This window comes from Lytechinus pictus, chromosome 2, assembly GCF_037042905.1.
Source record: "Lytechinus pictus isolate F3 Inbred chromosome 2, Lp3.0, whole genome shotgun sequence".
NCBI classification, from domain to species: domain Eukaryota; kingdom Metazoa; phylum Echinodermata; class Echinoidea; order Temnopleuroida; family Toxopneustidae; genus Lytechinus; species Lytechinus pictus.
Genome location: NC_087246.1, coordinates 55067801 through 55211979, shown reverse-complemented (window position 1 = coordinate 55211979; position 144179 = coordinate 55067801). Strand labels below are relative to the sequence as shown.

At 36.5% G+C, this 144179-nt stretch overlaps 5 protein-coding genes across 13 annotated transcripts; 3 read left to right on the top strand and 2 right to left on the bottom strand.

Annotated features, from left to right (window-relative positions):
- The first annotated feature begins 8072 nt into the window (after nucleotides 1–8072).
- LOC129270491 (programmed cell death protein 5-like) lies at nucleotides 8073–19506 on the top strand. Its single transcript, XM_054907870.2, has 6 exons — nucleotides 8073–8269; nucleotides 11873–11919; nucleotides 13216–13277; nucleotides 14165–14256; nucleotides 15788–15859; nucleotides 16205–19506. The coding sequence occupies exons 1-6, from the start codon at nucleotides 8204–8206 to the stop codon at nucleotides 16244–16246; spliced, it is 381 nt and encodes a 126-aa protein (XP_054763845.1). The 5' UTR covers nucleotides 8073–8203; the 3' UTR covers nucleotides 16247–19506.
- A 1389-nt stretch (nucleotides 19507–20895) lies between these two features.
- Nucleotides 20896–39115, bottom strand: LOC129253945 (lipid scramblase CLPTM1L-like). 4 transcript variants are annotated; one of them, XM_064095200.1, is made up of 16 exons: nucleotides 38815–38863; nucleotides 32766–32970; nucleotides 32122–32225; nucleotides 31179–31365; nucleotides 30334–30461; nucleotides 29945–30017; nucleotides 29207–29324; nucleotides 28696–28790; nucleotides 28305–28389; nucleotides 27756–27859; nucleotides 26300–26499; nucleotides 25927–26017; nucleotides 25542–25586; nucleotides 24998–25113; nucleotides 24165–24398; nucleotides 20896–23962 (listed from the first exon to the last, which is right to left on the bottom strand). In XM_064095200.1, the coding sequence occupies exons 2-15, from the start codon at nucleotides 32940–32942 to the stop codon at nucleotides 24314–24316; spliced, it is 1608 nt and encodes a 535-aa protein (XP_063951270.1). In that variant the 5' UTR covers nucleotides 32943–32970; nucleotides 38815–38863; the 3' UTR covers nucleotides 20896–23962; nucleotides 24165–24313. The 4 variants fall into 4 exon arrangements, with proteins under 4 accessions (XP_063951270.1, XP_063951269.1, XP_063951267.1 ...); XM_064095199.1 differs by having other exon boundaries at nucleotides 38804–38857; XM_064095197.1 differs by having other exon boundaries at nucleotides 20896–24398; nucleotides 38815–39115.
- Nucleotides 39116–48890: 9775 nt separating this feature from the next.
- On the top strand, nucleotides 48891–70756 carry LOC129253947 (purine nucleoside phosphorylase-like). Of its 3 annotated transcripts, none has more exons than XM_064095196.1 (7): nucleotides 48891–49050; nucleotides 53605–53755; nucleotides 60637–60806; nucleotides 62020–62123; nucleotides 62546–62721; nucleotides 63838–64028; nucleotides 65222–70756. In XM_064095196.1, the coding sequence occupies exons 2-7, from the start codon at nucleotides 53703–53705 to the stop codon at nucleotides 65428–65430; spliced, it is 903 nt and encodes a 300-aa protein (XP_063951266.1). In that variant the 5' UTR covers nucleotides 48891–49050; nucleotides 53605–53702; the 3' UTR covers nucleotides 65431–70756. The 3 variants fall into 3 exon arrangements, with proteins under 3 accessions (XP_063951266.1, XP_054748361.2, XP_054748362.2); XM_054892386.2 differs by having other exon boundaries at nucleotides 48921–49050; nucleotides 53594–53755; XM_054892387.2 differs by lacking the exons at nucleotides 48891–49050; nucleotides 53605–53755 and adding an exon at nucleotides 57284–57719.
- Nucleotides 70757–85704: 14948 nt separating this feature from the next.
- Nucleotides 85705–108292, top strand: LOC129277478 (uncharacterized). Of its 4 annotated transcripts, XR_010292662.1 has the most exons (7): nucleotides 85705–87200; nucleotides 87727–88289; nucleotides 94515–94740; nucleotides 95332–95475; nucleotides 96663–96802; nucleotides 101983–103297; nucleotides 103364–104426. XR_010292662.1 is itself a non-coding variant. In XM_054913651.2 (6 exons), the coding sequence occupies exons 1-6, from the start codon at nucleotides 87083–87085 to the stop codon at nucleotides 101998–102000; spliced, it is 1209 nt and encodes a 402-aa protein (XP_054769626.2). In that variant the 5' UTR covers nucleotides 85705–87082; the 3' UTR covers nucleotides 102001–108292. The 4 variants fall into 4 exon arrangements, 2 of the variants coding, with proteins under 2 accessions (XP_054769626.2, XP_063951265.1); XR_010292661.1 differs by lacking the exon at nucleotides 96663–96802 and having other exon boundaries at nucleotides 103364–104587; XM_054913651.2 differs by having other exon boundaries at nucleotides 101983–108292.
- A 4560-nt stretch (nucleotides 108293–112852) lies between these two features.
- On the bottom strand, nucleotides 112853–143895 carry LOC129253938 (integrator complex subunit 8-like). The gene is made up of 21 exons (XM_064095194.1): nucleotides 143527–143895; nucleotides 140129–140291; nucleotides 139372–139512; nucleotides 138257–138328; nucleotides 137266–137308; nucleotides 136429–136743; nucleotides 135899–136057; nucleotides 125762–125992; nucleotides 125130–125194; nucleotides 124432–124589; nucleotides 123388–123521; nucleotides 123013–123123; nucleotides 122311–122506; nucleotides 120790–120902; nucleotides 120111–120298; nucleotides 118501–118656; nucleotides 117886–118004; nucleotides 116769–116997; nucleotides 115516–115580; nucleotides 114037–114080; nucleotides 112853–112994 (listed from the first exon to the last, which is right to left on the bottom strand). The coding sequence occupies exons 1-21, from the start codon at nucleotides 143669–143671 to the stop codon at nucleotides 112878–112880; spliced, it is 2964 nt and encodes a 987-aa protein (XP_063951264.1). The 5' UTR covers nucleotides 143672–143895; the 3' UTR covers nucleotides 112853–112877.
- Between the last annotated feature and the right edge of the window lie 284 nt (nucleotides 143896–144179).

The window sequence follows — 144179 nt, the reverse complement described above, 5'->3', positions numbered from 1 at the left end:
AGACCTGTATTTACTACAGTTAGGGCACTTCATGTATAGTTATAATAATAATGCACTTCCCCATATGTTTGATGCCATGTTCCCTTAATATCAATTTTATCATAACTACCCCACGAGACACTCTGACGAACTTCACATTCCACTTTACATAACTTTACTGGCCAAAAATACATTCCTATTCAACTGTCCTAAATTCTGGAACTCACTCGCTAATAATGTGAAAGACAGTGTCTCCTTAAATTCATTCAAACGCAAACTCAAACTTATTCTGCTTAATTCCCTATAATTCTTCGCAACGGAACTAACACTTCATTATCTTGATTATAATCCTTACATTTTTCACTTTTATTGTTTTATCTTTTTTCATCTGATATTGTCCAGTTATATCATCTTTTGTTATTTCACCAGATCAAGCTGGTTCATGGTCAGCCCTTTCCCATTCTTAGTTTTACTACTTTTTAAAAAATAGTTGTTTTGTACTGTCCTGTCTCTTGCTTTGTCTTGTCATCCCCTCTCTCTGTTTTTTTTTCTTCTGTCTTGCGCAACATATCCTTTACAACGAAGACCTCTTTGTGTGAAAAGCTTTGCATTTGTTCAGTAATTATGTTTCCATCAATATGATTTCTTTTTTCTCTTGAAAATCCACCAAATTGATCTTTATAAATTACTTCATCGATCTAGGGGTGAACATTGGTGCTCAGAAAAGGGGGACGGGGTCTACGATGGCCCAAAACGTAGGGGGTGCATCGACGAAAATATAGCTATTATGTTACGTGAATTCCAACTATTTTACTTCGGTGGCGGCTTGTAATAAATTCGCTGCTAATCGAAATCAGCATTTTATGTCTTGAAAATCAACCAAATTGATCTTTATTAATCACTCCATCGATCTAGGGGTGAACATTGGTGCACAGAAAAGGGGGACGGGGCCTCCGATGCCCCGAGAGGTGGATGGGGGGGGGGGGTGCGTCGACCAAACACCTAGCGCGTGCTATGTGTATTCCAACAATTCCACTTTGGTTTGGAAATAAATTCGCCGCTAATCGAAATCAGCATTTTATGTCTTGAAAATCAACCAAATTGATCTTTATTAATCACTCCATCGATCTAGGGGTGAACATTGGTGCACAGAAAAGGGGGACGGGGCCTCCGATGCCCCGAGAGGTGGATGGGGGGGGGGGGGTGCGTCGACCAAACACCTAGCGCGTGCTATGTGTATTCCAACAATTCCACTTTGGTTTGGAAATAAATTCGCCGCTAATCGAAATCACCATTTTATGTCTTGAAAATCAACCAAATTGATATTTATTAATCACTTCATCGATCTAGGGGTGAACATTGGTGCACAGAAAAGGGGGATGGGGTCTCCGATGCCCCGAGAGGTGGGGGGTGCGTCGACCAAAAACCTAGCGCGTGCTATGTGTATTCCAACGATTCCACTTTGGTTTGGTAATAAATTCGCCGCTAATCGAAATCACCTTTTTATGTCTTGAAAATCAGCGAAATTGATCTTTATTAGTCATTCCATCGATTTAGGGGTGAACATTGGTGCAGAAAAAAGGGGGACGGGGTCTACGATGCCCCGAAAGGTAGGGGGTGCATGGACGAAAATGATATGTATTATATACGTGTATTCCAACAATTCCACTTTGGTTTGGTGATAAATTCGCCGCTAATCGAAATAACCTTTTTATGTCTTGAAAATGAAGCAAATTGATCTTCATTAATCATTCCATCGATCTAGGGGTGAACATTGGTGCACAGAAAAGGGGGACGGGGTCTACGATGCCCCGAAAGGTGGGGGTGCATTGACGAAAATACGGCACTTGCTATTATGGCGTGCTATATTATGTACGTGTATTCCAACAATTCCGCTTTGGTCTGGTAATAAATTCGCCGCTAATCGAAATCAGGACTTTATTTCTTGAAAATCAACCAAATTGATCTTTATTAATCACTTCATCGATCTAGGGGTGAACATTGGTGCACAGAAAAGGGGGACGGGGTCTACGATGCCCCGAAAGGTGGGGGTGCATTGACGAAAATACGGCACTTGCTATTATGGCGTGCTATATTATGTACGTGTATTCCAACAATTCCGCTTTGGTCTGGTAATAAATTCGCCGCTAATCGAAATCAGGATTTTATTTCTTGAAAATCAACCAAATTGATCTTTATTAATCACTTCATCGATCTAGGGGTGAACATTGGTGCACAGAAAAGGGGGACGGGGTCTACGATGCCCCGAAAGGTGGGGGTGCATTGACGAAAATACGGCACTTGCTATTATGGCGTGCTATATTATGTACGTGTATTCCAACAATTCCGCTTTGGTCTGGTAATAAATTCGCCGCTAATCGAAATCAGGATTTTATTTCTTGAAAATCAACCAAATTGATCTTTATTAATCACTTCATCGATCTAGGGGTGAACATTGGTGCACAGAAAAGGGGGACGGGGTCTACGATGCCCCGAAAGGTGGGGGTGCATTGACGAAAATACGGCACTTGCTATTATGGCGTGCTATATTATGTACGTGTATTCCAACAATTCCGCTTTGGTCTGGTAATAAATTCGCCGCTAATCGAAATCAGGATTTTATTTCTTGAAAATCAACCAAATTGATCTTTATTAATCACTTCATCGATCTAGGGGTGAACATTGGTGCACAGAAAAGGGGGACGGGGTCTACGATGCCCCGAAAGGTGGGGGTGCATTGACGAAAATACGGCACTTGCTATTATGGCGTGCTATATTATGTACGTGTATTCCAACAATTCCGCTTTGGTCTGGTAATAAATTCGCCGCTAATCGAAATCAGCATTTTATGTCTTGAAAATCAACCAAATTGATCTTTATTAATCACTCCATCGATCTAGGGGTGAACATTGGTGCACAGAAAAGGGGGACGGGGCCTCCGATGCCCCGAGAGGTGGATGGGGGGGGGGGTGCGTCGACCAAACACCTAGCGCGTGCTATGTGTATTCCAACAATTCCACTTTGGTTTGGAAATAAATTCGCCGCTAATCGAAATCACCATTTTATGTCTTGAAAATCAACCAAATTGATATTTATTAATCACTTCATCGATCTAGGGGTGAACATTGGTGCACAGAAAAGGGGGATGGGGTCTCCGATGCCCCGAGAGGTGGGGGGTGCGTCGACCAAAAACCTAGCGCGTGCTATGTGTATTCCAACGATTCCACTTTGGTTTGGTAATAAATTCGCCGCTAATCGAAATCACCTTTTTATGTCTTGAAAATCAGCGAAATTGATCTTTATTAGTCATTCCATCGATTTAGGGGTGAACATTGGTGCAGAAAAAAGGGGGACGGGGTCTACGATGCCCCGAAAGGTAGGGGGTGCATGGACGAAAATGATATGTATTATATACGTGTATTCCAACAATTCCACTTTGGTTTGGTGATAAATTCGCCACTAATCGAAATAACCTTTTTATGTCTTGAAAATGAAGCAAATTGATCTTCATTAATCATTCCATCGATCTAGGGGTGAACATTGGTGCACAGAAAAGGGGGACGGGGTCTACGATGCCCCGAAAGGTGGGGGTGCATTGACGAAAATACGGCACTTGCTATTATGGCGTGCTATATTATGTACGTGTATTCCAACAATTCCGCTTTGGTCTGGTAATAAATTCGCCGCTAATCGAAATCAGGACTTTATTTCTTGAAAATCAACCAAATTGATCTTTATTAATCACTTCATCGATCTAGGGGTGAACATTGGTGCACAGAAAAGGGGGACGGGGTCTACGATGCCCCGAAAGGTGGGGGTGCATTGACGAAAATACGGCACTTGCTATTATGGCGTGCTATATTATGTACGTGTATTCCAACAATTCCGCTTTGGTCTGGTAATAAATTCGCCGCTAATCGAAATCAGGATTTTATTTCTTGAAAATCAACCAAATTGATCTTTATTAATCACTTCATCGATCTAGGGGTGAACATTGGTGCACAGAAAAGGGGGACGGGGTCTACGATGCCCCGAAAGGTGGGGGTGCATTGACGAAAATACGGCACTTGCTATTATGGCGTGCTATATTATGTACGTGTATTCCAACAATTCCGCTTTGGTCTGGTAATAAATTCGCCGCTAATCGAAATCAGGATTTTATTTCTTGAAAATCAACCAAATTGATCTTTATTAATCACTTCATCGATCTAGGGGTGAACATTGGTGCACAGAAAAGGGGGACGGGGTCTACGATGCCCCGAAAGGTGGGGGTGCATTGACGAAAATACGGCACTTGCTATTATGGCGTGCTATATTATGTACGTGTATTCCAACAATTCCGCTTTGGTCTGGTAATAAATTCGCCGCTAATCGAAATCAGGATTTTATTTCTTGAAAATCAACCAAATTGATCTTTATTAATCACTTCATCGATCTAGGGGTGAACATTGGTGCACAGAAAAGGGGGACGGGGTCTACGATGCCCCGAAATGTGGGGGTGCATTGACGAAAATACGGCACTTGCTATTATGGCGTGCTATATTATGTACGTGTATTCGAACAATTCCGCTTTGGTCTGGTAATAAATTCGCCGCTAATCGAAATCAGGATTTTATTTCTTGAAAATCAACCAAATTGATCTTTATTAATCACTTCATCGATCTAGGGGTGAACATCGGTGCACAGAAAAGGGGGACGGGGTCTACGATGCCCCGAAAGGTGGGGGTGCATTGACGAAAATACGGCACTTGCTATTATGGCGTGCTATATTATGTACGTGTATTCCAACAATTCCGCTTTGGTCTGGTAATAAATTCGCCGCTAATCGAAATCAGGATTTTATTTCTTGAAAATCAACCAAATTGATCTTTATGAATCACTTCATCGATCTAGGGGTGAACATTGGTGCACAGAAAAGGGGGACGGGGTCTACGATGCCCCGAAAGGTGGGGGTGCATTGACGAAAATACGGCACTTGCTATTATGGCGTGCTATATTATGTACGTGTATTCCAACAATTCCGCTTTGGTCTGGTAATAAATTCGCCGCTAATCGAAATCAGGATTTTATTTCTTGAAAATCAACCAAATTGATCTTTATTAATCACTTCATCGATCTAGGGGTGAACATTGGTGCACAGAAAAGGGGGACGGGGTCTACGATGCCCCGAAAGGTGGGGGTGCATTGACGAAAATACGGCACTTGCTATTATGGCGTGCTATATTATGTACGTGTATTCCAACAATTCCGCTTTGGTCTGGTAATAAATTCGCCGCTAATCGAAATCAGGATTTTATTTCTTGAAAATCAACCAAATTGATCTTTATTAATCACTTCATCGATCTAGGGGTGAACATTGGTGCACAGAAAAGGGGGACGGGGTCTACGATGCCCCGAAAGGTGGGGGTGCATTGACGAAAATACGGCACTTGCTATTATGGCGTGCTATATTGGGCGCTATATTATGTACGTGTATTCCAACAATTCCGCTTTGGTCTGGTAATAAATTCGCCGCTAATCGAAATCACGATTTTATTTCTTGAAAATCAACCAAATTGATCTTTATTAATCACTTCATCGATCTAGGGTTGAACATTGGTGCACAGAAAAGGGAGACGGGGTCTACGATGCCCCGAAAGGTGGGGGTGCATTGACGAAAATACGGCACTTGCTATTATGGCGTGCTATATTAAGTACGTGTATATTCCAACAATTCCGCTTGGGTCTGGTAATAAATTCGCCGCTAATCGAAATCACGATTTTTTTTCTTGAAAATCAACCAAATTGATCTTTATTAATCACTTCATCGATCTAGGGGTGAACATTGGTACACAGAAAAGGGAGACGGGGTCTACGATGCCCCGAAAGGTGGGGTTGCATTGACGAAAATACGGCACTTGCTATTATGGCGTGCTATATTATGTACGTGTATTCCAACAATTCCGCTTTGGTCTGGTAGTAAATTCGCCGCTAATCGAAATCAGGATTTTATTTCTTGAAAATCAACCAAATTGATCTTTATTAATCACTTCATCGATCTAGGGGTGAACATTGGTGCACAGAAAAGGGGGACGGGATCTACAATGCCCCGAAAGGTGGGGGTGCATTGACGAAAATACGGCATTTTCTATTTTGGCGTGCTATATTATGTACGTGTATTCCAACAATTCCGCTTTGGTCTGGTAATAAATTCGCCGCTAATCGAAATCAGGATTTTATTTCTTGAAAATCAACCAAATTGATCTTTATTAATCACTTCATCGATCTAGGGGTGAACATTGGTGCACAGAAAAGGAGGACGGGGTCTACGATGCCCCGAAAGGTGGGGGTGCATTGACGAAAATACGGCACTTGCTATTATGGCGTGCTATATTATGTACGTGTATTCCAACAATTCCGCTTTGGTCTGGTAATAAATTCGCCGCTAATCGAAATCAGGATTTTATTTCTTGAAAATCAACCAAATTGATCTTTATTAATCACTTCATCGGTCTAGGGGTGAACATTGGTGCACAGCAAAAGGGGACGGGGTCTACGGTGCCCCGAAATGTCGGGGTGCGTTGACGAAAATATCGCGCGCGCTATGTGTGTACGTGTATTCCAACATTTTCGCTTTGGTGGCCGGGGGCTGGTAATAAATTAGCCGCTAATCGAAAATAACATTTTATGTCATGAAAATTAATCAGAGTTATCTTCATTAATCACTTCATCGATTTAGGGGTGAACTTTAAATGGCGCACAAAAAAGGGGACGGCGTCTAAGATGCCCCGAAACGCAGGTAGTGCTTCAAAGTTGTTATGTAATTTTTTTCTGAGAATTTAATGTGGTCTACCCCCCCCCCTGTTCCAAGGCCCATGCGAGAGGGACTGATCTTTCATATGAAATTTATTAACTGATGCATTTTATTTAGGGAATAAGCAAAAACTATATTGATACACATAGGAAACTCAGAACACATAAAATGGTTGTATACTCCGCGCTGGAAATAAGATAGGATGGGAGGTCGGGTGTCTGGACACTTTATATTTTTGAAGCCTTCTTTTTTGTCTTTGGATTACACTAAAAATATGAATTCAATAGCTGTAATCATCTTCTGTTGTGTTCTTTATATTGTTTCCTAACATTTTGTACTAAAAATTGATGAAACTTCGATCGCTTGTAAATTTTTCAAAATGACTTTCTAAAATTGATCGTCCGGACACACAACCTGTCCGGACACACAACAACTGGGTATAGTTATTAATAAGAGTTGAATTTACAAAAGAGAATCCGGAAGCAATCATCAAACTCTGATACTGAATTTTGAAGTAAGCAGTATTTTGTGAAAATAAAATGCACGCAGTCATAACTATCTATTTGAAGTGATCATGATGACGTGTTCCAACTTCGTTTTGCTTATAAAATGCTCTTGCATGAAATCATCTTTTAATCATGTGATGTCTCTTATTAAAATAATGTCCATAAATTAATGAGAAAATGCATTAAATAGTTTTAATACAATATTTGTAATTCTATAGGAGGAGGAAATTTGAATAATCATGAATTCATGTGATTAAAAAAGTGGGAATATACAGGAGAGATTACTTTTCTCCATTGAATGTTAAAGAAGAAATGCATATAGAACTGGCCGAAATGCGGATCTTTAAAATATCATAACTCTATTAACCTTGTCCGATATTGTTTACATTTTACCAACTTTGTTTGATTCTTCTTTATCTGTATTATTTTCAGCTGCACTCATGCCATATAGAAACATACTCCATTCAATTCTTAATGATTATATTCAAATGTTATACAAATCAGTCATATACTAATATTTGAAGCAATCATAATGTGGAATAGTGCATTATGGAAGTTCCATATTTTCAATCATCTGTAAGTTCCGGTAACTATGCCTTTTTACTATACCATTTCCGTGCGCATTATGACAATATTCGAGACGTTTGAGAATTTAAGCTGTATTTAGGGTCTGCGACTAATAGACTACGCACACGGTGTAGGGCGGTTTGTATCGCGATAGCTCTGTGCGCTGGATTTGTGCGCTGGCTTGCTTCAATATATTCTGTGCGCTGGGTTTGTGCGCTGGCTTCAGCCTGGTTTCAGTGCATGCAATAACTTAAGTTGTCAGTTTAATTCTAAACCTCACGCTATTTCTATTTGCCTTCAAGTTCAACAAAATCGTCGATAGTTTTGTTAAATTTGACCGTCAAAAATAGGATCAAAGATGGGTGATAGTGAGCTTGAGGCAATAAGAGCACGTAGAATGGCTGAATTACAACAACAAATGGGTGTAAGTAGTAATATTATTTCTTTTCGTGTCGCTAGGCCTAGCCCTAGGTGTGGTGTGATTATTTGGCTTTGGTCCCGAATGCGTAAAACTGTGTGTGTTGTAATACTGTAAAATTAACGGTTAGAAAATAATGAGCAAGGACCAAGGTTATTTTGGGGCCGATTGCACGAAAGGGTCTTTCCAAGGACCGTCTTTCGTGTCACCCATCTTTTTAGACAGCTGGCAGCCGTCTGTTTCGAGGAGTTTTTTAACTTTTTTTTATTTTTTTTAATTTCTCCTCGTACACAGACGGCTCGCTAGCGTGCAGCCACCATTAGGGGACTTGCAATGCAAAATCCCCCCATCGGGGCTCTTCAATTTTTGTCTTTAATGAATAAAAATTTTGAAAATTAACCCGACCAAAATGCAAATTAATATTCCCTCTTGGCATTAATTGCCAAAAAACGGAGAAAAATCAAGTTAAAAAGAACAAAAACAGTGACTTACCTCGGCTGTTGCGCAAATTCACTTCCCCGTCTTTTCCGATCTAGTTAAGTACATAAACATATGGCCATTGAGTCCCCTGTACAGATCGCGCTAGAACTTCGGTCTCTGTATTTGGTGAGTGAAGCCAACGGAGTTCAGCTGAACAACCAACATAACAGAGACCGAAGCTTTTGGTCTACCATCTTTTATGATGCACTGTATGCGGGATATTTCTGAAATGTATGATAAACAAATAAAATTCGTTATCTAGCATTTAATTTTAAATCAATTTGTATATTATTATCAGTTTTATCACATGTTATAAACGAAGATTTGTTTACTGTAAATGTAATGGATGAATAAATATGTTTGCAGGTAATTTTCATAAAATGCGTTTCACATGGCGCATCATAATAAATGGGCAACACGAAAGATGGTTCTTGCAACTTTAGACCCTTTCGTCAGTAGAGGCGCACGGCCAATATCAATATGGGAGACTGTTTATTCCCGTGAGAGAGATTATCTCCAATATCAGAGACTTTTGTAAAGAATTTTGGTATCCGATTTCAGAGACAGTCTCCAGTTTGGGAGACCAATATCCTTTGTTTACATTTGCTTCGAAAGCAAAGGATTACCTTGGCTAGAAATAAAAATGTGATAAGCAGATTCCTCATGAAAACTTACCCCTTTTCACCATCTACTTTAAAAATTCACTGTCTACTTTTGTTTTGATAAGGATTTTTGTTGTCATCCACAAACAAAACAAATGGGCTTCTGACCTCAGTGAGACAAATTTTTTTGTGGAAAAAAAATATACTTTTGTTGGTGTTGTTTCTTTTGTTCTTTTGCCATAGACTGAAGGTTCAATGTAATATATCTAGCCCTAAAATAACACATATATATATGATGGGAGAGTGGAAATACATACCAAAATATGACTTTATTCCGTCAAATTTTCAATGCGTGTAATTGTCCATAGACATAGCAGTGGAGATGATGGGAGATTGTCAAGATCTTTCCCGAAGATGGGGATGATTTAGATGATATTGCCTATATGATATCCTGTAGAACTCTTGACTATAATGGCTGAGAGGTCTGGTAAATTTTATTTAGAGAGAAGGTCTGAGGTTCCAGGACGTCACAAGAGGTACATGTAGGATGGAAGCATATGATAAGTGTCCTCTTCATGAAATGGACTTTAGATAAGCTGACCTATGATGAGGAGGCTATCCAGTTCTACTTGCTGCATTGAGGGAATGATGCATTAAGGGAATGATGCCTGTGAAGAGGAACATTACCTCATTAGCTGCACTTTGAGGGATTCCTAAAATCTTTGTGAAGAGATGGTTTTGAGTGGGGTTGCTGTGAGCTGTCTGTTTGGATATTAAGTAGAGTATAAGGTGATATATACAGTATATACATATACCCTGAAGATACAGAACACAGACCACAGCTTTGCACAGAGGTGAGGAGACAGGTTGGATGTATATGTCCCAACACAATGGCAATGCAGAAGTAAAGAGACTTGAGTCCTCTTGCGATGATGTTCATGATAGGGTCAGACTGCGCTGATGATTTGGTGATTGCAAGCTGGGGATTTTGTGTCACTCTATTGATGGGTTTACCCTCACCCAGCATCCATGGTGATTATTGATTTTGTCAGGAGGGCTATACTTCTCATTGAAGGCAATAGCTGCACTTTGGAGTATTGTCACCTCTTGGTGTACTCATTGGTGACCGAAAGCATATATTGTAGCTCATAAGCAGAGGAAGCTAGTAGGGCTATATCATCCACAAGAACGATTAGTATACCTCCCTTGAAAATTGCATCCTAGTTCTATCTGTTTGAGAGTCTTCATCAGGTTGTTGATGGTGAGAGTATGGCACCCTGCCTCACGCATCTGTAAATGCAAATCATCAGTAGAAGAGGCTAGGTGGGCTTTATCATCTGCAGGCCAGAACAATTTTAACTGTATACCTTTTCTGAAAGTTGCCTCCTAGATTTTTCAGTTTGAGAGTCTTTATCAAGTTTTTGATGAAGAGTATCTAAAGAGATGATGAAAGCATGGTACACCTTTCTTCAAGGTAATTGGATTTGCAGCTCTTCATACTCAAAGAACCTTGCTGTTATCATCTTCATGGGCCTGTTTCATGAAGGACTTACAACTGTTGTAACTTTGCCATTATGGCAACTACCATGGAATCCTTGATCTTGATTGGCTGCTGAGCCATGTTACCATGGTAATTGCCATAATGGCAAAGTTACAACAGTTGTCCTTTATGAAACGGGCCGAATCCCGGCTGATATGATTCAATAAGGAAAACCACAATTGAGGGATAAACCGTGGTGTCATGTATCTTCTTGAAGAGACCACCATGCCACTTGAAAAAGATACACCATAATCAAACAACAACAACAAATATTAAAAAAAAAAATTCTTTAATATCACTTTAGACAGCTGATTTGTACATTTTTTATTCTATTTTTTCCCCCTCATACACAAATGGCTAGCCATCTTGCACATAGAGTGAGCGACCTGTATCCCATAGGCTCAGTGTATTATTCCCTTATATTCCAGGGGTCTGATTTTACCAGATTGCACAAATGTGCTGTTGATTATTGTAGCTTCTGATTTTTTTTTCTTAAAAACTTCAGTCATTCAACTGACAGAGACTGAAGCTTTCAGTTGATGTCAACTTAAGTTTTTATGCAGCTCTAGAGGAATATGTCAGGGAACAATTGTCTCTTGCATAGTGTTATTCAAGATCTACATTCTTGAAGTGGAGCCTTTCTTATGAGTGCTTCGTGGCTAGAGATGGATAAATCACGCCAAGCCTGTGAACTTGTGAAGAAAAATCTATTCATACTAATCAACTTGAATATGTTAACAGGCTAAGGTTTTATGAATATGAATAACACTGTATACCTACTTAGCTCTCTGTCCATTCTAATATCTGTTGAATAGACATATTTTATGACTAAGACCCTGGGTTTATAAACTGTCTTTAGAGGAAGACCTGCCGAAATTAGGGCAGAAATAACTTAGAAAGATGCATTTCACTGCATGAATGATTGATAGTTTTTTTTTCTTTCTGTTTTAAAATCCATGCTTTGAGTCTACTACTTTTTTTTTTCAGGGGCAAAATCCGGATCAGGAAAAACAAAGAGCAGAAGCCTTGCAGAGGTAAGATTTCACCAATAAATCTATACATTTTTACACTTGTGTACATATATAATCATTCATAATCATCAGGAAGTACTAGTAAGGGTTCAGTGTCTCCGAACTGTTTTTTAACTAAGCCTGAGTGAATAATTAACAAATCTATTCAAAGTTAACAAAGATATCATTGCACTGCCGTTTTTTCCCCTCATTATTCTTGATTGCTCTGGTATTAATTTCTTTATTAATATAATCATACAAATATATTGACAAAATTTGAAGGGGTATATATAGGAATCAGCTTACAGTTGGAATTCTTTGGAGGTCTGTTTGTTTATTGCAAATCTCGTGGATCAAACAACTCCCTCAGTTTCCACCAAATTATCATTAGACGAGTAATAAGGTATTTGAGTTATTTATGGGGCTATGTTGAATAAAGATGAAGTGAATAATAATAAATAATAAAAAAAGACTTGGCACACACAATGGTCTCACCAGGGTACAGGGAGGGGTGACTTGGGGTCATGAGTCTCATGACCCCCCAAAAAGTGTAATGACCATGAAAAAAGAGAGAAAAAGAAACAAATGGAAAGGGAAAGAGTGAAATATTATATAATTTTCTGAATATTATGTCAAATCTATCCAAAAGTTAGATTTTTTTTAAATTAAGAAGGTCCAAAGTTTTTTTATCACTCGCTTCGCTTGCTTGCATCTTTGTAGAGCTTTTGCTCCATCCGCCATATTTGGCCCCCTCAATATTTTTGGCTCATTACACTAATGAGTGGTCTTGAAATGAAGATGTGCAAGACATATTTTTTCAGTGTGTTTGATATTACATTGTCATGGAAATGGCATATTTAGGCAATAAATTCAAAAATCTTGTAGTTTGATCTACTCCCTCAGCTTTTGCTCATACTCATGAGACTTGGCACACACATTGGAGTAAAGATGTGCATAACAGATTTTTTTAATGTATCGGATATTGGGTTGCCAATTTTATGACTTATGGCAAGACCCAACAGGGAAAAGTCTTTTTTTTTTCATTCATCAATGTTCCTCACATAAGGCATTTGTTGGTAGGTCTCAGTTTAATCACCTATTTTGATATTTCTATATTTATTTATTAATGGTCATGGTTTTAAAATATGTATTTGCATCTTGATGAATGATTTGTAGTTTAATTTTAAGACATGAAATATGAAGCAAAACTAATATGCAAACCTAAATAAACAATGATACATGTTGGCCTACCTGCATTTAATATCTTCTTTTGACTTGAGCTGCTTTCTGTTCTATTCATGATCATCTCATTTTATCAAGGGAACAAGAAATGAAGAACACGATGCTAGCTCAACTTCTGGATCAATCCGCAAGGGCAAGATGTAAGACGTAGTTCCAATGCCAGTGGGTGTTTCATAAAGCTGTTCGTAAGTTAAGAGTGACTTTAAGAACAACAGGAGATCCTTTCTCTCACGCAAAATAATCATCAATGAACATTTAATGGCGAATATCATTTACCACAAGAAAGGATCACCAGTCGTTTTAAAGTCGCTCTTAACATACGAACAGCTTTATGAAACGGCTCACAGCAGTGAAACATTTATTCTATTTCAAATAGATCTGTTCCTGGATGCATATGTGTTCTGACCTGTACATGATGTTATTAATTTGGTTGGATTTTCTTAACAACTATTCACTGCATTGATGATATAACCATAAGAACAGTATCCTTGGTTCCTATTTTCTTTCCTATTTCTGAAGCAGCACGGTGTGCCTATCATTCAGTTATAAAGTTTGGAAGGTTTCCAAAGGTCATTGACTTGGGTGCACTACTCTACCAAATGGGTGCACTACTCTACCAAATGGGCTATTCCATTTCATACCATGTTGACTACTGAAGAATCTAATTCCCATAGGCTTTGTACATGAACCACCCGGTCCCAGTTGGCACTGGCTTTACAGACATTGTAGATGGTGTATTTAAAAGAAATTTGCCAAATTGCTTGATTTTGTTTGAATGGTTGCTTAAAGCATCTTCTTATGAAGAAAATGATGCCAAGGTCATTGAATTTGGTTTAGTAAATTTGATTATCTGCTTGTTTCAATCCAGTCGTGTTTATTTTTGCAAACTTGGGTGAGAAACAGGAAAAGAAATTTTATTTACTTCTTATATGTCAAATTTTCTTCACAGTTTTACGAGTAAACGGTCTAAAGAGATCAGTAGAATTACCTTATTTCATTTAACCTGCATCCCTTGTTCTCTTTACAGTGAATAGTATTGCTCTTGTGAAGCCAGAGAAAGCTAAGATGGTAGAGAATATGTTGATTAATATGGCACGTTCTGGACAAGTTGGTGGAAAGGTAAGTAATTTTCAGTCTGATTAATGTATTGTAGTAACAAAGTTTGAATGGACACACTATGGTTTAAGTGGCAAAATCCCTGAAAAAGTTGTGAGTAGGTGGAAATTTTGACCTTGTTAAAAATGAAAATCACAATTTTGAGATAGAATTTGACATAATATTCAGGAAATGATACAACATTTCACCCATTGTTTTTCCTTATCTTCCTCTTTCTCTTGGGTGTGGAACTTTCTGGGGGGTAGTGCCCCCCAAATCAACCATCTTGTTGGCGGTCATCCAAACCATTGTATCACATACGATGGGGCAAACCCATTTCAGAGAAAATTGACTTCAGAGTTTATTATAATTTCCACACTTTGTTCCCCCACCCTTAAAACATTTTCATTGATCGAAAAATACGTGGTTGGAAAGACCAAGACAATTGCTAGATATTGGTATCTTCATTTTAACATAAAACCAAAGATCAGAGAAAATATTGCAAGAGAGCTACATGCTTGTAATTTTGGTCTGAGCTGTTTAGATTTACCCTGTACAAAAATGCCATCGGGAATACAACAACTCTGACTGCGATTTCAATGCGCGCGATCAGTAACACGTTGTTTTGCTGTTTCATGTGTGAAGTCAATGCAGTGCAGATACGATGGTATGGCTGACAGCGCATTTGCATATTAGGTGCGCGCAGCTGTTGTTTGCTTTGCTACAGTACACGTTTTGTATGGGTTTTTGCACATATTATCAACTATTTGTATGGCAATCCCCGTGAAAATCCCCACATATTTCAGAAATTCAAATAAATTGCTGCCTAAAATTTTAATTATGATTAAAATAGTACTTGTACTTTCATTTTCTTCAAAAATCTTAAAATTAATTTTTTTTGACCAAAATTTACTGATACAATGGTTCAGATGAAACGCCAATGATCTGTATGTGACCCAACATCTGCTCTTCGGACACTCTGTCATGGTGTAGGTCTATACAGCTTCTACCACTTGGTCAAATTTTCAGATGGACTAACTTCATGTGGGATAAACCCATTGTCCATGTTTCATTTTGGTCTAATTACCAGAATGGTCTACTGACAACCTCATGAAGTGTGTGTTGTGTTTCAAGTTGTTAAGATACAGAGTCGGAATTAAGATTCATCATTAAGTGACCATAATGAATATTTCATCAGCAAGAAAAGTCATATTTGTTCGCACATTAAAATAAATGATCGAGTTGACAGAAAGAATACAAAAATGTCATTCGCATTAGATCTATGCATTAGACTAACTATCATGAGGTAAAATTTGGTCTAATAAAGTTCTAGTGCTAGTCTGAGCTTAATAATGTGTGTGAACATAGTATCATAATTATTCGTGGGGAAGATATTCTGCCTCATCATAACACTAAAACTTGTGACAATTCGAATACTGGAATATGCAATATTGTCAAGCCCTAGTAATCATTATTTTTTTAATGCAACATTTTAAGATGATCAGCAACATTGGAATGTTTGATCATTGTTATTTTCCTTTCTTTGTGTTTTCAGATTAATGAAGAGCAGCTAAAGGGTCTTCTCGGGCAGGTCAGTGAAAAGACAGGTCGATCAGGAAAAGTCAAGGTTAGTCATATTTTTTCTCTTTCTTCTCTATCTCTTTCTTAAAATCTGTCCCGGAGATCTTTTTGACTTGCTAAAGGACTTTGTTAGGATTGCCATTTATCTCTTCTCGCCGATTAGAAAAGAAAAATCATGGGTGCAAATTTTGGAAAGTTTGTGTTATAACTTGTAAAATTAAGAAAAATATCAGGGAAAGTCAAGGTTAGTCATATTTTTTCTCTTTCTTCTCTATATTCAAGCTGAAGTTCATTCCACTGGGTTAGGGTTAGCACACATTCAATGGTAAATATTTATATAAATATTCTATTTCATGTTAATATATATGTTTTTTTCATTTTCATTGTACAGTTTGACAGGAGACGGCTAGACTCGGATGACGATGACTATTAGCTGCAATCCAGAATATTATTTATAAGAAATCCTGCATTATAACAAGTGTACTTCCTTTTGATGAGGAACAATGTACAGGAAGAGCGAGATGTTAGATGTGACATATTAACCTTGTGAGAACTTTGATAGCTGAATGGATCATGCTGCATTAGCCATGATGGTGCTGGATGGTTGGAAAGCAAATCTGAAGTTCTTTGCTTTGTTTGATTCCAAAATTGCAGTCATTTTATAAAATTGAACATGGAATCTTGTTTTTCCTCCTTATAACCCTTAGACATTTTCTTTCCCAAGACAATAAGCATGAAATAGGAACATTAAAGATACTTGTTCTTGGACCTGGTTTCTAATTAGCTCATTCAGTGAGACATCAGAAATTTATTCTTTGGTATTCCTTCATATAACTGAAGAATGCTTTGAAATTTCTGACACTCTCCAGTGGTGTGTCCAACTGTGCATGCATGGGTGAAAGCAGAGGAATGTTTAATAGGCACATGGTGGAAGTAGGTTGAAAACAGATTGGTGCCATTTCAAGGGGACGTTCAAACTGTAGGCAAATCAGAGGAGTTAAAATCAGTCAAATGTGTCGTTTATATTGTGAAGTCATGCTTACTTCCCTGTTAAGTTAAACATTTTTGAGCTCTATATCAGCTGTTTAATACTAACGCCTATTTTTCTTTTTGTATAAATGTCAAAGTTCCAGTGTAGAATGGAATAATTCTCTCAATCCCCTTCTTGTGCCTTTTCATTTGATGAAAAGTCTTTTTAGCAAATTGAATGATTGGAAATGGTATTGTAGCACCTAAGATCTCGTTCGAATTAAAATTGAAATTATTTCGGCCCTTCCAGCATTATTTCCTTCAAAATCTATATGTGTTGACATGTATGGTACAGGTGTAATATCACTATATATTCAATCATAACAAATTCAAGGGATTTGCAAGAATTTGAATGGATCATAGTAAGATTGATATTATTAATTCTAATACATACCTCATACACTTTTCAACACTAACACACAAAAAACCTTTTACCAAGGTAATAACCATTGATGGCATAGATAATGTAATATAAAAGTTAATACAATGAGGCATAGACTATTTGATTTGTATTGACTATGTCTTTACCATTGCAATCCCCCAGACTTCCTTGGGAGTGGATTTGAGTGATTGAAAGCCAGCATAAGTCATATGGATGATTCTGAGGCTGATATTTGAGCTTGCTAATTATACCACCTATCGTGGCTTATAGCAAATGTGATATTGAGTAGACTGATCAGAACTAGCCAGTATATTGACTTACTTCTGAAGGCACAAGAAACGATAATACGAAGCTCATAGAGTACCGAAGTGATGACATGACAAAAAAAAAGGTTTTTAGCATTTCAGTGTTTTTGGTGCCATATTTTGGTAGAGCATGATGAAATACCCCCACTACCAAAATTTGGTTGGAATCGGTCCATGGGGGGGGGGGGGGGGCTGAGATATGACCTCATGAATACATAATTAGCCTCATTGAAGTCAACGTATTATTGGCCTGGTTCTAAATGTTAGGAACCAGGCCGATAATACGGCCAATTATGTATTCATGAGGTCATATCTTGGGGCCCCATGGACCGATTCCCACCAAATTTTGGTTGTGGGGGTTTTTATCATGCTCTACCAAAATATGGTATAAAAAATGCTGCTATGCAAAAAGTGAAAATTGATGACGTCACACTTCAGTACTCTCTTTCTAAATATTTTATTTATATGCAAATAATTGTATGTTTGTATGGAATGCGATAATAGTGATGGTAAAATGGTATTCTACAGAATATTATTCAACCTGTTTATTTACTCGGTTATGTAATTCCCATGAACTTTGTACTCCTATTTCTGGTAGTGGTGGAAAATTGGGTTAGGATGGTATTATGAAACAAGTAGGTCTTCTTTGGACCATCTTTTGTATAAAGTCAAATGATTGCCAAAGTAGAAGCAGTTTTTCAGATTGGGGGTGTTTTACAATGATTGAATTTTGACTTCAAATCAGAATTCACCTCCCAGTTGCATGCAGTATATAACGCATCACTGATTTGGTCAGATCGTGTTTACTGTGTATTAATCACTGAAATTATGCAGGAAATATGTGCACATTAGCATGACTTTTTAGTCCTTGTTAAACACCCCCTGATAATACAAAACATGTTCTTTGAGACCGATTTCGTGCAGATTCATCAGTTATTGGTGAGTTTGCTTCAATTCTCTGAATCCAGTATGATGGTAGGAATTTATGAACCTGAACACCAAGGGTGTTGGTGAAAATTATCTGCCAAAATGTAACTACTGAACAGTCCTAATACAAGGCAAATCTGAGTTTCATAGTTATAGAGGGAAGATATTTACTATTACCCGACTGAGTAATGTTAATTATTAACTTCATAAACACTTAGACTAACAATAGTGTGAAGCCACCCAAAATATCCATGACAACTTTAACACAAATAATTTCTCAAAGTACAAACACAATCTTTAAATGCATATTACAGCTAAACTTGCATTAGTCAAACTTCCGTAATATTTGAGAAAGTTTTCAGATCAGGGGGCCCCGTAACACAGCAATGATCATAGATCATTTTTATACGATTGATTGCTTGACTACAATGTACAATCAATCGTAAAAATCAAGCGTGCGATTCGTCGCAAACATTTGTGTTACTGGACCCTGATTATGTGAAATGTGTTATATAATTATTTCCTCTTATAAAGTTGAACTGATTTTTGTGGTCCGAAAAGATTTGTCTAGTAAAAAGGCAATGTTACTTGTTTTTTACCCATGAACTCAGCTTTTCATGTTATACATGGATACCTTAAAAACATCATCGATGAAACATGTGTATGTGTGTATATACATATAAAAACTAATTTATTAATGATAAGTGTTTTGCAAATGCAATAATGGCTTTTAAATTCAACATGAATCTTATGTCAATGGATCTTGTTAATTTAGTACAGATGGGAAATACATGTATGCTCTACTTAAAGATCAGAAAAGGCTGTATCAGCACAATGTAATATATATCTTCTTTATCCAAGAAAAAAGATAATAGGAAAATTAGCTTGTATTGAACATCTTCGTTATAATTTCAGAGTTCTTTTCATTGTGAGAAAAGACCGTATTTAAGCACATTTTGTAATGCTGTGTGTCCGTTACATTTATACTTTTGCCATATTTCAATGGCATATTTTGTCGTGTGTAAATTAAATCATTTATAATATCAACAATGCTGTAGTTATTTGCTTGTAAACTATATTATTTTCATAGAGATTGGAAGAGATATTTACAGAGAGAGAGAGAGAGATGAGGGGGAAAAGTTTTTCTTGGAGGTGTAAAATAGAATTAAGAGGTGGTAAAATAATGATATTAGAACTTGTTTTTCATTTACATTGTTAGAGTACTGAAGTGTGACGTCGTAAATTTTCACTTTTTGCACATCAGTGTTTTTGATACTCCATATTGGTAGAGCATGATAAAATAAACCCACAACCCAAATCCGGTGGGAATCGGCCCCAAGATATGACCTCATGGATACATAATTAGCCCCATTGAAGTCAATATATTATTGGCCAGAACCAGGCCAGTAATACACCGACTTCAATGGGGCTACTTGTGTATTCATGAGGTCAGATCTATAAGGCCCCCATGGACCGATTCCCACCAAATTTTGGTAGTGGGGGTTTTTCATCATGCTCAACCAAAATTTGGTATCAAAAACGCTGAAATGCTAATAGTATTTTGTGACATCACTTCTGTACTCTATATTAAATGATTTCATTGTCGTTTCTACACTCCCCTATTCCCTCACCCTCCACCCCCCCCCCTTCTCTGTCTGAATGCTTCCTCTTTCATTCTCTCTCATCTGCATTACATTCTTTCTTGGCATAGTTCTTGGGAATATCCCATTAAGAATAATCAATATTTACAGTCAACCATAACTTCTTATACATGATTTTCCATAAACTACTGGATATATAATGAAATTCACAATTGGCTCCTTTTTTTAAATGATAAACCAAGTCAACGAGTTGCTCAAATAGAGAATAAAAAAATCAAGGAAGCATACTATTGAAGAAAAGTTTAGCAAAATTAGGCATAAAATTAAACAGGGTATTATTAAGTCTTGCTTCATATTTGATGCTTTTGATATAGGCATATACAGGGGCAGATCCAGGATTTTCCAAGGGAGGGGGGTGGCACATTTTCCCATGAAAAATTTGACAAGCAAAAAAAAAACAAAGGGGCCTCACAAAATGTTTGCTGTGACTTGGGGGGGGGGGGCACACTTGTGTATGAACAACATATTTACATTAAAAATATTGACGACTCAAAGGGGGGGCACAGGCCAGACATGCCCCCCCCCCCTGATCAGCCTCTATGTACATAACAGAGCTGATGACATCACCCATTATTTTTTCTATCAAATCTTTAAAATATCAATTATTGCAGTTTGTGCGTATTCAAATCATAAAAAAGCTCTTCTGAATGTTATCTTTGCTTCAATATTTTCGTATTGCCCTGTCGTTGGGAGTTGGCTTTTGATGGCCATGCTGCTGTTCCTAATGCACTTTATACATGTCATTACCGGTAAAAAAAGAAAGTTCGAACTGGTGGCATTTCTGTGAACTGTGTCCGGCACATTTATTCTTACATTTATATATATTCTTGTAGAATATTTCAAACTCATGATTTATATATAAAATTAATAATGAATCCTGAAATAACAAACTACAAAAACTTGATGGAACACCTTTGCAGCTAAGGATAAGCTGGAATAAAAAAAATAGTGAAAATTTTCGGCACTTATCTCCTGTCTTGTCATATCATGCTCACTACATCCTCAATAAAATTACTTTTGATCAAACTACACAAATACAGTAACCATTGTAGCAAAAGACCTTATACATATGACATAACAATCTCACAGCGCCCTCCCTCAGAGGATATAGGAATATGTGTAAATGTAGTTGTCAGAGAGGCACCAGTAGATCACCAACACTTGCAAGGCAATAACTTGAGCCTCGAAAGGCCATCGCACACCTTACTATTGGTCTGCGACCCGATTTTGGAATAAAACATATTAGAATTTGATGCTAATACAGTATTGAGACACGAGATATCTTACTGTGTAATGTTCTAAATCACTGTACGAATACCTGTATTAAAATATGTGACTATATTAAAATCCTTATTAGAATACTGTATAAAGCGAATTCAATATCGAGTCGTAATGACGTCATAGCAATCGTACGATTGGCTACGATTTATTTCTAATTCGGCCTTTAATAGAGGCTTGCAATCCAAAATTGTTATTTTAGTATTCTTTCAGCTTTTGATCCTGTAATAAAAAGATACTTTCATTAACATTTTCAGAAAATGAGCAAAATGCGATTGTTACAAAATCGGATCGTGGACCAGTCGCAAGGTGTGCGGTCGCCGTTAAGATGACCGTATAACGACATCAATGCATAAGGTCTGTTGTTTGCAATAAGTTTTCTTGGACTAAATGGGTAAGGAAGGGGGTGCTTGAGGGTGCTCAAAACCACCCTCCCTCCCTCCATCATGAAATATGATGGGGTTACAATGAGGTGCAACTAGTTAAGTACATATTAAACTTGTTTGGAATAGGCTTGAGTTGATTGACAAGTATCCTAATCTGCTTGTTTACTAAGAGAAATAATTCTATCCTCTCCTTGTCATCTCAAGTTTAATACTTTATTCATAAATAATAAATAATAATAATAGGCATTTATATAGCCCCATCTATCTAGAAATATTCTTTTCAGCGAGTTTTTATTATTATTATTACCCCAGCTTTAGCTCGAGCTGCCTTTCAGCGCTCATGCATTCAAGGAATAAATCCTGCCAGGTACCAATTCACCTCACCTAGGTTGAGTGCAGCACAATGTGGATAAATTTCTTGCTGAAGGAAATTACGCCATGGCTGGGATTCAAACCCACGACCCTCTATTTCAAAGTCAGAAGACTAATCCAATGGGCCACAACGCACCATTCATTAAAATGCAATGTAAAATTTAATAAAACAATTTGATCAAAAGAAAAAAAAGGCAAAAGGTACAATGGAATATCATTGACATAATGGGTAAACATGTATACTCAAGGAATGGTAATGAAAGAGGCAATTGAAATGGGAAAGAAAAATAATGAATAGTAAGATAAGTATCACCCCTAAATGCAATAGCCAAATCAATCTCAGATTCAAACAAATTCAGAGTGCAAATTTTCCATTCAATTAGACTAAATGTTAGGGCAACAAGTAAGATAAATAAATAATTTAAGTCCAATTCAAATTCTAAGTGAACAGTTCCCAGGGGAGCATTTCATCAATATTTTTGTATGATAAGTTGTCAGATCTGACAACTTTCCCTGATTTTGATTGGCTGAGAAGCACAGCTACTATATGGTAGACGTCAGATAAAATGTCCGACAAGTCCTTTCATGAAATGATCCCCTGGTTTACAAAAAGGAAAAAATCAATATACCTATCCTACAGAGAATCAAATTATGATGGTAAATCCACTTATGCCCAATAAAAGAAAATCTCTACAATTTTGCCAATTACTGTATTACTTAGTTATAATTATTCCATGAGGATTTGCCCATAATTTATGCCCTGACAAATAACTGGACGATACAATACCCAATGGTTATAAATTCACAACAAATTTCTATGTCATATTATTTGCATAGGAGTGATTGGAATAACCACTGTCATTAGCATGTGCAGCTAGTTTGTAAGATATTTTGTCCCTCAATGGGGGGGGGGGGGGGGGGAGGGGCACTGAGATGACCCACTCACATTGGCTGCTGTACAAACTTCAAAATTCAAGGGGGTGGGGGTACAAGCTCCCTCCATAGTAAAAGACTATAGCAAGATTTGCAACAGTATCAAGGGCTCAATCAGCCTCCAGTCTTTTTAGGGTAAAAAATTAATAAATAAGGGACACTAAAACTTATCTGTAAAACATTGTATTAAAACCAATAATGTTTTGTTTGTAAGTTTTTCTTCCTTTTGGGGATATCTAATTATTGGTTGCATAAAAACTCAGTGAAAATACACATTCCCATTCAAATACACTGGAAGGCAAAGGCGGTGGGAATTATAAACAAAAAAAGATGACAACTAAGAGAATGACACATAGTGCACCACAATATCAAAGCCAAGGGTATATTACTAATCACATGCACATTCATATTTGCTCTGACAAGACTGAAACTATTAATTAATATCTGAAATATTTGAATTCATTCCAATTAACCGGATTCTAATGATAAATGTTGCATGAAAAATTCCATTCAACAACATTACCATTCACTTTTGAATATTTTGCACTGTGAACAACGAATGTATAGGAAATAAACAAAGCTATCAAAATGGAAATGTGAAGATAGGCACCACTTGTGATAATGCATAAACAAATGAATGAAACCAACATGTAATTTCTTGAATGTGAAGTGCTTGTCTGAAATATTGAAATATTTCGTGCATACACATTTTCCTCATTCTCGGTCTTAAAAAAGAGTTGAGTTTAATTTAATAAAGAGTTGTGATTGAGTCAAATTAATCTACACACTGGCAAGTTAACGATACCATAATTCATCTAGAACTCACTGTCCTTTGTGAACAAAAGGAGCATTCTGATTGAATTTGACTTATGCATTCTAGAAAATGAGTTATGTTATGGCTGGCTTTCCATATTTGAGATCTCTTTTGATCAGGTGGGGCCCAGGTTTCACAATACATAGCAAGAAAATAATCTAATCGGATTGCTGTAAAAAGCATAGTTATCTGAACATGGTAAAACTGACAGAATAGAATTGAGAATACCCAATCACACTAAATTAACCTGACCAGAAAAATGACAAAACTGAAGAAAAACAAGCATCACAAGAGAGTGAGATTTTGAAGAATTATGGACTATAAATCTGAAAAAAATTAAATGTTCCAAATTGCAATCCAATCACAAATTGGCAATAATGTGATGCATACTGAAATATTCTCTGCATATAATCTCAGTCAGTATGTTCTTTCCCCTTCTTCTCATCTTCATATGAAACTCCATACTCATTGGCTCGAGACTTATCAACTGGGTACAACCTGTGTCATGAAATAATGATAATAACAAATATGTTTGGTACGACTGTAATCAATAATCATGTCTACATTCTGTTTGTGATAGAAAGAAAGCACAACAATGATAATGATGATAGCATCATCATCATCACCATAATAAAAAAATAATGATAACATTGCAAATCTGAAAGAAAAAAGCAGTATAACTGTTATTGATATCCATCATGTGTGAATCTCCTCAAACAAAATGGCTTTTATAGAAAAGAGCCTGAGTGAATATACAATTTGTTAAGAATTCATCAACGATATTGATAGATTTATCATTCTTATAGCAAGAAAAATGTCTTGTTTTTCAGCATAAAGGAAAACTGGTGCATTTGCAAAGTACAAATGGAACCTTGGTAATCCATTTTGACTTTGATTATTCCCATCAATGAAAGATAATTTCTTTAACATTTTCTAACAAGGGTAAAGATAAATGTAATAATAGTAATGTTAGTATTATAGTCATCTTTGGTCCACCTCTGTAAAATTACCCCAAAATGCAAACGCAAAACTTCACATTCAGTAACTGTAAGAGATAACAAGAAAGAATGTTGAAATAAATAAAATACCACACTCACCATCTTTGATAGAGGTAAATAACAAATACAAAATCGTCACGGAAACATGCAACACGGTGGGCTGTCGGCATGGTGATAATGAATGCAAATACATCATCTATGAAAGTGTTGAATGCCTGTGAAAAATAGATATTGGAAAAAAATAGGAGAAAGGTATTGATAAGTGTTACAATCATATTCCTTATGAAACTCTTCACTTTTTTAATATTATCAGTGAATTTTTTCCATCTGACTCCATCTGAACTTACGATATAATTGTCACCATCAACTTCATCATTATTATCACTATCTTCATAACCATCATCAACATCATCATCATCATCACCATCATCATCACCAATATCATCATCATCATCTTCATCACCATTATCATCATCATCATCATCACCAATATCATCTTAATCATCATCATCATCACCATGATCATCATCATCATCACCATCACAGTACACATGAACTTTAACTTCACAACCACCACCATCATCGTCATCCTCCTCCCCCTCATCATCACTGATGATGTTTTATAAGTGAGGTGAGGACTTACCTTATACATAAATGCTCTCCAGGGCAGATGTGCAACTGACTTCAACTGTAATAAAACAATCATTTAATTATAAAGTATTTATTTTTAGTACATAATGTGGCAGTATTTTGAATTGCATATTCTCAAAGAGAATGGACATTATCATAACATACGTTTATTTACTGTTGTATGAATGTTTATTTACCGAGGTATGGATGTAAAAGTGATGAAATATAATTCCACATGTGATGAGTAAAAGGGGTTTGCCTATAAACTATCTTTTTTGACCGAATAAAAGCAAATAGTCGAAAGGCATTTTCAATATTCTTATAAACAATGATAATATAAATATATCTTTTTGCAATATTAATCTCACATATGAATCCTATTTTAAACATATAATTACCTTATAATTGACAAAGAGCTGAGGTAACATGAACAAGAATCCAAATGCATAGACTCCATTCACCAGACTGTTAATAAGCCATGAATACCAGCTGAAAAAAAATAATAGGCAACAGATCAAGTATTCTCAATATCATATCATAGTTAAAAAAATCATTGTTAAAAAATGCTCTTTTATCAATGTGACTCTTTGTTTGATCATTTGAAGAAAAAAATGTTAATTTCTTTGATTGTAATCCTTTACATTTGGATATGGGATCAATAAAATAAACCTGAAACTTGGGGGAGGGGGAGCTCTCATTGAGTTTGAGGACAAATGAATATTCCTTTAATATCAAACATTATAACAATTTTTTTTCTATTGATGATCTTACCTTTTATGAGGGACGTATACAAGTGAGTAGATAGCTCCTAACACACATAGAGGATAGAGTAGATATGAGAGGTACTTCATAGCAGTGGTATCAAACTCGGCTGTTGCTTTCTCAGAGTCTGTAGCTGTACCAAACGTGAATCTAGGTCTCCAACCTTCGAAGATTATACTGACTTTAAAGGCTTTCTTCACTTTCCAAACCTAAAAATGGCAATAACAACAAAATGTGCAATGATCATCAAATCACTGAATGCAACATAAATTTGAAATACAATTCTTGCACAATTAATGCTCAATCTTCTTCATCCATTCTTACTTCACTTCACCAAGTGTCAAGCCATGACAATTTAAAGGAAAATGAAACCTTTGGAACAAGAAAGCTTGTGTGGAAACAGAAAAATCAAAGAAACAGATCAACAAAAGTTTGAGAAAAATCGGACAAAATAATGAGAAAGTTATGAGCATTTTAATATTGCGATCACTAATGCTATGAGGATCCTCCCATTGGCTATGCGACAAAATGTGTGATGTCACTTGTGAACAACTCTCCCCATTACTTTAGTATATATTTCACTTAAACTGCCTTTTTTATCACATCTATCAGTAGATCATGTATTCTTTCTATAGGAGGGCATAAAATACAGATTTTTAAAAATTACATTAGGATAAAGCATTTGTATCACCATAAGAAAGCAAAAAGAGACATTTTGGGGGTATTTTATAGTCCATCAAAGGGAAAGATGTTCACATGTGACATCACACATCTTTGTAGCATTGCCAATGGACTCGTACCAAATTGAATATAAACATTAAAAGATATTCCTTGTATCTTACACATAACACAGGATTTGTATATTGCATACTGTGCAAAAATTATAAACAAATTAACCAGCATAAATGTGCGCTCTTGAATTTTGTATCCAGTGAACGTCGTTTTGTTGATAGTCATTGTCATTTTAAACATACAATTGCAAAGAATTTTTTATCTTTATCCAAAAAACAGGATTACATTCTAACATAAGGTGAACAGAAGTTTATTCTGGTTCACAGAACATTCAAGACATGTTATTAGCTTATTTCCAACGACATAAATTAAATTTAAAATGCCATAGTAAATGCATGAGCAAGATATCGGATAGAGCTCAGGTTCAAGCGTTGTCTTTTGCTTCCTTTAAATTTCACTTTTACCAATGGGGCACAATTAGGGTTCATGTGCAAGTCTGCTCAGTATTTTCCTCATGCCAATAAGGTGAGTTATCTGCATAAAATAATTCATGAACATCATTATTTAATTTGAAAAAAAATCCCAACTCTTGGTCCGCTGTGAATGAGGGGTGGATTAGAAAAGTTTTTTTTAAACACAATTAATGCTCATTAATTAAGGCTGCTACCTGCAGTGAAGGGTAGTGTGAACTATAATAATACTACTACCAGAGAGGCAAAGTAGGTCATCTTACCTCAATAATGGCTCCAATACCACAGGGTATCAAGACTAAGAGACTGGTATTCTCATTTTGTAAGTAGAGAAAGACAATGATCTGACTGACACATCGCCATGTAACTGGGGATTACACACAAAAACAAAAAAACAATTATTGGTACAGTATAGTGTGCATAAATCAAATAATTGCCAAAGTCAAAGTATTTTTTCAGACCAGAATTAGGAAAACATGTGTTATTTGCATCTTCAAAGTCAAACTTTGCATAGGTCAAATAGATTTCTGTGGTTTCAAGATATTTGACATATGCAGATTGTATTGTATAGGTAAAATAAAGTTATGGTTTTTATTTTTCATATTCATGGTTGATCAATAAAACAAATTGATTATCATGGTCATACTGAACAAGTATTTTCCTTCTCTTATCAAAAGAAAGGCACATGCTTTAATCGTAAAAAGATGTTAATACAATAAATTTTCAATATTTCTGTACTTTAATAACAATAGTTCAATATGTTCTGTAAATACTGTATAGGAAGTATAAACCAAGCCTTTTGAAATTCTTACCTGTTCTTATAGAAAGGCCAACCATACTATTTCTTGCCCTCCAGTAAGAAATGTCATTCTTAAAGGCTAAGAAATCAAACAGGATCTGAAAAGATAAACAAATGAGTGGGAGAAATTAATAAAGGTAATATCCAATCAATAATTTATCTCGTGAAATACACGATGACAAGGAAAATGAAAATTTGGATTTAAAAAATTATAACTCGGTACTTGCGCTAAATAGTTTTTACACAATTATATGCAATTTATATTGTAAATACATCCAGTAAATCATCATCATCATCATCATATTGGAAACACTGCTAGAAAACTGTGTTATTACACTCATCAGTGTACTGTACTTGGTACAAATTTCTTTGTCGGTAAATAAAGAGATATGTAGGATACTCACATGAAAGAAGGATACAAATATTGTTGCCATTAGAAGTATGAGATTTGTGTCTGTGAATATTGACTTAACCTCCTCTGTATCCTTTTCTGTAAAACCTAAATGATAATTTTCAAAAGAGAGAGGAGTGTATAATAAAGAAACCAGCTGCCATAAAAAAACATGCAGAGACAGAGAAGAAAAGAAGAGGGGAATAACAGAAAGACAAAGAGCAACAGGTATAATTACAGAGCTATATCATGGGACAAAAACAGAGAGAAGACATGGACACATGCAAAGAGAGAGAGAGAGAGAGGGGGGGGGAGAGAGAGTAGAAGTCTAGAAGAAACTATCAAAGAAACAGGAAAAGGATGGAGTACGAAATATCATCAGACATAAAAAAGGATAGCGTTAAAAAATCTGACAGAATTTCAAATACATAAAAAAAGAAACACATGTAGATTGATGAAAACAGATAAACAAACAAGAGGGATAAATGCACAGATAACAACATAAGAAATAAATGATTACTCACCTAACTGATACATGGTACTCATTCCTTCTTCTAGACTGCCAAATAATCTAAGCTGTCCAATAGATATTGGGCTGTATTCTATGGTCAATGACATTTCTTTACAAGTAGAATTGATGGGCTGGGTAAACAAAGTATGTCAAATTTTTCGAGGAATGATTATCTTATCAATTATGAATGTCATTGGCAAGTATAAATGTTAGAAAAGATGTGACATGATTATTAATAATATCTATTTCGATAAACAAGGATGGCTTGCAGTTCTGGCAAAATGAATATATTATATTTACATTTTCTTTTGAAGGATGACAAAGTGGGACATGATTGAAGTTCGATAAGCCCTTGTGGCTTTTGGTGTTTCCACCGTATTCAACTTGTTACACGTAGTTTTTGCATGTACTACAACTTTCTCTCTTTTCCATTTTTAAAAAATATTTTTTTTTATTAATGTGACATATATTCATGTTTGTGATTTGATGTTTGTTTGTTTTTAATTTGAAAATGGAAATAAATGAAATGAAAAAAATGAGGAATCTAAAATGCAAGTTTATTACTAAGTATGCTATTCCATATGGTAAAAGAAATCTTCTATATGACTGAGTGATATTCAATTTAAAAACTTAGAAGTTTTTCAATTGTATTTATAATCTATGACTGAAAAGACATGACAGTCTGTGAGTGGTTATCATATCTTTCAAAATGACTCAAATTATCATAATATCTAACAGTCAATATATTTACCTGCAGATCTTTAATCTTTTCAGCCATCTTATGTAAGTACAAAACAGGAAGATAATCACCTTTAGGTGTCAATCTGAAAATCAAACAAAGAACCAAATGCATATTTTAATAATATGAATATACTGGCTTAATTTCATTGCCTGTAGCACACTGAAAGAGAGAAGGGCAGGAAAATAAAGCAAACATAAACATTAGAACAAGAAAAATAAACATACATAAATATATTTGAAAGGATTTTAAAGGATGGTATAATGCTAATAAAATGTCCCAGGTGTTTATGTCATTTCCTGAATTCAAACAGGAAGCTTGATGATAATATCATTACTGATTTACCTATATTGAGGATTCAATTATCAAATGAAGTAATCCTGCTTAACAAATTGACATACCTGATATATCTGTAGATATCTGCAGGAATCTGCATTCTATGGAAAACAAATGGTTCCTCTAATACCCTGAGCTCCATTCTAGGCTTCCAATGTGCTATAGGTATGACAGATTGTTCCAAAGAATCATTCTGAAATAAAAACATTATTTTGAATACATTATTACACACTGCATGATCTCCATGCCTTCTCTCATCTCCATCTTACTCATCCTTTTCTCATTTTTTCTCCCTCAACCTTAAAAAAAAAGAAACAAAAACAACACTTGTGTCCCAAAAAGTGTTGCACATGAAAAATCCATGATTTTCATATTGTTCATGAAATGTCTTCAAGTTCCTGATAGACTATCAAAATACCGTATCCAGGCATACTGGTCCTAATTCACAAAGGTGGTTTTTAAAACCCAGGGTTTAGCGCGTATCGGGCGCGTGTATAAAAATAGTCCAATGCCGATGCGCGCTTTTGTCACAGTGCGCCAAATTGACGCCTGTTACATGGTTAGATACGCTATTTTATTCAAGAGTCCACTGTTTTGAGTAATGAGTCCACTCTTCAAACAGTGGACTCATAAATAAAATAGCGTACTTAACCATGGCAACAGGCATCAATTTCACACAATGTGACAAAAACGTGCATCAGCATTGGACCTTTTTTATTATATGTGGTCAATAAGCGTAATTTATACAGGAAATCTGCATAAAAACCATGAGATCAACAGATGGTTTTAAAAACGACTTTTGTGTATTCGGGCCCTTGTCCCTCGATCTGCTGTCCCTTATTAATAACAGAAAATAAGTCTCCTTCCCAGTATGCAGCAATTTATCTAAAGAATATAACCCTAGACTGACCTGAGGCTTGCTGTCACCAAGTAGATTAAATGCTTCCATCTTAGGCGGATAATATTTGGTGAGAGATGAGGTTTGATATGAGGCCATGCTTGCATCTAATCTTGCTGTACTTGAAACCTGAAGGTACACATGGATATACAGAGTGCCATTCTTCCGAGTCCTTGCTGGCAGGGAGACATTCACTGTCCTGGTTATATTAAAGGTAAAATAGAAAATCCAAGAAAAAAAGAAATGGAAAATATATGGGGATGGAAAAGAGACACAAGGGCAAAGAAAATATGACCAAAAAAAAACTGAAACTAAAAAGTAGAAAAAGATGAACTTAAAGGGGAATGTAACCTTTGGAACAGGTGGGCTTGTGTGGAAAGAGAAAAATCAAAGGATAAGATCAAAGAAAGTTTGAGAAAAATCAGACAAATAATGACAAAGTTATGAGCATTTGAATATTGCGATCACTAATGCTATAGAGATCCTCCCATTGGCAATAATGATCTCAACTTCAAATGCTCATAACTTTCTTATTATTTATTCAATTTTTCTCAAACTTTTGTTGATCTGTTTCTTTGATTTTTCTGTTTTCACACAAGCTATCTTGTTTCAAAGGTTTCATTTTCCTTTAAGGCAGGAGTACGAGTCACTATATCTACTCTTCAATTCTTTCTCTTTATTATTATTATTCATATTTTTGTTTATTTTGATCTTTTGATAAATCAATAAACACACTTAAAGAGACAATCAGAATGAGAATGATGGGAAGAGAAAAGAGTGGAAAGGCATCGACGACGGGAAGGGGGTCATTAGGAGAGAAAGAGAAATGTATTGACAGCGCATCAAGCACATTTAGGCATTTCAATCTCCCCCCCTTGATTACATAAAAAACAGTTATTAAAAAAGTATAAGACAATTGCATTTTTTTATTCAATAATTTTGAATGGATACCCACCATGTCTGCTCTTCTGATATATTGAATTCTTTAACATGTAAAATTTCTGTGAGCTGACTTTCTTGAGGATGCTTTAACTTGCTCTGTGATGAATATAATCTCAGCTATGAAAGAAAGAAAGAAAGAAATTCAAAAGTAAAAACAGGAGCTGTGGTTTATTCACAAAATAATAAACTTAATATGAAAAACCATGATTTTAATATTCTCATATAAATCATTTTGAGGTATCTGCCTGTAAAATAAAACAAGAAATAATGTTCAACTCCTTGGTATCAATTGATTTCCAGCATAAACTGATTGCATTATGAAATTGCTGCTATTTCAACTTGATCTTTCTTACAAGTTTGAATGTTTGCACCTAAGAGGAAAAAATCCAACCTTCTAATTTATTTTGTCAATCTTTTGAATTGAAAAGTCATAAAGAAATATGTTCAAAATGTATTTATAAATAATCTATTATTAAGTGCTAGTTGTGCAAAACTGCAAACTGTTCATTTTTTTCAAGGTTCAATTTGAGGACTCAACTTCTAGTATAACACAGATTTATAATGTTTAGCAAATTAGTGATCATGGAAGGAGACAGAAGAGGGGGGGAGACATACATTGGGATAATTTTTTATATAATTTGTTTGTAGTCTTCTTACCTGCAAAGGCATATTTCCTTGATTTACTCGGTGTCTTACAAGGCACTTATTGGCATCCTTGATGATATTGCATTGAGGTGGGTTGAAGAGATAATACATGGTGTAAACCATATTGCACAGATATCCCAATACAAGAAGGATGACTACATTGTTGACAAATGAACCGAGGGTTGGCATGGTGATGGAAGGTGACTTGTTGATTTCGCTGTCAGAATTTTTTTTTCATAAGTTGAGAAAAATATGGATTACTAAAAAAAATAGAGTCAAATCAAATTGCAGAAAATTGTTTTCATCTTAAAATTCTCGATCAGAATTGAATGAGAATTTAGTTGTCACTGGAAGATTCACTCCTTGCAGTAATCACATGCAATATAAGCACTTTTTTTTCAAGAGAAGCAGCAAAGAGGGCAACACAGAGTAATCAATAGGTTCAACACATATAATTTTGCTGCCCAGGGCAACATCGTCAATGAAGAAACTCTTCTCAATTGAAATCAGTTTACATGACCATGCTGAGAAAATAGCATTAAATAACAAAGAGTGTCGCTAAGGCGAGCACATAATACGCCCCCCCCCCTGTAACGCGGAAAATGGAGTTATTGGTCAAGCAAGAAAAGTGGAAGGTGGCGACTTCATCTTTGATCTTCTGACCTCAAAATCAATAGGCTTCCTGGGATCCATACTAGTATCATACACACCAAATTATATGAGCCTAGATTAAGTTAAACTGAAGTTATCACATTTACAAGGAATGCAGAAGGGCAAGATGAAAACATGTCACTGTGACGTTGACCTGTGACCTCAACATCAATAGGCTTCCTGGGATTCATGCTAGTATCATACACACCTAATTATATGAGCCTAGGTTAACTTAAACTGAAGTTATCGCGTTTACAAGGAAAAGTTAACGGACGGACACCGAGCGCGATACCATAATACGTCCCGTAGAATGGGCATATAATAAAAATCATTCGTATCAATTTCAGGCTCACTTGGGTCCAACTCCGCCAAGATTAATTTGAAACCTTCTTAAAGGTCAAGTCCACCCCAGGAAAATGCTGACTTGAATAAATAGAGAAAAATCAAACTAGCATAGTGCTGAAAATTTCATCAAAATTGGATGTAAAATAAGAAAGTTATGACATTTTAAAGTTTCGCTTATTTTTCACAAAACAGTGATATGCACAACTAGGTGAGTCAGTCGATGATTTCCATCACTCACTATTTCTTTTGTTTTTTATTGTTTGAATTATACAATATTTCATTTTTTATAGATTTGACAATAAGGACCAATTGACTGAACCATATAGTATTAAACAATGCTAATTCCACATGTTCAGGGAGGAATCAATTGTTGTATCACTCGACAATGAGGAGAAAATTAGAATATTTCATATCTCATATAATAAAATACAAAAGAAATAGTGAGTGGATGACGTCATCAGTCTCCTCATTTGCATACAGACCAGGATGTGCATATAACTGTTTTGTGAAATTAAGCGAAACTTTCAAATGTCATAACTTTCTTATTTTACATCCGATTTTGATGAAATTTTCAGTGTTATGCTTGTTGGATTTTTCTATTTTTATTCAAATCAACTTTCTGTTGGGGTGGACTTGTCCTTAAAGTAACTGAATTCATGAGTGGAAAATGCATCACTAATCACGCACACACATTGTGCTTCTTTTGTTAGAGACAAGAAGGAAATAGAATAAAAATTATGACAGGATTAATACTTTAATATCCACATAACATAAACTTTGCTTACATTAAAGGTCAAGTCCACCTCAGAAAAATGTTGATTTGAATTGATAGAGAAAAATCAGACAAGCATAATGCTGAAAATTTCATCAAAATCGGATGTAAAATAAGAAAGTCATGACATTTTAAAATTTCGCTTATTTTTCACAAAATGGTTACATTGGCAAAAAGAAGCTGCTGAAAACTGCTTATCTAATAAAAGAGAGCCAATGGAGTAAATTAGAAAGTCAAAAAGGGGCCTAAGCTTTCGATCCTAGCAGAATCTTCGTCGGAGGCAAAATCATTTTGCCTCCAACGAAGATTCTGCTAGGATTCTGCTAGGATCGAAAGCTTAGGCCCCTTTTTGACTTTATAAAATGGTTACATGCACAATTTAGTCACATACAATTGAGAGAATCGATGATGTCACTCACTCACTCACTATTTCTTTTGTTTTTTATTGTTTGAATTATACAATATTTCAATTTTTACAGATTTGACAAGAAGGACCAACTTGACTGAACCATAAAATGGTAATTCCACATGTCCAGGGAGAAATAAAAGTTTGTTCCACAGGACAATGCAGAGAAAATTAGAATATTTCATATATTGAAATACAAAAGAAATAGTGAGTGAGTGATGTCATCCATTTCCTCATTTGCATACCAACCGGTATGTGCATATAACTGTTTTGTGAAATTGAGCAAAACTTAAAAATATCATAACTTTCTTATTTTACATCCGATTTTGATGAAATTTTCAGCGTTATGCTAGTTGGATTTTCTCTTTTTATTCAAATCAACTTTTTGTTGGGGTGGACTTGTCCTTTAATGATATTTTTAGTATGACCATAGAACTGGTTGACCAACAAGCATGCTGTTTGTTTCGGGGTGAGGGAGTGTTTGATCTGTGTGTTTGTGAGATGACCCGAGAACCGTTAGATCGACTCTGCAAGATTGGTGTCTTTCATATTATTTTATTTCAAACATATAATATACATTGTCATCTGCAAATAACATTGTTATAGATATTTTGGGAGAAATTCTAAATAAATCTCTTGCCCTATGTCAATTTGTAATCATGTAAAATGCAAATTATCTTTGCTCTGTCAGCTCAGCTTGTGTAATGCTTGCTTGCTCCACGGTGTCTACTGCCATTGGTAGTGCATGACCCCACAGAGCTAAAAAAAAAGCCTTGATTTTCCTGCCTTCAAATTTTCATGCATGGATGTTTCATGTTTGATTGAAGAAAAACTGTCAAACCATTTTCAAAATAATCAATATGACTCTGCTTCTGATAAAGTACAGTCCACCGACTGGTGTATTGTCGTTGACTAAGAATAAAGATAGATCTATAGTATACTTCAATGACTCAAGCTTGAAAACAATGATAGAGCCGTCATTCACAATCAATGTTTAACAATGACAGTTGTTGGTGGTTTCATTACCAACAGCACATTTTGTATGGTAGGGGGGTCCTAAAGCTACGCACCACCAGAAGCGTACCGTGACTCGGAGGAGACAAAGCATTGGGGGGGCAAAGCATTGTTCACATACAATGCACTGCCCCCCCCAATGCTTTGTCTCCTGCGGTTCACGGTACGCTACTGCGCACCACTCATCGGGCTAGACCAAAAGCTTCGGTCTCTGTTATGTTGGTTGTTCAGCTGAACTCCGTTGGCTTCACTCACCAAATACAGAGACCGAAGTTCTAGCGCGATCTGTACAGGGGACTCAATGGCCATATGTTTATGTACTTAAGATCGGATAAAACGGCCCAGGACCAAAATCCAGTTAAAACCAATTAGGGCAAAACCAATTGAAACCAGTTGGCCAACTGGTTTCAATAGGGAAATTGGAACAACTGGTTCCAATTGAAAACCAGTTGCCAATTGGTTCCAGTTAAAAACCAATTGGTTCCAATTGAAAACCAGTTGCCAATTGGTTCCAGTTAAAACCAATTGGGCAACTGGAACCAGTCGGCAATTGGTTCCAGTTGTTCCAATTTCCCTATTAAAACCAATTGAATCCAATTGGAGGCAACTGGTTTCAATTGGTTCCAGTTGAAACCAATTGGAGGCAACTGGTTTCAACTGGAACCAGTTGAAACCAATTGGTTTCCAACTGGATCCAATTGGAACTTCCAGTTGGAACGAACTTAATTAGTTACAAATTAATTAGCATTTGCACTAACTATTTCTCATGCCAACACAGAAGCAATGTTGTATGTCTATTAATACCAATGTAAAGGGCATTGATAAAATACAGACTTTCATATGTATATATTTTAATGGAAGATCTTCAAATAAATGTATTTTTATTTGATGTAATTTGGTAACAGTTAGTGGTGTACTAATTATCCTTTAATCTGTTTTAATTATAATCTATAACATTTATGAACATGGTTTTCACTGCTAAGTATTCTAAATACTTATCTTTAAAAAGTGTGGTACTTGAAATTGAAAAGAATTAAATAGATACATTGTTAATGATGATTAATCTCATAAAACATTAATCTGTGCACACTGGCAGATAATATGCAAATTAACTGGTTTCAATTGGATCCAGTTGGGTAACTGGAAAATTTCCAATTGAAAACCAATTGGAAATAATTTCCAGTTACCCAACTGGTTCCAATTAAAATTCATTTCCAGTTACCCATCTTTCCAGTTAGAAGTCATCTCCAGTTACCAAATTGGTACCAGTTAGGATTTCCAGTTACACAACTGAATGGTTCAAGTTAGGATTTCCAGTTACCCAACTGGTTCCAGTTAGAAATCATTTCCAGTTGGAAGTCATTTCCAGTTACCCAACTGGTTCCAGTTAGGATTTCCAGTTGCCCAACTGGTTCCAGTTGGGATTTCCAGTTACTCAACTGGTTCCAGTTAGAAATCATTTCCAATTGGAAGTCATTTTCAGTTACCCAACTGGTTCCAGTTAGGATTTCCAGTTGCCCAATTGGTTCCAGTTGGGATTTCCAGTTACTCAACTGGTTCCAGTTAGAAATCATTTCCAATTGGAAGTCATTTTCAGTTACCCAACTGGTTCCAGTTAGGATTTCCAGTTGCCCAACTGGTTCCAGTTGGGATTTCCAGTTACTCAACTGGTTCCAGTTAGAAATCATTTCCAATTGGAAGTCATTTCCAGTTACCCAACTGGTTCCAGTTAGGATTTCCAGTTGCCCAACTGGTTCCAGTTGGGATTTCCAGTTACTCAACTGGTTCCAGTTAGAAATCATTTCCAATTGGAAGTCATTTCCAGTTACCCAACTGGTTCCAGTTAGGATTTCCAGTTGCCCAACTGGTTTCAATTGGTTTCAACTGGAAATTGTTAAATTCCAGTTAAAACCAATTGAAACCAGTTAAAACCAATTGAAACCAATTGAAACCAGTTGGAAATCCAACTGGTTTCAATTGGATTTTGGTCCTGGGGGGGAAGTGAATTTGCGCGACAGCCGAGGTAAGTCACTATTTTTGTTCCTTTTAACTTGATTTTTCTCCGTTTTTTGGCAATTGATGCCAAGAGGGAATATTAATTTGCATTTTGGTCGCGTGAATTTTCAAAATTTTTACTCATTAAAGACAAAAATTGAAGAGCCCCGACGGGGGGATTTTGCATTGCAAGTCCCCTAATGGTGGCTGCACGCTAGCGAGCCGTCTGTGTATGAGGAGAAATTAAAAAAAAAAATAAAATGTTAAAAAACTCCTCAAAACAGACGGCTGCCAGCTGTCTATCATCGGGCATGCAGTTTTTAATGGCAAATGCGCACTCCACAGTAGCCTGGAGGCGTCTGGGGAGTGAAAGACTTATACTGTACGTATGGTCACTCCATACGTACAGTATAAGTCTTTCACTCCCCAGACGCCTCCAGGCTACTCCACAGTGCACTCTGTGTGTGGATCTGTGTCTGACTGCAGATAATGTACGAATTGACTCCTGAACTTTGACATGTTGAACACATATATTTTTTTATATTCTTGAAGCTAATGTTCTTATATAAACTTCCATAAACTAATAGTCAAATATGACTGGTCGCCATTAATTTCCAACAAACAACAACAATGAGTGACCTAATGATAATGATATCTGTCATTGTCATGCAACTGCCAGCACGAATACAAGCACGTGGGACACCGGTAGTAAGTACTAATAACTCAAAATTTGACCGAGGAAAAATAAGCAAAGAAAAAATAATTTCGATCAAAGTAAGAAATGTATGCATGCCCTAATGTTAGATCTATAGTACCTCAATGATTTTTTTTTTAATCCTGCCTTAAACATATTCAAATCATATTTACCCGGAACTTACCGCAAAGGAAAGGCAAAGCCAGCGTCAGATTTCGTGGGGACGTCGCGCTCGGGATGATGGGCATGAAGGGCCGGTCCGACGTCCCTGGCCTGGAAGGGCCTATAATTTAGTTTTTTTCTCTCTCTCTCTTTCTCTCATTCATTCACCTGAAATTATTTCAGAGGAAGTGGAAAAATATTAATATCGACATACTTGGTAACTTAATTGGCACATAAAAGTTAAATAGGTCCAGGTCCTATAGTGTCACAGTCAGAGAGAGGGAACTAATTCGTATGTGGGAAAAATCGTCATCTCTTATCTTACTTCATCATTGTAGCATATGGGATAGGCCCTATATTTTAGAAAGCCATCCCAAAATATGATAATATAGGATCCGCCATATAGCCTACACAAGTGTATTAAAAATTTACGTGCGTATCAATAAAAAGTCTACACTTTGAAATTGGGGATCATCCAGGATCATCATGTTATATCACTTGTGTCCTTGTGTTCTGATCTCGTTCAAACAACTGAGTATAATTTTTGACAGAATTACGCTTGAGAGAGAATTTTCCATCTTGTCAAAGCTCGCAATTAATTGGATGGTCCAGGCTGGAGATATCAATAAAGAGAGTAAAATTCACAAAGCAAAATGCTGAAAATTTGATCACAATCGGATAACAAAATAAACGAAGTTATTTCGGTGAAACAGTTCTAGGCATGTCTTTATAGGCTGATGATGTCATATCCCCACTTGTTCTTTATTATATGAAATTAGGTTTATTCAAAAGTTTTCTAGCAATTAAGAACTAAAACAGCTGGATTGGCAACTCAAGTGCATTATAGTTATTTATTGCCTCAACTTATTTCATCATGATGAAGACACACCATTTCCACATGTATGAAAAATAAGACTTTATATTGTATATTTGTACATAATATGACATTCATTTGATTTGCATTCTGTGAATTGGTTGTAAAATATGTTATGAAATTAAAAATGAATTTCAATTATAATCAAATAACATCAATCAATAGAATATCTTTACAAAAACTATTTTTATTGCAATCTCATTTATAGTGTACTTAATACTATACATATAACATTTAATTAATTTGCATTTTGTAATTTGGCTGTATAGGAAAAGTCATGAAATTAGAAATGAATTTCCATTATGACAAAGTAACTTAAATCAATCGAATGCCTTTACAATTAAGATTATATTTATTGCAATCTCATTCATATTGTACTATATCTACTTAATATTAAACAGCTCAATTCACTAACCGATCGATGCATTATTTAGTAGTTAATCGCAGTTATTGACATATTTGCAATAGTTTCTCACAAGTGGCGTAACAGGCGGGGGGCAGGGGGGCAAGCTGCCCCCCCCCCCCCCGTGGCGGATTTCAACGGGAAAATTAAAAAAAACGGGAAAAAGAAAAAAGGAGGGAGTAAGAAAGAGAAAGGGGAAGAAAAGGGGAAAAGGAAAGGAGAAAAAGGAAAGGGAAAAGCGAAAAGAAAACGAAGAAAAACCCCTTTTTTAATGGAAAAGGAAGGAAAGCGGGAAAAATGTACGAAAGAAGAACATTTGAGAAAGAACGAATTCCGAAATAGGCATGTGTAATGCAATGGCACGGTGGGAAATAAATTAAAAGATGACAAATTGGCAAACAATATCGGGAAACGAAGGTAGAATTTCAAAAGCTAAATTGGAAAAGAAAGAAAAGGGACAAGACAAAAAAATTAATAACACAACCGGGCTGCCGATGATTGAAATTAAAGAGCGAGAAGAAAGATGTACTGCATACAATATTGTGATATAAGCTTGCTAAATTTTATGCAAATAAGCTACCTTCGCCCCAGACCCCGGGCAGTAGTAGGGGCTCTTCATTATAACCTTCAAATGGCTCTATAACGCGCCCCCCGTTCAATCACGTTCAATCACTGGCATGCATACAGGCGCGCGGGGGGGGGGGGTCTTGGTTCCACACCCAAGAGGAAATAAAAGAAATAATAGGAGACAACGTATAATGAAATGAATGGAAAAAAATAAATTGTTATTTGTTAAATATAATGGGAAAATCTATCACAAAATTATAATTTAATATCAATAGGCAATTTTTTGTCCAGCTCGCTTTGCACGCTGGCGACTTTTTTACAAATTTTTCCCACATTGCTATGTTTTGCCCCCTCAAAATATTTTGTTCATAACGCAACTGGGTTGAATAAATGTGTTGTGTAAAAGCTATAATGTATATGCCCGCGATTTGATTAAAATAGCGGCAATCTGCGAAGTTTAAATGGCTTTGATATAAAAAAAAGTCGGGCTCCGCCCCGGACCCCAACCGCACAGCACTGCGTATGGAAGGGTTGGGCCATGGCCCCCAAAAGTTTTACAAACAAGAACAAAATAAAAGAGGAAAGAAAAGCAAAGGAAAAGTGTAAGATATGATTTTATTTACTGAATATTATGTCAAAAAATAGCTCAAAGTAAGATTCTCATGAAAATGTGATTTTTTTCTCGCTCGCTTCGCTCGCTCGGGACTTATATAAAGCAGCTGTTTAGCACATGTGCCACTGCGCCCCTCTTTTTTTTTATTCTACCCTTCACGCTATACTGTCGCATAAGAATCCTGTTCACAGTGGCGTACAGACCACAAAAAAAGGAATCTAAAGAGAGAATGAAATATATTATTTTCTGGATATCATGCCAAAATCTATCACAAACTTGGATTTTTGTATTAAAAAGGTCAACATTTTTACTCGCTCGCTTCGCTCACTCGCAACTTTTTTAAAAAGATAAATTCTGCCCAATACGCAATATCTGCATGGCCTTCTCAAAATAGTCGCCTCATTACACCATTACGCCTGTTAATACCATGATATATGACCGGGAATTGGCTCTTGCCCCCCCCCCCCTGGCTACCGACCCCTGTTACGCCGCTGCTCACTCATTAAAATTCATTTCTAGTTAATCTTATTTCATTATTGCCGCTATTCCACACTTTGTTATATACATTTGACTGCTTTTCAAAATCAATGTTTATATTATATATCAATTAACTTTCACTTTGATTCAGTTTCAATTCAATTCAATTCAGTTCAATTCAATTTCTGTTATTTCACAATTATCCAATTGCAATTGTTAATGCATCAATGATTATAGTTACCTTTGCAATTATTAATGAATTTACATTTTAATTATACTATTTTAATCATATTAGATATTTCTATTCAACAAAAACAATATTTGTGCTTAATAACTATTATTATTTTCAATGCTATGTATTCCATTTTTAATGTATTGATTCACTTTAATTTATATGTAAATGCATCACAATTTGGCTTGGCCGCCATGATGTATGATTTTTATCAAATAAATCATTTATTTATCTATCTATCTATTATGATTTCATGTAATAACATAAGAAAAAGGAAAGTGGGGATATGACATCATCAGCCCAACTTTTCATGACGATGTGCACTGTTTTCACAAAATAGTAATAAACTTTAAAATTCAATAACTTCGTTATCTGATTTTGATGAAATTTTCAGAATTTTGCTCTTTGAATTTTATTCTATTTATATAGATATACAGGGGCGGATCCAGCCTTCGCCGATAGGGGGGGGCGGATTTTTTTTTCAGCAATATTTTCCCCGATCGGCCGCTCGAAGATGATTTTTGAAAGGATTTTTGGTTCTTTGAAGGGGTAGTCCTAATAGTCACTTCTTAGCTTTATTCCGATGAATTAACATAAATATATAATACCATAATCCTTATTTATGTAATGCGAGCGCGAAGCGCGAGCTAAATTTTTTGTGGAAATATTATGTGTTTGTTCTAAAATCTTGAACATTCTGGGCAATGTTTGTTATCCTGAAAAAGATGTGAATGCAAATGAAAAATTACTACGAACGTGAAGCGCGAGCAGAAACGAACTGATGGAAAAGGTACTGCTTGCAGTTAGCCATGAAGACGCTACATGTTTTAAAAATCAAATAATGCGAGCGCGAAGCGCGAGCTGAACATTTTTGACAATTTTACCTAAGGAATGGAAATTCTAAGCACTTTTTGTAACTTAAACAGAATAGGTGCATAACCAAACAATAATGATGCAAGCGCGAAGAGCGAGCGGAAAAATTCGAGATTTAAACTTACTGAACGAGACACTGTATTCAGTTTTTGTAAATCATGAAAAGAATGAGTAAGTGGGGATCTTCCTTACATTAATAATGCGAGCGCAGAGCGCGAGCAGAATTTTTTATATACGTTTTGAACTGATCGAAAATGTACCTGTTAAGGAATGCTTGCACTTAGCCATGAAGACGTTACATATTTCAACAATCAAATAATGCGAGCGCGAAGCGCGAGCTGAAAATTTTTGACTTTTCTACATAAAGAATGTAAAATTTTAATCAATTTTTGTAATCGTGAACAGGACAGGTATATAATTAAACAATTGATGCGAGCGGAAAAAATAGAGATTTAGACCTAAAAACGGGACACTCTATTCATGTTTTGTAAAGCATGAAAAGAATGAGTAATAGGTGGTCTATCTACAACATGGGCGGAAATCCCAGGGTGGACTGGGGGACGTGTCACCTCTACTAAAAATAGTAGGGGGGACACAATATCAAATGTCCCCCTACTATTTTTGGTCTTTTATGATGGTAAGAAATACATCATTCTAAATCGAAATAAAACATGCATTTTGGGACGAGATGACCTTACTTTGGCGATGATAACCTTTTCGTTTGCTTGTCAAATTTTCCCGCCCCTTGTCCCCATAGGCAGATCCAGGGGGCCGAGGGGCCCGCCCTCCCCCCCCCCCCCTCCTCTTGGCGGAGCAAAAAAAAAGAAAAAAAAGGGAAAGAAAGAAGGAAAAAGGAGGGAAAAGAGAGGAGAAAAAGAAGAGGACGACGAGTGCATAAAATAAGATGAGGGGAAGACTTGGACAATAAAAAGAATCTTTCGTGCCACTATACAGTGCGTCCCACAAAAAACGAAACCGAGATTTATCATAACTTAATCACAAATACAATAGACAAATTACCTATACCATTGTAAAGCTTAGAATCTCTTCTTTCATCTGAAATTACTTAGATTATTTCACATTCATGCATGACTGAGCAAAAACAATTTGAAGAAGGGATACCAAAAAGTCTTTTGGCGGGCTGTATCTGGGTTTCAAAAAGAAAACCACATTTTTCTAAAGTGCAATATCTGTTCTTTAATTTGATACCTCAACTACAGAAAATGGTCAAGAAATAAAAAGTTCTGGTTATTTGAAATAAGGCTTGAATTTCAATAATTTCATAAAATTAAGAGGTTCTACAGGCTACCGTTCAAACTCACTTGACACCAGTGGCGTACAGTGGCGTACCTAGGATTTTCCACAGGGGGGGGCAAAACCGTCCGCCAAAAAATTTGACAAGCAAAAAAAAAAAAAAAAAAAAAAAAAAAAAGGTCTTCAAGCTCGTCAGGGGGGCATTGAAGGTCTTAAAGCTCGTCAGGGGGGGCAAAAAAGGTTTTTCAAGCCCGTCAGGGGGGGGGCTAAGATACGTTTTTGCCCCCCCTGCCCCCCCCCGTAGGTACGCTAGTGCTTGACACTCCGTTTTGTTGACGATCAGCCATGCATTAAGTCTTTTGTTAACCATGCGATTGCTTCTGTGGGAAACCGGTGAAAACACGTTTATTTAATGAAATTATGGAAATACAAGCATTGTTTCGAGGGAACATAACTTTTTTACTTCTTGACCATTTTTTGTGATCAAGGTATCAAATAAAAGAGCAGATATTGAACTTTCTAGGCATGTAATTTTCTTTTTGAAATTCAGATACCCCCGCCAAATTAGTTTTTGGTATCCTTTCTTCAAATTGTTTTTGCTCACTCATGCGTGAATGGGGAAAAATCTAAGTAATATCAGACGAAAGAGGAGATTCTAAGCTTTACATTGATAGGTCATTTGTCTATTGTATTTGTGATTAAGTTATGATAAATCATCGCTTAATCTCGGTTTCGTTTTTTTCTGGGACGCACTGTATAAAATTTTCGCTCACGCTTCGCGCTCGCATTGCCTGTTAGATGATTTACATATCTTGTTCAATATGGAGTTCGAATATCAAGTTTGGAAGTCAAAATACAAAACATATTTCACCTCGGAAATCGAACTTTCATTATTTTGTGTAATTTACAAATTAGTTTTTTAAAAGTGCTCTGTAAAAATGTCAGTTTTATGGTCTGAATGTTAACATTTGCTGCTTGCGCTGCGCGCTCTCACATTTTGATTTATCAGGTACCTATTATTTTCGTGTATTCCATAAAGTTTTCAAAATATCCCTTTTCAGGTCTGATTGTCAAGACGTATCAGCTAGCGCGCTGCACGTTCGCATTTTGATTGACGATTTATATAAATGTTTCAATATTGATTATACAACAAACTACTTAAAATTCCCTTTTCATGACAGTTTATCAAAAATTTTAGCTCGCGATTTGCGCTCGCATTAATGGTTAAAAATATATTAACTGATGCATCCTATTCATAATCACAAAAGTGAAATGTCCAGTTTTTATGCCATGATATCATCAGATTTCGCGCCCTCATTAGGCATTAATAAATATGATATTAATTTATAATTAAATTGTCCCTTTTGTTTCATCTCGCGCTTAGCAAGAGGAATAGGAAGATAGTCATCATTTTCATATGATGACATGTCGTAAGGATGTCCCGGTCCTATGTCAAAACTCAAAGTAAAAATAATATCAGCTCTTTTAAGTGTGATCCATATCCACCTTACAATTTTTCTACAAAGTGCTTGAAATATAAAGCTGAAATTGACTCTTTTTTCAGATCGGAATATCAAAGTTTCATGATTTTCATGATGAAAGTTGTATTTAGAATGCCTATATTCTAGGTCTAAATATAAAACACGCTCGCGCATGTTTATTCAGATACTCAACTTGTTCTCTAATTTAAATCATTATCCAGTTTCAGATCACAATATCAAAAATTTTCTGCTCACGCTTTGTGCTCGCATTATTAATGTAGGAAGACCCCATATTACTCATCCTTTTGATGATTTACAAAACATGAACAGAATGGCCCATTTTTAGGTCTAAATCTCGAAAAAAAATTCTGCTCGCACTTCGCGCTCGCATCAATCGTTAAATTATATAGCTATCCTGTTCACGATTACAAAAACTGATTAAAATTTTCCATTCTTTCTTTAGAAAGTTCAAAAATTTTCAGCTCGCGCTTCGCGCTCGCACATTTTGATTGTTGAAATATGTAACGCCTTCATGGCTGAGTGCAAGAAGTCCTTAACAGGTAGCTTTTCAACAGGTACCAGTTCAAAACGTATATTAAAAATTTCTGCTCGCGCTTTGCGCTCGCATTATTAATACTCATCCTTTTCAGGATTTACAAAACATGAATAGAGCGTTTCTTTCAGTAAATATTATAGGACTAAATCTCGAAATTTTCGGCTTGCGCTTCGCGCTCGCATTAATTGTTTAATAATTATATACCTATTCTGCTTGAGTTACCAAAAAGGGCTTAGAATTTCCATTCTTTAGGTGAAAGTGTAAAAAAAAAATCAGCTCGCGCTTCGCGCTCGCATTATTTGATTGTTAAATGCTACTTTAACAGGTAGCCTATCTTTTCCATCAGTTCATTTCTGCTCGCGCTTTGCGTTCGTAGTAATTATTAAGTTGCATACACATCTTTTTCAGGATAACAAACATTGCCCAGAATCAGTTCAAATTTTAGGAAAAAATACATAAAATTTCCAAAAAGATTAGCTCGCGCTTCGCGCTCGCATCATATAAATAAGGATTATGATATTATATATCAATTTATAAGAATAAAGCTAATTAAAGTGACTAATTAGGACTACCCCTTCAAAGAAACAATCAAAAATTATCTTCGAGCTGCCGATCGGGGAAAATATGGCTGAAACAAATTTCCGCCCCACCCCCCTATTGGCGAAGGCTGGATCCGCCCCTGTGTCCCCCCTACCTTTTGGGAGAGATTTCCGCCCCTGATCTACATTAATAATGCGAGCACAAAGCGTGAGCGGAATTTTTTTTTATATTATTGTGATCTGAAACTGGATAATGATTTAAACAGAGAACAAGTTGACTATCTGAATAAACATGCGTGCGCGTGTTTCATATTTAGACCTAGAATCTATAGGCATTCTTAATACATCTTTTATCATGAAAATCAAAGCGAGCGCGAAGTGCAAGTTTAAACTATTTGATATTCCGATCTGAAAAAAACCCAGTCAATTTCAGCTTTATATTTCAAGCACTTCGTATAAAATTGTGAGGTGGATATGGATCGCACTTAATAAAGAGCTGATATCTTTTATTATTACTTTGAGTTTTAACATAATTAGGACCGGGACATCCTTAGGACATGCATATGAAAATGATGACTGTCTTCCTATTCCTCTTGCTAAGTCCGAGATGAAACAAAATGGACAATTTAATCATTAAATTAATATCTTATTCATTAATGCCTGAGGGTGCGAAATCTGATGATATTTCGGCCTGAAAACTGGACATTTCAAGCACTTTTTTTAAATTATAAATAGGATGCATCAAGTTGATATATTTTAGCCATTAATGCGAGCGCAAATCGCGAGCCAAAACTTTTGAGGAACTGTCATGAAAAGGGGACTTTAAGTAGTTTGTTGTATAGTCAATATTGAGACATACCATGCATACATAACTCGCCAATCAAAATGCGAGCGTGCAGCGCTATAGCTGATACGTTTTGACTCTCAAACCTGAAAAGGATATTTTGACAATTTAATAGAATATACACACAAATAATAGGTGCCTGATAAATCAAAATTTGCGAGCGCGCAGCACGAGCAGAAAATGTTAATATTCAGACCATAAAACTGACATTTTACAAAGCACTTTTTAAAAACAATTTGTAAATCACACAAAATAATGAAAGTTCGATTTCCGAGGTGAAATATGTTTTGTATATTGACTTCCACTATTGATATTCAAACTCCATATTGAGCAAGATATGAAAATCACCTAACAGGCAATGCGAGCGTGAAGGGCGAGCGAAAATTTTAAACAGTGACATGAAAAATTCTTTTTATTTTCCAAGTCTTCCCCTCATCTTATTTTATTCACTCATCTTCCCCTCTTCTTTTTTCTCCTCTCTTTTCCCTCCTTTCCCCTTTTCTTTCTTTCCTTTTTTTTTTTTGGGGGGGGGGGGGCGGGCCCCTCGCCCCCCCCTGGATCCGCCTATGGATATAAATATTTTCAGCCCGGACCATCCCTTTAAATCGGTTCGCGCAAAACTGATCCCAGAACATAATCAACTTTTATTGACGAAAAAGCAAACTGACCTTGGATTTGTAACATTTCTAATATTTTTAGTCAATGAAAATAACAAGACACATCTCAACCCTTAAATACTCTTTGCTATCTAAAGGAATATTTTAACCTTTAGGTAAACTGTTTGTGTCGCTGATGATGATATCAATGTATAAACTAAACAGAAGTTCATTTCAGACAACTCCAGCATTTTTCTTTACGTTTTGTAATTTAAAGACAGACAAGTGTTTTTTATTTTTGAAGATAATTGAAATTATATTTAATTTTCTTTGCAGAGTTCCCCCCCCCCCCTCGAGAAAGGAAGAAAGAAACCCGCCCCAAGGAATTTGATTGATTGATTGATTGATTGAATTTATTTTTTTCTTCATTACAATTTAAACACAATCATGACAAGAGCCTCGTACCGTATCGCTGTCCATTCATAAATTTATTGTTGTAACTCGCTTATGAATATTCATGAGCAAAAATCATAACAGTTTTTCTTCTCGACGAAAAAGGGATCATAGTAAAGAAATAAGGATATATACGGTACATTTGGATAACTATAAATATATTTTTAAATTTTTATAAAATGAAAACATGTTTTTTTATTCCAGTTGTACGAGTCAAATAAGATCTTTAAAAAATAATACTGAACGCTGACCCTTGATTAAGTCACAGCGCATGCGTGTGCTCAGGACATATTTGGGTAACGTATATGGCTACGTAATAACCCGCGCCCTTTCTCCACATTTGGCGCGCCGCCTCGTGTTTACGTTTATAGCGAAAGATCGCGCCAAACCTCGTGCCGGTGTGTATTAGTAAACATCATCGTCGTCATCAATTAGAACGAACTAGTAAACTTCGCTTATAACAGCAATTAACCATGTCTGAGAAGAACAACAACGAGTAAGTTATTTAAAGAAGGTTTTCATGGTTTTATTCATGATAAATTTAGTGGTATTTGTAATATTATCCCGGCATAATCCAACGGGAAACATGTCTGAAAATAGATTACCGGCATATGCATGTGCATGCCACCGCCACAGGCACAGACCATACAGAGAGCCACGCCAGCGATGCAATATGCTCGCGCAGTCCAGTGTTATGGAATGGCCGGTGCGGTGAATTTGCACATGCAGTGCAGTGTAGTGCATGTGACGTGATTGTGAATGTGAGTGATGTGGTCATTAGCCAGGCCAGGAGGCTCCTGACGTTGTCGTTAGACTTAGAGAGTAAAAATTCAATTCTTGTCTTGTCTTTCTGTTAATGCCCACAATCATGATTATAATTATATTAATAATGTCATACTCATATGATTATGAATGAACGTGAAGATGAAGATTGACTTGAGCTTGACCTGAATTTTTTGCCGGGACTGGCAGGTGCAATACATGTACACCAGGTGAACACCCTACTCATTGACGAATAGTGATTGGTTTTAACGTGCATAGGTTGTCAGTGACTCCTGTAGATCTACACAGGACCAACAAACATTTGCGTCCTTTCCGATGTACGGAGACGTAGTGACTTCAACTTCAAGCTTCCAACTGCATTCACACCTGCACTGAATACAGTGGTGAGGCAAGCTACACACAACAATAGAGTATAGCGTCAGATTTTTTGTTAGACACGTTTCGGCATGAGCTTGACTTGAACCCCTCACGTTGAGATCTATCATGATCTTATCTGAAACTTGAGCTCTAACCGACTGAGCTACACTGCCTCTCTTATTTAATGAATTCTTTATTCATTCAAATTCAAATAGGTTTAAAAAAATATATATACAGTACAAACAATATAATTTCTTAAAATAATACAGAGTAAAACATATATAATAAACAAAACATTGCCTTGATTACATAATATCATTGAATGAAAGAGAACTTGAGAAAAAAGAAGCATGTAAGCCTTGTGAGAATACAAGTTCTCAAAAGAAATAAATAGACCTAATATTACACATGCATATTTAAGATCATTATATAGTAATATAGGGAAAAAACATCAAAAGCATATAATAAAGGGAGAACAAATAATTAGTACTTGGACAATTAAGACATCTTTTAAATGATTTAAGATTTGTGTATGAGCGTATGTTGCGTGGTATAGAAATCCAAACAGTGGGAAAACTAAAGCGGAAAGATTTTTTGGTGAAGGTTGAGGAAACTTTAAATAAATGAAAATCGTTGTTCGTTCGAGTGTTGTAAGTGTGAACATTGCTATTTATCTGAAACATCTTTAAAACGTTCAATGGTAATACATTTTGAAAATAAAAGAATCCAAGAACAGCAGTAGATCCATAGTAAATACATGTATATAAGTCATATTAAAACATTCATTACCGTATGTTTGATTTTCTAAATAATTGTGCAGAATGTGCAAGGTAATGGCTTCCTGTGCGAATTCAGACTGCTTTCTTTTGAAGGCATGTATTTAGTTTTGGTTGATTGCAATTGCCCCAAAGTGGTATACAATATACCAGTATTAAATAAGGTAATATTAAGGAATTATACAAAAATCATTCAGTTACGTGTGCTTACTCTCCACGGAGCCAGGGATTTTGCCCTGGCCCTGTCATGTGCGTATACTGTGGTCAAAATTGAAATTTTTGCCCCCAGTCCCAGGTCAGGTTTTCTACTTTCCCTGTAAAAGAAGATCTAGATTCTAGCCCTAGATCTAAATCATGAAGCCTCCAATTCTAAATGGGCTAGAACTTCATTTCCGACATTTATATAACATTGATTTCACTTTTAAACAAGTATTCATTTTTTTTAAATGAGAAAAATATTATGAGAAGATGGGAAAAAACTTGCTGTTTACTTAGCCATGCATCTGTTCTCTTTCTCATGTTTGTTAGTAGCTTAGCTACGCTACGAGACGCATATGCAGACTTGTGCATTTCTTCCGGTTCCATGAATTTTATTTTTGAACGCACTAATTGCCATGTATGCTTAAACAACAATGAGAATGCCTGATTCCTCATTGTACAGGTATAGATCTACGCATCAGAACTACATCTATCGGGAGCAAGTCCCTTTAGAGGGCAGCAGACATACGAGTATTGAAACAGAAGCCTTTTATATGATTTTGTAACCCAATCTGGTTAAATGATTTTGTATCACAGGCCTCAACTGAAAAGGTGACCTTGCCCTGGTAGGTTTGCAGTACAGCTAGGGACAGTGATTTTCCGTTTCAAAAAATTGCCTTTTCCGTTTCAGAAAATCTCAAATTCCGTTTCAGCATGTCAGAAAACGGAAATTCCGTTTCCCCATAGACTTTGTACACACGGAAAAGTGACAATTCCGTTTACACATTGAATAGCAAAATCACAACACGTACACTCGTACTGGTCAAAATTTGTATCTGCTACTGTACCAACAACACAATAGAATCCGTTCTAATCGGATCTATGCGGGTGCATAAAATATTTTTACAAACCCATTTAGCATGCATACATCCTCACCTTTCACATTATTAGCATTATTTCACGGTGAAATGATATTTCATCGATAATTTTTGGGTTTTTTGGACATCGTTATCATCAGTCAACGGCTTTTGCCAATCCGCCATCTTTGATTTTAAGACCACGATATCGTGCTGTTACATCTTCAAACGTAGAGGGCAGCAACACACGACCGTGTAGTTGAACGATATGTATGCATGTGAAGCCCAACCCGGCCGGCCGGGTACGGGTGCGGGGTACAATCGAGTGTGCTGATTGTCGAGTGCAGTCACGATGTGTGAATTGTCATGATAGTAGCGAAGTGAGATCATGTTTTCTGGGGTTTTGTGGCCATTTAATATTCTCATTTTGTTGTGATTTTGGAGTAATTTCTGTTGCTATTCTGTGTATTTTAAGGTAAAATACGTTTTCCGTGATTTTCCGTTTGAAATGCCACTTTCCGTTTCAAAAGGCCCTTTCCGTGAATTCCGTCCATTTTCCGCGATCGCGGAAAATCACTGTCCCTATACAGCATGTGCAGTGCGAAATACATTAGCAGACTACAATAGAGAGTTCAGTCATGTAATATACACCCCACAGAGGAATAAAACTAAAATTGCATGTACTTCACAATGTTTGTAGGGGACAGGTTGGGGGTTGCAGATCAGGTTACTCGTGTCAGCATTATCGCTGCAGTTTATATTTATTTCAATATCTGCATTTAGGCCAATGTTAACTCAAAATTATGTGTGCCAGATAGCTGATAGTTCTTATCTCAATCAAATAAGCATGACCTAAAAAAAATAGATGAAATTATTGATCATGTGCTTGACTGCCTTAGGATATTACTGTACCGCTATCTATAGTAAATATTTGCATTTTGAGTTAATTGAAAAAGATATATTCTTTAATACTGCACTTGCATTTTGTTTTTATTACATTTTAAGAAATCGTGTCATGTCAGTATAAAGCCAGCTTACTTTATAGATGATATGTACAAGTATGACAATTTTAGGGACTTGTTAACCAATTTTTTGAGGAGGAGCAATCTATAGTTTTTAGGCAGAGCCATCTTATCCTAAATAGGAAAATACTTTTATATTCATTCAGTTTTTCTTAAAAATATACATGTAGGCCTACATGTAGATACAACATGTTGGTAATCTATCCACTATATTGAGAAAAAAATGTTACCTTATGTAGGAAATTGAATGGGACCCGTATTGAAACCAACATTTTGTTTTAAATGTTTACAATTATACAATATCATTGGAAAATATCTCTAAGATGGTTTTTTTTTTTTTGATTTTACTTTGGGGACTCTTTTTTTCAGGGAGAGGGGGGGGGGGGGGGGCTATGGCAACCTGATTTTTCAGTGCAAAAATGACAAACAGAAGATATCAAAATAACAGATGATAATTTCTGAAGTCCAAACATCCTTCTTTATGGGGAAGTAATTTGTTATTAAATCCTTATATGGGAGAATTTTAGTTTTTTTTTTAAATTCTCTGAAAAGCAAGTGGTTAGTAGCTATTGGTAACAATCCAGGCCGTGCGTCAAGTATAAAAAGTGTGTCAAGTATAAAAAGAAAAAGACAACGTTTCTATTAAATACCTTGGAATCAGTGATGCAACAGAGCATGTTTTTGGTTGAAAAGATTGAAAAGGAAAGGTATTTGTAAAGACCTGAAGGGTAAATTTGAAAATGGGCAATTCATTTCAGCCATTCTTATCGTAGGTTTTATTTGCATGTCCTACACGTCATTACAAGTTGTTTTTCAAAAGACTTCTTTAATACAGTAATTGGTTCATATCTGTGTTCAGTGTGGAGCAGTGTAGACGAAATCTCTCCCATTTTACATGTATACTGTTAATGTAGCATACTGACATGTACTTGTAGCGTACATGTAGTGTAGAATATATTGTATTACATGGCATCCAGTAGCAGTGAAGTGATGTCGGGGAGTTCCTGTGACGGTATCATTTCATCTCTCGAGTGTTTAACTACCAGTAACCTTGCAGATCCAGTTACCTCGGACAAGCGTAATCGGCTCGCCACGTCTGATGATATACCACCGACCCTGGCTAACGGTGAACCACACACCTCAGAGGGTGCCCCTATGTCCGAGGAGGCCCCACCTAGCACCACCCATGCCGCACTTCAGGCGAGCAGGTATTATTTGACATCCAGTTAGTGTAGCTGCGTCCTGTCTCCCTTCTCTCCTTGCATGTGTATTGTATTGTATCTCTAGTACTCTACTAAATTGTGGGGTATCATTACCTTTTTATAGCTTTCAATTGGTGTATTTTGAAGGTGTATTTTAAAAGTGTGGTTACTGTGTTGTACTAGTGTTATCGTCATTTACCAAAGTGCTTTTAGTCACCAGTGCTTGAAATTGCTCCGTAATGTTTAGTCTCCTTTCAACCTTTTGATTGTTCGATAACTGCACATGTATTAATTTGGTGCTACATGTATAATGGGTGTATTAAACAACATTATCAAAGGCTAAATCTTATTTGGCTTGACACATTGTATATGCATCTACTATTCATTCTTTCTGAGTATGGGTTAATGTGAAAGTCCCCAGTTTTCAATTTAAAAAAAAGCAAATTACATGTTCTTCAATGTTCTAAAATTTAAATTTGAATTTCTTTTGGGGGCATGTACATGACATATGACTTGAAGCTATTGAAGCAATTTAAAGCAAGTTAGAATCTGTTTACCGGTACTGTGTTGCAGACATGCAGAGACTTATGCCCTAAATACCCGGTACCACAACAGGTCAGAAAATTGACTTTCTGCTGAAGCATAATAATTGATGTTTGCATTAATTCAATTTTTCACTTTTTTTTTACTCCTGATCATGTTTACCTAGAGCACCATACCAATTTCATGGTATTTTTGTTGTCTTATCGCTGAAAACTGGAGACTTTTTTAGTTTAAAAGGGGTGTTTTTAACAACTAAATATAATATTTTAACTTATTAACAATAGTGCCATGCCTTTGATTTACACTATGTAACTATTTCATAATGCATGGAAAATTTCCTACCAGATGAGCACCTACATGTAGCTCATGGAAGTGGAGAATTTTTAACAGATGACCATAGAGTACCGAAGTGTGACCTCATTAATTTTCACTTTAGTTTGGTAGAGCATGATGAAAAAATCCCCACAACCCAAATATGGTGGGAATCGGTAAATGGGGCCCCAAGATATGACCTCATGAACCAGGCCGATAATACATTGTCTTCAGTGGGGCTACTTATGTATTCATGAGGTCATATCTCAGCCCCCTTAGACCGATTCTCAATATCACCAAATTTTGGAAGTGGGGGTTTTTTCATCATGCTCTACCAGAATATGGTATCTAAAACGTTGAAATGCAAAATAGTTTTTTTTGTGACATCATTATTTCGGTACTCTATAGCAGATAAAACATTACCTGTAGGTTTCTTACAATTTAGTTTGACAATTTCGATATGAGCACAACAGTTAGTAATTTCTTGAATATGTATTCTGGGTCTATTTATACATGTAATTCATTTTCATGGTTTGCCGGAGGGGATTATTTTACCGCAAAATGATTGCACTGGTACTCTTGGTATACGTATAGGCCTACACTTCATATTGTATTCATACGCTGCATATTTTGCGATGCTGCAGAAATTAATTCAAATTTTATACACCTTTTGTTTTAATACATCGTACAGTACCAGTCAGCTATCTTTAACGCACCATTACCCGTAAAAACCATAGAACAATATATTCAGTGGACCAAATCTATTCTCTGGTTTTTACAGGTACATGTAATAGTGAGTTTAAGATGGCTGACTAGTAGTGATTGATATATTTGAAGAATTGATTTTTATTGATTTGATAATCAATGCATGTTTCAGATTTATAATTGGGAGAATGGATGCTGTAATACTGTACATGTGTTGAGTATTCAAGATGTCTGTGTCGTATGTGAGCTAGATTGTCCTTTTGAAAGATTTTATTTTACAATTAATGGTTTTTCTCCCCTTTGTAAAGAACAAATGGTGGCATGATTGTTCATTGCTTTCAAAATAATATCTTAGCTTTCCTTCATCAATCATTTTATTCAATGTGTTTTCTAGGGAGGTATATGAAAATAGTCTCTTTTCAGTATATTATCTTTTCTCAGAGATACATGTTTGAAAAAAATAAGTATTCTGGTGGATGTCATCAAAATTGTCATATTCTTTTTTTTCTCGATATCTTACGCAAAAATATTTCTTTTAGTACCCTAATATTTCAACTAAATGTCAAGCACACAATGATATTATGTAGATAAGATTGTTGCATTTGTATCACATCATTCATGACCATTTTCTAAATTATTTTTTAATGCTACAAGTAGTTATACCATCTATTGATTTCTCCTTTTTTTCTTGTTTTTCCTTTTTTCTCTCTCTACTAAAATTCCCTCTCAGTCCCCTGTCTCTTTTTGTGATTAAGCGCATTATTGCACACTGTATTGAAGATACGCCAATGTCCCTGGCCTTCCTTTTGTTTAGAAGGGCTCCCACTTGGTTGTCTGAATAAAAAAATTGTCTTTGCTGTTTTAAAAACCTTTGATTCCATTCAAAGTTCATCTAAAATTGATATTCTGTTTTGTCATAGCAAACAATGAATTCAGTTTTGCAAAGATAAATTCAGTCATTTTCACATGAAAAGTAAAGAACTAAATCAGATTTTCCATTTCAATTACCCGGTATACCGGTAAAAGGAAACTCACTGTCCTTACAGTTCAGATCATGCAGCTCGTGAAGCTACTAAACAGATCAATTTAAATATCAAACCTGCACTCATTTTTTTTATTTTGCTTATATTAAAAACTCGGCCCAACATGAGGCCTTCAATTTCCTATAATTATTTTTTTTTCTTCTAATGAAATCATATTTACAAAAGATATTTACTTTGTATAATTGTGACCAAGACAACGCCCAGTTCTCCATTTAAGCACATGTGCATATATGCATATACCATAGAGCTGTTCATATTGGCACTGTGCCAACAGTTTTGTCTCCTTTTGCCAGCAGAAGGAATTAAAATTACCTTGTAACTGTATGAATAGTCTTTGTGTTACAGCCCTGTGCAGGTAGGTTTTGTTTGAAATGCTAAACTGTTATTGAATATGAGTAACTTTGTGAAAATTCAGTTTGACAAACTAAACTTAAATTAATTTGCTGTACTGGTATTGTCTGAAATCACTTAACACCATGGAGCATTCGTCAGTCTTGATTGACATGTTATGTGAGGTTGAGCCACAAGGGGTCTCATAGTAGAGACTACCAATGTGGGGGTGTGTTGGGGGCTTGGCCTTTAGTCTGTGCTGTGTATGCACACAGACTATGTACAGAGAGCCGATCGAAGCAGTGAGTGTGTATTGATTACTTAGCCAAGCAACCTACATACATGTACATGTAATACTCATTGCTCATTGGCATTACTGACTGATAAGTTCTGTTTATTTCCCTTATTCATCTACTAGTAGTTTAGATCATTACATCCTGTTTTTATATGAGTAAAATTATAGGTTTTCATCATGACATGCATTTTTACATGCTAAAAGAAATTGGGATATTGTGATTTTGTTTCTGGGGTACATGTAGAAGGGGGGGGGGGTGACTCAGATGGAATATTGTGAATGAAGGTCATAGGATTGTCTTGTTCCAATTCAGGTTCAGATAGTTAATTGTAGTCTCATTATTTAGACTGATTCTCACACTGGGGGGGGGGGGGAGATATGAAATTGCATTTGTGTGGTGGAAACTAGAAACCTTACAAATCACATGTATGTAGGCGAGATCCATCGTAGACAAAATAGGCTCCGTCTAAAAAAAGAATCTTGGCATCACTCCAATATTGCTGTTTGACGAGTACAGTTTATTCCCTCTTTGGTATTTCATCCTCTGCATGGTGTTTAGTCATTCTCCCGTTCAGTTCGAGCACGCTATCAGAATTAATTTTCTTTCACTAGTGAAGGATAGTGCCTCCTAGAGTGAATTCGTGTGTAGAGTGTTGACAAGGAAACGTGTTGATTTTGGATACAGAATCATGGAAAGTGTGGAAAGAAAAATTGTTGATGTTCAAACTCATTCATCTGATATGTAAGTACATGTATGTCTTGGTTATGCCAAATTCTAGTGCATTTTTGGACGGTCCCTACAAAAAAAACTGCATTTGCTGAAAGGGTTTCCCATCCCATGAGTGGTGAATAATAGATAAATATATACAAAATACTATTGCCACTTGGTTTTATCATTGAGCTACTAATCTGAGTTGGTCCATGGTTTTATCAACTCTTCTTTTAGGTTGGGGAATAAGATTCGATTGCAGCCATGCAAAGTTTTTTGTCCAAAGGTTGAACTTTACCTCGTCATTCACCTCTGGTTTCCCCTTTTATTGCTTCCAATTTGTTTGGATATTGTACGTGTATTCGATATGATTAACACAGTAAACACATCTTTTTTTAATAGCTAATGAACTTCCTTCCTGGAGCTTGATGAATTTAGACTTAACAGAACTCATTGCATTTACATCCGGATTAACCAATTTCTCTCCTTTTCAAATTTCTAGTTTTTACATTGATGTTAATTGAAGGAAGCATTATTTGTTTGTTTGTATCTTCATAATCATTAGCCATCAAATTTAAAGTTACACTCTATGAAAAACCAATTACTCTCAGCATCCTTTACTTCATGTACTACCCTCATTTTCCCCTAAAATAGAAAAAAAGTAAAGTAAATTGAAATGGGGAAAAACACTTGATTAAAAACTTTTTTCTGGACTGCTCACCAGCTCAACACAGAATAACATTACCTGCCTTCACTACTGGCTTCAAAGCATTCAGCGAAATGTCCAGATCTAATCTGCGATGTGTTTGCGTAATTGATTTCACATTGACCTCCAGACAAAGACAGAAAAGGAATAAAGATCTCAGTGGTCAGTACCATTGTAAAATTGAGTGTAATCTATGCTCAAAGATTGCTGACTGGCTCTGTACATGTTGTACTCAGTAGGCTTACATGTACTAGTTTATCATTCTTCATGTATTTGGTGCATCATTCTGTGGCATTGGCTAATTTTTAACTTTGCTGTGGTTTGTTTTTGTTCGGTATGAGGAAATGCGTTCGATTTCTATAAAAACCCAAGTTGATATACATTTTCTTCAAGTGAAAATGTTAAAGCCATTCACATACTCAGAAAATATTTTGTTCGTCTCCATACCATGTAGAAGATATGGGATGAGTTTTATGTGGTATGGAAATAGCAGTGACACAAAGCTTCATTTTAGGTGTAAGGAATACTTGAAAATTTGTAATTTACATTTATGTATGTTTATAATGATTGTTCTCAGGTTTTTGAAGCAGGCATACCAGCTTAATATTATCAAATATATTCTCTGGGAAATGTTTTAGCAAGGAGCTTCCAACATTTTAGTATTATTCAACAATTAAGCTTCTTAATTCACTGTTGATATCGATTTGTCTTGATCTTTTTATCCTTAAATTTCCATTGCAGTCATTTACTCAGTTCTTATTTGTAACTATGCTTAGAAGATCTACATGATAATGAATGATGCAACGGATGATGACCAATATATATAATTTTTGGAAATGATTAGGCCTACCACACCATTTGCATTAGTTGTGTCACTGATAAAACGTACAATGCAGATTCATCTAAACTTATCTTCATTATCTCTGTCAAATTACACAGAGGCTTCAGAGCAAACTGTGTGATGACAAAGGATGACAAGTCTTAGCAAATACTGAACAGGCATTTTCCTTGTTCTCAGAAATATTATGTAATATGTCTCAGTCATTGTTGGGACACAAAAGATGAAATCCCACTTCCCCCATTTTTCCCAAAGTACTGAATATTTGACTTGCTTGAATGATTACAATCAGTTGCCCACGTTAATCATTTTCACTTTAATCCTCATATCAAGAGTAAGTGCAGCATTCTTCTACCATTGCATGATAAAAACTGTACTAAGTGATGGCTTTAGTTCTATTCCTGAAGTGATCTTGTTTTCTCAATTATATTTTGAGCAAAGGGTGGAGTTCTCTGCTCTCAGTGCATATAAGGACTTAATAATTCAACATGCTTGAGCGAATTGTAACTAGTACATATAATTAATGATTCAACATGCTGAATCAAATTGTAACTACCGTAGTACATAAATTAATGATTCAACATGCTTGAGTAAATTGTACACTTCAAAGATTGTGTCCTCCAGACAACAATTACAAAAATAAATGCAGGTATATGATTACATACCTTAATATAGACGGTAATTAGCCTTGTACCTCCATTCATTTTTAACCTGCTTACAATGTAAATGTGAGTTTTTGAGAAATCTATAGTTCTTCTTGGTGTTCATGTTTTGCTATATATTGCATTTATTCCTTAAAATAAAGGACAGAGACATTGATTTTCACTTTGGTTCTGTGTCATTGAATTATTTTTTTTGCAGTTCATGCATGCTTACATGTAGTCTTTACACACAATTTCTTTTTTAAATAGAAATATTCATTATGTTGTTGTAAATGTGCACTATTGCATGATGGTGGTAGTTAGTAATTTGAACAAGCTCCCTTCTGTGAAATTGTTGAATTTCCTTTTCTCATACATTTTTTGTTCTGCAATGAATGTTCTCTAATCTGTGATTTATCATCGCATGATATTTCCCATGTGTATGTGAGTAAATGTGACGTGACAGTTTCACAAAGATTAGAGTTTAGTTTTGATATGAATTATTTTGTCGAGTGTGCATTTAGATCTACTCAGTGGATTTACCCTTCTGATAATACTTATCTCTTAACACTGACTATCCACAGAATAAATAGATAATGTACAATGTCTATTTGTGTGATTTGAGATATCATCAGAGTGAATGTAGGCAATGTGAAAAAGTGCATTCTTATACTTAAGAAGCGATTGAAACAGCTTGTTTCATGCTTCAAGTCAAATGAGGTTGTAAAAAAGTGTTTGAATAATATTTTCCCCATTTATTTTCAGGTATACTTATGAGGACATCGAGGCGATGGCCGAATTTCTGTTGGCCAGGCAACCTCATCGTCCGACAATAGGCATCATCTGTGGGTCTGGTCTGATGGGACTGGCCAATAAGCTGGAGGAGAAATACACCATACCATACGAGAAGATTCCAAACTTCCCCGTCAGTACAGGTAAGGAGTGTTGGAAGGGAGAATCATGAAGAACAAAAAATCACTCTAGATTTAATTGTGTTGACCATTATCATATTTTTCTTTTTTAAAAAAGAGATAATTTTTTTTTTCTTTGAATAAAATCCTGCCTGTTTGCAATGGAAAATTATTTTGTTCTGTGAGGTTCAAATATTGGGACAGAGATCACACTCTTCTTAAAAATTATATCACCACTTGATATGAGGATTGATGTCAAAATTGATTTAAGTACGGTAGCCCAAGGTTGTTGCACTTCTTGTAGTACTAGCTACTCTTAATTTCTTTAATAGAAGGTCAATTAGCATTATACCATCTCTTTTTGAAAAACCTTGTATTTTGAGTATTGAGACTGTATCAATTATCAATTAATTTTTTACATTTAAACTGACCAGTCTTCAAGCCAAGGACATTGCTACTTAATGATTTTGCAAGATTGTAGACAAAACCCAAAGGAAATGGAAATCCCCCCTTCCCTCAATGTAGTTTTCTTGAAAAAAAAAAGGTCCCCCCTCAGGATATTTTAGCTCTTTGATTCAGATTTTCCTGCATGAGGATTGAAAATTAACTGGATCAAGTAAAATATTCCTGTAATTTTATTCATTCTGTCTTGTATTGAAAACCTGTTGGTGATGTATGAAGGTTATTGTGGACATTTTTGGGGGTTAAAGCATGCTCAGGGCCCCATGAGTATTTTACAAGCATGATGTTTAAATTAAGCATGACTTTAAAGGCCTGGTCCCACTGGCTGATGGCCACAAAACGTAGTCATAAGGGATATAGTGGACAAGCAAAATTTTAAGGTGGCTCCATCCTTTTTCATCAACTCCAGACAATGGACAAAATTAGCGAAATGAAATCACTTTAGACTGATGCTCGATGGATATAGAGCGTATGAAACACGTATGCAAAGATTATACAATGGATATGTAACGTTTTCCAACGGATGGCAAGATTCTTTTCCATTTTACATCCTCTCTGCATCCGTAAGTGCAGCCCTCTGTGTTACAGCCCACTGGCATTCATAATAACTTAATTTCTAGAACCCTTCTTGTAGGATTGTCACAAGTTTCAGTTGTAATGCTCTTCATGTAGGTTGGTTCTAAATACTTTTAAAATGAAGATTTTTTTTTTAAAGAAAGGAAGGAGTATTATTATAAAGTTCATGTTTCTGTAACAAATAATTTTAATTTTTCAGTTGAAGGACACCATGGTCAGTTCTGCTTTGGAACTCTGAATGGGAAGACTGTAATGATGATGCAGGGAAGATTCCATCTATATGAGGGATACCCATCATGGAAGGTAGGTAGCCATTTTGAATCTAACTTCACCTCGTTTTTTCTCTTCAATCTGCCCCCCGCCCTGATTCCATGAATTAGGTGTGCCTATATCTGTTTACCGGTGGAAAAAATAGCAAAAATAATATAATATACCTGAGGTTTGTAACATCCTCATGGGATTGCTCTGACAGTTACTGCCATGGGGAATCTTCACATCAAAGTTAAACATGATGAAATCATCGAACCTCGCACCAAATTCTTGTCAAAATATTTTTGACCAAAGACAATATTACAGTCTCCTTGTTTCAACCTTCACAATGAGAAATCGAGACAGCAGTTGGAGGAAGAGATATCTGATCTCTTGTAGTCAAAATTACAATAATATTTCTGAGGATGACAGATAATGTTAAAAGCCCTTTTCTCGTTTTCGCCTCTTTATTTCAGCTTATTGCACCTGTGCGTGTCATGAAGCTCATCGGCGTGGACACCCTGGTAGTAACAAATGCTGCTGGCGGAATGAATCCTAACTACAAAGTCGGGGATATCATGGTTATGATCGATCACATCGGAATGCCAACATTGGCCAATTCGAACCCCCTCTGTGGCCCCAACGATGATAGGTACTTTCCCTCTTACCGATTTCCTTGTAGCCCTCCTGAAATCCGTGAAAGATTTCCTTTATCAGTTTCCTGTCCTTAAATCCACATTAATGAGGTTATCATCCTGGATAAGAATGAAAGGTGCTTTTCATTACACTGGTCGAGTTCTATAAGTGCCTTTAGAGTTTTCTTATTTAAAAAAAAAGCACTGCATTTTTTTGTTTTAAGATTTTGAGTAGCAAAATAATGTTTTTTGCTTAAATCAAGATTGAATAATTTACAAAAGTCAGAACCTACAATAAGTGATTCAAATCTCTGTTCTTCTGTTCATTCATGAAACAAGTGAGATATCTCTATGCCCGAAAATAATAATAATAATATAGGGTATTTATATCGCGCACATATCCACCTTGTTAGGTGCTAAAGGCGCTCCTATATTACCCGGCTAAGCTAGGCGTTCATAGCGCACACAGCTTTTTAAGGAATTACTTCCTACCGGTACCCATTTACCTCACCTGGGTTGAGTGCAGCACACTGGATCAGTTTCTTGCTGAAGGAAATTACGCCATGGCTGGGATGTCAGCAAGCATAGACACAACCGTTATTAACTATGTGTTTTGAAGTGTTATGGATTTCAGAAGTAGACTCAAATTAATCAGAAACCCTGACTCTGTTTCTGATGACCTTGCAAACATTTTTCTAATTTCCAAGCAGATAATCAGTTTTCAGATCAATGAACTATTGTTTTCAATACTTCACATGGGCTTTAGATCATGCAGGGCAATTTGTCTGAGATGATAATAACTCGGTCTGCAGTATTTTGTGAGGAAGGTTTGATCTGGGCGTGAGTAGACACCAAGTCCAATGGTCCTTCAAAATTTTGGCCATGTTGTTCAATTTTAAACAGCACCACACAAATTGGGATTTACTAGAGAGCTAACCTTGTTTGAACCCAGCATAATATTGAATTTGAATTCCTATTCATGGTTGTTATGCAACAACTATTCAATCTATTTGTTGGAAAATCACATCTTTTGAGAGAAAAATAATTAGTATAATAAATCTTGGGTAGGAAAGTTTCTTGCTTCTAGGTTGAGTGAATGGCGTCTTGACAAAATATATGTCCTTTTCTCATAGGTTTGGTGCAAGATTTATCAACATGTCTAACGTCTATGACAAGAAGCTGAGGAAACTCACTTTGAAGGTTGCCCAGGACCTGCAGTGCTCAACGTATGTAAAAGAGGGCATCTACGTCATGGTTGGAGGGCCATCGTACGAGACTCCAGCTGAGCTGAGACTTCTGAGAGCATTGGGAGCCGATGTCGTAGGTAAGTGAGCATGTTTTCAGCCTAGCAATCACAAAGGTTTAGTCAGCTAAAACATGGTTTGTTAATCTGGGAGGTGTAATTATTGTTAGCCAGATGTGACAACTCGTCTATTCGGTTATATTCTTTATGTGAACAGGACTTCTGGATCCTGGTCCCATGTTTCAGTGGTTAAGAAAGAGATCTTACTCATCATTCCTACCATTTCCTGAACAATTCCAATGGTTTAAGAATCAAAACACTCAAGATTTTCAATTTTTGCAAAGTGAGACTACTGATTTTGAACCATGCTTCACCTTCATCAAATACTGCGTACACATTCTATACATGTGAAACAGAATTGAAAAATCAATGGTTTCATTTTTGTACTTCATTATATAATGAAACAATTCAATACATTTGGTAAAACTATTATTAATTAAATTAACATTTTTTTTTGGTCTCGCCTGAACTAAGTTCGGCAGAGACCTAGTAATCACTTTGCCTGTTACTCTGTTGGTCCGCTGGTTTTTTTCGACTTCTTTATTTTTGCATCAATTATGCTCATTCTTGGGTAATACACATGTGACATAATGAGAATGATGGGGTCAAAGGTCAGCTAGGGGTCAAAAGGTCAAATTATATGAGGTCATCTTCATCCTTTTTCAAAGTTTTTGTTCAACTTCATCTCATTTCTTTATTTTTGCATCAATTTTGATTAAACCTGGCTAAAATGATCCTTTGGTAATACCACATGTGTGTTGTTGAGGGTGTGGTAAAAGGTCATCTAGGGGTAAAAAGTTCAAGTCTTTTTTTACTTGGTCTAATTTCTTTCTGCATCAATTATGTTCACACTTGGTACATATGATCCTTGGGCAATACCTTATGTGTGTCCATTGGGACAAAGGTCATCTAGGGTCCAAAGATAATTTTGCATCTTTTATTGATCAGGAAATCAGGTGAGACTCGTGGTTCATGAACCACCTTGTCTTTTTAATTAGCAGATATGTTAAATTAACCAAGAAAAAAATGGAAGCGTCTATCTCTCTCCATTTTGAACAGAATCTCCTCGTAATATTAATGTCAAATAGACAAAACTTTCATGAATATCAACAATTTCTGAAATTAGTGGTGCATTATGTCTTAACAGTAATCGAAATGAATGTAATGTTATTTTGCTTGCAGTGCTGATATTCTTTGTTTGCTTTTCCTGGCAGGTATGAGCACCGTCCCGGAAGTGATAGCTGCAAGGCATTGTGGGATGCGCGTCCTTGGTTTTTCACTGGTGACGAATGCCTGCATCATGGACTATGCCACCAAAGGTGAGGTGTGTCATGAAGAAGTCCTTGAAACCGGGAAGTGGCGTGCAGGAGTCCTCCAGGATCTAATTGGACAAGTCGTTGAGAGGATAAATGGAGAGGAATGAGAATAGCTCGAGTCCAATCAGCTTGATCCTCCCTCCTGAGTAACCTTGTATAGATTTTATTAGACATTTGAAGAGATTTCTCTCATAACTTGAGAAAAAGGACTTGAGAATGAATAGTATCTCTTCCGGTTCTAACAGATTATCTATCTCATGAATTTAACATAGATTTTCTATTTTGTGAATTTGAGCAGAATGTAATTCATCAGCTACCATTCATGTGTGAACGGCCCACCTCTCATATTCAAACATCTTCCATTCAAATATGAACGTCGAGGAACAACCAGCGCCCCGACCCAGATGCTGTCAGCTTCTTATTAGATCACCATTGTTCATGATCCCAAGTTTTCAGGCATTCCAGGATACAATGTTATTGATGAGAAAATTAGCTGTACTGCAGAAACAGGGTTCTTTCTTTGAAGTTTGTTTGCATACTTACTATTGCATATATGCAAGTAACTTGAAGTGAAAACATTTCTGTTTTGCTGTGCTGGTTTTGGAAACCTGCGGTTCAAGTTGAATATTTTCTGGGTTAATTTAGCCCTTGGTTTAAAATGATGAGATTAAAATCTGGTTTTGATAGATGAGCTACATCCAATTGCGAGGTATAAATTGTAGTATACAAGTCAAATTCTTGCAAAACTCAGCACAAAACAATACAGCTTGATGACAGTATTCCAAGTAGTGTGGTTACGGTAAGTGGCATCAGACAAAGAGAATACAGGTGCCTTTGTTGTAGGAGTTCTTTTCTCCTGTGCTGGCCGCAAAGAAACGTTGTTAGCCTAACAGAGCGCTAACAGTAAGCCCAGTCACATCTTTCGGATTGTGAAATCATAACATTTATTCCAATGTGTGAGTAATGCATTGTTGTAACATAGGCATCACCATCACATTACCGGTTGTGACAGAGCCTCTGTTAATGCATTTTTAGCACCAACAATGTTTCTGTGTTGTCAGTACTAGGCCCAGTCTTACAAAGAGGTACGATTGATCCGATCTATCGTAACTCTATGGAAATCCATCAGTGTCATAATTTTTTTCTAAGAAAAATTTGCACAATGTCCTTTTATGCAGAGAGAAGCGCAGTGAATTTTCAAGAAAACCATGAATGCATGAATATACATCACAGCTAGAAAATATTTTGAACAAACATGCATAATAGATGTTGACATTGCTGCCATCCATAGTTGAGATTGATCGGATCAATTGTAACTCTTTGTAAGACGGTTATTGTTATTATGCAATGAAGCTGTAAATCTTGATATCTCGTGAGATCGTAATTACTTATTTCTTACAATGAAATACAAGAGGTATCCAGCTGTTAGTTTTGCAGTATTCGATACCTCACTCTGTCAGGAAATCTGCATCTTTGGGAAAGCCAGTATTCTTAAAATTGTATTGCACATATTGCAGAAATTGTGAAAATACGGGGGGGGGGGGTGTCTTTACCCCTTGAAAAACTGAAGAATTGTTAATGTATTATCTCTGGATGTAATTTGTTATTTACAATTGAGATGTCAAAAGAGCTTTGAAGAGAACTACATCTCTTCCCTGTAAATACATAAATCTATAAATCACTATTGCAATTATTCTTACAGGGTAAGTAAGATTGAATGATTGAAGTAAAATTATATGAATTCTCTCAATTTACATGCATGTTTGTTTGCATGCCTATATTTCATAATATTTCTTACTTCCAGAAGTTCCAGGATACTGCCCAACTCCTATAAAAGGGGTCAAACAGGCAGGGGTTTAATTAAAGTTTCTTTTGTAGCACAAATATATGATTATAATAAAATAACTTCAGAAATTTTGCATGAATCTCAACACCCACAACTTTCACAAGCACACTTTTTTTTTTCTCCTGTCACATTACTTGTATTAACTTTTTTCCCCATATGATACGACTGGCTAATGCAATGGTTGCTATGGTAACTTTGACTATTGTAGCCTTGACTAAACAATTTGTTTATAAGGTTTCATTTCCTTCGTGTGGTTTTATGAAGTCAAGAGCTGTTGGGTCTGTCGGACAGATTCATAGTAATTTGTAACCCAATCTGCCAAATAAGTATCTTGTTTAGTTTACCATTGCAAGTTGTAAATTTGTTCAAAATATTTCTGATAGCAAGATTGAAACAAATCTTTGTCATGAAAGATTGTCATGAAATGCAGGTTCTTATGTTGTCTCGCTAAATACCATCATTACTTAAAGAATTCATTTTTGCTCTTGAAATACAGGAGTTTTACAGTAGATTCAGTCAAATTTACAACTGCTCTCATATGCTTAAATACCTCTTACAATATCTCTGATGGATTTATGTTTGCATATCATGTATTATATAAAGTGGTGGAGGTTTCTTTGGTTTAAATTTTGTTATGTTTTTTTTTTGTATTGATATGAGGCTACCTCTGTGAGACCAATTTTCTCTAAAACAATTTAACTGTCTTTTTAAAAAAATTACCAAAATCATTACTGAAATTTACATCTATATATGCTTGGCGTTCAAATGATGTGCTCTTTAGAGAACAAGTTGAATTTTAAACATCTCGTTTAATTACTTTAAAATCTTTCTGCATAATTCTTTGGATATCTGCATTATATTTTATGGAGCAGACCTGGTATGCATGGTATATTTCCTATAATTCTAGATTAAAGATTGGTTATGATTTTTATGCAGTTTAATGTTATAATTCCTTTATCTGAAAACTTACAGTGATGTAGTACTTTGTAGAAATAATTACGATAACTTGCCATAAAGCTAAACTGCAAGGAAGCTAATTTTAAGGGTGTTAGAAGTTGACAAATTATTGTCATAAATGCATTTTCAATTAAATCTTTTTTAAAAATACAATATAGATATTCTAATCTGAAGGCCGTCACATTGTTCCGTGCAAGCCTTGCGAGTGAGTTGCAGGTAACTATTTTAGCTGCCCGCAGAAGCGCACGAAAGTCTGAATTGCAGGCAGAAAATTTCAGGAAATGCTCAAAACTTTGTTGCGGGGGAGTTGCGGGCAATCATCTGCAACTCGCCCGCAATGCTTGCATGGAACGATGTGACAGGGCCGTAAGGAAAGTGTGCAATCCAGAGATTTCAGACAAGATGGTATTAAAATTTTTGGATGTGACAAGTCATAGCTTGTGTAATTATAGGATGGCATTATAAGTGGCACTCGTGGTATTCTCAGAACGCTGCTAATATGAAGTATTACAGCATATCTTGCTCTCCCGGTTAATTTTTCATGGTATACAATAGTTTTGAAATGCGCTAGTCATTAATATTTTATCATTATGTTTTAACGACTCCTTAAAGATGGCTGTTGATGATATAGATATTTTCTATAATGGGGGGGGGGAGGCTTAAAGTATTCATAATGTGAATTTCAAGTTTCTATATTATCCAATCCACATTTTTCAAAGATTATCTGTTTTATGAAATGTATTTAAAAAAAATTCATTGCCCCTTTCACATTCATAATTAAGTTTTAATATGTAAGTGATTAACCAGCCGAAAATTGGCATATTTTCGGTGATTGATAACATTATTTAAAAGAAATATTACTGAAAACATTTATTTTGTTCTTTATTTACATTTATCCTTTTATATCTGTGTTGGTACTCTTGTAACTTGTGTGTTGCATTTGTATGTACTTCAGTTTCCATCTATTTATTTGCCATAATATGTATTAAAGTATTCTTTGTACCTTGGTAGTTACAAGATCTTCCTATTGGATCATTCCATCATGTTTGGCCTACATGACCATGTGATGTCAGTTTGACATCCGTGGGATATCCATATGACATCCATGTCAAATCCACATTTCACAGTAATTTTTTTATAGATGTGGCTAAGTTTTATGAGTAAGTCAACGTTTTAATCAGCCACATTTTAATTGATGTCGCCTAAATTTTTATTGTTACCTAGTAACATGAAAATCAAATTTAAGCATCATTGGCAGTAAGCTTTTTTACGACTCTGCAATTTCAATTCACTACAATGCTTGAGAAGTAAATATTATTTGGATGCTATTAAGTATTTGTGGTGAAGCCCCCCAAAAGTTATCAGATATTTGCCTAATTTTAGTGAGACATAGACTGTTACATAACCTTACCTGGTGGAATGACCCCTCTTTCCCCCATATCATTAGAGTGGAGACTCAAAATAAAAACTTTTTATCATTTATTTTGCCTTTTTGTCACATAAATACTGTAGTTGATATTATTGTTTGTTTGTATTCAAGCTGCTTGTACATGTACTAGTGTTATTCTAGCAAGCAATACATCATTGAATTGACACTTAATTTAATGACCAGGACTTAGGTCTGAATGTAACTAAGTGTCATAAAATTTTATTGTAAATTTGCCTGGATGTGAATAATTCTGGCAGTTCAAATGCCAGAATAAGTAGCTCTTTGTCTTTTCAAAAGGCTTTTATAGTTTGATGTTGCATTACGTCTTGCATGTACATGCATGTAGTCCCTGATTCTCTGAATGATTGAGATATGAGATATAAATGAATTCCTACCCTAATTTGTTATTAGATGGCATTATTTCTTGATTTTTTTACAAAATTGATTCATTTTTTGAATTGCTTCCAATTGAAAAGATTGCCTCTTTTCTTTGATCACACAATAATATAATATTTTACTTGCTATGGACAAGTCGGCTTTGTAGTGTTTTAGTAAATATTGCCTTTGAAATCTTCTCTTTCAAGCAAATTTCATTGTAAATTATCTTGTAAATATATTTTTATATAAGAGGAGTTTATTGTATGATGTAGAGCACAGAGTTACTATGTTGATGTTGTGTAAGGCTTGTAATATTTGCCTAAAATTGGAATGTCAGTCTTGGGTCTACCAATAGAAAAAACGACCATCTTCGAGATAGATGATGTTTAATCAGAGATATTTTATGGAGCAGTAATATCCCGCTATGGTCTCAGCTCCTTATGTTAATTCAACATGATAGAAAACTCTTGCTTCTACAAGACACTAATTCCCACTGTACTCACACAACTTTAATTGGTTATATTAACTATTGTAGTGTTATGGTGACAAAAGTTTTGTAAATGTTCTACAGCACAAAATATAGCATTTTATCAGAATATTAATTGTTAACGTACTGTTTCTGTAAAATGCAAACTTAGAAATCAATCCCATGTCTGACATGCAGAATTTATAATGGTCTTCAGGTTTTAGTAAAATGTCATTATTGGCTGCTTTCGTTAAATAATCCTAACATGACCTTGATGTGGACATTGTTGTAGAATTATGTGATATTCAAGCTTATCTGTTGCCTTTACACAATAAAAATCCTGTGAAAAGACACTAATTTGCTGGTTTGGTTTGTAATGATTCAAGTGATGCCATGTGTATGTGTGATTTATATTAATGAGCCTATATGTTCATAAAATCTTGAAAGATGTAGTTAGAGGGATGTGGAAAAATCGTTTTCAATCAATTGCAAACATCAGTTGTAAAATTTGCAATGAAATCAGGTTTGTTTTAATAAGATACAGAAATCAATTTCTACCTTCCATTGCAATAGCAGGTTAGCAATTAAAAGATATACAGTGAGTATAAAAAAACGGGACAGTTTGGAAAGTTATTTGTCAAAATTTTGTTCATATGTCTATACTTTGATATCCATATATGCTGCTCTGAAGTCTTATCCATCTAAAAAAACTAAGTTTTGTTCATGCTTAAGTGAACATGGAACATTTCTGTTGGGGGTTAAAAAAAACACTTGCGCCAAATTGCAGAAAAAGAGAAATATGATCATCAGACTCCCCTTAGCATTAAAAAATGAAAAGGTTAAAGTGATTGGTTAACATTGGTTTGACTTAAAAAAGTCTGAGCTAGAAGGTCACACTTGTCACCTGTGTCTGCGATATGTTACAAAAATGAAGCCCAGAAAATATTGCGTTCAAAAATAATTATTTAGTGCTTCAAAAATTGAAATATAAAGTGACCGGAAACACCATCTTAATTTCATCCCATACACTTTATGTGTACTATTTAGGCATCTATAAGACGCCTATTTACAAAATCGGGGTTTGCCTTGTAGTTTTAGCTTTTCATTCTCAATAATGGTTGTTTTTAGGGTTTATTAGTTCTAATACATGCACTTGTACACATATTTCATCTTGGTTTGAGAGTTTTTTAAATCGGCTGCTCACAAAGTTAAACAATACCTTTAAGGGTTAAAGCTATTTATGCACCTTAATTATTGTCCATTTTTGTCTCGCCAGAATGAAGTTCAGCAGAGACCTAGTGATTATTATTTTCTTGTTGGTCTGTTACAAAAATGTTAGTTTTGTTCAACTTGCTCTTAATTCTTTATCTCTGTATCAATTATGTTCCCACTTGGTAGATATGTTCCTTGTGTATCCATGAGGATGATGGGGTCATAGGTTATCTAGGGGTCAAAAGGTCAAATGATATGAGGCCATGTTCATCCTTTTTTGAAGTTTTCGTACAGTTTGCTCTAATTTCTTTATTCCTTCATAAAAGCGTACCTAAGGGGGGGGGCAGACTACCCCCCCTGACGAGTCACAACACATGCAAAGGACGTATCTCTGCCCCCCCCCCCCTGACGAGTCAAAACTGATCCCTGACGAGCTAAGTGGGCCCCTCCTTTGAACTTGAAGACCTTTTTTTTTTTTTTTTTTTGTCAATTTTATTCTGGTGTGAAATGTCCTTTACTTGCGGTTGAAGACCTTTTTTTGCCCCCACCCCCTTTGGAAAATCCTAGGTACGCCACTGATTACATGTATTACTGGGAGAGCTTTTACTTTATTCAAATCATTTTATTGTGGGCAACAAAGGTTATTTTGAAAGCATTAACAATAATGGCAAAAATAATGAAAAGGAGTATGTCTGCTGATTACCAAGTCTGATGAGCATATTTCTCATTTTCTGCAATTTTGGTGCAAGTCTTATTTTTTTAATAAAGTATAAAATAGTCCTGTGTTTGCTCAAGCATGAACAAAACTTATTTTTTAAATGGTATTTGAAAGATAAAACTTCAGAGCATCTATGAACACCAAAATATAGACATCATAATATGTTAACAGATCGCATTAAGAGAGAATTATTAATATGATGAAATGATAGGTGCATTCTTGATATTATATTAACAAAAATATATGTAGTTTTATTTGCTACGGAATGCTGAGCACTCGAAGTATTAGATGGATGTAATTATATTTTCCATAGCGCCATCTCAATGCTGGGATTGAAACCCATTATTTTTTTTCAGAGATCCGGGAAGACGATCAACATCGGCGGGAAAAATTGTCGGTATACAATGTTATTGACGATTAAATCTACAAGGGGGAGGAGGAGGCGCCGAGGAAGCTCAAAGATGAGGAGGAATGGGAGTTGAAGAAGGGGGGGGGGGAAGAAGACGAGGAAGGAAGAGAAGAAGTAGAATAACTTATAAGAAGAAAAGAAGGAGGAAGAAGCTAGAAGAATTAGAGGAGGAGAAGAAAGAGGAGAAGACGGAGGAGGAGAAGAAGACATGGGAGACTGAGAAGGAGAGGAAAAGAAGAAGAAGTGGAGGAGGAGCTAGGAGAGGAAGAGAAGAATTAAGGCAGAGGAGAAGAATCGAGAAGCGAAGAAGAATAAGGAGAAAACGGAGAAGAAGACAGAGCAGCTGGAGAGGTAGAAAAGAAGAAAAATGAGGAGGAAAAAGAAGAGGCGGAGATAGAAGGGAGATGGACAGAAAGGGGAGTAGGAGAAAAGGGGAAGAAGTAGAAAGGGTAAGGTAAAGTAAGGCAAGAGGAAGAGGAGGAGGAAGAAGAAGAGGAGGAGGAAGAAGAAGTGGAGGAAGAGAAGATCGAGGGAAGAGAAGAAGGCAGAAGAGAAGAAGAGGGAGAGGAAGATAAGAAGGCAAAGGAGAAGAAGAAGAGGAGGAGGAAGAAGAAGACAGATCAGAGGAGCTGGAGGTAAGGTAGAAAAGTGGGGAGGAAAAAGAAGAGGAGGTGGAGAAGTGAAGGGAGAGGGGCGGTATAGAAAAGAAAAGGTAAGGTAAAGTAATTGGCAAGAAGAGGAGGAGGAAGAAAAAGAAGAAGAAGAAAAAAAAAAAAAAGAAGAAAAATAATTAAGAAGAAGGGGATCACCTGGATGAGGAGATGGAGACGATGGCGGATCCAGGGGGGGGGGGCACATCTGGCCCGTGCCCTCCCCTGGCCATAATAAAAAATTGTAATGTAAATATGTCGTTTTTTGTGCCCCCCCCCATTTTTTCTTTTTTTTGCTTGTCAAATTTTCATCGGAAAAATGTGCCCCCCTTTTGGAAAATCCGGGATCCGGGGTAACAAGACAGGGGAACACTATCCTCGATCCTCCTGCCTGCCGCGCGCGCTGCGCTACTAAACAAGTTTGAGTTTCGGACATCGCAGGCTGGCCTGGACTGGACAAGGGATGTTCATTTCATTAAAAAAATGAGTATTGTTGACAGCAAATCTAATACATTGGCCGATGGCCTCGATGTAATGTGCCAGAAATAAATTTTCGTGTGTATGGTTGAAAAAGACTTGATTCTATCTACCTTCAGTTCAACGTTCAACTTCGAGTTCGTGCTACTGCTACTGCTAGAGAATCATGCCTGGGATGGAGTCACAACAAGCTATCGGAACCCGGCTGAGGACGGCGATAGAATGGCTGAGAGACCGCTGGGGATGGATCGTCACCGTTGCCTCATTTGTCCTCTACTTTATCACCATTGGTGTCTTGTACTGCTATGGTTTGATTTTTATCAGTTTGCAAGAAGATTTCAAGAGCAGTGCCACAATAATAGGTTAGTTTGGCACTGAGTGATAGGATGGGGGTTGGGTGTCCGATACTAGACAGCTGGCAGCCGTCTGTTTCGAGGAGTTTTATAAACATTTTTTTTCTCGTACACAGCCGGCTCGCGATCGTACAGCCGCCATTAGGGGATTGACAATGCAAAATCCCCCGATGGGGCTCATCGATTTTTGGCTTTATTTCATAAATATATATAGAAAGAACTGGACCAGAATAACGATTATTTACATTCCGTTTTGGCCTGAAATGCACCAAATGGGAAAAAATAAACTTAAAAGGAAAAAAAAAACATTGACTTACTACGGCTGTCAAGCAACTCCCACTTCCCTGGTTTATCCAAACTTAATACATGAACATATGGCCATTGAGTCCCTGTACAGATCGAGTTAGAGCCAACGGAGTTCAGTGGAACAACCAATAAAACAGCTAGAGACCAGGGGCCCGTTTCTCAACACCGTCATAAGTCTAACTTCTTGACTAAATCGGAGATAGTGAGCTACATGTACATGTCCGCTAACCGTTTCACGAAGCCCTCTTTACCAAGATCGGGTACAACAACCTCACTAAATATTTATGACACCACCGAACCTGTCATAACTTCTTTCTTAATGACGTAGTGGCATCACGTGGGTAGACTTTGACATGCAAAAGTGCCTAGAAATTTTAAAATTATAATCTTACGTAATCAATCATAGAGGTTGAAATAACATCACAAAACAAGTGGGTTAGTGCATTCAATGATAATTGTAATACAAAGAAACTATAAAAGCTGTTGGTTAATCGCCAGAAAACCATTCATTTTGAAATAGTAAAATGATTTAATCGATGAAGATTCTACCACGTCAGGCCATCCATAACTGAACTCGTATTTGTTGTTTTCAGACCCCTATTAACAGTTGGATAAATTCTATTTCTAATTTATGCATATAATTTGTCAAATATCGTATGTTTTGGTATCAATGATTAAAAATGTTTCGTTAAACCATATTTTGATGACGTTTGGAATCATAAAAGACCATATAATTATCATCATTTTACAAAGAAAACCGTTATGGTTTACTTTCGTAAACTATTAAAATTGGATATCCCGGGGGTACCCATCTCAACGTCCACAAGTGATTTTTTAGTCATGAAATGAATTAATCATAATTTAATTTTCGCTGTATTGAATGCTCCAGTCTTCATGGTCTAAGTATGTATGATGCATAATTCACCTGTGCTATTATTTTCAAAAGATCTATTTCCCAATTCATCACAATATTTGCAATTTTGTCACAATTGTTCTTTTTGAAAATTATGCTATTTTGTGACTAAGGCTACGTCTCGTCTGCTCTTTTTACCGATAGTATTGATATCAAGGTATGCTAGTTAGGAGGCCTTTCGAGAAACAGGTTTAGTAAGATCGGAACTAACTCTGTGGTTGGTGGATAAAGATATGACTAACTTGTCCATGTGTTGAGAAACGGGCCCCATAGCTTTTGGTCTAGGTGTCCGGACACTTACAATTTTGAAGCTAGCTTTTTTTTTTTAATTTTACTTTGCCTTTGGATTTCACAAAAATTATGAATTCATTAGTTGAAATCTTCATTAATTTTGTTCTTTATGATATTGCCTAACATTTTGTACTGAAAACTGATGAGATTTGCTTGTCACTTTTTCCAAATGGCTGTTTGAAAATCGATTGCTGGACACACAACCTTTCCGGACACCGGGGGGGGGGTGGCACTTTCATTGACGAGTGGATACCATGCGTGACCATGGTGTTTCAAAAAGCACCCTAAAGTATTTTCCATGTTCTGAAAATGCACCCCTTAACAAGCATTGGCGTGTGAAACCCTTCCCTTAACAAGTGCAAGTATTGGAAACAAAACGGTACCCATTAAAAGTTTTTGATGAATTGACCCCTAAAATACAAAAATGTCTTAATTGTACATGTATGTCACGGATGTCTGCATTAGGATCTACCTTTACTTTCAGTTTCATTGGGCGGGTTTAGTACCACCCCACACACCTCACTCAAACCGGACCCTAAACACGCAGTGTTGTGGGCAAAAAGTACATCCTTTACAATTAGTCTTTTATACCCTCGCAAATTGGACCGTTAACACATAGTTTTCCTAGCGAAATACATACCCTTTCTTCATTATTTAGTGTTTTTGACACCCTTATTATGTTTGATACGTAACGTACCCTATCGTGAAAAGGAGATCCTTTACGTGTTTTTTGGTCACGCATGGTATCCACTTGTCAATGGAAGTGCCCCCCCCCCCCCGGGCCGGTATCCACTTGTCAATGGAAGTGCCCCCCCCCCCCGAACCGGACACAACAACAGGGTAGGTCTATACTGTTTAGAAGGGGCCCGGGGTGGGGATGCGGATATTTCATCAAAAGTAAATCTTTTAGGGGGACCCCAAGGCCAAGTTTGCCAAATAACATTACTGATCTAACTTGGATTAAACATGATTATCTTTTTATTGTACAAAATTTTCAGGTGATAATGTTCCTTTAAATTAAGCCAAAAATCTCTTAAAAATTTGAAAGTACCATGAGTACCGGTATGTTTCTAGTATACCTCGCACTAGTATGAGTGGAATCTAACAATAAGGTACCATAGCTGAAGGCCTAAGAAAGATCGATCTAGATCTAGAGTCTATATCTTGGGTTAAACATTGGCCAGGCATTTTCAGAAAAAAATGGTGCCCCATTATCGTACGGTGCCCAATCCTCACTCACTCGTTTTTCATTTTATAAGCAACCATATCCTTCTGTACAGTATTTCATCTGAAAGAGAAAATACTGGAAAATTGCCTCATATATATAGCCATAGGATAAAAATTATCTGTTTTTTAAGCATCGATGCGTACATGTATTACGCCGTTTTCGGCACCCCTTGCGTTATAAAGCTGGCAGCCGTCTGTTTCTAGGAGTTTAAAAAAAAAAAAAAATGCAAAATCCCCCCGACGGGGCTCATCGATATTTGTCTTTATTTCATAAAAATATATAAAAAGAACTGGACCAAAATAAAGATTATTATTCCGTTTTGGCCTGAAATGCACCAAAACGGGAAAAAATAAACTTAATAAAAGGGGAAAAAACAGTCGCACAACTCCCATTTCCCTGGTTCATTCGAACTTAATATATATGGCCATTGAGTCCCTGTACAGATCGAGAGAGAACTTTGGTCTCTGTAATTGGTGGGTGGAGCCAATGGAGTTCTGCAGAACAACTTAAATATAACAGAGACCAAAGCTTTTGGTCTACCCTTGTGTGTGCCCAATTCACCGCTCTCCTGACTGCCCTAACTCCGCTCACTTAGCGCGCTCATTCGTACATAGTTTATTAGGCCTGTCTAACTTCGATCTATAGATCTAGAGTAGTCTACAGGATTTTTCCCCCTTTTTTTCTTGCACTTCGGAGTGAGATAGTGTGATAGATGTGATAGTTTAATCATAATTTTCTTATGATTTAATGTATTGTTCACAAGATTAATAGTACTATACACTGGATAAATGGATAAAATGCTCCTTTTTAAAAAACTGAGTACAAAAATATGATTTTGCCTGGTCAGCCCCCGACTTTCAAAACGGTTCCACGGCCCCTGGAAGAAACATTTCTATTACCATATTTTGAAACAAACAGGAACCTATCCCTATGTTTCCAAGTTGTTTGTGTTGTACATTTTTTAATTCTATAAGTTGAAATTGATTTACATCGAGGTAACATTTTTTTTAGCATTGTTAACACTACGATTTGTTATAAAAGCAAGATAGTTTTTATACTTTTTCCCAAACACTTTGGGGGACAATAATTACAAATTGAACCTAAAAATACCTCTGGCTAACAGTGTCGAAATCATTGCCAAACTCTTTTGACCATCTTTCAACATAACTACTGTAAACGTCACGGTCAGTTTAAATCTGCTCCATGATCAACGGCCAAGGGGGCTTTTTCGTCACCCTCAGCATAATCTAAATCAGTCAAATATTTGTGTTGGTCCCTACTGGTAGACATAGGTTTGATGTCCATTCATTTTTGGGGGTCTTTATTTTTTTTTTATCTTTGCAGTTTTTTATTTGTCACAAAAATAATCAAAATATACAAAACATTCGTTGCACTTCAATTAAACAGAACATTGATACAAACTGTGTAAATACATTAAAAAATATCCTAATTAATTTAACTTGTACCCTAGTCCTGCCGACAGGATGATCCATAATACGAAAGGAAAAGGGGTACGGTATTACGACTATTACCCGTCGGTCCACAGTCATCCGGGCAGCATCGCCGGGGTTATAGCGCAACGGTACCCCCAAATATGACATTTTCATGTATTACATGACCGACTGTATGACATAAAAAAACACCACTACAACAAGAACAGAAGATAAAACAAACTCACAAAAAGACGATAAAAAAATACTTATCTACATTGGTTACAATTTATGCAATGGAAAAATATTTATTTATGTTTGTCATTTTACATTGTATTTATTGAGTTTGTTTTTCTTTTTTGCAATAATTTCCTCAGTAACTTTATAAGATACATAGACGACATTTTCTTCATCTGGACCAGGGATGAAGACAGCCTCCATACATTCATTGACCACATCAATTCCTTCCACAGGACCATCAAATTCACTTCTGATTTCTCCCAACAGGAAACCCACTTCCTTGATGTTACAGTCCAGAAAAAGTCTAATGGTATCACCACTACCCTATACTCTAAACCCACAGATACCCACCAGTACCTCCACTCATCCAGCTGCCACCCCCGTCACTGCAAAACCGGCATCGCTTACAGTCAAGCCCTCAGACTTCGCCGTATCTGCTCCGAGGACCCTGATTTTTCCTTCCATGCCAGGAATTTGCAGAAACATCTCTGTGCCAGGGGCCACGGGGCCAGGGCAGTCCAACTGGCAATTAACAAAGTTCGTTCTCTCCCCAGATCTGAAGTTCTCAAACCAAAAAGTGACAAGGAGACCACCGACAGAATACCGCTTGTGACCACCTTCCATCCCAATCTACCCCCTCTCCGCAAAATCCTGTTTGATAACCACCACATTTTACACACTTCTGATCGTCTCCAACAGGCCGTTCCCGATACTCCCCTTCTAGCATACCGACGCCCACCGAATCTCAGGGACCTCATTGTTCGTGCTGAAGTGCCCTCCCTCACTAACCATTCTTCTCCCATACAGCATGGCACCTTCAAATGCACCAGCAACAGGTGCATCATATGTGAAATACACCTTCACGAGGGCGATACTTTCACCAGCAACTCTACCAGCCTGTCTCACCAAATCAAGGGCAACATCACATGCACTACCACTAATGTTGTATATCTCATCACTTGCAGAGTTTGTAGGGTACAATACATAGGGGAAACCAAGACCACACTCAAGAAACGATTCTACGGGCACAGATCCACCGTCAACACAGCAAAGCTGGACACTCCAGTTGGCCGCCATTTTAACCTCCCCAACCACTCCATCACTGACATGATGCTACAGGGCATCGAATCTTTAGGTACCCGGCCTGACTCAGTCCGTACTAGCAGGGAGAAGCTCTGGATGAGACGACTTCGCACCACCCAACCTCATGGCCTGAACATCCAAGAGGGGAACGACTGATTTTTCTTTCCTATCCACTTTCAATTTATATATACATGTACATATAATTTTTCCCCTCAGCTCTTTTGAATAGTTACATTATAGTTTCTTACTCTACTTTCCTCCCATATCTCATACAAGCTCAGCTCCAATTTTTCCTTCCTTATTCAGGCGATATAATAATTATTATATATATATATACATATATTTGTTTTTTCTCCACTCACCTTTTAGATTTACCACATTTGCTTATTTACATGTATACTATGGTTTCTTCATAATACACCCCCTCTCTTCTATATTTGCTTTTACCTTTTTAGGCAATTTGCTTCCTCTTTTTCACATATACAGGTTTTTTTTTTTTTTTTTTTTTTCCTACTATATAGTCTTATGTTTTTTTTCCCGTCACACCTAGCGGATTACAATATCAGTTACACCATATGTGCATTTGTATATTTTTTCATATACATTTCTTTTTTGGATATATTTATATACATATCACTTATAGATACATATTTACACTTACCTTCTTCTCTTAGTTTGTTTAATGCTTTATCATATATACTTATATGTCTTTTGCACATTATCAGTTGTTCCCCATTCTTTTTCTTTTTTTCCCCCACTCTTATGCACCAGTTTATTAAGCCTTTCTTTGTAACCTGTTTGACCCACCTCTCACTAATTCTCTTGTTTTTCATCCCATTATCACTGTTTTGTTCCAGATCCTGTTTGATGTTGCCTGTCTCATTATTTTAATCCCTCTTGGCTCGAGGTCTTTTACTTGGCCTTACTTACACTAACTTCCCTTTGTGTCTGCCTACTCCTTTTCTTTCATCCCCTTCACTAACCTGATTGGTCTTCTCTACTCACTAATGCCCCTTTTGTCTCCTTGTTTCTAGTGTTGCTGTAGCTTGTTTGTGGTCTATATTATGGTTGTTCCACTTTATATGTTTGTCATTTTGCCTCCGACGAAGATTCTGCTAGGATCGAAAGCTTAGGCCCCATTTTGACTTTCTAATTTACTCCATTGGCTCTCTTTTATTAGATAAGCAGTTTTCAGCAGCTTCTTTTTGCCATTAACTTTATAAGATAGAAGATAATACCAGTAATAAAATTGTTTCAAGCTAGGAAGAGCCTCTTGGTATTTACATCGTAAAATGAATTGTTTACCAAGTAAAATTAGAAAATTAAATGCTGAGGTGGATTGACTAAATGGTTTTAATAATCCAAATAAAATAGTTTCACATGAATGGAAATAATTAGGATTAAAATCAGTCACTATCATCCGCAACGCATTCCAAAAGGATGCTATTTTAGGGCATGCAAAAAACAAATGATCCAATGTCTCGGGTGACGCATTGCAAAAAGAGCATGATGAATTGGTTTTCTGTCCTGTTTTTGTGAGCCACTCATTTGTAGGTATTAAGTTATTCGAAATTTTATAGTGTGTGATTTGAAGTCTGGTGTCAATAGTGATTCGTAAGGGAAGATTGAACAGTTTGGAAGTCTGTTACCTATCGATGTTGTAAAGTTGGTTAAACCAAGTAAACACCTTGGAGGTTTCAGGGTTATTGATATTTTAAAAAGTGCGATAAAATTGATTTTTGTCGATATATTCTGAATTTGTCTAAATGCAGATTCACAGTATACAGTGCGTATCAAAAAACAGTTTACACTTTGAAAAAGCCCTGGGAATTAAAAAATATGCAACATGTGGGTAATTTTTTCACATGTAATCTTGGGTTTGGGTCTCATCTATCTAATGCAAGTTAAAGTTTTGACAGAATGTTACACTTGAGTGAGCACTGTCCATTTTTGTAAAGCTCGCAGAAATCTGTTTGTGCAGAAATGCTTGTTTTCACGCTGTGTAAAGGGGAAAGGGCGAAATCAAACTTACCCTGCGAAACATTTCTCATCCATTTCCCTTGCACTTTTAGTCAATTGAAATTAAACGGATACATTCAAGCATTTTGTAACAATTTTGCCACCCAAATTGAAATTTCAACACTTAGTAAGCACAACCTTTACCCTTTTTGTGCCAGCTGGATCTGAGGACATAACTGAATCTGAACAAAAGTTTATATCTGACATCTCCAGCATTTTTTCACTAAGTTTGTATCATTTAAAGTGGGTTTACTTTTCATTTTTCATTTAATACTTGTTTCTCCACACTTTTCCAAAGCTTGACAATGATTAACAAAATGAAAGTGAAGCCTAAGCCATTTTATGTAAATCACATCTCAGTGTAAAGCAAACATCGTCACGATGGTCTCGGTGAGTGGGGGAGTGGGGTGAGGCGCAATGCACTCTTCGAAGTGTTTTGGCCAAGAAAACAAGTTAAAAAAGGTAAAAGATATCTTCAAATCAATTTTACTAGCTAAATTCCTCGTGTTCTTCATGATTAAGGTCTACTTTTATTCGCATAACTATTTTAGAGTTCTGCGCAAATCATTTTTCACTAACTTTTCAAAAGTAAGTGGTGCTCATTCAGGCGGATATATTTTTTGACAGTTATATCGTCATTTGCTTAAAAATGGATCTGTACCAATGTTAGAATGTGGAAAAATCTTCAGGATATTACAAATTATATAATTTTACAGGATTTTTTCTAAGTGTAAACTTTTTTTTGATACGCACTGTAGAGGAGGGAAATCCCTAGGGTCCTTTACAAAATGATGGTAGTTTTGTTGTGAAAAGAAAACTTTCCATTTTCCTGGCATTATTTTATATTTGTGTCTTTATAATGAAGTAATGTATATCACCTTAAGTTTCCTCCGCTCTCAAATGGAATAATACACATTCCTATCCTTTGATTACAACAAAATAGAGAATAGACTGTCTCTTTGGTTCAACAGACACATTATACCCCAAACCTTCAGATCTTTCAAAATCCTTCATATCATGGTTTATAATTGGGTTCTCTGTTTTGCCTGTCTCTCTGTCTACATACATGTAGCAGAATTACACTGTACAAGGTTTATATACATGTACATGAAACTTGAAATAAAAAACAACAACCTAAAATACAACCTATTGAGGTGACATGTTGAATTGATGGATTACATTAACATGTATATTCTCCAAACAACATTCATCTACACAGAGACAATTGCTATTAATCTCTGTTGCCTTGTTCACTGTCTTGCCTTTCATATTTGTTTCACTTTTGACTTTGAAAGTTCTGAAAGACCATACATGCACTGTGTGCGTTATACCATTTTCCTGCTTCTTGGTAGTGAGCCGTGTCAATATTTGGCAACCCACTTCCCAGATCACTGTGCCCTTCTCTAGTTTTCAATGACATTATCCTGCACAAGCACTTCAGATGTTTTTCTTTTGAAAATGAAAAAAAAAAACCTGTGTGTGAATATAAGTATGTATATCCTTAAAGGAGAATGAAACCCGTGAAACCATCTGAATCCATATAAAAGAGAAAAATCAAAGATACATATTGTTGAAAGTTTGAGGAAGATTGAATGAATAATAAGAAAGTTATGAGCATTTGAATATTGAGATCACTAATGCCATGTAGATCCTCCCATTGGCAATGCGACCAAGATCTGTGATGTCACACACGTACAACTCCCTCATTACTTTAGTACTTATTTCACTTATATTCTCACTTTTATAGAGTCTATCACAAGGTGAGGTGTTCTCTTTATGAGAGGACAAGTACAGAGGTTTCACAACATTATATCATTGATGAATCGTTTGTCATATGATTAGAATGAGCAAAAAGAGATGTTTTGGGGTATATTTTCAGTGTCCAAAACTGGACAACTCTCCCCTTTTGGACACTGAAAATGTACCCCAAAACATCTCTTTTTGCTCATTCTAATCATATGACAAACGATTCATCATTGATATAATGTTGTGAAACCTCTGTACTTGTCCTCTCATAAAGAGAACACCTCACCTTGTGATAGACTCTATAAAAGTGAGAATATAAGTGAAATAAGTACTAAAGTAATGAGGGAGTTGTACGTGTGTGACATCACAGATCTTGGTTGCATTGCCAATGGGAGGATCTACATGGCATTAGTGATCTCAATTTTCAAATGCTCATAACTTTCTTATTATTCATTCAATCTTCCTCAAACTTTCAACAATATGTTTCTTTGATTTTTCTCTTTGATATGGATTCAGCTGGTTTCAAGGGTTTCATTCTCCTTTAAGGTTTTTTTAAATGTGGTCTACAGAAATAATGCATAAATAATGGCTAATATAAAAATACTATATGCGTATAATAATTTATATGCACATAGGTGAATCTGTTAAAGAGAATGATAGCATTGTATTATTCAAAATATAGGAGCTAAAATGTGCCAGTTGAAAAACACTATTTTAACAGCATACTTAATGTATAAATATTTGTCTAAAGGTGGTTTCAGACCGCCTCGAAGTTCGTCAGTTCCAGGTATTCTCTGATCGGGAAATTTACCCCGATCAGAAAATACCAGGTATTTTGGTTATGTGAAAGCAAACTACGCGTAATTTCCCCGAAAGAAAATACCCGCTAAATAGTAGGTACTTGGCGAAATTACGAGAACTTTCGCGGGGATTTTTCCAAGGTCGCTGGTATTTTGGCGATGTGAAAGCAAATTACGGGAACTTTTAGCCCAGCGTGTCGTTGGGTGCAGCGCCGTGGGTGGCTGCTGGGCTAGTAGTTTTGAATCTCGCACCTTGCCTGCTTATTAGACCATACTGCGCATGCTCCTAACTTCAGGAATTTATCCCGAAGTGTATGTTTCGGGGCGGTCTGAATGCAGGAATAATTAATGGGTATTTTTTAGCCTAAAAATGTTCTCGTAATTTAACAGGGATTCTTGTGATCGAGGCGGTTTGAAACCACCTTAAGAGATCTGCATTGCTTGTGGACTAGTGAAGTGTATTCTGCCTTTTCTAAAGATCTAAAACTAACAAGACTTTCTAGTTCTATATTGCGATAAAGTCTTGAATTGATTTAAGATAGTCATTTTCATGCTAAGACATTGTTTGAGCATTTTATTTGTACAGCAAACTGTCCCTTCCATTTCATTAAAATCCAGTGTAAATGAAGAAAGTATTGACACTGAAAATTTTTTGTTTATTTTTCACACAAAAAATATATATATGTATGCTCAACACAGTGATATGTGGTATGTAAACAAGAGAGTTGGTTATCTCAGACACACAATCACTATTTATTTTGTATTTTATTATAGGAATTCATTGCAGTTTTGACAAAAAGAAGCTCTGTATTGCATTTATATCACAATAGGTAACAACAATGACAATTCTGCGTGTTTGTGGGGGGGGGGGGGAAATAAACTTTGTCTATGAGGAAAAAAATGAGTATTTCATTTTAAAAAATACATGTACAGTATGAAATATAAAAGAGACATGCATATTTGAATTTTCTTTTTTTTATTCTTAGGCAGGGCTCCACACTAACCCTTTGTTACTACTGGTCCAACTTGTTCATGTCGGACCAGTAGATACCCAGTTTTTCCATTTTATAGTGGTCCAAACCTAAAATTTACTAGCCCAAAATAAAGAAAAACATAAAAAGACTTGTTTGTTTTGCTGTCTTCTATTTGCTTTTATTGCCCCCCAAACAAAAAACATACAAAAGTAGGCCTACACTCACCATTATGCATAGAAGCCATTTCTCAATTTTGGAGAGCCATTTTTGTCTCGCCTGCATAGCAGAGCGAGACTATAGGCGCCGCTTTTCCGACGGCGACGGCGGCGGCGTCAACATCAAATCTTAACCTAAGGTTAAGTTTTTGAAATGACATCATAACTTAGAAAGTATATGGACCTAGTTCATGAAACTTGGACATAAGGTTAATCAAGTATTACTGAACATCCTGCTTGAGTTTCAGGTCACATGACTAAGGTCAAAGGTCATTTAGGGTCAATGAACTTAGACCATGTTGGGAAAATTATTTTCAAAATCTTAACCGAAGGTTAAGTTTTTGAAATGACATCATAACTTAGAAAATATATGGACCTAGTTCATGAAACTTGGGCATAAGGTTAATCAAGTATTAGTAAACATCCTGCTCGAGTTTCAGGTCACATGACCAAGGTCAAAGGTCATTTAGGGTCAATGAACTTTGGTCAAGTTGGGGGTATTTGTTGAATTACTATCATAACTTTGAAAATATATGGATCTAGTCCATGAAACTTGGACATAAGGTTAATCAAGTATTAGTGAACATCCTTCCTGAGTTTCAGGTCACATGGCCAAGGTCAAAGGTCATTTAGGGTCAATGAATTGGGGGTATTTATTTAATTACCTTCATAACTTTGAAAATTTATGGATCTAGTTCATGAAACTTGGACATAAGGTTAATCAAGTATTAGTGAACATCCTTCCTGAGTTTCAGGTCACATGGCCAAGGTCAAAGGTCATTTAGGGTCAATGAATTGGGGGTATTTATTTAATTACCTTCATAACTTTGAAAATTTATGGATCTAGGTCATGAAACTTGGACATTAGGTTAATCAAGTACCACTGAATATCCTGTGCGAGTTTCAGGTCACATGACCATGGTCAATGGTCATTTAAGGTCAATGAACTTTGGCCGTGTTGGGGTTCTTTGTTAAATTACCATCCTAACTCTGAAGGTTTATGGATCTAGTTCATAAAACTTGGGATATAAGAGTAATCAAGTATCACTAAACATCCCCTGTGAATTTCAGGTCACAAAACCAAGGTCAGTTAAGGTCAATAAACTTAGGCCATGTTGGGGTAATTGTTGAATTGCCATCATAACTTTGAAAGTTTATGGATAGAGTGAATGAAATGTGGACATGGGTGTATTTGACAAGTCTTAAGTCACCGTTCAAATGTCATCTATGGTCAATGAACGTGGTATTATGTCAATATATGAATGGTGTTTTTGTGAATGATTATTTTATAGTAGTTTTCAAAGTTAGCACTGCTGCTATATTAAATTGCGTAATGCAGGCGAGACTGCCAGAGGCATTCCACTTGTTAAAGATGCCAGAGCCATTTTTATAATATACAAAAGAAGAGAAAATAACATTTGTATCACTATCTTTATGAAGGTTGGATTGGATCTCTAGCTTGGGCCATCTCTACCCTGACGAGTCCCTTGACAGCCATCCTCTTGAGATGCTGTCAGACCCGCATCATCGCCCTCCTTGGCATCATCTTCTGTTCCTCTAGTCTCCTCATCTCATCCTATGTCACCAACGTCTACTCACTGTTTGCTACCTTCAGTATCATGTATGGCATGGGAATCAACTTTGCCCAGCACTCTACGCTCTGCCTCATCTACACCTACTTCCCGAAACAGAACTCTACAAGAACCATCTCCTTTGCTCTGACAGGATGCCAAGTTGGTATGACTACCTATTGTTGTTGTAGTTGACCCATGTGATGCAATTATTAGAATTGCATTTGAAATCTTGAAAATTTAAGTGAACAATGATCATATCCATATCATTTATAAACAATTAAAGGCCTGTTGGGTTTACATGAACCTGTTGATGGTGCATAGTTTTTGTGTTCTATTAGACTGTCTCATAACTATACAAACAAGAGAAGGTGTCACCTAAAGCATATAATGGAAAATGTGTTTGTATTTTTGTTTTGAAATTCTTATGTAAGCAAGGACAAGGTGGCGAAGAGTTCTAATGACAATTATTTTTGATGAATAGTTACGTACTAAATTAGATAGTTCAGCATTTTATGTTAATCTTCATTTGAATATTTATGGGGTATACAATGAAACCTATAGCTACGATAGACAGCATCTTGCTGATAGGGTGTTAAATAAAATCAAATGGAATATCTTACTTTTTAAGAATGTTTGAAACATAAGGTTGCGCCATTCTTAATCTGTAAACTGATATTTATTTTCTATAGGACTTCTTGCTCTGAATCCGTTGATGGCCTTCTTTGTTGCGTCCAAAGGATGGCGTCTTGCTCTTCGTATATTCAGTGGGATCGTGTTTGTCCCCGGTGTGATCAGTTGCATCATCCTGCTTCCACCCAGGAAGAAGAGCAATGCTTTGGGGAATCCTGAGACAGGTCAACGTCTTGCAGTCTATCGTGTTTGCAAGGAGGATCAAGGTTGCGAGGATCATGGCAATGAAAACAGCAGTAATGGCAACCAGGTTCAGGCATCATCAGGGAATGACGATACTCCAACAACACCAGGGGAAGATGCCAGTAATCAGATTCAGATCGTAACTCCCAAGGATCGAGGAGACTCGATCCCGAAGAACCACTGTTCAAAACCTGCCGACTGTAAATTTTGCGTGAAGAGCAAAGAAGAGGATGAAGATAGAGAGTGGAAAGGGGAGGAGGGTCCTGAGATTGAAAGGACTGCTGTTGAAATGAAGATGTCTAGAAATCCTGTGACATATTTCTTTTCCATTGCTCTGGCTACACTTTCCCTTGCATGGACCTTCTTCAATGTTAATCTGGTAAGTTCTTCTCAATCTTATACTTCGTTTTATGCACATACAGTAAAAATGTTTCTCTGCATACATTTCAGTATTTAAATACAAGTTAGGAGAATAATCACATTTTTAAAGCAATTTCCCAGACCAGAGTATGAAAAACTCTTATTTGGCCTAAGCTGAAAGATTTCTGTAGTTTCAAGAGATTTGATGTAGTAAGCAAAGTTGCTTAATTTTCTCATACAATATACACAATCGTAGAGCTCATATAATCTATTGATGAGCGGGCTCCTGTTCTTACATTCCTGCTCTAGTTCTTGATCTCTGTGTGTTTGTAAAGAACTACAAAATGAGTGGGGAAGAGAAAGAGAGAGATAGAGAGCAAGAGGGAGAAAAAGAAAGAGAGAGAGAGAGAATGTGTTCACATACATGTACATGTAAGGTCTTGATACATGTATTATTTACGACCCCAGTGTTTCACTTGTGAAGTGTGAACATCCAAGAACTTGTACTGTAATTAGTCTGTAAACATCGCAGGCAGACGGACCTCTATCATTACAAGTTGGACACCATACTCGTCCAAAACAGCACTTAGTAAAAAGGGTTATTTTATGATCAGGCGATGTACATGTATGTGTGCGTATGCAATGAAAAGGGTACCAAAATTATCAAAATCAGGTAAAAAAGGGTATACCGGTACTTTTTATCAGCCTTGAGTAAGCGCATGTAACATGGAAAGGGTATTTCACCCTATCATGAAAAAAAGAATACCGGTATGTGAGACATTATTTAGGTGAGGAAAATGTGACAAAATACTTGTCAAGGGTAATATGGGATGGAAGCAAGAATACTTGTGTAGTGTACTTTTTGAAAATCCATGGACAAGCGTGGTGTACACCTTTCAATGACTGTGCCTCCCCCCATAGCACTTTATTTTCCTATTTATTTTTCTCGTGAGAAATTACGTGAAAGCCCGTAATGCGCATGCATGGCAAATCACGTTTTGCAAATGGTGGTCTTGCAGTATCTGGTGAATTCAGCACAATAATTTTCAGTTTTCTTTGTCATATCATTATTTTTTTATATTAGAGAAATTTGATGTCCAGAATATAATTACAGCTAGATTGAACTCAATATAGACATCCATTATATTTAAGTTTTTTGGAGAAAAGTGTTTTTCCTGCATGCAAAACTGTTCTTTTTGGTTTAATAGAGGATGTTGCGAGATATGAGGGTGTTCACATTGACATGTACACAATCAGCTGCAGTTTACCTGATGTGTACATTGCAAAAAAATAAATCTTTTATACTTAAGACTGATGCTTCTGACTGGGCTTCTCAATGTGATGTTGTACTGTAGATGTTATGTTCTTCAAATATTTTAAATAGCAACTTGAAGTGTATGTTAACGTTAGCTCAGAAATTAAAAAGAATTATTTTAGGCACTTTCGCAGCTAAATGAAAAGTTATATTTTTCACGCTACTTTCAATCCGAGACCAAAGCGGTATAAGTTTGCTATGTTGCCCTCTTCCAGGTTTTGCCCATTGGAAAACTGTACAAAAACAAAGGGTTAAATTTTCCTGCCAGTGTGTTTGCGCAGCAGGAGACGATTTTAAAATAGCTAATTTCTGCAGCAGGCAATATTTGTGAAATCCAGTTGGAATCACTGTGTGTAGCGATGCTATGCGCTCTGTATATTATGCAACACATGATGATTTATGCATTCCCAGCTGATCAAAGCCAAGCTCAAGATTTGTACACGTTAAAGTGTATGTGCACGCCATGCATGGTGCGCGACTGTGTGGTAACAATTTATGTCACAAATACTCAATAGCAAGGATTACTTCATCAAGTTTATGATCAACCAGAAATCAGCAATCAGAAATCAGAAGTAGTGACAAGCAAACAAGCTATTATTTGTTCCAAGTAACGACTTGAATTACATGATTATACTGCTGTAGGTAATAAGAATAATATTGACTGGCTTCAGTTTTTGGGAGATACCTGAAGAGTGACATACATGTACACACATCTATATTTCCTTCAATTGACCCATATTGCCCTCGTCAAGACTTGGGCAATATGAGACTACTCTTTACTTTGGGAAATGTATTATAATATATTTCCCCCACAGCCAGTCGATATTTATATAATATTGACTGGCCTTGAGGGGAACACCAAATATTTTGCCCGCAATAAAGTCATATTGGCCTGAGTCTTTAGACAAGGACAATATGGTTCTTTAAGGGTGACATATTTGATGTTTCTCCAAAGAAAAGCCAGTCAATATTTTTATTATTATCCAAATCAGACATCAATGAATTAGCCCAGGTTCTTTATTTCCAGCTACTTATGACCTTCATACAGTGTTGTGTTTTCCCTGTGTAATGCTTCAAAACAGCTACGAGAACAGTTATGTCAATATTTAAGTAAGAAATAGGAAACCCTTATCTTTAACTTTTTGTTTTGATAAGGCTTGTCAATGTCTATTACCTATTGTGTATTCAAGAAAAGCTGTCAGTTCTTGTACAATGGGCATGTAGCAGTTTTATCTGTTGGAGTTTCAATTCAATGTACTTAAAAGTGCATGTAGGGGAGAGTGGGGTTATTGAGGCCTGGGGTAAATAAGATCCCATTCTTTGCTCACTGCTCAAGTATAACAGTGTCAAAAGGAAATGCTATTTCCATTGTATTCGAATCAGTTCCTTAGCATAAACAATGTTAAACCTAGCTGCAAGCAGCACTTCAAAATCTAAATTTTGAAAGTGGCATTGCCACTTTAGAGAGGCAAGTACTGTACCCACCCAGTAATGCATATTAACTTTTACTTACATGTATGTAAGGCATTATTTTACATGCCAGTACTGTAGTAATATTCAACACTTTCTCTCTTTCTGACGGGAAGCCTATGAACTTAACCTGCCCGATGGGGCAAATGAGCCCCCCCCCCCCCCAGATTAAATTCATAATCAACACTGTATGGTTACATCTCTTAAAACAATAGAATACAGTGTAGACATCTCCACACTTGTTTATGTACCGGTACACTAAAAGTGTCCATTTCCAATAGTATGTAGAAACATAGTAATATTACTGTGACAGTTGGAAAAAACAATTCAAAAATCTGTTTTTTTTTTTAATATTAGATAGGATTAATGAGTAAATCCTTAAATGGGGGCCTTTGGGAAAATAATGAATTATTTATCTTGTGATTGTTACTAGTAAATTTTCAGTGACTGTATCAAACCATGGACCTATAAAAGCTGGACATTCATCGGTTAGTTAATGAATTCACTAACATCTGACTGTCATTGTCATGTGAATAACATTCTCTTCATATTTATTTCCTGTGATACCATCATGGTCGCCGTCAATTAAACCATGAGTTACAGAAGCTTTCGGTGATTAGACATTTAACATTAGACAAATTGTATGCGCAGAAGGTAATAAATTACCTCAATTCTCGGAAAATTAATGTGCAGTTCTGGTCCGGGGGGGGGGGGGCACTCAGTATATAATGCTTAGTGGGTATGTGCCGCGGAGGAGACCCCTCATTTTTACACTCAAATTTCCGTTCCAAGGCATAGCATTTTTGTCTTATTGAGAAAAAGAACAAAGAAAGCCGCTCCAAAGCATAGCATTTTCTTCTTCATCGAGAAAAAAGAAGAAAGAAATCTGCTCCAAAGCGTCGCATATTTTTCGTTACGCCGTTCTGGTCGCATTGATCTGCTAGAAGGAGCTGCAATTTTGGTGAAAAGCGGCCGCAGAGCGCTGTCCGACCATCGCCTCTGCGCGAGCGCACCCGGCGGAGGCCGCGCTAGCTGCATCAAGCTGGCGATCCGTTCCAAGGACCCCTGTTTTCACAAACATTTGTAGTTCCGAAGCCAATTCCGAGGACCCTCCTTTTCCAATTAGCCCGCTCCAAGGCCCCCGTTTTTTGTCTCGCCCGCGGCACACCCCTACCACTTTTTTGGTCGAGTGCCCCCCCCCCCCCCCCCCCGGGTTCTGGTTTACAAATGGTTATCTTAGTTCCATGGTTTTTATTTTGAAAAATATATGAATATTTCAAGATAGAGGCTGAAATGAAATTGATTGATTGTAATTTATAATCACATTTTAAAGATTTCCTCATAATATTCCAGAGAAACATGGTGGGTTTCTTGTAGGGGTCCTCCCCCGCTCGTTGTTAGAAAAGTCATTATGAGTGTGCAGAACGTGCAAATCGATAATAATAAATTTGATATATCACAACGATCGTCTGCTTCTCAATTTGCTGTTTCAAATCTGTAACATCTTAATTGAAAGGTATAATCTGTTACAAGACATCAGCCAACAAACGACAAAAAGAAGAAAACATTCCTTTGTAAAGATCAGATACGCCTTGGTAGTCGCTATTGTTAAAGCACCTGTATGTTCTCATTAATATGCACATAATCAGGAGACGGCGACTATGATTGCATCAAAAGAATGCTCGCGTTAATCGTCCATTTCTTATAGGTCCATGATCAAACCAACTGAAGTATTTTTATATAGCACCACAAAATGGCTTTTAATCAAGGGGCCTCATTTGCCCCATTTCGATGGGGCAAATAAAGCCCCCTGACAACAATGATTAATGCTCATCAATATGCAAAAGAGACTGATTACATGTAGTTCTCATATTTCTATTTGATCATTTACATGTACATGTAGGTCTACGGTAAACCCATTATTAGACATCTAATCATGTTTCTACTGCTATGCATGAAAAAGATATGGTTGGAATTATGAAAAAGGTGGCTTTATTTACCCCACTATCCCACGGGGGCCACTTCCATTGACGAGTGGATACCATGCGCGACCATGGGGTCTCGAAATGCACCCTAAACAAGTATTTTCCATATTTTGAAAATGCACCCCTTAACAAGTATTGGCGTTTGAAACCCTTTCCTTAAAAGTATTGGAAACAAAACGATACTCTTGGTATCCCCAGTATTCCCAGAACTGAGCCCCTAAACAAGTACAGCGATGTATTTTCCATATTCTGAAAATGCACCCCTTAATATATTGGAAACAAAACGATACTCTTAGCAAGTTTTCCCTGAATTGAACCCCTAAACAAGTACAGCGATATTTCAATTGTTATGTCACGGACGTCGGTCGTCAGTTTTACCTTTACCTACAGTACATCATTGTGTTTAGTACGGCCCCACCTCCCACACCTCGCGCAAATCGTACTGTAAACACGTAGTATTGACGGTCGGGGCAAAAAGTAAATCCTTTATAAAACATTTTAGTCTTAATTTTTTATAACCTCGCAAATTTGACCCTAAACACGTATAGCTTTCCTAGCGAAATAGATATACCCGTTTTTCAATATTTTAGTGTTTTTGACACCCTTATTACGTTATGTACGTAACATGCCCTATCTTAAAAAAGACATCCTTTTTACATGTTTTGTGGGGTCGCGCATGGTATCCACTCGTCAATGTAAGTGCCCCCCCCCCCCACGGGATTACTGTATGTAATGGATAGTTACGCAATCACAGTACTGTGAAAACACACGCTATAACCTGGCGATTTCTTTGGGAATGTCGTCATCACAACGAATTTGGTGCTTTGGCCTGCTGTTGCTCACAGTATTTCTTCTCCGATCATCTTCAAATGTGGCATGAAGGTCCATTATGGTAAAGCAAAGCCACCTATTAATTTTTGTGTGGGCGGAGACATCGTTGCCATGGTAACCATATTTTTGTGGAAAATTTGGTAAAATTTGTAACTTCTGCTTTTTTCCAGTTTGTCATAACAGTTGGCACACAGAAGCAATATAAGGTGAAGCGATGATGCCTGTCATTTTTGGTGGGGGGTCTTAGGGTTAGGTTTACAAAATATATCCCGATTACTCTATAATTGTATTCCCCAACAGGTGATACTGAACGATACTGTAGGTTTTGCAGAGTCATGCTGCTGCGTCATATTATTGTCATCAGATTTGGTACCCACAGGCAAAATGTGGGCAGGGTCATTGTCGCCATGATAATTGTATTTATTTGTCAAATTTCTGTGTGAGCTCTATATATCGCAATGACGAATGACGCGGTGGGTTCGGGGGATACATGTGCTCGGCCGCGCGACCCGCCAAGCATCTCTAGTTTTGTAGCTATTATTCAACACTGTATGATTTGGTATGGATGGGGGGGGGGGGGAATGATGCTGTGTCTGCCACTATAGTGTTGAATGGTTTTCTATCAAATTTTATTAACTTTCAGGTGAGTTACACAGACAGTGTCGGGATCACAGCAAACCATGGCTCCATCCTACTCACTATCTTGGCTGGTGGTGAAATGGTAGGCAAGGCACTCCTCTGCATCTTTGGTGATCATGTCCCCATTGCTAAGGTCTACATAATTATCGTCTGTAATATCCTCTCGGCGGTCATATCTTGCGGTATGATTTTCTGCAGGGACTTCTACAGTATGATCTCAATAGCTATTGGTGAGTGCTGATAATTTTTTTTTTTGAATTAGGTCAATCTTTCTGTCCATTCACAATTTTAAAGATGAATATCTGTAACACATCATTAAATAAATGTTAACTAGCTAATGTTAACCCATGCAATATAACAAGCAAACATGATAAATTACCATGTCAACAGTGACACCCCCTCAGGACACTGCAAAATATAGGAAGCTACATAGAAATAGTATGATTTATAATCTTAAACATGATAAACCAAAGGGGGGGGGGGCATGTTAAGTGAGTTGCATCATCCCTTTAGTGAAGCTCCTTTATATTGCCATGTTTTCTAAAAGTAAGAGTTTGGGATCAATGAAAATGTTGATTGTGACACGTATAATAAGGATATTTGTCTGATATTTTTATATTTAAAGTAGAAATATATTGCAAATCCTAAAATTTGAGAATTATATATCAAATTAAAGGAGAAAATAAGAGGAACACGATGGTGTAAATCATTTATCATGGAGACCGATGAAACTCAGTTAATTGATAGTTTAAAGTTCTCTCTCCGAATGCTTCAAACACGTCGAATAACGTCTGATATTTTGATATTAAATTTTTTTTAAGGTATTGGGCTAATGCGAGCCATCTTCAATACTGTACCGTTTGGAGCTGGTATAGAGATCTTTGGGACTTCCCGAACGTCGGAGGCGTCTACTCTGGCAATGTTCAGCTATGGATCAGGCTATCTTGTGGGATCAGTCATTCCAGGTTAATAATAATTCATTTTTTCGTATAATTATAAGAATGAAAATTTATCAGGTATTGCCAAGAGTATTTATTGTTACCGTTTTGATTTCTGTGTTTTTTTCTTGTCCATGCAAAGTCTGTTGTCTTTAGATTTTACCTGCCAATCTGAAAATTTTACTCGTCATTGTCGCTACAAATTTGTTGTATGCAAGGTTGACATCAATCCGGTTTATTCAACAACTCAATAATTTATTACATGTACCTCTTTCATTCATGCAAGTATTCCTTTTGTTCTATTTAGCGAACTCTCACACAGTTGTGCGAAATAAGGTTTAACAAATTATAATCGCAATTTCACATGTAAAAGTTGCATTTAAGTTCAAAGCTTAAATTTTGAATAACGACCTGTCAGATACTTAAATTGTTTGTGTTTAGTGTAAGCACACATAGGCATCTCGATCAATTGTGTTGCGTAAGAAGAATCTATTTGTTTATATTTTGTTTTATGATAATATGGCCCATGGAATTTATTGTAAACATAATACAACTTTGTTGGCGACTTTTCACCAATTATCTCTTGGCTTCTTCAGGTGAATGATGAACCCATTAAAAGGAAGGCCATGAGATTGTACGTATTCTTTATATTAAACTTGTCTTTGTCTAGGGCAAAGGAGATGGCGTGGAATCCTTTGAAAAGCCTGATCCCATGCATTGAAGTGAAACTCCTTCTTGTTGAGTGAGGGGCATGCCACTTTTCACAGATGACCTCTTCAATACCAAGTTTGTTCCACCTGGATTCCTTGTCAGAAATAATCACCTCCTTGATGTCCAATGAGTGTTTGCTCTCAAGAGCAGATGTGAGTGTAAACTGCAGACTCTGGATTGCTGTCAGAGTCACTACATGTCGGTCTAAGCGCTGGATCTAATTGAGGGCGCACAGAATTTGCACAATCTCAGGCATTTACAGGGCCTTGCTTGTTCACCTGTAGCCAATTGATGATTGCCAAAACATTGCAGCAAATTTGTTGTACTTCCTGATTTTTTTTTCAAGTCTTCATATTGAACAAGAGTGGACGAAAGATGATTTTACAAAGACTTCATTATATTTCATGTTTGTTTTCTTTATTGGAATTGATCATCTTTTCCAACATCATAGTAGGGTGAAGATGAATGATTCTAATTCTTTATGCCTCTGACCATTGACTCAGGTGGCATCTATGATCTGACTGGTTCCTACACGCTCTCCCTCGCCTGTACTGCAAGTGTCTTTGCCCTATCAGCCATCATGTTCATGGTCATTCCTCTACGCAAACGTCTTCATCGCTCCCTCATAAACATTTGCCGCATGGTATTATCATAAAAAGAAACATTAAGCCGTCTTTTCATGATTCCGTTGGAATTGATTTTGTTACCATTGCTATGAATTAGGATTCATCATATCTTCTGTCATCATAATATGGTCAACCTCGGGGGGGGGGGGGGACACTCACTTGATGACCCCCTTTTCAGATTTAGTTCTTTAGACACAAGACCCCTGTTACATAATATATGCGTTCCCCAGGCCTGCCAAAAGTAAACAAATTATCCAGGGCAACGTTCTCGCCAGGTTCATTCTGACGCTTGGCGGCGCGAAGCGACGCAAGCCGCGCAGCGGCCTCGGTGCGTGCGAAGCATGGGAGGGGGGTGTCCCCTCTCCTGCGCAAAGCGCGGTAGCTATCGAAAATATCAATATCGACGAGCTTAGATTGCTGCTAAATGCACCAAATTTTATGTCTATTTAATGCTTCTCCGGCCACACAGCCGTAACAGTTGCGCGAATCGGATTGAAGCAGAAAGGCAAGTACTGATGAAAAAGCTAGGTCAAAGGAAATGATTTGAATTCAATCTCATTTTATACTTACAGTTTATAGATTTATTCACATCGATGACATCGATAAACGTACTCCATACTTTCCAATGTCTAGATCGCTACGTCCTTTATAGAAAGTTCGATTAATTTTGTGAATGCGTGTCAATTACCGACTACATCTACAGACCGCAAGCGTAGCCCTTTGAGCTTGCGCCGCGCCATCACGCCCTTAGTAAATCCAAAGATTGTTCCTACTTTATTTGGACGCCTCGGAAGAAAACTTCCGAGGCTTCCAAATAATGGGCATCGGTATTCATGAGACGGGGTCCCCAACTTATATAATTTGCATGTTTGTTTGTTTTGTTTTCAGATACTCACTGAAACTATAACTCTCTTTTAAAGACTTCTGTTGATGATGTTTATACTAATAATATCCAATCAAGATTCGTTTGTCACTGTCAATTATTGCTATGTTCATTTGTATTGTTTTATACTCACCTATAAAATAATGAATGTGTCCATCACGAGCGGGAGAAATATTTTTAGTCATTCATAATACACTAATATTACGATTTTGTTCTTATTATAATTAATTGCGATTTAAAATATTTTGAAAGTAAAGCTTAATTGACAGGAAAGCAGATTTCTATTTTTAAATAATGCACTATGTTGGCCTACAAATACAGCGTGTGTGAAAGAGAGGAAGAGGGGGGGGGGTTGTAGCTAGGATGGTCGAAGGGAGAGAGCGAAAGGGGAGGGGTCGTGGCGTGGACAATGACAAGGGGATGTTGAGATCGTACGTGTGTGTGGGATTGGTAAAGAAGGCAATATTCGAAGCGAATGCATATTTATAGACATGTCTATACTACTACTGATGATGACGGCTGAATAATCTTTCTTTACATGTATATTTTGGCGATTTTAAATTTTAAAAATATTTCCTTGTACCATGAGTGGGAAGATCGAGGTACATGATTTGATAAATTGCATCAGTTTTTAATTTACAGAAATTCACGAACAGATTATTAAAAATGAAAAAAAAAAGAGTCAGAAAGATCTTCTTAATTTTATAGCCCCCATCCAGTGTAAACAACATGAAGAATATTTGAGGTCACGAAACCAGCTGATTCGCATTCAAACAATAGGTTAACAGGTCACGCACATGGCACACAGTCATTCCAAGGGCGGGAATTTGGGGAAACCCGTTTTCAAGCACAATGATTGGCTCAACCAGAAAGTGAATACTAATTAGATAACGTGCCATCGGCTTTGGGGCGTCTCGTTCACATTCCAACTCATTTCATAAATATCATCCATCGCAGTAATTAGGCTAACGACGTTGTAAAGATAACTCTATATAAAACACAATTCCGATGTAAAACATATAAAGACAGAAGTGAAATTGAAAAATTCATCCAACGATATTCAAATTATACTAGCAACTCATGTGGGCGTGAATAAACGAAATATGTATCCTCTAAAACGTTCACACATATCAACTTCAATAATTCATACTTGAAATGCATGGGCCGCGGAAAGGTTTTAAATGTGGGGGGGGGGGGGTTGACCATGCAAAAAACACAATCAGGTGGTCCATTTTATGTTTTTGTACACGGTTTTGGAAAAAAAGTGGGGGAGCTGAAGCCCACCCAGCCCCCGCGGCCCCTGACATGAATTGTCAATTCCACTTTGTTGAATGTGTACTTCTATCGAAATCTATTGAATCACGTACCCCTCCCGACCAAGGGTTGATTTTGCAATCGCCATAAAGGTTTGCAGCCGGCAATCACAGTAGACACATCCATAAATGAATATTAATTTCATTCGCTCCGAACATTGACTTAATTCTTTTCGCCAATCCCCTCCCCCACAAAGTCACAAACATCCCATCATTTTCATTTACATTGCCCACGACCACCTCTCATTATTCTCTTTCTCCTTTACACAAATTAATTTCAAATAATATTTTATTTTAAATCGTAGTTGTTACCGGGAGTTGTTAAGCAATTGTACAACAAATTCATGAAGCATTCACTGTGATGACTAAAAACATTTCTCAGGACCGTGACAGGTGCTTTCAATATTTAATTGGAAGGCAAAGAGTAATAAAGAACAATACAAATGAAAATACACTGTACGTATAACTCACATTAAAAAACAAGTCGTAATATGATAAAAAGTGTGAATAATATTAATAAAGATTATTACTTATGAAAATTATAACAGATTCAATGAATATCTGAAAATTAAAAAAAAACATTCCAATTAAATCAGTTTTGGATCCCATCTAATTTTGGAAGACTCGGATCCCCAGGGATCAAGGATTTCGATGCCATGTGCGATTTGTATTCTGTACGTGACCGTGGCGAGCGCAAGTGCAGTGACACAGAACTTGGTAGACACACCGTCGCGAAATTAATCAACACTTTCAAAAGATCGATGTAGAGATCAAGACTTTGGAAATTATGGAGTAAAATTGGAATATAAATGTGAATAAATCATTAATTTTGCTGTAAGTAAATGAGTTGGACATTATATCAATCCATTCCTGTGGCTTTGTCATTATTAACCTGATCTTTTAATAGTTTTCTCAATTCGCTCTACGGCAGTGTCATCAGAAATGCATTCAATGAATTCATGTAGATGTAGCTATATAAGGCTGGGGCCTGGGACGAGATGAAACTAAATTTCGATCGAATTTTTGTATTATTTTTGACACACTTTACTTTTGACAAAATAAGTGACAATATCAACTGAAATTCGTGACATCTAAATTACATTGCCCAACCCAGTAACCCACGGTACCCCTCTCTCCTCACTTTATTTTTGAGCGTATTTACTGCCATTTTAAAGACGTAAATAATTAGAGGAATGCGATACGCAAATGCGAGGTAAACATCTTCGCGCTTCCTACATAAGAGGAAGAGAGCTAAATTGGCCTCCAGTTGAGGTCGTATCGTATAAAGCATAGTAGCGAGTCAAAGAAATGGCGGGAAGAAATCGTGGGCGAAATAATCGACAAGTTTATTTTAGGATCTGAAAAGCAGATTTAAAAAAAATATATTATTCAGTTTTTGTGTAGATCTAGGCCTGTTTTACAGTTGTCGGCCACGGTTGTCGGGGAAGTTCACGGTTGGCGGATTTGCCCTGAAAATTTTCAGGGTTGTCGGCGCCCGCTAACCGTGACGCGTGGTAGCGAAAACTTGATCCAGGGTGAGCGATGCAAAGCTAGCTGCATGCATGGCTCACAAATCGCTTAACTTCATAATAATAATAATAGGCATTTATATAGCGCCATATATCTAGAAATATTCTATTCCGAGGCGTGTTATTATTATTATTATTACCCCGGCTTTAGCTCGAGCTGCCTTTCAGCGCTCATGCATTCAAGGAATTAATCCTGCCGGGTACCCATTCACCTCACCTGGGTCAAGTGCAGCACAATGTGGATGAATTTCTTGCTGAATTATGCCATGGCTGGGATTCGAACCCACGACCCTCTGTTTCAAAGTCAGAAGACTTATCCACTGGGCCACAACGCTCCACACTGCTAGCGCCCACATGCACAGCACTTGCGCGCACCGTACTTACAGTAGGCCTACAGTGCAGTACCGTAATCCTGTCCGTTTTTCACTTTGCCCGGTACTTATTTAGTTCCCAAGACCCAAGTATTTTGTCCTTAGACCCCATTTTAGATTTTAGCACACCCCATCAAAATATAATTTGAGTGCCCCCCCCCCCTTCCCCCGGGGTAAACTTGCACAACATTGTTTAATAGTGTATGATGTATGCCTTTTACTATTGACCCAAGTGGCATCTATGATTTTCTATACACTCTCCAATCTCTCTGTACTCCAGTTGGCTTTGTCCTATCAGCTATCATGTTCATGGCACTACTTGTTCATGGTCATTTGATTTTCTGTATGCCTTTCGCTTTTAACATAGATGTCTTAGTGGCATATCTGACTGGTTCCTGCACACACTCCTTGGTCTGTACTACAGGTGTCTTTGTCCTATCAGCTAATCATGTTCATAGCACTACTTGTTCATGGTCAATTTTGATTTTTTGTATGCCTTTCACTATTAACATAGATGTCTTAGTGGCATATCTGACTGGTTCCTGTACATGCTCCTAGGTCTGTACTACAGGTGTCTTTGTCCTATCAGCTATCATTTTTATAGCATTACTAGTTCATAGTCATTTTGATTTTTTGTATGCCTCTCACTATTAACATAGATGTCTTAGTGGCATAACTGACTGGTTCCTGCACATGTTCCTTGGTCTGACAGGTGTCTTTGTCCTGTCAGCTAATCATGTTCATAGAACTACTTGTTCATGGTCAATTGGATTTTTTGTATGCCTTTCACTATTAACATAGGTGTCTAAGCTGGAATATATGATCTCACTGGTTCCTGCACACCCACATTGGTTTGTACTGCAAGTGTCTTTGTCCTATCAGCGATCACATTCATGGTCTTTCCTCTATGTAGATATCTTTATTGCAATCTCATAGTCATCTGGCACATGGGATTTATTCTTTAAAATAATTTAGTTGTTATTTGATTAGATTCTGTCAGAATTCATTGCATGTTCACACCATTACTAATTTTCATCTTCCTTTCTTCCACCATAAAGGTGAATTTAAATGATTTTGACGGTGTTTTTATCATCAACTCAGGTGGCATCTATGATCTGACTGGTTCCTACACGCTCTCCCTGGTCTGTACTGCAAGTGTCTTTGTCCTATCAGCCATCATGTTCATGGTCATCCCGCTCCGGAAACAGCTTCACGACTACCTCATTAAGACGTGCCTAGTCTTTAAGGGGTCAAGGAGGAAAGTGGACAAAGATATCTACCAGAAGTGCAGTCAGGATGGTCACTCTGCCACCAACATTAAGATAGATTATCTATAGGTCATCAATACTTACCTCACCACCAAGATGTTTTAAGACATGCAAGTAGATGAACATGTAGGTGAGTCAGGGTGCAGAATAAGAGCCAAAAAGATGATATTTAGTCCTGCCAGACGTTTGTTCAGATATGATGACAGCAAAGCTCAAAGCTAAGTGTTGAGATATGATTGGACAAGTCTCGCCACTTGAGCTTATAAACCTGCATTACGCTTCAGTTCTCAAAAAAGGTCCATGCAGTTCATATGGAGAATACATGAACTCATGATTCCATTATAATATAATGTCATGATGCCGTAATGATTTCATTATTACTGATAATTTTATGTTAAGGTCACAATAGAAAATCAAATTCAGCTTCTAAGGAGTAAAGAGCAAAGCATATACTTTTTAGAGAGCGAATTTTATTATTTTGTAAGAACAATAATATTGCTGTATTTTCATATTTGAACCTTCTGAAAAAAAAAATCAATTTTGAACATCCCTATATTATGGTTCTTAGCATGCATGCTATAAAAACGAGTGAATTTAAACCTTTAAAATATAAACGGGACAACAGGTGTATAAATACATTGCACACATCATATAATGCTGACTTACTGTAAGGACACAGGGATATTGCATTTAGGCTGACTTACTTTTATCAAAACATAAATTCAACCCTGTAAAAACTAACCCTATAAAAAGTTATGAAAACTGGTGAATTTAACCCTTTAAACATAAACAGGACAATGGGTGTATAAATACATTGCACACATATAATGCTGACTTACTGTAAGGACACAGGGATATTGCATTTAGGCTGACTTACTTTTATCAAAACATAAATTCAACCCTGTAAAAACTAACCCTATAAAAAGTTATGAAAACTGGTGAATTTAACCCTTTAAACATAAACAGGACAATGGGTGTATAAATACATTGCACGCATATAATGCTGACTTACTGTAAGGACACAGGGATATTGCATTCAGGCTGACTTAATTTTATCAAAACATGAATTCAACCCTGTAAAAACTAACCCTATAAAAAGTTATGAAACGTGGGGGAATTTAACCCTTTAAAAATAAACAGAACAATGGGTGTATAAATACATTGCACACATATAATGCTGACTTACTGTAAGGACACAGGGATATTGCATTCAGGCTGACTTATTATTAGTATTAAACAGACTGGGCTTCTGTATTGCAGGAGAATGGAATAATCCAAATACTGAATATATTGTGTTTTCTTTTTTGTTGAAAGCTGTGAGTTTGCAATAGATCTTTTCTAAAATTTTTTTTTTGATTTCCATGTAATTGGGTATTAAATATCTCGCCTGGCAGAAAGCTTCCATTTGTAAGCTGTGAGTTTGCAATAGATAATTTTATTTATTAATGCATTTCCATGTAATTGGGTATTACTGTACATATTTTACCTGGCAGAAAGTGCCTGAATATGAAAATCAATTAAATTATTACTGGCAAAGGAAATGTATGAACAGTAGTGCTCTATAGTTTAAGTGAACCCCACCAGAAAATGGACATATTGAAAAGAGTTCAAGTTCTGCCATGTCTTAGATGTATTTAATTGTGAAGTCAGGTGATACTAATATTACATTCAATAAAGTTTGTTTCTCTGGGCTCGCCAAACATTGTAGTGATGTTGTCTACATTCAACATCCAGCATGAAGGAGTGTTTTTTTCAAAGGGGTTCACTAAATTTTTAGCGCTGTACCAGTATTCTCTAGTCTCTGGTAAACGTTTGATGTACTGTAATATGAACAACTTTTATGTGAATGGTTGATTTATTCACTATATATTCTGAAATAGATTTGATTAGGCCTGTAGGCAAACCAAGTCAAATGATTCCATTCTTGTTGAAATGGTCTATGACTTTAAATTGATATGAATTTTCTGTCTTTCCCTGTAAATATTTCCTTAGTTTACTCCATGTAAATTTGATATTGTAATGTACATGTACAGTGTACTATTATGAATAGAAATTCATGGAATGGTAGTGAAGATGTCTTGCCATGTGCATTGTGTAACTGTTCATGCGTAAAGTGATTGGTAATGCTCATGGTATTCTTGTCCTAGGGTTGAAGATTTATACACACATATCATTTTAAAAGGCAAGTGCAACACATATTTTAATTGCAATATGGATGAAAATGTTAGTGTTTCGTAAACCAGTGTGATGGCTCAGTTGGTAGAGCATCCACCTCACAACAGGGAGGTCGGGGTTCAAACCCCGACCATGTCAGACCAAAAGACGCTAAAAGTTGGGAGTTGCTGCTACCCTATTTGGCGTTCAACGATTCAAGGGGTAGAGCTACATCTATCTGGCGCTGCACAATGGCTGCTGGGCCCATGAACAATTGGGCAAAATACATTTTCAGAGTATTTCTGTTTCAGATTTATATTTCGAACAATAAATTATGGATTTTCTTCTTCTTTTTTTTTAACTGACAAAATATAATGATCAGGGGCCTGTTTCATAAAGGACTTGCAACTGTTGTAACTTTGCCATTATGGCAACTACCATGGAAACCTTGATTCTGATTGGCCGCTAAGCCCTGTTACCATGGCAGTTGCCACTATGGCAAAGTTACAACAGTTGCAAGTCCTTTATGAAACGATCCCCTGGAGGTTGTTTCATAGAGCTATTTGTATGTATGCTACTCATTACTTTACATGTGACTGTTTACCTTTTCTTGTGTTAAATGATAGATTCCTATTAAGTAGATTCAGCACTTGAAAATAAGTTTCAGTCTTGCACAGTCATGTGTAGCTTACAAACAGTTCTATGTACCACCAGCGATGTGATAGGAAGGATAGGAATGTACCTGCTTAGTACCAGCCTGCTTTTATAGCCCCATGTGAAGAGCTGACATCAAGATAATGGTTTTATACTGATGTTTCAGCAGTGCCTTTCAGGGGTTTTAACTATACAGATTTTCATTTGGTGACAGTTTCTCGAAGCAACAGGACAAAGTCAGATTCTAACTTGGCTTGTCCAGTTCGTAATGATTTATTAGTACATTTTTGAGGGCACAATGTGTATCAGCGAACAGAAATAACCATAATTCAAGTAATTTTTAAAGTTTATTATCTCAGATTCATAGAATGCAAGAACATACCGTACATAAATGATTAAACAAAATATGTTCATAATTATACATCTTTCATAATGAGTAAACTCTAAAATAGTGCAAATAGTTGGAAAATTCTGAAATTCTTTTATTTTGTAGGCATTAAATATCACAAGGGCTTCCCTTTTGTTGTCCATTTACTAATTTAAAATTTGCAAAGAAAGTGATCCAAAACATTGCTTTAAATATGGAGTAAAAAATAATAAATACTGATATTTTGCTTCTGTAGAAGCCAGTTGCCTCTGGAGTGTTAACATCGGCATGTCACATGGAATATCAAACCCCCGTGGAATGCTTTGTCAATGATTGGGATGCTTTACATTTTTTAATGTATTGTGCATGAGTTTCCTATCCTTCTTAACACATCCTTGTGTAACACCACCCTTGAATCTGGGTGTTAAAATTCATGTTATTGTGAATCTTTGATCTGTCTGTCTGCACACATTCTGTTTTGTAAATTGGTGAGCAGATGTTCCTATCCAATTGTACTTTATGAATGGAGGCAAATTTAGATATTTTTTTTCGTGTATTTTATTTTTTCAGCCATGGTGATTTTGTCTCGCCTGCATGAAGAAGAATGTGAAAATCTGAAATATTGTGTACAAAACCAGTGGAAAATGTCCACAAAATTAGCCATTTTGAAGCATGTTTACCAAAAAAAGAACCCCATTCCATAACTCTCTTAATTTATGATCAATTTTAATAAAACTATTGTTTCCATTTCTCAGGCTCTTTTTTATCCCCCTCTTTCATCTCAGATTGATTATTTCCTTGAGTTTATTTTCCTATAAGGATTTGGGATGGACATTCTCAATATGCTAATTTGTGTATCTATAGACTTGACATCAGACCAAAGAAGCTTTTCAACATTCCATAACTTTTTTTTTCACTTGTGAGTTTTTTCCATTTTGCCCTGCCCTTTGATATTGAAGTAGTCACACAATAGTTGGTTGAATTTACGGTGTTATTTTCCTGTAATGAAATTGATATTATAATGCTTGTGATATGTCAGGATGGTTTATATTCAATTGACATACAAGCAGTTGCTATAATTCTCAAGCAGTCCAAACTTGGACGAAACCATTTAGTCTACTATCAATTCAGTCCACACCACACCTTTTCTATTACCCATTTTATATTGTTCCCAATATATTGCCCAGATTGTCTTTATTTCCGGTGACACAACATTTGCCCCGGCGACAATTGCAGACGGACCAGTATCGCATGCAACAATAAGTTACAATAGCCCCCTACCTCTTGTAAATTTTCTTGTATTTTGCAAGGAATTTAACAGAACGCAAAGATAAGATAATTTTCAGAATACCTTTTATCTTGATATGTTATCTTGCGCAACTGAAAGGGATATTTAAGCGCCGTTTTTAACTTTACGCATAATTCTAGCTCTGACATCATACGCGCTCAGCGAAAGTTACAAGAAAAGATACAAGAATTTTCGGAATACAGATTTTATTGTAACTCTAAAGATACAAGAATATTTCTCTGAAGACAATTTTCAGAATATGGCCCCTGGTCTTTATTTTGTTAGGGTTAGGGTTGCTACATGTACATGTATAGGGTTTTATGTTAGGTTTAGGATACATGTAGGGTTTATTGTTAAATCCAGGGTATAAGATGGTCATTCCATTAATGTATAGAATTTGCAGCGGAGCAAACGTCATGGAACGTTCTTTCTACTTCAGCTTTCTAGTTACTTGGCACTTTGTCAAATGAAAATTTGATTCATGAACAGTTCATATAACCATGTACAGTGTAGACTAAAGTGGATATTGTATACCTAAGTAGAAATGTGACAAAATGATGAATGTGCTAAATATAGTCAATCAGACCAAATGGGAAACTGGCTGTATGAAGTATGAGTAGTCCATTTTGGACGAGATGAAACAGAAAGTATGTGTATACATACAGCGGGTGTAGACCTATCAGCGAATTATCCGTCAGGTATACGTTTGCTACGTGTAAGTACTTTCCACTTGTATGTATGTGTAATTTTTTTTATTGTACTCCATCCATTTGTCATTATAGCATATTTGCCTCAGACTGAAATATTGTTTACCTATTCTATTTGCAAGCATAAGCGTACTTCAATTTCTCAAGGTCACAGATATTACCTAGATATTTGTGTGTTACTCATGTTTTAGACCTTGCCAGGTTTAAGTGGACATGAAGTATTGCAAAAGATTTATAAGAACATGACAAATGCAACATGCAATTTAAATTTAAAATCAAATCTAAATGTTAAAGAGGGAGTAAATATCTACATAATACAGAGAATAAATTGACCTATAATTGTATTTGTATAGAGAAACTAAAATGTTTTAGAGGAAAAGTAAATTGTTTTGCTACTTGGTATTAAACATAATTATTGTGGTATAATGTATTGGGTAGTTGATAAGCATGTTATCATTCAAATGGGTCTATATTACTTGACTACACTAGCATTATGGGTCAGGAAACTGGCCAGGTAAGAGTTGTTGAGGACTCAAGGTGGCGCTATTGGTTTGTATCTGCTTTAAAGCAAACAATTTTTTTGGGGGGGTGGCATGTTAATTTTTTTTTATAATATAGGGTTACCAGGATGATTAACATGTAATTTTAGTTTTGAATTAAGAGTAGGTTACAGTTTATATGAACTTGTTTTTTGTTAAAAAGTTTGTTTTCAAAATATTGACATGGTTTTGAATTTCACTTTTAAGTCATGTCCAAGCATTGTTTCTCTGCCCATTGTTTGATTTACAAAGATCAATGTAAAAATGAACTTATTTCCAAATACCAAGGTCAATATGATGAGCATTGAATATTGTATTTGAAATTTCCTGAAATTATGGTCAACATGTCGTAGAAAGTTTAACTTTAAACAGATTCACCTTATATTTTGTTGTTCAGAATCTTTATAGAAAAAAATAAATAATATTTTCTTCGATATCATTGTGTACATCTATTGTATTCCATTGCAGTTGCGTGTTGGGCCTCTCAGGCCTTTTGCTTTGCTGCTTATTTTTTTTTTTAAGTGGCTGCATAAGAGATGACAAGATGATCATTTTGGACTGCACTATGTATACATTTGCCCAGAGCAAGTTGGTAGTGACATTTATAATATGATATGCAACACTGCAGAATGGTATGTTGGTCGTCAACATGTGGGTTGGTGGGTGTGTGTGGAGGGGGGGGGGGGGGGTTGGTTGAAAAAGATGATTTTGGTTTGGTTATAGTTACAAGGGTTATTTTCCAAAACACACCAAAGAAATAATGAAATTCAATGTTAAATTAATTTTCCCTGAATTCCCTAGCTGAATAGCAATGGGTAAAGGGAGTACCTATTAATGGTCGTGTGAGAGGACAAGTCTAGAATAATCACCTGACTGGGGTGCTCGATATCATATCTACTGCTTGGATAACAGTTTTTCTAGTGGTTACAGACAATGTAGATGAAGCGGCTACCTCCTGGACAGCTACACACTGCAGCCATAAGTAAGGTTGAATAATGAGCAGATAAGCATTACTTGAGAAATGTCCTCTGCCTTTTAACCAATATTCCAATTGATCTCTCAAATAATCTCATTTTATAACACGGTGAAATCATTTATCCACACTTCTTCTTATTTCAAGTATCTTTATTTACAAATGCTTATAAATACAACTTTTTAAGTCACTGATACTCAACCACAGATTACATATATTTGCTATCACGTATGTAAGACATGCACAAGGAACATGTTATTTTCTGTGAGCAGTTCTTATGGGTTGTTATTGGAACAACTCCATGTGGCATAGACATTTTTGTTCTTGCAAGACAGGATTCACACAATCACAGCCTACCAATCTATTTTTAAGGCCAAATTCCCAGCATTAAAATAAAAAATTGGTCAATGTTATCAGCATCATTTTCATAATATTTGAATGTGAATTTTATCAGCCTTTATTTCACTACCTAACAGAGAAGTCTACTGCATGCTTAAAGGAAATAGCAATTACATCATTTTTGACTGTTTATATTATAATTTCACAAATTCATCCTTTAGCATGAGGAAAAGAAAATTAACATACTTAAATTTCAGATAGGCCAAACTACTTAATAACAAGTAGAGTACATTTTTCTTGGAATTTGGATCACACTAAGATGCCAGTTTATGGAATGGAACTTTAGTGTCCATAGAGTGACAAACTTTAGTCCAAACACACATCTAACAACATAGTGGATGCGATGAGCATGAACATGGGCTCTATTAAAGGAAGGAGAATATTTTCATTGGCTAAATACGACCCTTTAAGGGATATCAACCTGAACAATCGGGATTTTATTTACCCTGAATTACTCTTACACAGGTCATAGAGGATTTCCTGGATGGGTTTCTGATGACCTCTATGCCATGCAGTAGGTTATTACTTTGATGTCCCAATTCCACGAATGTTATCATGTCAAAACAAGATATTCATACTGGGTTTTCACAGTACCAAATGCCTGGTGTCTAGATGTGTGTTCTTGCAATATTCTCAAGATAGAATCACAATCACAAGCCACTTAATAATAAAACAGAATCACAAAGATGATCACTGCGGGAGAGTTTTCAAGCACTCTTCATCAACACTAATTCTTCCGCATTTTCAGCAGTGTTGGGCTTGATCGAGACACTCTCAGATGAGAGAGTGAATGAGACAATGATCAATTAAAGACGGACGCAAATGTGCAGAATCGGCCAAGACTGAGACGAGATGCGACACAATCACCGTCTCGAGACATGTCGCAAGATTAGACCCCCAAAACTGATTGATTGAAGCAAAGTAGGGAGATAACCTGTCCTTTTTATTGTCTCGGGAATGTCTTGGCCTTCGAGACACAAGACATTTCCCTTTGAGGTAAAGACATACATGTAACTGTCTGAGACCAGACATGATACATACAATCACTTTCTCTAGACATAGTCTCGAGACGGAGATATTTCTCAACATGTATTTATGCCATCATTATTGAGATCTGTGCTGTGTTTAATCTATTTTCAGCAATCTCATTTCTGCATAATAGCATTCTGAATGAAACACAACAGTGATTTGTGTTTTCATTTTAAAGGACAAGTCCACCCCAACATAAAGTTCATTTGAATAAAAAGAGAACTAGAAGTTTGACGTGTCCAAAGGACACAGATGCCCCCGCTTAACGCGATCAGAAATTCATTCAATATGATTGAATTCAATATCGTGCAGAAACCAATATACCTATATATATTGAACAAGTTTAGACATTTGAACCAACATGCATATATAATGAGCTTTGACCTGCGGACACCGAATTCAAACTTTGCCTTTATTTTGGTGTCATCTACCTACACACCAAAATTTTATGAAATCCATTAAATAGTTTTCGAGTTAATTTCGCGGAAACCAACTCACATATTTAATAAGCTGTGACCTTTGACCTGCGGACTTCGAACTTAGCCTGTATTTTGGTGTCATCTACCTACACACCAAAAATTCTTAAAATCCGTTAATGTTTTTTTGAGTTATTGCGCACAAACCAAGTGGGGTGGGGCGGAAGGACGGACGGGGCAACGCTTCATGCCCCCTCTGGACTTCGTCTGCGGGGGCATAAAATATGAAAATTTCATTGAAATCGGATGTGAAATAAGAAAGTTATGATATTTAAAAGTTTCGCTTAATTTCACAAACGGTCATATGCACATCCTGGTCGGTATTCTTATATATTTTATTACATGAAATGTGAAATATTCTAATTTTCTCCTAATTCTTCTGTGAAACAAAGTTTTCTTCCTCACTGAAAATGTGGAATTACCATTGTTTTATCATTTTGTGCTTCAGTCAAGCTGGTCCTTATTGTCAAATCTGAAATATTGTCCATATAACTATTTTGTGAAACATAAGTGAAACTTTAAAATGTCATAACTTTCTTATTTTACATCCGATTTTGATCAAATTTTCGGCGTCATGCTTGTTTCATTTTTCTATATTTATTCAAATCAACAATTTTCTGGGGCTTACTTGACTTTTAAAATGTCCATTTTCATTACGGCAAATATATTGCATAAACACAACAGTTTTTAAGACTTTCCATCTTTGGATACTGTTATGCTTGGGTGAAAGGTGGTCACCTCAAGACACCCTTAAGTACTTTTATAGGCTGATATATTGCTATGACATCCTGATAGCTTTGATAATTTAATCCATTTAGGAAACTGACATCCATGATGAAAAGATAGAGAGCAAAGTTCATAAAAATCTATTGAATTCTGAAGGGAAAAAAAAGAAAAGCTGAAAGAAGTATGCTACAGAACTTTAGAAGAGGAATAATTGTCAACAGTGCCGCAAAATCACTTTATTATTTATAATGGGAATCTGTACCCTATATATATTTGGGTCAAAATTTAACTGTTGACAAACCTAATTTTGGAAATAGAATCCAATCAATCGCAGAATTACATGAAAGTTATAATTTCTTTGGATAAGAACAAAATGTTGACATGATTCTTTTGGTTGAAGCTGCCACAAAAGTGAAATCTCAATCACATATTTTCAAGCACCTGTCCTGTTTTTGGTTTTTTTCATGGCAATATGTACGTTCAAATTAAAGGTACAGTACATGCATTCATAATCATATAGCATTGACATTAGCTATTCCTATGGATTTTATGTTTATGCTCTTGGTGGGGATCAGACGTTTCAGACAATCATGTATTCACCACCTGAGCAATAATCTTCTTGTTTCTTTATCACAAAGCAGCGGTCAGAATGCCAATAAATGATTTTCCATCTTGTATGCTGGTAAAAGTAAAATAGATAATGTGGCGAATGTGGATAGTCGAGTTTCTCCATGGATGTGGTCTTTTATTAGTAACAAATCCTTGAATAATTCTATGAAAAATGTGCCTCTGACCAATCAAATATCACCATTTCAGTTGCTTCTAACAGTAGACTGTAACCTAACCATTGTTACAAGTTTTATGAAAGCGGGTCCTGGGCTCCACACCACAAAGCTCAGTAAGTGATTGTAAAGTTAATTTTACAATTGATTGTAAATTGATCTAATTCAATCAATCATTATATCAATTTCTATAAGCTTTCTTGAAGCTTGTTAGCACTCAAAAATGCAAATATCCAGATAAAATTGCTGTCAACAAATCAAATGCCACCATTCAATACAGTTATTGTAATGTAATTATATTTAGCTTTAGGAAACATGACAGAAGCCCAGGGCTTCGTTTTACAAAGAGTTGCGATTGATTCGATCAATCACAACTATGGACGGCCAGCAACATCAACATTTATTATGTATGTTTGTTTAAAATATTTTCTAGATATGATGTATATTCATACATTCAACATTTTCTTGAAATTCAGTGTACTTCACTTTGTTTACAAGGGACATTGTGCAAATTTCCTGTACAAAAAATTATGACATGGATGGATTTCCATATAGTTGAGGTTGATCGGATCAATCATAATTTCTTGTAAACGGGCCCCAGGTATTGTATCAGTTCATTGTAATGAAAGAATCATCATAGATACTGTTTGGCCATGGACTGCAAGAAGAGCTTTTGACGTTTCCTCGCTGCTGCCGCTAAGACCGTCTCCGAGTTGCAGGTGTTTAGCTCAGCCTGGCTTAGGACTTCCATCTGCAATGACATTATAACGGGAGATATACAGTCAGACTTGACCACCTGTCTAGAAAGGGAACCTGTCCATACAGATCACAATATTTTGTTTTCCTTGAATAATTTCTTCTCGTCAGGACCACTTTTCTTGTCTCCCTTAAAGGGATGGTCCGGGCTGAAAGTATTTATAACTTAAAAAATAGAGTAAAATTCACTGAGCAAAATGCCAGAAATTTCATCAAAATCGGATAACATATAACAAAGGTATTAGATTTTAAAGTTTAGCAATATTTTGCGAAAACAGTTGTCATGAATATTCATTAGGTTGGCTGATGATGTCACATCCCCACTTGTTCTTTTGTATTTTATTATATGAAATTAGGTTTATTCAAATTTTTTCTTCCAAGAACTAGAAAAATTTGATTAACAACTGATTTAGTGCATTAGATATTTATTGCTGCGACTTATTTCATTATAAGGGAGACATATCATTCACACAAGTATGAAATAATGAAAAAAATATGATTTTATGTAATAACAAAAGAAAACTGAAAGTGGGGATGTGACATCATCAGCCCACCTAATGAATATTCATGACGACTGTTTTCACAAAATATTGCTAAACTTTAAACTTCAATAACTTTATTATTTATTATACGATTTTGATGAAATTTTTGGCATTTTGCTCAGTGAATTCTACTCTATGTATTAAGATATAAATATTTTCAGCCCGGACCATCCCTTTAAGTGGTCTTTATTTAGGAAATGTGCGATTCAAACTGTACAGTGAAAACAAATCAGGGTACCTATCTCTTATAACAATTTAAAATACAATTTTTTGCCTGCTTTATACTGCTTATTTTCTCCAAATTTTATGGGAATAAGTGGTTTCCTCACAGCTATAATTAGGGGTTGAGTCCAAACTAAACTAGATTTCCAGTCCATATTCATATAGAATTGTTTCATTACCCTCACTGTTCATGACAATTTTTTTTTTTTTTTAATGAATAAATTTAAGTTTGACTTCATGCTATGAAAATACCAACAAATAAGATTAACTTACTGCAGCTTGTTCCTTGTCCATTTCACTCCTTTTGTGATGTGTGACTATGGGGAGGAGGTAGTTAAAGATTAATAACATATCACTAACAACAACAGCTATGAATTCTTGCATAACGTTATGTACATCAGCGCCCTGTCTCACAAAGAGTTACGATTGATCTGATCAAACTCAACTATGGTAAGCCAGCAACGCCCACATCTAAAAATACATGTTTGTTCTAAAATATTTCTAGATATGATGTATTTTCATAAATTCATTGATTTCTTGACAATTTGGTGTGTTTGCCTTTGTTAGAAAGGACATTTTGCAAATTTCCTGTAGAAAAAATTATGACAGTGATGGATTTCCATAGACTCACGATTGATTGGATCAATCATAACTCTTTGTAAGAAGGGGCCCTGATATATGGCTGTATGGCTACAACGACGATGCCCTGCCATTTACTTCAGTGCAGTGTAATTCACACTAACCAATCACTTATTTCACCAACCTGGATAGAGTGTAGAAAATATATATTCCAGGATGTCACTTTGAGTTTAAAAAACCTGATATTCATCTAACATGGGGCATTGACTATTGTTATAAGCTACCAAAATCCTTGCATCTGATTGGCTCAGAGCAATTTTGTAAGTGAAAATCACTACTTGTTTCCTGAAACACTACCCACGTTCTCCTTGATAATAAATACAGAGTAAATCAAGGATTTAAAGGGATAGTCCGGGCTAAAAAGAGTAAAATTAACAGAGCAAAATGCTGAAAATTTCATCAAAATCAGATAACAAATAACAAAGTTATTAAATTTTAAAGTATATAAATATTTTGTGAAAACAGTTATATGCACATCGTCATGAATATTCATTAGGTGGGCTGATGATGTTTCACCCCCACTTTCCCTTTTCTTATGTTATTACATGAAATCATAAATGTTTCATTTTTTCATACATGTGTAAATGATCTGTCTCCATTATGATGAAATAAGTTGTGGCAATAAATAACTAATGCACTTAATCAGTTGTCAATCCAATTGTTTTAGTTCTTGGTAGAAAATTTTGAATAAACGTAATTTCATATAATAAAATACAAAAGAACAAGTGGGTATATGACAACATCAGCCCACCTAATGAATATTCATAAAGACATGCCTAGAACTGTTTCACCGGAATAATGCAAATCTTTAGAATTCAATAACTTTGTTACTTATTATCCAATTTTGATTAAATTTTCAGCATTTTGTATTGTGAATTTTACTCTATTTATTGAGATATAAATATCTCCAGCCTGGACCATCCCTTTAAGATGAATGAGGCATATGTCCTACTCCACACAAATCATTCCAAACATCTAAAAAAATAATGACATAAATAAAACACTGATCCAAGGCATAACATAATTGCTCAATGTCATTAACCCCTTGAAAATAAGCCCATTGACAGGATCAAACTGGACACATGTCCTTCTGCTTTTATTGTCAAAGGATACACACTAGGAACTCTAGTATGGCCAAGTCCCAGAAGCAACTGTATAAGCTATCACTACCATCATAGCTGTATTGATAACAAAGAGAGAGAGGGGGGAGAAAAAAAATAATCATAATAAGATGTAAAAGTGTAGTGGTGTGAAATAAAGCATCCTGAAAAGTCAATTAGAAAAGCACTGGGCATGGTGGCTCAGTGGTAGAACATCTGCCCAAGGAATGGGAGGTTGTGGGTTCAATCCCTGACTGAGCTCGACATATAAGAATGGAGAAGGGTAAAGATAACACGTTATGTTATGCAGGGCCTGCTGGAAGAACAGCTTTCAGTGGAGAGTGGCTACCCTGGGTAAAGAAGAGTTATTATTATTATTAAAATCTGGACAAGAAATGGCTGGGGGTCCAAGGGGCTGGCTAAGCCCTCCCCCCCCCCCCAGGAGGGTCCAGAGGTCAAGAAGGCAGCACCCCTGAAGCTCCTGGATTTTAGAAACCTTAAGCCTATAAGGACTGTGCTATTGGGATGCACTGGGGACGGGGGAGGGGAGGGGATGAATGGGTCTATGGCCATTTCCCCCCACTTTTTTCTTTTCTCAAATGAAATGTCAGAAATCAGGGTGTAATAATTTTTGGACATTTTGAAAGTTGAAAATCAGGACAGGTCTGGGGAAGTCCATTCGGATGTCAAGATTTACTTAAAGCAAAAAAATGAGAGACATACAGTATATTAATGAAAGTTTGATTAAACTGTATTGAAAGATAACATTTAACAAAAAAAATCTTATTGAATTACATATTTTAATGTCGAATGCAAACTCTTCTGCTGTGTACATGTACTATAGATTTAAAAATTCAATTATTCAGATTATTTCAAATGAATTTACTTGTGCATTATCTCACTCCATTCAAATTCAAAGGAGTCAAGTTGCTTCGTTATGAACAAAAAAAAGTCAAGTCATGGAAGACATGATACACAGTATCTGGGAAGCTTTTCACAAATGACTGCACAGAACAAACTGTAAAAATTCAGAACTACTTGACAATTTCTGGCCAAACCTTCATTGATTTGTTCTCTATTTTACTATCTCATTTCTTAAAAACAAACATGAAATCAATTCCAAACATTAAAATACAGGGTGTTTGCCTAGCAAATATATATATTATGTTTTTTTTTTTTGCTTTTCTTAATAATCCAACAACATTCAAATAAAATATAATAAATCCTAATCAAGAGTTAGATGAATACGAGGTAAGAAGACCTTACCATCTCTTCTCCTGCAGAGCTTGGAAAGCAGTCACATAATCAATGGGTTGGAGGAACTGACACAAGATGGCTGCTTGGGTATGGCACTGGAGGCCAGAACAGGCCTTGATGCATCGCTTGTAGACCTGCTCTGTCCATACAGTCTTGGGTATTGGGTTCTCAAAGAACTGTGTGGATACCATAGCAGCCTGGAGGTAAAACTTTAGCGCCGATCCAAACTGCTTTTTAGCTGGACAGACACAAACACAAAAAAAGACAGATTTCTCATTCATTTGCATATCTCATAGTCAGCAAAACATGAATTAAAAAATATATAAATGTACAGTTGTGAGTGCACTTTAAGTGACAATGCAAGGCACTCCAGGGTACATATTTTGCATAACATTGAGATGCCTGTATTGCTACTGACAATTTAAAAATTCAAACTGTATATTATTTGTTTTAAAAAGTTGGCAGTATGACTTTGGAAAGAAAAATTTGTTAAAATTTCTCCAAAAGTGTTTGGATCTCACAGGCAAAGACAAGGCTAGACTTGCTTGCTATCATGAACTCGTAAGGAGTGGTTTGGTATGATTCTTCTCCTGAATAATAAAATGTGTAATTTCATGGCATCTCAGGCTTTACGCACCAGAGGTAAAGTGAGACAACTGAAATGCACAGTACTGCATGACTGGAGGGTTGCATAGATTTAAAGCATCAATGCATGACTTGCATACCACACTCGCTACTGGCTACAACCTTGTAGTCATTCCATAATCCATAAAATGAAATTATCACCCCAAAAAAGGAAGAAAGAAAAATATGTAAATGCTGTATGCGCACAACTTACATGGGATCCATCAGAAGAAAAAAAAAAATCAAAATTATTAAACAAATTGCAATGATTTGTAGCAGTGTTGGTGTTGGGAGAATGAGTTGTGCTCCCGAACCTAACTCTTTGAGTTTATAAAAAAAAATGATCACGTCACTGATAGCGCAACATTGCATGACACCCTCGCTTCACCAGCCTAATCCTTGTTCAATATTGTGACAACTGCTGTATCGCCCCAACACCAACACTAACACCATATTTGACACCAAACTTGAAATCATCCACTCTGTATGCAGGGTGCCTTACCATAGCGTGCATCTGCATGTGTACACAGCCATTCTGGTTTCATCGGGTCCATAGATACTGCATGACCTATGACCTCATGGAGTGTCGTAGCCACGGCGTCAATATCCACTGAGCCAGGACTGGTGGTTTAAGAAGAAATCGAGATATGAGAATTGTAGAAAAAATGTCACCAGACTATGCAAGCGTTATGAAGGTTTCTCTCCCATGCTATACATCAGATAAGAGAATTTATGGAAATATGTATGTACACAGAATGGATATAAAAACTATTGAGCATAAAAGATATTTATCATTAAGTTAATTTATTGTTATAACAAGTATTTCACACAGATAAGGAGGTTGTTTATGCTAGCTACTAATAAATCAATATTCGTGTCATCATAAGAATTAAACATTAAAAAAATATTAACATAGAAATATTTTCGTTGAGTCTATTAAGATATTCAAATTAGAAATATATTTGCTGAGTTTCTGTCATCTATGATGTCATTTCATCGCATTTCATTGCCCCTTTCAGACCATGTACAAGGAGAAAAAAAAGTAACTGTTGCCAATATGAACAGTAAAATCAGATTGATCTATACCTCAAGAAAGCAGCTAAGCTATAAGACTCACTTTGTGATAGTGTTTGGCCATAGTGCTGGGTATTCATGGGATAACTCGTTAGTCACATCATCTTTAAGAAGGTTGTAAATCTTGACGAGGCAGGAGAGGACAAGACTCAGACATCTATCATCGTAAAGAGACTTCACAAAGTTCACAAACTCAACCCTGTAAATCAAGATATGGACATTTACTTAATGAGTATCTTCCGAACAATGATGAGGGTGGTAATACTTGGAAAATTAAAGGTGGAGAAAGTAAAATTTTGAATAAAAATCATGTTTTTTTTATCATGGCTGTTGCAGTATACTGATATCAACATGAGAGTCAAGATCATCATCATCATCATCATCAGCATCATTACAATCATTATCATCATCATCATCACCCCCACCACCATCACTACCACCACAATCATCACCACAACCACCACCACAATCACCACCATCACTATCAACACCATCATCATCACCACGACCACCACCACAATCATCACCATCACCATCATCATCATCATCACCCCCACCACCATCACTATCAACACCATCATCATCACCACGACCACCACCACAATCACCACCATCACTATCAACACCATCATCATCACCACGACCACCACCACAATCATCACCATCATCATCATCATCATCATCATCATCACCACAACCACCACCACAATCATCACCATCACCATCACCATCATCATCATCATCACCACAACCACCACCACAATCATCACCATCACCATCATCATCATCATCATCATCATCACAACCCCCACCACCACAATCACCACGACCACCACCATCATCATCATCATCACCCCCACCACCACCACAATCATCACCATCACCATCACCATCGTCATCATCATCATCATCATCACAACCCCCACCATCACTATCAACACCATCATCATCACCATCACTACCACCACAATCATCACCATCACCATCATCATCACCATCACCACAACCACCACCACAATCATCACCATCACCATCACCATCGTCATCATCATCATCATCATCACAACCCCCACCATCACTATCAACACCATCATCATCACCATCACTACCACCACAATCATCACCATCACCATCATCATCATCATCACCACAACCACCACCACAATCATCACCATCACCATCACCATCGTCATCATCATCATCATCATCACAACCCCCACCATCACTATCAACACCATCATCATCACCATCACTACCACCACAATCATCACCATCACCATCATCATCATCATCACCACAACCACCACCACAATCATCACCATCACCATCACCATCGTCATCATCATCATCATCATCACAACCCCCACCATCACTATCAACACCATCATCATCACCATCACCACCACCACAATCATCCCCATCACCATCATCATCATCATCACAACCCCCACCACCACAATCATCACCATCACCATCATCATCATCATCATCACCCCACCACCATCACCATCAACACCATCATCACCATCACCATCACCACCACCACCATCATCATCACCATCATCATCACCACCACCACCACCGCCACCACCACCACCACAATCATCATCATCATCATTAGAATAAGAATAATAAAATCCATCTTCTTCCTACCTGGTCATGATAGCTGTACTGGTTTCCCTAGTGACAGTAGCAGCATTGCCTCCAGTGACATTCCGTTTAGTCTGTATGGTCGTACCGAACACAGACACCATAGCTTGGGAAAGCTCCTTGGCCACAGGTCGGCATTTATTTGTATCAGATGGGTCATCTTTCATACACAGGGCTATGAATTTACTGATCTGAAATTTATGAGAAAAAAAATATATCCAAGTCTAATAAAGATTAGAGATTAATTCATAACAATTCAAATATGGCAACTCAACATTTCTTTAATTTGTATAACGAACGAACACAAACTGTCCTATAACAAAAAAATATGGGCATGGTCAAATTGATAATGCATACACATAATCATTCTAGATGATGAATGATGTCCTCACTGGCCTTCCATATTTTAGACTGACATGAATCAACCACATTTTTTTTAGAGGAGGGGTCAGGAATATTATGTTTGTTAGGAGCATAGATCATGCAAAAGTCGTATGATGAAATATAGTTGTTCATTTCCACAAACTATGGTCTTAAGTATCAAGGGGTTTATCTTTCATGCACGAACCAAATAAAGGGTTATGACTTTGGCTGGGAGGAAATACCGCAAGAATCATGATTGATTGAGACAGAATCACTCATTCTAAAAATATTAAAAAAAACAGAAACCCAACAAACTTACCCTCCAAAAAGGCAAGGGAATATCAGCATTGAAGAAACATAACCAGTATTGACTGTTGAGTAGGAACAAGATGCATTGATCCAAGACTGGTTCCCTGGGCTGGATATCTCGATCTAAAAACATAAATGAGACAGGAGATTGCAGTTTCCATTAGATGACTACCACAAAGGATGATTCTGAGCAATATCTACAACCCGACTGCCTTTGAATAGAAGACTGCTCTTGTGCTTAAGATAAGCAATGTACTGAGGTGACAGTTGATTCTTTTCATCCAAATTGAAGAACTACCTAATTAGTCAAAAAACTACATAGCTTAGAGAACCCTTAATCCCTCTCTCAGCACAAAGACCATACAAATTTTACCCCCTCTATCATCCTCATGACCTCTTTTATATCCTAAAATATGAAAATTTTGGCAACTACCTCAAAGCCCTTGTATTTTCTTAAATATGACTGTTCATTAGTCAAGTCAAGGCCATATGTTGGAACTTTGGTTCACAGCCCCTGTAGATTTTGCAACTTAAGCACTAACTAAAATCATCTCCATTGCTCATTCTCCAAATCCATCCAAGTGGTAATTACATCAACACATTGATGGTAGTTTATGAGAAAACAATCCAGAACCATGTCTGTCAGCCCCTCTCTTCAATCTTTTACTATCACACCCCTTTTCCTTCATCTGACATACCACTGCATGGTCATAGCACACGAGCCAGGACCCTCTCTGTCTGTCTGAGCTCTGGTCCAGCCACTTTGGCCCCCTTTTAACTCTCCCTTTCCCCTCGATTCACCACTGTTTCACCTGTCCTAAACCTTCCCCTTTTTACTCACTGCTGAGAATTCCTAGCAGACAAGCCTGAGCCATGATGTGGCATAAAAGTTACTATCATAGTAACTGTGCCATTTAATGGTATACAAATAATTAATGTTTATGAGGTGAAAGATGAAATGATCTATTGGTTCAAAACGGATCATTCATTTCATCTTTCTCCGAATGAAATATTCTGTCCATTGCACAAATGAAAAAAAGCATCTCTAAAAATAGATTCTTTTTCATATGAAATTTATCAATTTTGATGCAAAAAAATATGCTCATGCAGTGCGAGCTCGGTCTGTTTATTGTCGCGTACATACAACATGTGTGCTGTAAACACGAGTGGTTTTACTTGTGGTGCCTGCAGTCTCGGTGCGCGCGTGCAATGGACAAAATCGTATGGATCCAAAATTGCACGGTTGATGACACGATTATAAAATGAGCTGAATGATTGATATCAAGCAACCAATCAAATGACAAGGATCCATCATGGTAACACTGATCAACAGCCAATCAAACTCAAGGATTCCATGAAAGTTACCATTGGATGGCAAAGTTATCATAATGGTCACTTTTATGCAACAGGGCCCATAACCATCTGTTTGAAGTCTGATGCGGCAGTCTTGGCCCCTTTCACCATCTTAACCCTCCCTCCCTCTCAAATCAATACTGGTCCATTTGCTTTAAACCTCCCCTTTTCTACTCACCACTGCGAGTTCCTAGCAGACAGGCCAGCACCATCTGTTTGAAGTCCGGTCCAGCGGTCTTGGCGCCTTTCTGTTCTGCCATCCTCAGTAGTTCTACGTAGAGGATCTCGTTCCTAACGCCAGTGTAGAGCCTGAAGTATGAATCCTTGGTGTTCTTACAGGCAGCCTCAAGGTGGTTGATAGCTGCATCGTAACTCTGCACAAAAACACAAGACAAGCGAAAAGACTACTGCAAACCTAGGGTACGAATTACTTCACAGCAGAGTAGCATGTAACGTAGTAGCATATGGTTTCAAGTATCAACAGAGTGTAAGGTACATGTTCAGTGTGGAAGAAAAAAAATTGTTGTTGATAGCTGTATCATAGCTCTGCACAAAATTACCAAAAAATAAAGAGAAAAAGAAAAGAATGTTTCAACAAAAAGGAAAGATTGGAATACTAGACATATAATAACCAAATTATCATGCAAAAAAATTTATTGCCAGAAACTTATATTCACAGGATAATTACACAGAAATCGCAACACATTAGGTCTTCTTTCCTCAGGTAGGTCTACTTTGCTTTTCATAGCTATTTTTATTTTGGGTTAGCCACTGAAAGGCATGCAAGTCCTCATCATGTATGAAATTCAAAACATACCTGTACTAGTACATAAACTGAATGCTCCAAACAACCAACATTGAAATATACTACTTTTCTTACTTTCTTCTCTATACAATGCTGTGCTTTGACCAGTAGAATAAAGATGAAATCCTGTACCAGTCTGTTGTTCATAGCATCTATGATGTAGCCATATGATCTATCAATTTGCCACTGCATAATAAAAAAAAGCAGAAGTGTTACTACCATATATATAGTGAAAAGGATATGGGCAGAGTTTCATGAGTTTTGTCATCAATGACAGCTCACAAGCTAATGCTATATGCTTCTAAAGTCATTCAAGTTGATTGGCGGAAAGTTAGTCTGATTTCTATCATACTTTAACCAACACATCTTTCTTATTTCAATCTTTCATCTTTCAAGCAATTCTTTTTATTTCAAAGATTTGGCACCCCTTTACAGAGAGTCTATACGTACCTTGCTGCAAACTGCAGAGAATCTCCTGTTTGGAGTCGTTTTGTGCAAAGCCCTTAGAACAGACTCTAGTTCATTTGGATCTTGTGTTAGGAGTAGCTTCAGTTCCAACTGGCCCATCTGAAGCCCTTGGTTGTCTAGAAGAAAACGAAAATAGCATCTTACTTCATTTCATGATCATTGTATTATAATCTGTACTCAAACTTGTTACACAGGGCCTTTCATTTCTTTGAAACACTTTGGTGAAACCTTCTAATCTAAGCTTCCAAATTTATTTATGTACAGGTGTTGTGGCTCAGTGGATAAGTCTTCGGACTTTGAACCACAAGGTCCGGGGTTCAAATCCCACTGCAGCACTCACGTCCTTCGGCAAGGAATTTATCTACATTTTCCAAACTCCACCCAGGTGTAGTAAATGGGTACCCAGTAGGAAGGAATTCCTTGAATGCTCGAGCTTCCGATCAGGGTAGCCGTGCTAAAGCCAAAGCAATAGTATGCAGCGCTTAGAAACATTTGATTATTATTATCATCCACCCTCATCAAATTGTGTGAGGGTAATAAAATTTAAATCTCCAAAACATTAAATCGATGTGTGATTGTTTAAGACCTATGAATGCTAGAACATAATGCTTGCATGAAGCTGTCTGGGATACAGCTTTTCACTCATCCACCAAGTTATTTTGAGTTACCCCCTTGGGGCCCATAACACAAAGGTTTATTGTACGTTGTAGTCAATGCAATCACTGACTGCAATATTCTACAGAAACGTTATAGATGACTGCTAAGCTCTGTGTTACGGCCCAGGAAGTTTGACAGGGTTTGAATGATAGGGGCTTTCCTCTCTCTCTCTCTCTTCACCATGAATCCATACTCTCTCCTTCCATCCCCACTTCCTACAAAATAATCAGGCTTCATGCAAAGAGTATATACATGTACATGTCACATGGATCTTAAATGATTATTTCCACTTCATAACTGATCAAATGTCTTTCCTTGATGAGCGACAGATGATGGCTTGGAGCAGCTTCCTTAATAACAATCACATACCTGAATGTTGATCCCTCTGACTCGCGTCCCCACCAGCTTGTTTTCCTTCCTCGGGCTTGCAACATCTCAAGAACTCCTGTCTCTCATCTTCAGAGAAGAGGACACAGAGAGGGCCTTCCAGGATACCTTTACACAGCGTGTCATCTCGGAATAATAACCTGAGTAAAAGCAATTCACAAAATCCATTATAACCTGAGGATACGGAGGATCTAAAAATGGATATCAATGCTATATCCTTGGCAGATGTAAGTATATACTTAATTTAAGGCCCCTTCTGTATAAAAGCACGGTTGTTTTCAAACAATATATTCTGGGGGCCAAGACGTATACGCTGGTTCTTAAATCTGCTCTGGACAAGATTTTACAAGTATGTATTTATTACACACATACCTACTTACGCACTGTCGATCAAAGAGTACTCAAGCTGTCAGCGCTGAACTGAAACAAAGTGTGTGATATTTGCTTAAAATGAAATAATGATCAAAATTCTGTAATTCTTGCATGGATAATCATGATCCAAACTGGTATTTAATTCATGAAAACTGGATTAAAATTGTGGCAATAATAATGTCAATATCTCATAAGAGTACAGAGATAAAAAAAAGTTTAAACTAAAATATGCCAGCTCTTGCCAATACCCCTTAGTCACATATTGAAAGCTAATTTCTACTCCAAGAACCCGATATTAAAATCTTTACCTCAAAAGAGACTTGATATTTGACTTCTGATGTTCACTACTGGATGACATAGTCTTTACAATACACTGAAATACAAAGATTATAGATAGGAGAAAAAACAATCAGCATATGCAGAGATGCCAACCTGTTCAAGAACATTTCAGTATTCTAAAGGCTGAAAATCAGCATTTTGGTAAGAAAATCAGTATTTAAACTGCAGAAATCAGTAATTTGCATGAAACCACCACCGTTCTTTCTAATTATTCAGTAGTAATTACTGAAAACCAGTAGTACTTGGCAGCTCTGCATATGGATTCAGATAATATCAATCAGGATACAATTCATTGACTATTGTCACAGCAGTTGGCACAGAGATATGCAATTGACTGAACTATTTCATTTTATGAATGATTGAACATATATTTTATCAAGCAATCACTTGTTAGTATCAGTCCAAAGATCGATCATAAAGCTTTGTGTAACAGGCCCCTAAAGATATAAAAATGGTATTATACTTACATACAAAAATCTTTAAGGATAGTAAACACCAGTAATATAAAAAGCAATACTTGTTTACTTAAAGAAAATATGTGTATGTTCTAAAAGAAAAAAGTCTGAAATAATAAGCACTTGATTTAAATGTTGAATCTCACCTCTACAAAGAATGGCCTTGCCTCCTGGGGAGACTGTACAAGGTTCATCTTAAGGTCATTTAGGTTCATCCTCCCTTCAGCTGCCAAACGTGCTGAATTGCAGAGCGCCACCTGTTGTTTTAGTTTGGAAGGAGTGATTGCCGACTTGGCGACGTCGTCACCGAGGCATTCTCTGTACCACATGGAAAGCTCCTGCTTGAAATTATCCTCCAGAAGTACAGCCACAATGTCCTGAAAAGTGATAAAAACACACAGAGGGAGAGAGATAAAGAGAGAGTGATAGCAAGACAAGCAGACCGACAGACAGACAGAGACACACAAACAGACAATGAGCGGGAGAGAGATGGATAGAGAGAGACAAAACAGAGAGATAGAAAGACAATGAGATCAGAAATGGGTTGTGAAAATATTGTAAACAGAACCAATATTCTCACTTTGTAGAGGTATATTATCATTCTGATTTTTTCCACACAATTTTAATTAAATGTATAATACTTGAAACATGTAACTTGACATTTACTCCTGCAAAATTGTTCCTTTGTTGTTTGTTTTTTCTCTGTACTATATACTTCAGATGAGAGTTGTGATCAGTTTTTATTAAAAAAAAAAAATTCAGGCTAATAATGGGTTTGGCAATGATTTCAACGTAAGCAACTCTCATTAGAGTAATTTCATAGAATCTTTCTAACACAAAGTCAAGAATGGATCTATACAATTCTCAGGTTTAAAGTATACATCCAAAGAATCAAAAGTATTTTATAATGACTTTATGTGGTCATCATTGTAAAGGGGAAGTATTACTAATCAGATATATAACTTCACTTTTCAAAATAGTGATCAGAGATTGCAGAAATCAGCTCTCAAAAATGATTTATTTTCATGCCATATTTCTGCCTTCCACCGGTCCTCTTGCGAGCTCCAGCTGAGTGACGTCACACAATGAGCAGTGAGCAGCTGAGCTGACAGCAGCCCATTGGAGACGATCTTTCCAATCAGCGTTTTTTGCTCTTAGAATTGTTTATTCCTCTTAAGATTGGTCTTGTTATATAGATAAAAGTTTGAATTTACTGAACAGTGAAAAAAAGTGCACATTTAACGTATTTTGGTGACCGATATTTAGCTTAGAATTTTTTTTTTTTTCAAGAAATATAGGTGAATAAACAAAGCATATTTTCACGTAGAAATCACACTTGCGTCACATTAATGTTATAGTCAATATAAAGCATAGACATTCTTCTTTATGACTGAACAAAAATTATGAAATTTCATTAAGTAGCAAAGTCAGGAATCACAAAAAAAACACGGCAATATCCATCGCGAAATGACTGAAATTGCAGTTGAATTGCCGAAGCATTATTAGGAAACAGCGGCGAGCGGACTTTCTTTCATATATCTTAAAAATGCCTTCCTGTTAGGGCGATGGTCTGTGGCCAAATGCGTTGGCCATTGTTTTGTCATGTGCGAGGACCCTGGTTCGAAACTCGGATTTTTTTTTTCTGGGTATTTTTTTTTTATTCCTTCCCCGTCCCTACCCATCTTTTTTTTCTCTTTTTATTTTCTTGTGAAATTCTATTCAGACCTGTATTTATCAAATCTTGCTTCTTAATTGCTGATTTCCCTTGTTGTTTTTACTCAAAACAGTCATATACACAAAACAATGATATGCAAATTAGAGTTGTCACTCACATCACATTCGTTTCTATTTTTTGTGGCATTTTGTTTTTTATTCTTTGCAGATTTGACGATAGGAAACTCTTCATCTGATCACAATAGGTTATATTTACGGAACTGTTAAAATAGTAATTATATAAATTTGAATCAAAGTTTTTGTCTCACCTGCATAGCAGAGTGAGACTATAGGCGCCGCTTTTCCGACGGCGGCGGCGGCGGCGACGGCGGCGTCAACACCAAATCTTAACCTGAGGTTAAGTTTTTGAAATGACAGCATAACTTAGAAAGTATATGGACCTAGTTCATGAAACTTGGCCATAAGGTTAATCAAGTATTACTGAACATCCTGCCTGAGTTTCATGTCACATGACCAAGGTCAAAGGTCATTTAGGGTCAATGAACTTAGACCATGTTGGGGGAATCAACATCAAAATCTTAACCTAAGGTTAAGTTTTTGAAATGTCATCATAACTTAGAAAATATATGGACCTAGTTCATGAAACTTATACATAAGGTTAATCAAGTATCACTGAACATCCTGCATGAGTTTCACATCACATGACCAAGGTCAAAGGTCATTTAGGGTCAATGAACTTTGGCCGAATTGGGGTATTTGTTGAATTACCATCATAACTTTGAAAGTTTATGGATCTGATTCATGAAACTTGGACATAATAGTAATCAAGTATTACTGAACATCCTGTGCAAGTTTCAGGTCACATGATCAAGGTCAAAGGTCATTTAGGGTCAATGAACTTTGGCCAAATTGGGGTATTTGTTGAATTACAGCCATAAATTTGAAAGTGTGTTGGTCTAGTTCATAAAACTTGGACATAATAGTAATCAAGTATCACTGAACATCCTGTGCGAGTTTCAGGTCACATGATCAAGGTCAAAGGTCATGTAAGGTCAAAGAACTTTGGCCACGTTGGGGGTATTTGTTGAATTGCCATCATATCTCTATAAGTGTATTGGTCTAGTTCATAAAACATGGAAATAAAAGTAACCAAGTATCACTGAACATCTTGTGCGAGTTATAGTAGTTTTCAAAATCAGCACTGCTGCTATATTGAATCGCGTGATGCAGGTGAGACGGCCAGAGGCATTCCACTTGTTATGAAATTTCCTGCAATATCTTGTTATTTTTCTTTAAATTCAAATGAATTTTTGATTGCGTGGACTTCTCCTTTACTCTTAATGTAGGGAATGCATAGCAAAATTTATCCAGAAACAAAATTGTCTTAGAATATGCAAATCAGTAATTGGACACATGTTCACTTTTCTTTCATCCAGGCCACTTCCTCACATCCACCAGGCTTTCAGTCTGATGATGAACCATCACACAACATTCACAGTGCTTCACAATAAATATTTCACTTCTGTTCATACATGCAATAAATATTGTGGAAAACAAATAAAAGGCGTACCCATATTCAAATACCGTTTAAAAGGACAAATATATTATACCTTTCGAGAAAAATCAGCACGTTAAATATCTGATAACAAAACATAATTATGGGGCACTGCAAGAAACTTATGTTCAATTGCAAATCAAGCGTAAGTCTTAAATTCAAATTCAAGCGTAATAAGGTCGAGTTGCAATCGCAATTCAACTACATGTTTAATCAAAGGACTTTCCCTTGATTTGGGACGTGTGATTGAGTATAACATTTCTCGCAAAATGCCCTAGTAACATTAAAATTGTTATTTCGTTTTAAATTGTGTGTTATTATTTTTGACAAGCTGTATTCCTGTCCGAGTAAAATTTCTTAGTTCTCTCCAAAACTGTGCTCAAAATTGTTTCCAAGATTGATAAAGAATTTTTTTCTTTTGTATCATTATCATTCCACAACTTGCAAACCGTAGGTCCTGGAAAGAGTGAAGAAAAAAATGGCTATATCCAAATCATAGTAAAAGGACATGATGGAATCTCCCAGATTGAGGTAGCAAGCAGAGACCAGAAGTCACCAGAGTTAGCAATTGTGCAGATCTGTGTGTAGAAGAGAGAAAAAAAGAAATAGTTTAAATAATCAAATCAAAGTATGAATTTAATTATCGTGATGATTGATGACGTGCGGTGGCATGTAATTCCCGGTCAACAACAAATGATAGTAGGTTTAGACACCTGAAAAGTTCCACTCAGAACACTGGTGCTCTACCTCAAGTGATGTTTGTGTAGGCCCCACTCCACTTCACTACCGCTACACTACCGTACATGTACGCCACACCTACCCGGGTAAGTGTGTAGCGTAGTGTAGGCTGTAGCAGTACTCCAGTAGTGAAGTGGAGACTACACGAACATCACTTGAGGTACGGTGCTCTCTGAGTCTCTGTGTCATTACAAAGATTGCATTTATCTTCATTGTTGAAGGCATTACGCATACATATATGCAGCAACACTCTAATCAGAAAGAAACACCAGACTCTAATTTTGGCCCACCCAAGGGTTCATTACATGCCGCCGCGCACAGAAAATTCAAGCAATAGAAGTCGTGGACCCAAGAAGTGAGATCCCAGCACGCGCGACCCACTAGTTAGAAATCCACTGCCAAACGCGGTTCGTGGTTAGTATACTAATACTAACCTCGCAATACGTGTGAGTGATTTTGGCCAGGAATCAGGGTAATCACTGCTGAAAATTTGTCTGGCTTCATGACATCGGCATCATGGTGATATAATTCTGTGTATAATAAAAACTTAAACATTCCTCTGAAACAGCAGATTTTCAGCCATGGTCCATACCACTCAGTGCTCCTAAATAATTTAATTGCCTGCCTGAGTCCTGACCAGTTTTAGAAATCTGAAGAAAAAATCTGCTGGAATTTTAAGCAAGGTTTCCACTTTGGCGAGTTGGAGTTGCGAGTCATACGCGAGCTGTGCGAGCTCTAACTCGCCTTAGCTCGCACAAGCTCGCGTGAAATTTACATTTTTTCCTGGAATTTGCTTGAGTGACAAACGACTCAACATCGAGTTCACTACGCTCGCTGTACGAGTGAACCGAGCGCGAAACGAGTCAGGCCGAGCTTATTATGAGTTGCGGTGACCTTTATACGACTTAAAGCGAGCTCTGAACGAGTTATAAAGATTTTGTTACGAGTGATAAGAGTTTCATACGACCAAGGGGCGGGATATGCATATTTTTGGCACTCAAAGATGGATGCCGGCGGCGGCGGCGTCAACACCAAATCTTAACCGAAGGTTAAGTTTTTGAAATGGCATCATAACTTAGAAAGTATATGGACCTAGTTCATGAAACTTGACCATAAGGTTTATCAAGCATTACTAAACATCCTTCTCGAGTTTCAGGTCACAAGACCAAGGTCAGAGGTCATTTATGGTCAATGAACTTAGACCATGTTTAGGGAATCAACATCAAAATCTTAACCTACGGTTAAGTTTTTGAAATGTCATCATAACTTAGAAAATATATGAACCTAGTTCATGAAACGTGGACATAAGGTTATTAAAGTATATAAACATCCTGCTTGAGTTTTAAGTCACATGACTAAGGTCAAAGGTCAATTAGGGTCAATGGACTTTGGCCAATTGGGGGTATTTGTTAAATTAACATTATAACTTTGAAAGTTTATGAATCTGATTCATGAAACTTGAACATAAGAGTAATCAGGAATCACTAAATATCATGTGCGGATATCAGGTCACATGTCCAAGGTCAAAGGCCAATGAACTTTAGTGATGTTCGGGTGATCTGTTGAATTACCATCATAACTTTGAAAGTTTATAGATCTGATTCATGAATCTTGGATATAAGAGTAATCAAGTATTCCGGAACATCCTGTGCAAGTTTCGGGTCACATGACGAAGGTCAAAGGTCATTTAAGGTCAATGAACTTTGGCCTTGTTGGGGATATTTGTTGAATTACCATCATAACTTTGAAAGATTATGAATATGATTCATCAACTTGGATATTAGAGTGGTCAAGTATCACCGAACATCTCATGCCAGTTTCAGGTCACATGACCAAAGTCAAAGGTCATTTAAGGTTATTGAACTTTGGCCATCTTGGAGATTAATACTATATTGCTGTCATGACTTTCAAAGTTTAGATACAGTTGATAAAATGTGGATATAGGGGTAATCTAGTATCACTGACAAGTCTTAGGTCACATGATAAAGGTCAAATGTCATTTATTGTCAATGAACGTAGTATTGTATCATTGTATGAATGGTGTTTTTGTGAATAATTATTTTATAGTAGTTTTCAGAGTCAGCACTGCTTCTACAGTGCGTATAAAAAAAAAACGGGACAGATTTGTTAATCGGTGCTCTAAGGTCTTGTCTTTCAAATGCTATTAAAAAAAAATAGTTTTGTTCATGCTTGAGCGAACACGGGACGTTTTTGTTGGGGGTTCAAAAAGAGGCTTGCGCCAGAATTGCAGAATATGAGTAATATGATGATCGGACTTCTTGCTAATTAGGAGACTTCCTCTTAACCTTTTCATTATCTTTGCCATAATTTTCAAATCATGCGGTCAAAATTCATTTTCAGATCTATTTATTTGATTGAATTATTCTGTTATTTCTTTTTAATATGCTCTCTGTTAGCTTTGAATATTCCTTCTTCAAGCTAAAATTATTTCTTTCAACCGAATTATGGGAGAGCATGGATTTTTTATTCAAATCCTTTCATTATGTGCTACAAAGATTATGGTGCCTTTTGAACAAAGCCACACAGATGGGTGGGCGCTCGGGGGTTGCTCCCCCCCTCAATTAAAAAAATCATGACCAAAAAAAAGTGGACAGGAAATAAAAGGAAAGATAGAAAGTAAAATATGATATTATTTGCTGAATATTATGTCAAAATCTATCACAAAATTTGATATTGTAATTAAAAAAGTGGGAATATTTGCGTGCTCATTTCGCTCGCTCACAACTTTTTAATACATTTTACCCGATCTGCCATATCTAGCTCCTTCAAAATTGACTCAATACACCATTGCCATTGAAAGACATGAATCCCTTCCTGTGTTTCCTGTCAAGCAATTAAACTTGGTCAACGAATTAATGACCTATTGAAAAATAGATTCATGTCTTTTAAAGGTACATAACATAATTTGTTTCACATAATAAAACGATTTGAATAATCACAAGTTTTCCCAATTAATAATTCAAATCTTCTTGCTTGAGTTATCAAAAAAAATCTTCTTTTCTCAGTTACTTATGAAGAAAAATTAAAAGGTAAGAGAAGTTTAAATGAAAAAAACAAAATAATTCAATTAAATAAATAACTTTGTAAATGAAATTTGACAACATAATTCGAAAATTGTGGCACAGATAATGAAAAGGTCAAGAGGAAGTCTCCTGATTAGCAAGAAGTCTGATCATTGTATTACACATATTCTGCAATTCTGGCGCAAGCCTCTTTTTGAACCCCCAACAAAAACGTCCCGTGTTCGGTCAAGCATGAATAAAATTTATTTTTTTAAATTGCATTTCAAAGATAAGACCTTAGAGCATCTATTAACACCAAAATATAGACATCATTATTTGAAACTAAAATTTTATAGACTTTTCAAATCTGTCCCGTTTTTTTTATACGCACTGTATATTGGATAGCGTGATGCAGGTGAGACTGCCAGAGGCGCTCCACTTGGATCTTGTCTAGTTTGATGTCTTGTTCTTTTACCTTGGCTCTGCTCGTCATTGACCTCCTCTTTCGTTTCAATTTTCTCTTCCTGCACTTCTTCTACCCTTGTTTGAATGTCATCTTCTTTCGCTGTTTCCCTACCTGAATGGCCACAACTCTTGGATCTTTTGGATCGAGGCATATTTCTCTCCTTATTTGTTGAAAGTTGTAATAATGCAGTGGCAACAGCCTTTTTAAAAGTACGTGTACATTGCGTGGGTCAGTTAAAATGTGCTCTCACTTTAAAATGAACTCCTCAAAAAAAGTTTGGAAATCCGACTTTAATCAAAACTCCCTCCTCGGTTTTAGTAAATATCAATTGGTATTAATATCAATGAATAGATCATTTAATTTTCTTTAAAATGATACCCTACATGATATGATTATGGTTCACATGGAGGTGCAGTGCCTTGAAATGTGGGGCAAGGTCAAAATTCAAAATTAAGTTGCAAAGTGACACAATATTGAAAGTCACTGTTCCTTTTTCCGTGGTGATGAGTGAGTTTTTTAGCGGTTTCTTTTGAGTTTGACCGGTAATCCCGCCTCGGTTTTAGTAAATATCAATGTTAAATTAATATCAATGAATAGATTATTTAATCTTCTTTAAAGTGATACTTTCCATGATATGTATTTGGCTCAAATGGAGGTGCAGTGCCTTAAATGTGAAAATTTGCAAAATGACACAATATTGAAAGTCACTGTTCTTTTCTTCCATGATGATGAGTGAGATTCTCAGCAATTGTTTTCATGCACCTTAACATCAACATTCAAATGGAATCAAACACACCTCTGCACAAGCAAACACACAACAAACAAACATAAACCACAACAAAACATTATGAAATGAAAAAGCAGGGGTTTGATTTGAATGGATTTTCATCTTTATTGACACAGACAAAAAAATCATGTTCTGTATTGACCCTGATTACTTCTGCTCGTTTTGCAGCTTTTTACTTCAGACCTCATCCAACACTTATTAATTTTGCTCTTTTTTGATGGCATGATCATAACAAGCATGGGATCATTTTAAAGAGAATCAAATGATCTTTTGAAAGATATCAAATATGCATTGTGTAAAATTTGGAGTCAGGATAAATTAATGGCCAAACTCAGATTTCCAAACTTTTTTGCTCGTTTTGCAACTTTTCAATTCAGACTTTATCCAACACTTTTGAATCCTGCTCTTTTCGTGATGGCATGATCATAACAAGCATGGTACCATTGTAAAGAAAATTGAATGACCTTTTAAATGATGTCTAATATGCAATGTGTAAATTTTGGAGTTGGGAGATATTAATGGCCAATTTCAGATTTCCAAACTTTGTTGAGGGGTTTATATGTGGGGAAAATATAGATCACTGGACATTTATCATTCAGCTGGCATGCCTCTGAGCTATTGCAACGCACTCGGAATAAACTCATACGAAACTCGCTGTAACTCGGGGTGCTCGATCTAAAGTCGCGCTGGACTCGTAAAACGATCGCAATGCTCGTATATCACTCTTGAAAACTCAGAACGCACTCGCGTATACTCAGATGTGGCGAGTTATTACGAGTTATTGTGAGTTTATTTCGAGCTTCTTACGAGTTATTGCGAGTACTGCGAGTATATAACGAGTTTAGGTGAGTTCAGCACGAGTTACAGCGAGTTAGCAAAATTTTTGAACATGTTCAAAAATTTTGAAACAGCTCACGACTTCAAGGAGAGTTGTCCCGAGCTTGAACGAGCTCCTCCGAGCCATGCCGAGTTGTCGCGAGTTGTCCCGAGTTTCATGGTGAGCTTTATGCGAGTTATCGCGAGTACCTCATTTTGGCAACTCGCTATAACTCGCCATAACTCGCGATGTTAACTCGCCAAAGTGGAAACCTTGCTTTAAGTATACTAACCCCGCACCACGAACCGCGTTTGGCAGTGGATTTCTAACTAGTGGGTCGCGCGTGCTTAGCCTGGAGGCGTCTGGGATCTCACTTCTTGGGTCCACAACACACGACTTCTATGGCTTGATTTTTCTGTGCGTGGCGGCATGTAATGAACCCTTGCCTTGGGTGGAATTGTACAAAAACATTATTTCTAAAATAAAAACTTTTTAATTTTAATAGTAGTTATGCCAAAATGCATGATTCTAAACTTATATCAGATCTGTATCTGTCATCTGACCTGAATGCATCGTCAGAACAAGTACAGTTTCCAAACATGCTTACCTTGACTTTTGACTGGATCAAACAGCGTAGCCTGCAACATGCATCGGGAGCAAGTGAATGGGACCGTGCAGCTTGGAGTTTTTCAATAGTTAGTAGAGCAACACAACGAAGACTGTCGAGTGGACAAAATCGATCTTTCCAGTTCACAATTCAATAAAAAACGGGCAAAATAACACAGTTCTGGTTCCCTTATAGTCTGAAGTTGTCGAAAACAGAATTCGGATGTCACATTACATGAAGAAAACGGTAAATTCGGAAGATATTGAAGAGGTCAGTAAGGTGATTCAGTGTATTATGCACAGAGGGATGATGAGCTCGATTATTGTGTGACGTCATTATTCTCGACTGTTTTCACTGCGTGAACTGTCGGTCTGGGGGGCGGCTGGGGGGCTTAGAATGGTCTCTAATAATTTCATTTCTTGCATTTCCACGACATCGATAAGACTTTTTAGTGACATATTTGTGTATAAAAAGACAAGACCTTTCCATTCATATATAATTTGTCTATAATCATCACTTTCGTGAATTTTCTTTGTGTGTATACTTTAAACATACTCACAAACTTACAAAAAATGAATAAATTCATTAAAAGAACTAATGTCACCAGAACACATACCTGATAATTTCTTGCTTTGCTGGCCTCACATCTTGATAGAAGTGATGGAGGCTCATTGGACGGAAGTCTGTTCAGATTCTGACCAATGAGGGCACTGCATGCAGCCAGATAACCTTCTAACTTTGAGGCTTCAGGGCAGCAGTAAAAGGAAGTTTCAACCTTTAGACAAGTGAAACCCCCCAAAAAGAAAATTTACACTAACAAAATCAATAATAAGTGTCAAATAATCAGATAAGTTTTCATAATAGCATTTTCAAAAGTACTGGCTTGTAAACAGAACAAAAAAGTATAAATGACAAATGCATTGCTGAAATCAGTCAAAGATTTGCTTACTGAACAAGACATTAATGAATACTGGACAGCTGCAGACTGTATTTTTCATTGGACGTCCTCTTAGTCTGTCCAAAAGCTTACTTGTAGTAATTACAGTCAAAACATTTCTTTAAATACATTTTTCTATACATATCAGACCTGTTTATGGAAACCTTTCAAAATCAATTATAGAATATCATAATGAAATGTACTTTTACCTTGGGAGAAAGTTCCTGGACTCTCTGGAACATGTCTGCTGCCTTTCCGTACTGCTGCTCATGGAAGCTGTAGCATCCAAGGTCATAGTTCAACTGCCAAAGGAACTCTTCCTTGGTGACCTTGATTCCATGCAGCTGTGGAGCTGGTAGCTTTGTGAGAGAGTTGTTAGCATTGGCTGATGATGATGGGGTGGGTGAGGAGGAGGAGAAGGCATCAATGTCAATGAAAGTATGGGTGTCTGGGAAGTAGATGTCTCGATCAAGGGGTAGGCATCGCTCCAAGAAGTTGAGAGAATCCGGAAGAGTGTCCTTGACCTGAGTGCGATGAGACAGATTCATACATGTGTATTCTCCATTGAGAGGCATTATATAAACTGAGAAACTTTCCCATAAATCTATAATTTGTTAAGGAACAAAACACAAATCGAAAATGCTTTTTAAGTAGATTGTATCAATACACTGTCCCTTCAAACTCTCATAACATCCCTATCTCACAAGACAACTCTCTGTGCAAAGTTGAGCTACCTGTAATTCAGAAGGATTAGAAAGGTCTTGAAACTGTTATAAGCAAGCTTACCTCTGAGATCTCCACACAAAATGTGTGAATACTAATAACTATGACAAATGTTTCAGAGGGAAGTAGAATGCCAGTGTTATGACAGTTTGAGAACCAGCCCCAAGGATAACTAAATATTCCTTCTTTGCTTTTGAAATCTGTTCAAACTTAATGCATGGCACCTGATCCAAGGTCTGAATGGGTATAGGTTTTATCAAAAGATGTTCACACAAAGCAAAGTAATTAATGAAAACCCCCCCCCAAAATCCATGGGAACTTACCGTTTTCATGACCATATCGTTTACCCCAGCCACATTGAAGGCACTGAAACAAAAGAACATTTAAATTACACAAATCAATGTACATTTCATTCATGTTTCAGTTCTAACTTTCTATAGTGCCCAAGCAAATGATCACTAGTTTAAAGAAATTATTTGTCTTACATACTTAATCTGAAGGTGGGGTGAAATTCAATAATTATTTAAAAAAAAAAGGTTTTTTTTTTTCAAAACACAATTTAGGAAATACTATAAAATTGCATAAACCAATCAAGGAAACCAAAACCCAAAAAGAGAAGCAATCCATTTTTTTGTGTTATTCGATTAAAGGAAACCCAACCCCCCCCCCAAAAAAAACCCAGTCTTTTTGGAAAGAGTAAAATGAGAGGAACAATTTAAAACAAGTTTCATCAAAATCGGTTGTGAAATAAGCAAGTTATGGACACTTAAATGGTCTTGTTGTACTTTCTATGGGGATCCTCAAATTGATAAACGTGCTTCAAAATTGCTGATTTTGTGGACAATTCTCCATTTGTTTTGTACACAATTTTTCAGATTTTCCCCATTATCTTTCAAATTGCATCTTGCCTCCTTCTGGGCACAACATATGTCATGGGAAAATATAATTCACACCACATATGTCAAGGTCAGGAGGAAATGATGTAAAATATGTAAAAATTAAGGGGAAAATCTGAAAATTTGTGTACAAAACAAATAGAAGGTTGTCCACAAAATCAGCCATTTTGAAGCATGTTTGCCAATTTCAGGATACCCACATCAAGTACAATAAGACCTTTTAAACGTCCATAACTTGCTTATTTCACAACCAATTTTGATGAAACTTGTTTTAAATTGTTCCTCTTGTTTTACTCATTCCAAAAAGACTGGGTTTTTTTTCTTGGGTTTTGGTTTCCTTTAATCAAATAACACAAAAAACTGACCCCAAAATAGAAAAATAAGAATTTCCCTGTTTCTGTATATGAAATAAACTTACCCAGGAACATTACCAGGTGGTGTCTTGATTAACTTGGATGGGACTGATCTCTCAACAAATGTTCTCACACTCCTAATAATAATAAAAAAACAATTCACTCTCAAAAGTATGATGCCAATTACTTATCCACGGAACTGCAACTGCATGATAATGCTTGACATTAACTTTAAAAAAAAGAATGTTTAGGTCTATATGCTTTTATAGAAAGTAAATAAACAATCTAAGAAACATACTTCATAGAAGGACAGAGTCATAAAATAATCAACATTCTTATACTGCTTTCAGTAACTCATGATTTTTTGGTCCACACCAGGCCCGCACTATCATAGTCTGCAGCACAAGTATTCAGTAACTATAGCAGAGCCACACTACTTTTATGATCACACCATAATTTATACAGAGCGGAAGTGCACTGTACTGTTACCTTGGTCCGTGTGAGGAATTTTGGCCTGGGCGTGGAGCTGCTACATCGTCCATAAACTCTTTGGTCAGCGTGTGGTGCCGGCCTGGTGGTGGTCTAGTGCTGATAAAAGCAGCACCACAATAGCCCCTTTTTAGTTTATGAATGGCATTCATAAGCTCAACATTTTACGACTTAGCCCGGGCCTGATCTGGACCAGCAAGATACTGAAAGTGGCATTAAAGTTCCAGTTCCAATTTTCCTTCATTCTTACTTCACCTCATTAACTACCCAAGTAATGACCAAATTAGAGAAGTCGACCTAAAAAATTTCATATGAAAAAAAAAAAAAAAAAAGACAAACCATTTCAGGAAGGTTGCACATGTGGGGGGGGGGGGGGGGGCTAGCCGGACAATGGACATACAAACATGAAGGCAAAGGAACAAGGGTATAAAAGGCTTCTATTTGATGATTCTGATCAGTTACTTTTGACTGCTTTAAACTAATTCAATCTGGAGAATAGATTGAAATAGATGAACAGAACAATGGAAGGACTATTGAATACATGTACTCAAGCCTTTGATAATCACTGTTTGTTTACCAAATTAATGTTGTATATTTCTTCATATTAAAAAAAGACCATCAAAACCAACAGATAATGATAAATTTAATAAAATGAAACAAAAGAAAATAATGCATTTCTAAACGTTCTTACCATCTATTGTAGATTGTCAAAGCAACCAAAACAGAGTCATCCAAGCTACATACATCAGTGGTTGGTTGGATGTTTAACTCTGGAGGGGAAACCCACTCAACAAAGTCTTTAAGAACCTTATGTACCATGTACAAAGGAAGGCTGTAAAGAAGAAAAATATATATGTATAGTTTGAGTGATATGTGGAAGAAATGACTTGATATTTAATAGGTGCTGTGGGAATAAATGAATTCCACTGAATTGAATTGAATTACTTGTCGAAATAAAGGTTCTGTTATCTTGAATTTTTTTTCAAAGGGTCTTTTCACGAGTTATCATAAGATGCAGAAGTCCAAGTCATACCTCATATGAAGTTATAATGAGTTGTAAATAATGGAAATATCAAGATATTAGGTTTGATTTGTGTCGTGATTTATTTTAATCTCAGGGGTGTTACAAGAAACCGTGTTTCAATCAACATCAAATTTCAACTACGAATTTACAAATGATTGTTAAGTTTCTACTTGGGCAACTCTAATTAATACTTTCTTGCAAAAAGTAGGCTAGTAATCGGTTGCAATACATTTGCAATAGACTGCAAGACATATGATTGACTTTGGGTCCTAAAATTGACTGGCACAAGATAAGAATACGTGTGCCAAGACCCTCAGTTGATACTACAACGTGCATCTTTGAAAGAGAGAGAAAAGGAGAGAGTAAAATGATATAAATGTCTTGAGTGTATACATTATAATTGGTTCCTTCAGGGTGTTAGTACCTGGTCTGGAGGAAAGAGAAGTCCCATTTGAGATGTGCTGCCACTTTGAGAGCCAGGACCTTGAGGGAGTGAATCTTTCGATGCTGACTTGGAGATTCTTCATTGTTTGCTTCTTTGATAGATTGGTCAACAAACTGCTCAAGTAAGAGAGTAGCTGAGGGCTCTATTGGGAATTTAAAAAGAATAATCAGGAGAAAGTTAAAAAATCTAGTCCTTTTCTCTTCATGTCATGACAAATATTCTGAGAATCCTTTGGGCATACAAGTATTGTGGAATTTGTCCTCTGCTAATATTCTCATGTGTGTGCTTGCCATGTTTAAAGTTAGATTAATATAGGCTGGAGTATAGAGTGGATTCAGTGGACGCACATTGTCACTCGACAGCACTGACAAAATAAAAAACAACGAATGGACATGGACTGGAGCTCACTGGTGACTTATTTCACAATAATGCAAACCCTTTTTTCCCTAAATACATCGGCATTTACATGTATTTTGAAAATTAAATTATTCACTCCCCGCATCAGACCTTATTATATGCATGTTCATTATATGCCGCCGCGCACAGAAAAATCAAGCCATAGAAGTCGTGTGTTGTGGACGCCAGAAGTGACATCGCAGCACAGGCGACCCACTAGTTAGAAATCCACTGCAAAACGCGGTTCTTTGTGCAATTTTAGTATACTTATACTTACCTCGGTCCTTGCACTAGTGCAAGTGGCATGGATCCACTTTCACTCACACTGCACTAGACTCTACAGCTTTTATCTAATACTATTATTGTGACTTTGTGACTGTTAGCTTGAATCTCATATAAGGCAGGTGAGTGAAGTTGGTGTTACTAATCAATTTTAAAAATTTGGCTTCACTCTTCGCTCAGCTCAGCCTAAGCCGGGAAAGCAGAAAACAAAAGTCAAACATCATCATGAGACATGAACATGTAAATTGATCCGGATAACTGCATAGGCCGGCCTAGGGCCTAAACTAAGCTAGTAAAGTAAAGCCTTGTAAAGGTAAGGTAGGCACTACCTTATCTTTACACTTCATCTTGGCACTAGATTTGTGCTGTAGACATGTGTCCAAAAAGTTAATCGGTGAGTTGGCCTCAAATTTTCTTTCTATATTTTGAGTGAACAATGTAGTTAAATGTAGCGACATCTTCACATTTTCTATTAATTATCTATCAATGTGACATGTTTCCACGCCTCCTCACATTGGCTCAAACAGTCTAACGTTAAAATTGCTTTAAAATGCCTATTTTTAGCCACTAGCCCACACAGTATAGCCTATAGGGATGGACCAATATGCTACATGCATTTCCAGGCACATTTTATGGAGTATTTAATAGCCTTATTTTTCACTATTTAGGAAATTTTGAGGTAAGTTTTGAGCAATGTCTGTGATAATATAGCTAATAAAGAGTATTAAAATAGGCCTAATGCTTTTTAGTAGAAATGGTGTTTATTTTTTTGGTCCTACCTAATGTTAACCCAGGGAGCTCCGGCATCCTGACATCGAGGCACAAACTGGACCCTCAAAATAAGGAAAAGTTATGTCACGTTCGTTCTCGGTATCGATCGGCCATTATGTTCTCAATTTTGAAAGAAGGAGAACGAACAAGACAGAACTTTTCCTTTTTTTGAGGGTCCAGTTTGTGCCTCGATGTCAGGAGTCTGTGTTAAGATAGACCTTCATCCATATAATCGAGGTAAGTGCATAATTTCTTTTTTCCCCTTTTATTTGGGGTGCTAATGCGACCCCATTCTACCCCATTTTGGAGAGTACCCATGTCTGCCTAGTAATACACGAATGAGTCCTCGGCCAGGGTGACCAGACGTCCCGTATTTTGCTCCTTTGTCCCGGCGTCCCAACAAACCCTTCTCGGGACGCCTATTTGTCCTGTATTTAAGAATATTGAACAAAATGTAGTTAATACATTTAAAAGTGATGACTTTTCATCAAATAACCAACAGATGACGAAGCAGAGACAATAATAAAATAAATAACTGTAAACTTTTGCAAGTTTAGCTGTGATTTTCTTGCTAACCCAATACATTTCAGACGAACTGGCCTCCTGCCTGTGTGTGGCAGGCTACTAGCTAGGCATGTAGGATCGGAGCAGATTCTCAATGGTGCAAACAATCTCACATGATAAACAGTTTTTGCACCAAAATAATCACAAAATAGGTGGGAAATTTTTTATAATTATATTATGGATTCTCAGATTACTGATTTGGAGATGTAATCGGAGGAACAAGTTATTGAGTTTTCATAACTAGATCTAGTTGTTTCAGCTTTCGTTTTGAGTCTTGTTATGTATGATGCCACGGTGCTTCATCTAATTTTTAAGTTTGACAATGTTTCACTTTGTAATTTTATTCATTTCTAAAACATTTTAGTTTTTTTCAATTTTAAAAATAAATTACAAGAATACCAAATATCATTATGATTTTTGTTAGATGATTGGATTTTTTTTTGTTTGCTTGAAATTTGAACTTTTCTCCTCTTTCTTTCTTATCTATCCTTCTTTCTTCATCCCCTTCCTGCTTGCCCTTTTTCGTTCCATCTATCTTTATTTCCTATCTTTCTTTCCTGAACCTTTCTCTCTCTGTGTGTTCATTTTTCTTTCTTTCCTTCTTTCTCTTACTTTCCTTCTTTATCAAATTTCCTTTTTTTATTTACTTCATTCTTTCTTTCCATGGCTTAAGCTTTTCTTCGCTTCCTTCACCCTTCCTCTCCTTTTTCTTTTTGTTCTTTCTCTCCTTCCATTATTTTCTCCTTTTTTTATTCTCTCCTCCCTCTTTTTCCTCCTTTCTTTCAGCTTTATTTTATTTTTTCATTCTAATTCTTTCTTTCCCTTCCTTCCTGTTTTTGTTCTTTCTTTGTTTCTTTCCAGTTTTCAAAGAATGAAGGAAACATTTTTTCTTTCCTCCTCCTTTTTTACTTTCTTTTTTCCTTTCTATCATTTATTTTGTCTTTCACACATTTATTCATCTTCTCTTCCTTTCTTTCTATATTATTTTCAAAGAATGACGGAAACCTTTTTTTCTCTCTTTTAATCTTTCTTTCATCCTTCTTTTATCCTAACTTTCTTATATTTTTTTATTTTTCCTTAATTTTTTTTCTTTCTTCTCAATTCATCTCTTTTCATTCCCTCCTTCATTCTTTCGTTCACCCTCCCTTCCAATTCTTTATATTTTTTTCATAAGTCTAACACTGAGGAGCCTTCTTTGACTTTGTTGATCTTTTTTTGTTGATTGTCAGCCGCATTTCATTTTGTGAAATCTGGCCTGGTCACCCTGCCTGGCCGGAGCTCCCTGGGTAACCTAAAAGGCCATTGATAATGATATGTCGTAAGTAAAAGTTTTGAGTCATATTATTTACATTGATTTTACGAACCTGGATTCTCACTGCTAAGATGACTTTCCAGTAGGCCTGGCTTCAAAAGAAATTCAAACCACAACAGTGGAGTCGGGGGAAGAGCAGGCGAATCACTACGACGGTTTTCAATAGGTGGGACCGGTGAGTCTCTGCCTTCATTCATCTTTACATTGATTCTGCAAAGTCGCCCCAAAGTACTAAAGTACTTCCTGAAGTCCTTGTATATTGCCAAACTTCCAACGAGATATGAGTCAAACGAATGTACCGTTGCGTGTGTAAATAATCAATAAGCTGTCTAATTTATTACAAAAATTGGTTCACTTTCAAATTCAACAAACTGCGACTCCATGGTTCATCGAATCACGTGACACCACAAGCTGCTTGTAAACAAGATACACGTGGATAGCAAATTTAGAATGCACACAGTGCAGTGTATATAGCTAGCTAGCTAGCTGCAACTCGAACTCAGTTCCTGCATGCTGTTCAGATTGGTCTTGTTCAAAATAATTTTTTTATCGAAAAACCATGTTCCAAAATTTCTGTTTGATCTCCAGAGCTGAACCATGACTATGGTGAGTTATTCTTGATTATTAGTAGTTAGTCTAGCTAAAATTTAATAATTAGGTCAGGACTTTAGGTCTTGACTTAAATTTATTTATGAAATGATCAAT

Coding starts and splice junctions, on each gene's coding strand:
- LOC129270491 (XM_054907870.2), top strand. CDS start 8,204: ATGGGTGATAGTGAGCTTGAGGCAATAAGAGCACGTAGAATGGCTGAA. Junction 13,278..14,164: donor TCAATCCGCAAGGGCAAGAT/GTAAGACGTAGT, acceptor TTCTCTTTACAG/TGAATAGTATTGCTCTTGTG. Junction 14,257..15,787: donor CTGGACAAGTTGGTGGAAAG/GTAAGTAATTTT, acceptor TTGTGTTTTCAG/ATTAATGAAGAGCAGCTAAA.
- LOC129253947 (XM_054892386.2), top strand. CDS start 49,028: ATGTCTGAGAAGAACAACAACGA. Junction 49,051..53,593: donor TCTGAGAAGAACAACAACGA/GTAAGTTATTTA, acceptor TTTAACTACCAG/TAACCTTGCAGATCCAGTTA. Junction 60,807..62,019: donor AAACTTCCCCGTCAGTACAG/GTAAGGAGTGTT, acceptor TTAATTTTTCAG/TTGAAGGACACCATGGTCAG.
- LOC129253945 (XM_064095197.1), bottom strand. CDS start 32,942: ATGCCAACCCTCGGTTCATTTGTCAACAATGTAGTCATCCTTCTTGTA. Junction 31,366..32,121: donor ATATCAGAAGAGCAGACATG/GTGGGTATCCAT, acceptor TAATATAACCAG/GACAGTGAATGTCTCCCTGC. Junction 28,791..29,206: donor GAGTACCATGTATCAGTTAG/GTGAGTAATCAT, acceptor ATTATCATTTAG/GTTTTACAGAAAAGGATACA.
- LOC129277478 (XM_064095195.1), top strand. CDS start 87,083: ATGTATGGCATGGGAATCAACTTTGCCCAGCACTCTACGCTCTGCCTC. Junction 94,741..95,331: donor TATGATCTCAATAGCTATTG/GTGAGTGCTGAT, acceptor ATTTTTTTTAAG/GTATTGGGCTAATGCGAGCC. Junction 95,476..101,982: donor TGTGGGATCAGTCATTCCAG/GTTAATAATAAT, acceptor TCATCAACTCAG/GTGGCATCTATGATCTGACT.
- LOC129253938 (XM_064095194.1), bottom strand. CDS start 143,671: ATGAATGAAGGCAGAGACTCACCGGTCCCACCTATTGAAAACCGTCGT. Junction 136,058..136,428: donor TCCAGGAACTTTCTCCCAAG/GTAAAAGTACAT, acceptor ACTTGTCTAAAG/GTTGAAACTTCCTTTTACTG. Junction 124,590..125,129: donor AATATCAAGTCTCTTTTGAG/GTAAAGATTTTA, acceptor GCTTTTACTCAG/GTTATTATTCCGAGATGACA.